We start from the raw sequence: 144,179 nt of genomic DNA, 5'->3' as shown, positions 1-144,179 counted from the left end.
GCAAGAGTTAAACATCACATTCTCTCTCTAGTGTGAAAAGCTGAAAAAGTAAATTATGCATATATATATAATTTATATATATTTACATATTTCTATTTATACATGTATAAATGATAGTTAAGCTAGTTATAGTACTAATTTCTCTTAGTTCATTGAAAAGAATGGTTTGTGCTAATATTCCTTGGACAATTAAATGCAGGCAACTTGTACCTGAGTAACTAAGTTAAAGATAACAATATGTAATGCATTGACCATTGTTACCCTCTAACTACTGTGTTTTGAAATTCTATTATTTTTTCTCTAAAAATAAAACTATCAGTCCACTAAGAAACCATAGTAATTCTAAATATTTATGAACTAAATAATGTAACTGCTAAATATGTGAAGTAAAAAATTAATAGAACTTAAGGAATAAGTAGAAAAATGATAGAGACATCCATTCACTTCTTTCAACAATTGATAGAATAGATAGAAAATAAGAATATAGTCAAAAAGAAACTCAATAGGAAAGAAAAAGGATATAAAACAGTTGTGGAACATTTAACTATACCAGAATATATATTATTTTCAGTTCTATTATTTGAACTTTTACAAAGACAGGGGTATCGGTCATACAGATTGTGTTCTCTGACTACAATGAAGTAAAGCTAGGAATCAATAAATAATGATAACTATTAAAATCTCAACAATTAGAAAGCAAGCAACATAATCCTAAATAGTCCGTAAGTTAAGGAAGAACTCTTGAGAGAAATTTTTAAAATATACAGTTAAGTGAACAAAAAAGAAAATATGTTAAAAATTTGTGTGGCAGCTAAAGTAATGTTAACAGGAATATTTTATAAACTAAATGTATATATTAAAAATCTTAAGTTATTAAACTAATCTTTCACTTCAAGAGTATAGAAATGAACAAAATAAATCCAAACTTAAGAAACAAAATAATAAATAGAAATTAAAGAAATCATAAGACAAAAAATAAAAATTTCTGGGCGGCTAATGATAAAGGGTGTTTAATATTTTCTGGGAATCAATCTATCCTCTTAGTTGACTATTGTATTTGCGCAGTAGATACTTTCTAGTGGGCAACAGCATATGGTATGAAAATTTTCACACTGTTCTCACTTCCATATTTTCATCCAAATACCTCTAACTCACACTTCTTCTCTCCAAGCATTCCTTCTTGGATTCCCAGATGAGATACTAGATCACTGATCACTGTCTGGGAAGTAATATAGATTGCTATCTTGGTCTACAGTAACAAGTAGATAACCTGATGGACTGCTCAAGCTCTACCATTTCTCCTTTCCACGGTGTTACCATCACTCTAGAACATAGCTGGTTGTACTACTGCGGCATCCACACTGCTTCACCTCTAGAATGACAAAAAGCTCTATTGTGAGCTTACTTCAATTTTTGTGGTAAGACATTCAGGTTGCATATAATTTATTTTGTACTTTAGAGCGAGTATTACGGCATATCCTTTACAATTATACCCCTTAAGAAGCTAATAAAGTCTTATCGGACTCCTAGAACCTTCACTTAAAATTCAAGAAGATCCCTGAAACTCTGTAGAGTTTGTTTCCCATCCCAGGATCAGATATATTACCAAAGCCTCCAATCAAGGAGCCATATCTTGCTTGAGCTTCATGACCACAATAAGGTTGTTAACGTAATGGATCAATATTCTGTGTGCTAATAAAGTGGTCCATCTATCTTTGGGCTACATTGTGAAGAAAGACAAACAGTTAACATATCCCTGAGGCAAATCTCTAAATAAACACATATTGAGGAAAATTTTAGATATTTAACATTTAAATTAATCAATTTTTTGTTCGGTACCTGAGATCAAATTCATGATCTTGTGCTTGCAGGTAGATGCTCTGCTGCTGAGTTATATCCTCAGCAAACTAATAAATTTTTAAATATTTAAATTTTAAATAAATATTAATGGAATATAATACATCTCCCATATCAGTGGACTATACAATATTCTTTCTCTCCAAATAGTACCTCTCAAGCAACTTCTACGTTATGATTAAGTCTGCAGTAGTCTTTCAGGTCTCTAATTTTTGCCCTCTTCCTCATATTCCAAGAATGTGATTTTTTTATATTTAATATCATTGGTATATCTAAAAGCAAGGAAACAGCTTTAAGTATTTTCACTTGTGCTTCCCCAGTATGATAATCTTAATCTACAGGACATGTATCCACTGTGGCATTTACTCCAACTGCCAGGCACAACAATTTCAAACATATGACTGGGGACTGGGGAAGTGAGCAGTGGTTAGATTTATAAACCTACTTGGCCTGTTGTGAGCCAGACTTTATTAAAGAAATCACTGGATCCCTAGGAGCTCTCATTTTATTAGAGGTGACAGGATGACACTTTGGAGCTCCAGGGGTCAAAGTAAACTAAGAACTTGTTTCTAATAATTTTGGATAGTCCTCTTTTCTCAAATTCCCAAGAAAATGGCCCAGTTTATGAATTATTTTTCTACAGGTTTGTATTCTAACCTCTTTGATCAAACGTCCTCAAAATCTAATCCGTGGTATGTCCCATGTTCATGTCAGCATATCCTTAGCTAACGCTAAGACAGCTTTCATCCCTCCTCTACCTGGCCCAACTCTGGGTTACACTGCACCTAAATGTAGTCTTGGCCTGGTAGCAGAAGAGGAGAGGAGAAGAGCTCCCAAGTAAGGAACCCAGTTCCTTGAGGAGGGTAGAGCTCCTGCAGCACTTCCAGCAAAGACCAACAAGGCCACCTCTGTAAATTCTCAAGGTCCAACAAATACATTTGGATACTGCCATCACACATTCCAGAGTCTCAGCTTTTTTCCTTATCTGATCCACACTTCAACGTAGCAGATTGCTTCAACTGATCGTGAATACAAGACCAGAGTTCTATCCCGCAGCCATTAGACCACGGTAACATTTTTGTAAGAGAAGTGAGGAAGTGCACTCTCTCATTGACCCCAAAAAGAATGACAGGGAATGTTCTCATCGTGGTTTCTGTAGGAAAGAGATGGAAAAAAAAGAAAGATGGATAGAAAAAGTCTTAAATTCTGGCTCCAACGCAGCTCTTAAAAAGTTTCAGCATGGAAAACAGTCTTTGAGGCCTGCCTTGTTAGTCTTGCCATGTGTAATCACTAGTAGAAAGCACTTGTTGAGAATGGCCTTAAACAAATATAGTAGTCAACTCACAATGCAGCACAGCTGAACTACCATTAATTATGACCCTTCTGGTAGGAAATCTGAGAAGTATATTTTCATATCTGTGACAGCTATGGTCCCTGAGTTATAAATTTGGATACTTCTCTAGTAGCCAAATGTTCTCCCTGTAATAAAATCTGTGCTGATGCTATTTCCCCTTCCATTCCCAGGGGTTTCAGCTTTTCTACTCCCACAACCCTGCTCCCAAACTCAAAACTATTCTTTCACTATATTATAACCTGACTCCCATAAATTACCCAAGACTTTTCCAAAACACATCTCCCATAAATTACCCAAGACTTTTCCAAAACACTTTCTTCAAGTTACATTATATTTGAAAATATCCTAAACTTCATTTAGTTCCTGTACCAAAAAGATCCTTTTAGGCTTTCCTCATAATTCCAAAGTTCACCTGAAATTATCTAGTGGACATGGAATAAATGACTGAATGATTATTAGAGGTATCAACATGTTTCATCTCTACTCTGTAATCATCAAAGTCTTTCATTTCTTTCTACTTTTAATAAGTAGTAGGCATATTCTTTCTAATTAAAAAATTTCCTATATAGTAGTATGTCATTTACACCAGCAGCACCCTCATACGTTGTGCTTACCACATCTGCTGATTGCAATCAAGAGGCCACATACAGTGATTGACCCAAACCACCTAGTATTACATAAGCATACTCCACAATGTTTGCACAATGTCAAAGTCACCTAAAAACACATTTTTCAGAATGTATTTCTACATGATAGGATTGTTGAGCTAAAATAAATTGTTTGATCTAAACAAAAGAAACAAAGAGTCAGACATAGATTTACTAAGTTTTCCTGTTCATGGAGACCAGAGAAAAAGTCTGTGCTGGAGAGAAAGGGAAGGCAGGACCACATAGCAATCTACGATTTTAATGTAGGAGTCCTTCACTCTTGCTAGATTACAGAACTATAAATAACTCATGGTATTTGGTTGATACTGAGTGATACAATTGATACAATTGAGTATTTGATTGATACTGAGTGATACAATTGATACTGAGTGATATGTCAGTAAAAAAATCCTATCATATTATATTTAGCAAAACAAAGATTTAGTAATTTTTACCAGAGATTATGAAACAAAAATTAAAAGATTTAGAATGTTCATTTCATTTCAGTGGGAGTCTTCATTGCTTCACTGGCTTTGGAATAGTAACACAAATTAATTTAATAAATATTGACACGTCTGACAAAGCACTACATTGCTGTGTCACGTTTAGAAGTCACAGAAATATAAAGTGAAGCAAATCTAAAGTCCTCACTCAAATTAATCACAAAACTTTATATAGCATAAATTACTATATATATTATATAGACATAGTCTTATTTAGCACTGAATTTAAATCATATAAGCTATGTGTCCTTCAACTAGAAATAGATGGATTTGATAAATGGTCAGCAGAAGAACACACTATCACAAAATCCTACTCTGCTGGAGTCTCATGAAATAATCTGAAGTTCTAGCTAGAGGAAGAAACAACTATGAATTATTTTACCTTCCTCATATCTTATACCATTTCATAAGAAGTCCACTTTTCTCTATTATAACACTTTTATAAGAGAAGTGAAGAAGTGCATCCTCTCATCTACCCCAAAAAGAATGGCAGGGAATGTTCTCATCCTGGATATTTAAGGACAAGGACCTGCCACCTCAAGGAGAAAAGCAAGTGACATACACAGAAGCTGACCACAGGCAAGCCTTTTTTTGCCTCCCCCACCAAGTTACTAGTACTACTAACCTTTTATTCAATTTAAGAAGAGAGACCATACCATCAATAGATAAATAAATATACAAGCAAGCCGGCACATAATATTAGTTACCATTTAATATAGTATAGAAAACAAAGTAATTCACTGAACAAACACTTCTAAATGATTTTCAAGTTCTAAACATTTCAGTTCACTGGTTTAAATGCACCACGTACATCCAGAGTATCTCCTCTGATTTTTGCCCAAAAATTTTCCTAAAATACTCGTATTGTTATATAGTCCATTATTATATGCCTATGTAATAAATGTATACATACACTAAATTTCCTTAGGATAAAAAGATGGCTTAAATAATCATCATTTTTAAGACCTGTCTTAGTTACTTTTCTCTTATTGCTAAGACAAAATGCCTAACACAAAATTAAGGAAGGAAAGGTTTACTTATCTCACAGTTGGTGGAAGTTTCAGGTCCTTATCAGTTGGCTCCATGGCACATTGGTATGGTGAGGGGCAACAGTTCAAGGCAGCAGAAGACAGCAAAAACAGCAAAAGCACAAGGTGGAGAAGAGCAAGTCGCTTGTCCTCATATTGTAAGTGAGCTACCACCCACTAGGGTGAGATAGCACATACACCACCTCCTTCCCCTCCTCTTGCATAGGCACAGGATATTTACAAAGGATCCTGGCTCCAGAAACTTTTAAACCAAGTTGACATAATGTATCAACCATTACAATACCCAAGATAATTGCTGCTATACAGGTAGGTTTTAAGAAAAAAAAAAAAAAACGAGGAAGTCAAAATAATTCAAATGAATGCACGTTTAATTTAAAGCTGTTACATATAAAAGAAAGGATTATAAAGCAGCTATTGCAGACTAATGAAGAGGAAAAATTGGCAATTATAAACACATGCAATTGTACTGATGTGTTAATTCAAATTTTATGTATACAATTATTTACAGTATCCAAAATAAGTATTAATTTTGAAAATAACATGCATATAACAACATTTAACTAAAATTTTTATTGATTTACAAAGAAATGCCATTAATTTAGAGACATTTTTCCATTCAATTTATAAAGTCATAATTCCAACAAAACATCCCAAAATAATAAATAAATATGATTCCATTTAACATTCCATCTTTCAACTCTTCATCGTCTTCCCCAGGAAACAGACCCAAAGATAGGTTAATCCTAAATAAAAAGTGACAAAATTAAATCATACTAAAATTAACTATCATGTCAGTAGTTATTGAAAACTGCAACATTCTAAGACTAAAAAGAACATTTAGATATTCTCTTTACATACTGTTTTGGCAACTTTTACTTTCTACAGGTGACCACAGAAGTATCTGATGAATTCAATGTGTAGTTCATATTTTTCTTTCCATTCCAGTTCCTGCTAACACCCTTGGTAACTTCAACACTTCATTTACAAGAATCATGTCACAGCACTGCATCACAGGCTTCTAACTCCGGGCCATTGCAGCCATTCACAAGTGAGCCTATTTACTAGACAGTGTCATCATTTATGTTTTACTCCTAGGCACTAGAACTCTTAAAATGTTCCTGACTGATACATGTCTGTCCTTCTACTTTAGTTCCGTTTTACTGTCACCCAATAAGGTCTTCATTCTTCTTGGAACTGCCAGTTCCTTAATCATCTGAAAGCTTCACCTGCCTCCATCTTCAGCCCCTCAGCCATCTCTTTTTACACCTGATTAAGCCCCTAGAAACCCGGGCTCTGAAACTGAAAAGCCTTTATCCTTGACATTGTCTGACATGCTGTACTCAATCTTCTGCTCCTTCTCCATCCTTACACTGACATTTTTATCTGCAACTACTATTAGAACCACAATATAATCTTTATGAAGGATATAGCTATCACACCAGATCCAATACAATGCTTCTAATTGCTTGCTCTGTATTTTCACCTGCAACCCTCAACATGATAAAAATAAAACTCAATGCATGCATTAAACAAGTTCTTCTGCCTGGCTTCCTCATTTCTTATTTACTAATTCTCAACACTCAGTACCTTCTTTTTGATCCCTACGTCTAACAATGTGTCCCTCTCTGCCCCTTCTGTCATGTTATTTAAATGCATTTTGTTTTCCTCTTGGACTGCTATTACAGACCCTAGAGTTTTAACCTACCAATTTGCCTCCTTTAAAACCTTTTCTATGAATGGAATTCAACTCTTTCTAAAACGAAGTCCTGAAAGCTGTTTTAAAAAGTTTTATATAATGCTGGCGAATAAGATATTTGTGTATACTCTTATTTATTTTTCCATGCAATACTTATTACAAAAGAAAAACTGTAACTATAAATAGACAACTTCACCAAAGATCCAAAGTAACCCCACAAAAAGGAGTCAATGAAAGTTAATACATAACTCCAAATATGATGCTTATGTAAAGTTCTAGACAAAATGCATAACAAATCAAATAACAGGAAAGTATCAGCATATCCAGAGAGACTGTCTGAAAAAAAACTGACCTATATTCTTCAAAAATATCAATATAATGAAAGCAAAGAAAGGTTAAAGAATTGTTACAGATAAAAGAAGAACAAAAAAAGAGACATGACAACTAAATGCAATACATGATCCTAGATTGGATGTGGTATATGAAAAAAACTCCAATTAAAGACAACATTTGGACAGTGGGATGACAGAATAAAAAGTACTGATTAGTTTAAAATTTTATATCAATCTAAATTTCTTGCATTTTCTAATTGTAGTGTAGTTATCTAAAGTATATGATTGTTCCTAAGATATACATATTAAAGGAATAAAGATGTATAAATACAGAGAAAAAATGAGAAAGCAAACGTGACATGTTGCTGGTGAGTTTGGGTAAGAGGGTTACTAGAATTCATTGTATTAGTCTTGACATGTTCTTTACAGTTGGAATTATTTAAAATAAAAGCTCAAAAAAGTTTCATGTTTCTTTACTGTATCCTGAACAGAGTACGAATCCTTCCCCAGTGTTCAAGTGAGACTCTGATTATAGGCTCAGCATTCTTTTGTACCTTTCTTTAATTACTATTTTAAACAATCTTTTGCCAAACTGTACATTCCATAAACACTTTTTTAAAATCGATAAATTTTGCTCGTCTTCATATCTCAAATATATTTTGTGCCTCACATTTCCACTTACGAAAGTCTAGTTTTCTTTCCAAGGCCTATATTACCTTCCCCATTACTTTCAAATTCTGGGAAACTGGGCATGATCTCGCCCTAAGAGGGGAATGAGGCCAGGTAATTAAGGAGTCAGGGACACAGCAGAAAGGAAGTGTGAAAATATGATATGCGCAGCTTAAAATACCTTAAAGAAATTCAGGAAAAATATCTTAGAATGTCTTAAAGAATTCAGGAACAGAACAGATATATATTTTTAAGTAGAAATATATCTTTAAAATATCTGAAAGAAGTCAGGAATAGATATTAAATCATCTACCCAGAAAGATGCACTGAAGTTAAAAATGTAATGAGTTATCCGAGAGAAAATATATAAAGAAAGAAAGGACTAACAATTATTCCTAGGACAGCAAAAGAGAAACATCAGAAATACACAGAGAATACAATTAGAAAGGCAGAAAGAGTGCTTACTATGTGACAAACACTAGATTAAGGAAGAAAATAGAATGGAACTAGCAATGGTTATACACTAAAAGTTGGAGAAGGTGAGATATAAAAGGGAAGAGAAAAATATATAATTATTATCATATAGATTCTTACCGGATGATGACAGGAAGGTTTATTTTGTATAACTTGAGTCTAGAACAACATAAAATGCAACAAAAATTTAAGAATGGCCTCTAGCACTGATTTCCTTATTAATAAATGTTATTAAGAAATATAATTATAACAGTTTGCAACATAATTATTAGTTTTATGAAAACGTTTTGTAATTTTTTTTTTTGTCTTTTTCCTTTTTTATCGGTACCGGGGATCGAACTCACGACTGCCTGCTTCCAAGGCAGGCGCTTATGCTGCTGAGCTAAACCCCCAGCCCCCAAAAACGTTTTGTAATTTAAAACTATTAAAAGCATATATATTAGTTCAGCGGTGTAAGTGCCTGCCTGGAAAGCCACAAGGTCATGAGTTTGATCCCTAGGACAAAAACAAAACAAAACTATTAAAGCCAGGCATGGTGGTGCACACCTGTAATCTCAGCACTCAGGAGGCTGAGGCAGGAGGATCTCTTTGAGTTTCAGACTAGCCTGGGCTACATATGCAAGTTCAAGGTCAACCTGCACTACACAGTGAGATCCCCACAAAAAAACAAACAATAACTATAAAATACTTCTGCAAAAATACAACGTATTACTTTAAACTGTTAAATGATCATTACAAGATTACTATATGTTCAATAGAAGACCACTTGCTGAGGCAGAAAAGACCTCACAAAGTTCAAGGTTATGTAATGACTGGACTAACATTCTGAATTACATCCAGATTTTTCTTTGCACATTGCTCTGCCTAGTCAGACATCTATTTCTTCTAAGAAATATCTGACTACTTCCTAATGTCCCCCATTCTCCTGCTTAATTGGGTAAGTAAAGTAGAGTACTATAAATCTAAACATTGGTTTATACGTCATTATTGCAAATAATTTATGTTACTATTGATTCAATAGTACATGAACATGAACATTTCCAGTGTTATACTGCTAATAAAATGGCATTGTTTTATTTCTTATTTTATTAAAATGCTTTTCACAAATTAAAATACTGCAAGATTAATAACTGTTAAATAGAAACAGTCATCAAGGTATCATACTGAGCACCAAGTAGTAGTATGCATATTAGGACACATATCTGTAGGGAAAAACAGTAGCTATTTTGATTCATCAGTTTATGGCATTATTAGCTAAGTTAATTTTATTCAAGTTAATATTTTGAGGATCCAGAACTTTCAATTCTTTTAGTAAACATAGCAAATTATATCTAACTTGCCCTGACAACAATATGAACTCAATATCGGTGCAGTGTTAGAACACAGTTTAATTCATGAGTCGTTTTCCAGAAATAAAATAATGACATCAAGCCCATAATACAAGGGCAGTTTTTGTTAAATGCATTAAATTGTACTGCAGTACTCATGAAAAGGAAATGACTACAAGAAGTTACGTATAATACGTTACTTTATATTGGAGTTTAAATGTTTGTCTTCACCAATATGGATAAATTTTATAATCTGAATTAAAATTCTGACATTAAAATTCACATTGAATGGACAAGTGAGTTTACTTTGCTCCATAAATTCCAGTTACATGCATATTCTGCACTGTACTCATATATATCAATAAATATCTATACAGTACCAAAGTTCACTCTACACTCGCTTGAAGATGCTTTGCACTTTTAATTACAATGAATAGTGGTAATGTGGTAATCTCATTTCTATAGTTCTGTACATTAAATATGATAATTAGGAAAACTACTAGCCTAATGTGGTCTAACATTAACTAAACTGTTGATAGAAGCCAGTCTTCTTTAATACAATGAAAACTGTTAACTTACTTTCACTAGATGATCTTTGGCAGTTAAGCCTAAGTCTGTAATTTTCATTTTCTTCAAGCATTCTAGAAATGACTTTGTATACACTATCCCACACTGATATCTTAAAAAGAAAAGCACAGTTAGGGAACACAAACCAGAAAAGTAGGAATACATTTTGATTGGGAGTGACTCTGCTATGTTGCATGTCAATTGTTATAAAGCAAACTGGCACACAGAGAACTAAAATTTAAAAGTCATAGTTTACCCATGATCACAAACTATCTGCTCTCTTTTCTAATTTCCAAGAATTTCTTTCCTATAGTAGTTAAATTAATTGTAGTAGATGAAGCTTCATCCTGTAAGTCATAAATTTCTACCTCAATGGTTCTAATATATTCAATTTTCAAAAGCAACAAACATAGTGACTTTCTATTCTGATTTATAAATCATTTGATCAGCGATTTGATTTTTAATGCATTTTATTATAGTTGAGAATTAAAGATTTCTCCCAGAACATACCAAAGCAAAATTACTATAGGTTGTTAATAGTTCAAAATAGATAAAATATGAACTATGAAACCAAACTGCCACTTTATGAGTTTCTTGACACTAGATAAGTGTTTAAATAACATACAGGGGTATCTTCACACACTGAATTATTAGCAATAATGAAAAATGTATATATAAAGCATTTACACTGGTGGCTGACACATAACAGTTCAAATTAAATATTGTTCTCACTCAAAATAAAATGGTTCTTAGAAGAAATAGTTCTTAATTCAGTGAGATTAGATGCCCACTCAAAATCCTCACACAGTGATAGGTGGCTTCTTAGAGGTGGCTGGGTCTAGGGTGGGTCACACTGGGATTAAGGATGTGATGTGCAATCAAATGTGTGGTACTGGGATAAAAGAAGGCTTGCTCAAGGTGTGGGTGGCAACAGTCAAAAGGCAGGTAGCCTGGAAGGCATGAAAGGGAGAGGCAGCCTGCTGCTTGCTGCCTTGTCTGCCCTGCTTTGCCATGGACTGTTTTTCCTCCTTGATGCCCCTCTGCCATGCTACTCTGCCTTGAAGCCAGCCAACTATGGACTGGAACCTCTACAAACTAAGATGAAATAAACATTTTCTCATCGAACTTTGGGTGTTAGGTATTTTGTCTTAGCAATGAGAAAAGTAAGACAAAGGGCTAGTCAACTTCAATGCTATTTTATACTACACAGATTATATGTCAAACAAACTCAAAGTTCAGAAACAATATAATTGTATATGCCACAATCAAAACTTTCTTTAAACTAAAATTGCAATCAAATATTAGTATAGCATCTGATCTTGGGTATATTTAAAACACTCAAGTTACCATGATAGCTGGACAACCAATGTCAACAATTGAACAGTAAAGGTTCATCTTTGTCAGTTTTCTTGCTAAAAATTTAATATGTATTCTTTGTCTTTGAAAAGAGTGCTACAATACCAATATACATGCATTATTCTTGTCTACGAAATTCATGATTTTTTCTTCTTATACCACATTACCTATTAGAATTTATCATACTCTCTATAGCATAGTTATGCTTTGAAAAAATCTCCCAGTGGATTATGTCTTGATTAAAATGTACTTTATACCTTCAAATACTAGAATATCTATTCCTTTTAGTTAATAAACATTTCCAAGCCTAGTTCCATTTCTGCCAAATTCTATTTTCTCCTTTCAGAAAATTAAATTATTCAAAAGACGTAACTATTTTCACATCTTGAATATCTTCACACATTTTATTCAGAGAGGATTACCTAAAATTCAAATATTGCTCACTGCCCTTTACAATAACATACCTTTTTTCTTTTTTTCATTATTTTGCAAGATTCACGCAACTGAACGGGAAAGTCAAACACTTTAGCTGCATCCTTCTGGGTTAAATCTAATTTTGAAAAAAAAGTCAAAATGCAAGATGTGAAAATGAATATATGTTTAAGGAACTCATTATCATGACAATAAAGACCTCAGAAATTTCTCTTGATCTCTGTGTATTTTTACAGTTGTTGGTGTATTTCTGATCACTAGGTAATGCTACTTTACCATTTAGCTAGTTACATGCTGAAAACAGTCATGAAAACTGGAACTAAATAAACTTGTAAGTAGCAAAGAAAGCCTCCATCTAGTTTCACTCTCCCTTCTTTTCTGTTAATGAGGTAAGCCCTCAAAGTGTCAATAAAAACACAGAAATACCAGAAACTACACCTTGCCCCATTGTTTTCCTCTAGTCTCTATCTCGTTAGGTCAGCTCCAAAAACACTGTATGCTTCCAATAACACAAAACACCTTGTGATTTCTCCTTCATGTCTTATTCTTACCCTTGCTAAGCTTTGTACATATTTCTCTATCAAGCTAAAATAGTATATATAAAACACACATATACACCTTCCGGTCAAGTTTACACTTGTTCTTCAACTCATGCATCACCTCCTCTTCACATGTTTCTCTCAAGGGTATACAGATCCGCATACAGTACTGTTTCTTATAAATCCTTATCACAGCACTTAGCATACTTTTATATCATATATTTATCATGTGTTTCCTCTACTAGGCTCTGAATTCCAGGGCAATGGCCACGTGTGTTTTATTCGTTTTTTATCCAATCACACAGTAATACAGAGATCCTTGACTTATGATGAGGTTATAATCCCATAAAAACCATTGTAATTTGAAAATGTACTGAGTCAAAAATGCATTAAATACATCCAAACTGCCAAACATCATAGCTTAGCCCAACCTCCCTTAAATGTGCTCAGCAAACTTACATTGAATTAACTGTTGGATATCTAACATAGTACCTACTTTACAATAAAGTGTTGAATATCTCATGTACACACAGATGATGTTTTGTAGACATAATAAAATGGAAAAACACAAAATTTGATTAAAACTGGCAATGCTATACAACGTAGAGTATCTGTTGTTTACACTGGAGATCATGTGGACCACTGGAGTTGTAGCTCTCTGCCAATGCCAGAAATTGTAAGGAGTATCCTACCATGTATCAATGTTTCCATAATAGTTGAAAAACTGGCTAGGTTAGTCATAAATTGGCAGAGATTCTCCAGAGAAAATAAGCTTCCTGGCTCCATTCACTAAGCCATACTGCCTTTCTAAATGTTAAAGCTATTAGAATAAAGTCAGGGCTTTGTCCAAACACAAAACTGTAAAACGCTATGCATGTAGTCCCTGAAGGCCTTATATTTGCTTTCCTTTTGTCTCTGACATTCATGCCACCTTAACCCTTCCTCTCTTCATTCCCACCCTGCTAATACCCTATAATGCCTGGCTTTCCCTACCTATTTATTGGTTAGGATTCTAGGAGGTATTCTCTGATATCACAAAGCAACATATTCTCAGCACAGTATTCATAACATTGCTTACCTGAAGAGTGCATTTATTGTTCAATAAAATTCTATTTTGAATTCTGTTGATATTAGATACACATATTGGATATTTTTTAATGAATTGGAATATGCTCTAAAATGCCACTTCCTAAATTGTGAGATGCACGCCATTTGATGCTGAGTGAAGCCCAGATACAGCACTAAAGAATATCAACTCACCGAACATGATGACGTATTCTTATAACCCCACTTAATCAGGAGACTGAGGCAGAAAGACTGAAAGTTCAAGGATGGCCTAGGCAATGGAGAACCTCACTCCTTTTCCAATTCTTTTTCAATCCTCTTATTATATCAACAAGGAAGTCTGAGTTTGGTACTAGGATGTCATTTAAATGTCCCTAAAATGTTGCCCTTTATGACTATCAATGACCTTCAGCAGACAACCTATTTAACTAGAATTTAATAATAGTGCTTTGCCTTTACTAGATTTTTGAAATAAATTTCTATTTATGGCAAACAGTACAAATTTTTCATTGAGTTATGAGGCAAAGTATTCTAAAAATAAATTTAATTGACAGGAAAAAGTATGTATTTATATAAGTACACAATACATCTACAGATGATATGTAGATGGTATGCATAGAAAAATAACTTATTTTTGGAAAATTTCTCTTCATATTGCCATATTTATCCTTCCCCCTAAATGCTTACACACTTCAGAGCACTACAGAAGCATCATCCCCAAATACCTCCTGCTAAGTCTTATCTAAACTGTACCTACACTCCTTAAGGCTGGGATAAGAATAATCAACTCTATCTTTAATAATTGGAAATATAAGCTCTGTAAAGTACAGAGGGTATGCAAAAGTAAAAAGACAATATTTTTCCACTGATATTTTGTAATGCACTGAGGTCACCCCAGTATAATCCATGAACTCTGTCCTAACTTATGTTTCAAATCTTTCTTTAGCCCTCTTCCAATACATTCTGACCCAAATTGTGGTTCTAGTTCTTCCATAATCACTGCCCATCACTGAGCCATACTCAAACTTTGCTCACGTGTTTTTTCCACTTGTCCTTTGCTCCTATCTCAGCACCAACTGAGTATCTCACGGAACTTCTACCACCAAGAAGCTTCCCTTGATTCCCTCATCTTCAAACTATTTGCAACTTCCAAGACTTTAATTTGCAATAGTATCTATTATCCTCTATTATTTGTGAATTATGATTATATTTCCTAACCCTGTAAGACAGGAAATCAGCCTGATTGTTGGTGTGGTTAGAAATGTTAGAAGAGTGGCTTAATCTGTCTGCCCTTGGATCTTGACTCCAATGTATCTTGGCCATGCTTACAAGCTCACTTTCCAGAGTGCACCAGTAACTGATAACTTCACTCCATCATTCAAAAATCTTTAGTGATTACAAAATGACAAGCAACCCACAATCTGATTCAAAACTTGTGTCGTTCATTCAATAAATATGTAATACATGTCAACTATCTGGTGGATGCTAGATTAATACCTTTTTCCCTCAAGTTATTTTTGCTTAATGTGACAGACACTTAATTCTGTGACAAACACAATACTAGGTGCTCTGCACAAATTACTCCATATAGCTTTTATGTTAAGATAGGGCCTACCATTCCCATTTTACAGACAAAGAAAGAGAGGTTCATAATAGTTAAGCAACATGGTCAGTATTGCTGATACATAATAGCCAAGATCATTTATCTGACTTCAAAGCTAATGCTCTTTATAATTTTTACTATCTGCTAGAAATTTTTTTAATACTCTCGATTTTCTGCCTCAATGTCTCTTCTTTCTCTAAACTTGATTATTAAAGCCTACTTCTGTCTGATAACATGCACAACTACTGATTTATATTACCATAATTCATGTATAAATTCCTTGAGTAAACATTTGTTTGATACATCATGTGGACTGGCATCAGACCTGGTGGCCAGTGGAATAGATGTTAAATAAATTTTGTCACTAGCACCAGACCTTGTAGCCACAGAGTGGTAGATGTTAAATAAATGTTGTTTAATGAATAAATAATTCATCGTTATTCCCTTTAGAGAACCAAGCATAAATACTTATCATCTAATTAATAAATAATTTTTTAGAAATTAAACACTGGCTAATTTTGATCAAGAAAAAGGAGAAAGCACATATATTAAAAAAGAAATAATGAGGGCAAAATAAACATTAAAGCACAGGAAACTTTAAGAAATAAACAGCAAAACACAGGAAACTTTAAGACACCATACAAACACTTTTGGAAACCTAGATGCAATGGATAAGGAAATACAGATTACAAAAATTGATGCCTTATAGTTAGAAAGTGTAACCAAACCAATTTCCATTGAAGATATCAAGAAATCTATTAAGAAATCATGCCACAAAGAAAGCAGTAGGCTTTTGGTCAGACCTCTGTTTAGTAATAGTCAGATGCCTTTGCAAAGGAATTTTACCAAACCTTCCAAGTCTAGAGAGTCTCAGTGTTATATAAATTATTCCAGAACATAGAAAAGGAAGGGAAAAAATCCTTATTACTTTCTCAACGTAAGCATAACTCTGATATCTAAACCAGGTAAAGAAATGCAAAGAAAGAGAAACTACAGATTACTCTCTCTCCTGAATACCAATGCAAAAATTCTAAACAAAAAATTAGTAAACAGAGCTCAAGACTTTGTTAAGAAAATAATACAACAGAAGCAAGTGAGACTCATTTTAGCAACACATGGTTAGTTTGACACTTGAAAATTTATATCATATCTCATATTAATAAATCTAAAATAATTATTACCTCCAAAGATCTAACAAAGCTTTTGACAAAATTCAACATCTACTCACGATTTTTAAAAGACACTAAAAATAATAAAAATCGAAGAATATTTCTAATAGTGTATGCCAGACAGTGGGACATGCTTGTAATCTTAGCACTCAGGAGTCAGAAGCAAAAGAGTCTAGGCCAGCCTAGATCACATAATAAGCATATGTCTCAAAAAAATGTGTATGACTTAACCTTACAGCCAGTATCCTGTTTTACTGAGAATCATTAGAAACATTTTGTATAACCGAAGTCACAAAGCAAGGATGCTTATCTACTATTTGACCCATACATGAGTAGCTAGTGTAATTTAAAAAAGAAAGATCTATTGTACACAAGAATGTATAAAAAGAAATCAAATTATCTCTACATAAATACATTCCTGGATATACATATACCTGAAAAGTTACAGAAATCAATTATAAAATTTGCTCTATTAATAAAGGAATTTAATCAATTTATAGAATTTAAAATTAACACACAAAAATCAACATGGTAAGTGAAAAACAGCTAATCCAAAAGGCCTCACTATGTATGATTCCATTTATGTATTTGAAATATGCAAATTATGGAGGCAAAGTAGATTAGTACTTGTTTCTGGCTGAGTTGGGGGATAGTGAAGTGGGATAAAAGTGAATGGCAGGTGACGGCTAATGGATAGAGTTTGGGGGATAACAAGAATATTTTTAAATTGACTGCAGGGATGGTAAATATGTCAACTTTTGTAGGGAAAAACAAGTTTTCTATACAAAGACCGTAATGACTGATGATGTGCTTTAAGCGGGTTGAATTCTATGCACTGTGAATAACTTGTCACAAAATCACTTTTTAAAAGTATAGATGGGGGATGGGGACATAGTTTAGCAGTACAGCACCTGCCTTGTAAGGCCGAAGTTGTGAGTTCGATCACTGGTAGAAAAAAAGAAAGAAAAAGAGAGAAGTATGGGTTCTCAAAAGAAAAGCAGTAGAGATAATGGAAAACGTTCCATATCTTGATTGCGGTATATAGTGTGGATTTGTCAAATTTTCTGAAACATAGATTAATCCTCAGTAAAGTTGATTTAAAAAGTCAATACGTTTCATATACATAAAAATTTAGAGGGTATTTTGAAGAAGAATATTATAATAACAGTAAAAATAGAGAAAGATTAGAAATAAATTTAGCAATGGAAATCCTACAATGAGGAAAATTTAATGCAAACACATCCTGGGTTTAGATGACGCCTCCACAGATTCCAGATATCATTTCACCCTGTAAATTAATTTGCAATTTCAGCGAACCTCTGTGAACCACCATCATGCAATTCAGGGTCCCCATGAGTCCAGGAGACTGAAGTCCCCATGCAACTGAAGTCCCCACCATCATGCAATTCAGGGTCCCCATGAGTCCAGGAGACTGAAGTGGCTCACAGTCACCTCTCCTTTCGGGTCCGGGTTATCCCAACCACGAGCTCACTTCGGCAGTACCCGGGCTAGCATTGGATTATCTCAGCCTGTGTTTGTGCAGCAGCTGCCTTTTGTAGGGCGCTCTCTGCAGTGCATTAAAAGGCTTCTAGCCCCACCTAGGGCTGCAACATAGAGCACAGGAGGCCTGACTGGCGCCTGAGGGGCTGACCAGAGCGAAGGCTGGCGAAGGGGCTGACCGGATGGTCAGTTTTTAAGAGAACAGACCCGTGGCCCAGAAGGCCGACGACAGCTTGGCAGCCAGAGCCGGCGCGGGAAACATGGCGGCCGCAGCGGCTCCGCCCTACCCGGCTCGGCCCGGCCCTGCCCGGCCCTGCCCGGCCCACCCCTCGCCTCGCCCCGCCTACCCGCGCCGTCTGCACGCGCCGCGGGCCTGGTTCCCCTCGCAGTGCCCGACGCCCGCAGCTGGGGGCCGGCGGAGGTGGGAGCCACAGCGCCCTTGGGCCGGGAGCCGGTGTGCGGCTCGCCGCTGCCCAGGACCCCCGGCTTTGCCACCGCTTCCCGTGGCTCCTTCTGGCGGCGGCGGCGGCGGGCTCCAGGCCCGGGACCACCCAGCTCCAGGACGCCACCGCACTGGTGCGAGCCGAAGCGGGTCACGTAGACGAAGCGCGCTGGGTTCCGCTTCTGAGCCTGGCCTGTTGGCACCATGGCACCCTCTCTGCCCCCACCAGCCTCGGAAGAGACCACTGGGCGGGGGGTGGGGGGGTGCGGCGTGGACAACTGTACATGTGCAGGGGATGGGGGTGGGATATACGTGGGCCTGAGCTGCGAAACGAGACCACTGTGGGCTGTGAGATCGAGGGAGTAAGGGATGAGAGATCCAGTCCAGAGTGCCAGATGATGCTGGGACCCTGGAGAAGAAGCAAAACCCTTTGCTAAGGGAGGGTTCCAGTAGGACCTTGGCCTGTCAACTGTTGGTTATGGGCTCATTTGCTCAAGAAACGCCCCTTAGAGAGAATGTGGGCTTGAGACCAGCATCTGAGCTGGACCAGAGTCCCCGCATGTTAATCCCTGGGCAGCTGGGTTATTGCAGCAAGCTACACTGAGCCTCCTATTTCCTCAGACGCAAGAATAAATTAAAATACTGATTTTCTGGCATATAGTAAAGGGCAGTTCCCTTTGACTTAACTTTCATTTTCCATTTATGCAACACATCCCTGTGAGGTGCACATTGTAATTGACAATTGAAACTTCACAAATAGCTTTCCTATTGACCATCTTTTTAAATCCTATAACATTTGTGGCAGAAAAACTTAGGTTACAAAATGCAGAATGACATCCCCAAGTAACAGATAGTGACTGAGAAATACTTTCTAAATAAACCAATATTCTTTGATTATAAGTATACATGGAAAATTGCCTGAGAATAAAAAAATATGAATCTACACACATTCAGTATACCCAAGTAACCGAGAAATGGTGCAATGCAGAAGCACCTCTCATCTTGTCTCTCTCCTTTTTCCTAATTTCAAGCATCATTAGTTAGATTTGCCCAATGTGTTTGATTTCTTTCACTCAAGTTGTTCCTGTGAGACAGTTATTACATGAGTTTGTACATCACTTGAATACAGAACTACCCATCCATTCCATGGTAATGAACATTTGGTCATTTCCAATTTGAGACCATGAATAGTAGTGCATAGGGACATATAGATATCTTTTGTGGGATATATGTTATATTGTGTATATCTTGATTTGGAATTATTTAGGGTGGTGATGGCAAGCATTTTAAAGCTTTCAATGATACCGCCCGCTGTGGCATGCATCCCGTATGTTTGCCACTACTAACTTAGGTATTCCTATGTTCATCTCTAATAGCTGCTAATAAATCAGCTTCCAAAGTGATTATACCAATTTACACTCCCAACAACAAAGTATAGGAACTGCAATTATGTCACACATTTGCCACCTCTTGACACTGTCAGTCTTCACTTTAGCCATTTTGGTAGGTTGTATATTAGTGTTCTGCAGCGAAAAGGAACCAGTAAAGTGTGTATGTGTTTGAGAAAGACTGACTTCTGATTGCAGGGTACACAGAGACATCGAGGGAAAAATCCATGCTGCACTTCCATTCTGAAGGCCATCTGCTCACAGAATTCCCATTGCTTTCCATGAGATCCACCTTTTTCAGTGAAGGTCTTCAGCTGATTGGAAGAAGCCCAGCCCCATTATGGAGAGTAATACACTCACTATATCCTGTCTGCTGGCTTAAATCTTAGTATCATCCAAAATATACCTTCACAGAAACACATAGAATAAAGTTTGACCAAATATGAGGCTACTGAGGCCTAACCATACGAACCCATAATAATCATTATAGGGTAATATTGCATTATAATAATTTGCATTTCCCTGATAAGCGATGAGGTCTTCAGTTTGGACACCTGGATAAATATTTTTGTGTTTAAATCTATTAGATCTCGTTTCTTGAGGCTCTCATATTTTTCTCACTCATTAAGAAGAGCTCTATATATTTACTATATGTGTTGCAAGTAATTTTTTCTAATTACTCCCATCTTTTATCCTCTCTATGGACATTTGATAAATAAAAGCATAAATTTAATATAATTCAATGTATCAACCTTTTTTCTTTAGAACTATACTTCTGTATTTGGTTTAATAAATTTTTGACTATTGCAGGAAATACTCTTCTTTTATCGTCTAAAAGTTATTGCTTTATTTTCACATGTAAATCTCCAACCCACCTAGAACTGAATTTTATGAATAATATGGTGTAGAGGAGACAGGATTAATTTATTTTTCATATAAATATTCAATTATACTGACATCAATATAATGTTGAATATAAATGATGATAGTAAATATTTTTCTCTTCTGATCTGAAAGCTTTGATATTAGACTATTAAGGTATAATATTTGCCATCGGCTTGGTTTTTGTCATTTCCTGAATCACATTAAGTTCCCTGGTCATATTTTGCCAAGAGTTTTTAACACTGGATGCCTAAGTTTTATTCAGTGTTTTTGCTGTATTTGCCAAGATGTTTATATGATTTTATTATTTTTTCTGTAAATATGATGAATTACATTGGTTTATATTTATTAAGCCAACTCTTTATTCTAATGAGTTGGGAAGAAAAGCTGTGTGGTTTTATCTCTGTTCTACATGACAATCAACACATAAGATGTCTATCATCTAAAAAGGTGTGGAAATTTCTTCCCATCAGCAAGCAACCAAACAATTCTGTAGCAAACACCAACTGGTGTCTAATTCAGTTAGGTTCTGACACTGCTTATCTAAAAAGTATCAGATTCCACACGTTGAAGGTTCAGTCTCAAAGTCTGCCCCCAACACACAGATAGACAGACAGACAGACACACACACACACACACACACACACACACACACACACACGAAACTTTCGATGCCAGTCACACAAACCTGTGCTTCTGATTGACCAGCTAAATATCCGAGTTTTCACAACCTGTCCTTGAGTTTAATTTGGCAGAGCAGCTGACAGAACTCATAAGAATATTCCCAAATTTATTATAAAAACATTTTACAAAAGTTAGTGATGCACAAGGTGAGGTATATACAGGTGGGAAGACTACAAAGATCACATCCCTTCTCCAGGAGCACCACCCTTTGGAAATCTGTTATCCAGAAGCTCTCAGAACCCTGTGGTTCTTGGATTTCAAAGAGACTTTGTAGCATAGGTGTGATGGCTCCATGGATAACTGTGTGGAAGTAGGATTGGAGAGGAAGAGTCTAATCAGATGCTAATAGACCAGAAAGGCATAATTAGCAAGCCATTCATTTTTAGCCTCACTGCAACCTTCTTCCCTCCAGGGCATAGGGCAGGGCCCCTATGGAATGAGGAAGGTCTTTCCACCTACTATCAGAGAAAGATAAATCAGAGGATTTCTTTGTAGCCAGCTCCAAGACAGATAGTGTTGGTAAGGATTGAAAGGGTTTTGGCCTAGACAGGACACTGTAGCCAGGAAAGCCTCAACCGAAAGCAGGAAGCCCCTATCCCCCACCCCTTCTAGGAATTTACCTTTGACACCATGGCGAAACCTAGGACCAATGGGCTACCTATACATCCCTAATGCCCGCCTTAAGTTCCACCCCAAACCGAGGCTATTTACATACCCCCATGCCACGTGTCCGCCAGAGCTTTTTATTTTATGCTTCTCATCTTTTGGAAGTGTTTTTCATCTTTTGGAAATAATCCTATCAGATAAATTCCAATTTCTCTGATCTTCCCTGGAAGCTGTGAATCCAGGAACTGTGGACCAAAACCATACATATATATATATAATGGTATCCATAATAAATTCTACTTGCCAATGATATATTATCACTCCATACATTAGATTCACATCTGAATTTGATTTGTTAATGTTTTGTTTTTGTTAGAGTTTTCTGGTGCAATAGAGAAGCAAAAGTAAAAAAGAAAAGGACAAGTTTATTGAGGATGCGGAAAGGAGCACACAGTCCATGGAGGCCGGGCTGTCTCTTTCAACCAGGTACAGAGAGGCAGAGGGTTCTATGACCTCTGATCAGAAGTGGCACATGGGGCAAGACACTGATGATGTGTGAGGAACTGACTAGAATTTTCTTTGCCCGCAAACAGGAAAGGGAATTGAAATTAGGGCTGAAGAAGCAGCAGGAAATGGTAAGTGATCCCAATTTGGTCTTCTGCCATGTTAGACCACAGCCATAACTGTACAATAATTTTTTTTTGGTCTTTTTTTGTTTTTTGTTTTTTGTTTTTTGTTTTATCGGTACCAGCGATCGAACTCACGACTGAGTTTAGCTCACTTATGCCGCTGAGCTAAACCCCCAGCCCCAACTGTACAATAATTTATACTAGGGCAAGAAGCTTGCAGTTTTCTTTTCTATGGGTGAAAATAGCTTATAATTTATCCTTCATGTGTTTTGTAAAACTCACTAATAAAGGCATCTGGGCATAAATCTTTCTTTGTCACAAGTTTTTAATAATCATGCTATGAGTAGATTTTCTGTTTTTGGGTCAGTTGTGAAAGAGTTTTGGCCCAGACAGGACACTGTAGCCCGTGAAGCCTTAGAAGGGGAACCAAGGAGCTCCTATCTCCCCCACCCCTAGGAATTTACCTTCGACTCCATCTTCCCGCCCCTGGGAATTTACCTATGGCGCCAAACAAAGACCAATGGGCTACCTGTGCATCCCTAATGCCCCCTTAGGTTCCACCCCAAACCTAGGTTACTTATATGCCCTCACGCCATGTGGCCATGTGTCCCCCAGAGAGAAAGCCAAACTCCAGTGATGGGGGCAGGGGGTTGTTTTCTCTCTCCCTGTTCTCAGAATAAAGGCCTCTTTTGTTTTATACTTCTCATCTTTTGGATGCACTATATAATCTTATCAAGTTGCAGTAAGTACTATTTTAGGAATTTGCTCATTTCCTCTATCTTTAAACTTAATGGCAAAAATGTTCAAATTTACTTTTATCTTTTTAATGTCTTTAGAAACACTGATATCCCATTTTAACTTCTGATATTGATAATTTGTGCATTCTCTTTTTTACCCATTCAGTATCAGTAGGTGGTTATCAATTGTATTACTTTTGATTTTGCTGACTTTTTATAATTTCCTTGTAGGGATACTTAAATTGCTGATTTTAAGCCTTTTTTCTTCTTTTCCAATAATGTGTATAAAGTTATACATTTTCCTCTGACCATGTAGCTTTAGCTGCATCCTACAACTTTTGTATGTCATATTTTCATTTTAATTCATTTTAAGGTATTTGCATGGAATTCTTGAGTGTATGACTTGGTAATTTTTTGTCACTTTTGGTTAGTTCTAGGCCATCATTTCTTCAGTTATTTCTTCTGCTGCACTTTCTCTTTTCTGAATTTCCACTACCCATGTTAAATCCTTCTGCTTTGCTCCACCTGTTGTGCTATTTTTTAAATGCCTTTGTCTGGTTGTTTTCTACTGATCTGTGAACTGGCTCATTAAACTTCCAAGCTATCCAGACAGATCTAAAGTTTGGGCCTGGAAGTTTGGGCCCAAAGGCCCATGTGCAGCTTCCCCCTAGTGACATTGTTGGAAGGTGTGGCCCCTCAGGGAATGGAGCCTCATGGTTCCCTCACCGCAGATTTGCCCTAAGGAGTCCCGGGGGTCCTCAGTTCTTGTCCCTCTTTTTCATATCATGGGCCCAAAAGCAACAGAGCCGACTAGTCAGGGACTGACACCTTCAAATTGTATACTAAAATAGACACTTTTTAAAATCAATTAATTGCCCCCAGGTACTTTATTAAAACAACAGAAAGCTAAGCTACATAAACTTGTCTATTAAGTTATTTTCTTTTATTTTGAAATATGGTCTCTCTATATTGCCCAGGCTGGCCTTGAAATCATGATCCTCCTGCTTCAGCCTCCTAAGAGGCAATATTATAAGCTTCTTCAATTAAACCCAGTTTTAAGTTCCTAATTCTAGTTATATTTTTCCAATTCTGAGATTATTTTAGTCTGATGAATTTTATTCTATTGAATTTCTTCAGTATATTTTCTAGAATATATCAATCGAAGTTTCAGTACCCTAACACCCAGGAAAAAAATTTTTACCATGTTTATTTTGCCATTGAAATTTGAATACTAAATGTGCTGGAGAATTTTTTTATCAAATGCAAAATACTGAGTAATGAAAAGAGTAGAGAGTATCTGGTGCTTAGGTGATAATGTCTTTCTCCAGAGAGAATTTATGTTTGTTTCTGGCAGGCAGTTAAAGAAGGGAAGTACATCTTGATCTATCTGGAGTCAGGCTGATTTATAACTGCATTTAATCTTTATTAAGGCTGGCATGTATCTCACTTGTCTTTAATCCTTAGAATACAGCCCATAGAGCTGTAGTAGCTTTGGTCTTTTTAGTGGTTTCCTGTACTTCCTCTATTCCTATAGATGCCCAGAAGTCTAGGATGTTTCCTAGGGCCTTGTTTGGGTAACCCTGACTTTGGTTTGTCTCTCAAGACCCATGAAATGACCTTAAGTTCTGCCCAACTTCTTTTAAACAGTTTTATCATTTTTGATTGGCATATAATAATTATATATATATAAAATCCCCAAAAGCACCAGCAAATAGCCTTATTAAAAATGGACAGAAGACTTAGATAGACATTGTTCTGCTCAACTTATTAGCTGTTAGGCTGCCATTCCCAAATCATTCAGTATCTGAGTGGGTTAGAGAGGTTATGCTGGACATGGAGGCACCTCAGTGCCTCTGATCTCCCTGAAATGGTGAACCCCTCGAGGCTTCACCAGCTCAGTAGCTCTCCACTCCTTTTAAATAGTTGGATTTTTACCTTTTGAATCCAGAGCTTTATTTTGTCTTGGCAGGCGAAACAATAAATCTGATACAAGGTACTTTTATGTCACCAGAAAACAGGAATAAAAGAATTACAGGGACCACCAAAAAGATCAAAGCCACTGTACCTCAAGAGCCTGTAGCCTGCTGGTAGGGGACAACACAGAGCTGTCTCACCTTCCAATCTCCTGGGCCTACTGAACTCCAGGAGCAGTAGCCATGGAGGGCTACTGCTTGATAGGATGCCTGGAGGTGGCAAGAGAACTTGGTAGATGGAGTCCACGCAGTCAGCTACTTCTTGCCATTCCGATCTCAGCCTAAAAGCCCCTCCTGAGAGCAGCCACTCTGGGTCTCTCTCTATCCTTAGTCCTCCCACATGTGCTGCCCCTCACATGGTCTGAAATGACCTCTCTTCCCGTTGAATGCAGCCCTCCCCGACCCATGATGCCTAGCACTGCCACATGTAAACAAGAGCCTTGACCTTTTCATTTCCCCAGTGAAATGAAAAGGTACCTCCTCCAGTGCCTGACACACTCAGGCACGCCACACTGATTTGTTGCATAAATGAACAAAAAGCTAAACAAATGATCAAATTACAAAAGTGTAAATACAGAAACATGCAATGGTAAAGATCTCACGAGGGTCATCTTTCACTCAAGACCTTTGCAAAGAGCACAGCTCGTTTTTTCTTCACTCTTCCTCTTTTCCCAACTCTGCCACCTTCCCCATACTCTGACCCCGCCACGCCTTCCAGACCTTCCCTTTGCCCTAAGAAAACTTTGCCCTTCTCTACGAAAACCTCACCACTTTGTGCACTCATAGGGAACTGGTCAATGCCTGGTGTCTTCCAGGAAGGCGCTGTGGCCTTCTCTACTCTATCTGAGCTGCTGGAGAAGGAACAGGTCAGAATAGAGTCCCACAAATGAGAATGAATATGACTGTCCTAACTCCACGAGTCCCTGTCCACACAGCATTTCTCTGTACTATGCATGCAAGACAGATGAACTGAATTTTCCTTGGCTATGAGAGGCCAAGCGTCTTTGGAAAGAGAGCTTCTTGTTTCTTTTATGACCATGATTTGCAGCAGATCTTTAAGAACTGTCCTCTCCCATTTGGCATTCAACTTTCTTAGTGCTATCATTTCAAAAGGAGCCATTCTTGTCGCTCGCTGTATTTCTGAGAGATGGCACCAGCTTCCCCAAATGAGTTTCCCTGGCTTTCTTTGACCGTAGTCTTCCCATTCTACCACTTGTGGCCAGTGTCAGTCCTCAGCGTGACTGTGCTGCCTCAGTCTTTCCACTGACCTGGCACGGTCAGTCTCCACTTTGGAAACTTTTGTTGTGTCCTCCGTGACTTCCCATTGCTGTGAGCACAAAATGCAGTCCCCGGAGGGATCTGGTCCATGCCCAGCTCTTTAAAAGCTTTTTCCACCTGTGTCTTTGGCCCCGAGTTTCACCAAGCTTCATTTAGTTCCTCAAAAACAGTCTGATTTTATTTAGGAGCTACTGCAAAGAGCATTTCACCTGCTCCAGCCCATTTCCCCTCACCTCAGCTGACTTTCTTCTCTTCATCCTGCAGAATTCCGTTTATTGGCCTCTTTCTGACAAAGTATGCCCCTCCTCCAGGGTGTTAGCGCCAGTGATGCTGAGAACCATTGAAGAATAAGCTTATTTAATAAATTATAATAACCTGTGGACATACCTACCTGCCCAGCTAGGCCATGGTGGGAGAGACAATGATTTTTGTTCTTCATTCATGTAGTGACTTGTTTGTATCTGCCTCCTCACCTGGTGACAATCTTGATAAGTTCGGAAACAGTATTTTTTGTTGACTATTATATCCTCAATATGCAGCAAAGCAGTTGACACAGAGTAAATACAAAGTTCAACATAGTCTCATGTTTATTACCACCAATCTCCACTGAACACTTCTTATGAGTTGGCTCTGTGCTAAGGTTTTATAGACCATGCCATTTAATTCTCACAGCTACTGTGCAAATTACACACAGCTAAATCACAGACAGAAAGTCACAGAACCACAGAGGCATTTAAACCCATCTATATACATACACATACATATATGTGTGTATTTACATATGTATACAATACATATAAGGTTTTTATATGCATGTCTGTGTTTTTCCTATGCATGCATCTTGGTAACAAACTTTTACCTTTTTATTTAAGTGACATTATGGTTTCTCCTTGGCATATTTGAGTTGCCAGCATCACTAACTTTGTACTTTGAGACCATTCTTCAGTACAATACGAGTTAGTTGAACATAAGCCATGCAAGACTGCAGCAGTCAATCTAATAGCAAAGAAAGTTACCACCTAGGAGCAGGTAGCAGAGACAGCATGGAGACAGACACTGGACAAATGAGTGATACATGTCCTGGTTGAGATAGAGCAAAATGACACAAAATTTCATCAAACCAACCAGAATGGTGGATGATTTTAAAACTTATTAATTATTTTAGAAGTTTCCATTTAATATTTTTGAACCAAGGTTGGCCAGGGACTCCTTTAGGTAGGAATTGCTATCAACCCCATTTTACAGATAAGACCAACAGTGCACAGTAGCTCAGCCAAATCACAGACAGAAAGCCCCAGAATCACAGAGGCATTTAAACCCGAGAAGCGTGGCTGCAGAGCCTCAAGCCCTGCTCCAGACTGTCGTTATCACATTTCTTGCAAGTGCAGTTGTCTTCCCCTCAACCGAGTTTCTCCCAGAAGGAAGCAAAGCAGGATGATCTTTAGTTGCTCCGCTAATATTAACCACCAGATGGCAGTCACAGCTCCCGGATAAAACCCTCTGTTACATTGTGGGCCAGTCCCCCCCACTCCCCCCAACCCACCCCTCACCTTTCCTCGCGTGAGAAACTCGACTTTTATTATTACCAAGAGATAAGCAGCCTGGATTCGAAACACGCCTGTCTGATTGAGCTTTTTGAAAACAGCACTTGAAGAAAGTGCTTTTCCCATCCGCATACATATAATGCGGGGCCAGTGACAGAGACCATGGGTGCCAGGTCCGGTGCAGAGCCCGAGCACCCTTAGATAATGCACACAGCACAGAACGCAGGATCCACTGCTTAGGGTTTAATTCCGATCCACAGAAGAGATGATGTGCGCCTCCTCCCCTACTCCTCCTCAAGCAGCTGCTAGAGTTGAAGGGAAAACCAAATCATACATATTCCTAAGTCCTGATTCCTTTTGCCCAGGGGCAGGCATGGGACACAGGGTTGCCAGAGGAGATGTCCTCTATGACTGTCAGAGAAGGCACTTGAAACGCTTTTCCTTCGCCTTCTGCTGCTTCGCTACACACTTCTGGAAGCTTCTATGATTTTCTGGAAATGGTATGATTCTGAGTGGGGACTAGGGGTTGGATGGGTCTTGCTCGTAAGCTGCCTCAGCTTTCCTGAAGCGAACCCAGGAATTACCTAGGAAGGAAAGCGGCCCAATTCCATGGGAGGGTGAAAAGGAAAGTGTGTCCTTTAAAATCAAGAAACTCACATTAATTCAAACACATGCGTGCAGTTTTAACCCGCAGAATGTAATCTAACATAATGCTAATGTGAAATTGAGTTATGTTGCACTCAGAGGATATGATAAATGGTATCCAAGTTTAAAGGTTCCTGATGGCTCACGCTTGTTCTCAGTCAAGTCAAAGAACCTCTAAGGCTATTGCTCAACCTCAGGATAAGTTCTACAGTCTCCATTTGTAGTTCTTGGGAATAGAAAAAAATACAAAAAAAAAAAAAAAAAAGCCAAGACCAACATTGATTTGGTGATCACTGAATGGATGGGAAGATTCTTCCCTGTAAGAAAGCGAAGAAATGATTCTCCAGACCTGATAGCAAGAAAACTGAATGTCCTAGCCCCGCCCCCAGCCCCGCCCCTAGCCCCGCCCCTACACACACACACACACACACACACACACACACACACACACACACAGGCGCACCACATTCCACTGCTGCCTCCCTGTCTCTAAACCAACATGACCACATAGTTCACTCCTAGTTTTATTTTAGTTCAGCTTCCTCTAAATTGTTTCTTATGAAATTATTTCTAACTCATTTTCCTTCCATAACCTCTCCTCAAATTAAAATAACACTTCCTTAGAACTAGAATCTGCAGTGTTTCTGAACACTGTGCACTACTGATTAAAAGAGTGCCCTTTCAAACAAGAAAAAGATTTTAATGAGACTTCAGAAGACAGGGAGAGAACTGTGTTACAAGTCTGTCTTTGTGATCAGTATCCTCCTTCTGAGGGTGCTGTGCGTCCAAGCAGGATTAGAATAGGTTTTATTTCTGTTTCATGAAGGATTTGCCTTTGCTAATGGGGTCTCAGGGAAAAGGATTAGTAATGCAATGTGAATTGTATTGCCTCCCAAAATAGTAGAGCATGTGGGATTTGCCAACACCCAGTTAGTTCACAGGTGTCTTCCTCACCGCCCATGATTCCCTCAACTTGCCTGCAAACTGCTTCTTCATCTTGGCTCAACTCACCATCATCAGCCAAGATAAGTATGTCAACATTACCCACCAAGACTCCTGCCCTCCCCTCCTAAATTGTGCTTCCACCCACTCCCACAATCAGGTCTCTGCACAATTTCCAGAGTGATCACAAAACAGCTCTTATCCCTCCTTTGGAGCCTCTCTGCAGTGGCTCTCCCCAAAACTAACTGATTAGAGACTTCAAGTAAGAGCTCAAAATATGAAACTACTAGAAGAAAACTTAAAGGAAATGTTTTATGGCTTTGAACTGAGCAAGGAATTTTTTAGCAAGATCTCAAGTGCAATCTCTCAAATGAGAGATCTCAAGATCTCTCACTTGCTTTTGGCAACAAAAGCAAAAATAAACAAGTGAGATGAAATCAAACTTAAAATCTTCTGCATAGCAAAGGAAACATTCAACAGAATAAAGAGACAAGCTTTAGAATGAGAGGAAGGATTTGCAATAATATATAGTGATAAGCAGTTAATATCTATAGTATACCAGGAACTCAACCCACTAGAAAGAAAACAACACACTTAAAATAAGCAAAAGATCCAAGAAGAAACCACTCCAAACAAGACACACAAATGACAAACAGATACATAAAAAATGCCAACATCACTAATTGTTGGAGAATTGCAAATCAAAACCACAACAGGAGTTAGTTATTATAAAGGATGAGAAGATGTGGGGAAAAGAGAAATCTTTCAAACTATTGGAGGAAATGTAAATTAATATAGCCACTGCAGACAACAATATAGAAATTCCTCAATAACCACAAAATTAAAAATAAAGCTGAAATAAAATCCAAAGTCTTCATCCTAACTAGGAAGAACCTGCCATAAACCATGTTTCCACCTCACACAGGTCTGCTCCCGCCCCCTCCCCTTTGTGAGCCCAATCACACAGCTCTTCCTGCCTATTTATCGAGCTAGGTCTTGCTGCACACCTGTAATCCTATCATTTGGGAGGCTGAGGTAGAAGGATCTTTGCAAATTTGAAGCCAGCCTGGGCTACAAAGTAAGTTCAAGTCCAGCCTGAACTTCATGGTGAAACTCTGTCTCCAAAACAAAGATAAACAGATAAATAAATAAATCCCTGATGTAATTCCCTTCTGCAGGTTGACAACTCTGGGTGGCAGTTATCAAGCTCAAAATGTGTATTTGTGGATACATGTATATATAGTCAGTCCTCTATATCTCAGAGTTCTATGTCTGCAAATTTGATTGAACTCAAATAAAAATATTTCAAAAAAAGTTGCATCTGTACTAAATACATGCAGACTATGTTCTTTGTCATTATTCCCTAAGGAGTGCAGTTTAACACCTATTTATTTATAGTGCATTAGGGGTTATAAGTAATCTAGAGATGATTTAAAGTACACAGGAATATTTGTATAGTTTATATGCAAACAGTGCACCATTTTATATCATGGACTGGAGCATCTTTGGATGCTGGTGTCTGGGGTGAAGGTAGTGTGTGTCCTGGAGCCAATGCCCAGTGGATGCTGAGGTGTCTATAATGCCTTTGCAAGACATTATCTCCTGAGGTCCTAAAAACAACTCTGGAAGATGAATATAGAAAGTCATATTTGCCTTAGACCCAGAGAGAGATGAAATAACTCACCTAAAGCACTTGCTTACAAAAGCAAGTACACAGACATAAACACACACAAACACACACACACACAGTGTGCATCCAGGGTCCAAATTCAGGCCTTTGTCTCAAAAATGTAAATGCCAACAGAACACAGGCTTTGTCTGTTTCCTGTTCTTAGTGCCTTCAAGACCAAATAATGGATATTTGTTGAAGAATGGATGCATGATTGACTGGATGAAGACACAAACTCCTGGATAAAATTCTCTCTCCCTCCCTGGGCTAAAGGTAGATAATCAAACAGCAGTTCCAGCCTCTGGCTCCTGCCTGCCTGGTCTGCTTAGGCCCAAAGAGAAGTCAGCTCTTCCTTTGCACACCTCCCACCTGCCCTGGAGCTGCGTTGGACAGCTTCAGCTCAGGAGACTCCCCCACAACCTACCCTAGCTCTGTTCTCCCAGGACCTCCCAGCCTATCCTCCACCGTCAGGAACTCCAGTGCTTTTTTGGCATCCAAGTGCCTGCTCCTGAGAAGCACTAATGTGCAGCTGACCTAACAGCCGTCTAGAAATGCAGAGTCATGGGCCTCCATAGCTACTGCATTTTTCCAAAATTCCCAGGTGAACTTGCTGCACATTTGCTTCAGGGTCTTCAGAACTACCGATATCAAGAATTCCAATCTTTATTTTGTTCCTGAAATATAAGCACCAGGGCCCTATTAACTGTCAGGCTCTCTTCTTACAGCAAAGAAACCCTCTTAATCATAATTTCAAGAAGCATTTTAGGAAGAAGAACTCACCTTGGTAACGTTAGCCACTTACTTAGCTAACATTTATTAAGCTCACATTGCAAACTGAACACACGACTGACTTTGAGGACCTGTTTAAGAGCAAGATGATATTTGTCTTCCTCTTTCCCCCTCAAAAGGTAAGCATGGTGCATAATGAAAATTATATATTGTAGTAAGTGCTAGTCAAGAAATGGACTTCTGATAACAAGTAAAGATGATGCCAGAGAGGCTATTGCTATGGTTTGAATATTCCCTATAAACTTAAAATTTGCCAGTGAAACAGTATTCAGCTAGGGTAAGGTGGCATGCACCTATAATCCAAGCTAATGGGGAGGCTGAGGCAGGAAGATGGAGAGCTTGAAACCAGGCTGGAAAACTTAGTGAGACAGGTTTCAAAATAAAAACTAACAAAGCTTAGGAATGTACTCAGTAGTAAAAGCCCTAAGTTTCATCCCCAACACTGCAAAGAAAGAGACAGGAAAAAAGAAACAAAGAAAAAACAGAAGAAAGGAAGAAAGAAGAAATAAAGAGAAAGAAAGAAAAAGAAAGCAAAGAAGAAAGGAAGAAAAAAAAGAAAGTAGTTTGGAGTTTTAACAAACTAATGAGAGCTTTGTCATAATAAGTGGATTAAGCTGTATTTTGCAGTGGGACAATTATGCTAAGAATGAATTCATTAATGTCTGGGTGTCTTTCCTTCTCTGTGTATGCTTCCTTGCCTTTCAACCATGTTAGAAGATCTAAGGCTCGAAGTTCCAGAAACCATTCTCGGGATACTGCTCAGCTGGAGTTCTTTTCCAATCTGACAGCACAGACTTTGCTGCAGTGTATCCGTCTCCGTTGTGGGAGGAGTTGCCAGCTCCTAGAATGGAGGGAGAGAAGGTGGCAAGAGCTTGGCACTACAGTAGCAGCACAGGGCCTGGAGTCTGGTGCTTTCTTTGTCACCATGGCAACAGTGTAGGCTGGAGTGGGAAGCAACTGAGAATCCACAGGAGGAAACTAACTTGGGAGAGAGGTAGCCAAACCTACTGCCCTGAAGTGGTGATCCTGTCCTCCTACTGCTGCTTTCACCCAGTACAAGAAGTGGCAGTTTGTAAGTGGACAGATAACAATAGCAGCATGATGACTGTGATAAAAGAATTGCCATTCAGCCAGTACCGGCTGCAACAAGCCACGGCCCTCACTGCTCTCATGATCACATTATAGACCCTGTCTTCCAAAGATTAAATAGCTCCATCCTCCATATGGAATTCAAAGAGAAGCCCATTAAAATGTACAGTAAACATATGGCAAATCAAGAGGGACAAAGTCTAATCTTGTGTGCATCCTTTTCAATTTTAGGAATTTTTGTTGGCTCTTTGTTGGATTTCAATTTTTTGAGTGGTAAAAAGGAAATTGCTATCCATTGTGTGTGGCCACAGGCTGGCTGAACGTTGCCCTCAAAAGGGTGTTTTACTACAAATCTAGGTTTACGCATTCTAAGTTGGTTCTTCCAGGCTGTACTGTACAGCATCACATCTGTTCAAGAACAGCTGTTCAGACTGTGGTAGGAATCAAATCTGTGCATTCCAGAGCTCCAGTGCTCTAAAAATGGCACACGCTTTATCTCTTTCATAAATATATATAAAATCAGGAGTACAAATTCTCTGCAGAAATCTATTTTGATGCTTCTGATATCCCAGTGCAGAACTGAGCTATTCAAGGGCTGTTTAAAATTCAGGATGTATCAGTGACAAAGCCTCTCCTCCATTCCTCTGGATTTCAGGACTATTTTTGTGAACTCACAGAGACCACACAGAGAATCAAAGGATGAGATGCATTACGAGGAGGCTTGGCTTTCTATATAAAATGTGCTGTTCTATGATAGTTCTATAGAAAAAAATCTGTTCTTAGATCAAGGGAAATCATATACATATATTCATATATATGTATATATGCGCATTAACATATGACATATGCCTATGTATTTTTCATCAGTCTACCTACAAGCCTACATCCTTCCACTTAGCTAGACATTATGTCTTGGACAATGTGATTGGACCGATGTGATTTTAGTTAATTGGATCATTGCTTAGTTCCCTAATAATTTGTGAGATGATATAAATAGAACGAGGCATAGCCATTGCATTACTCTATAGGTATCTTTACCAAATCAAAGGAAGGCTAAATTATTTTTAGATGAGTTTATAAAATGATATACAAACTTTTAGCATAACTTCTTGCTGATTTCTTAAAGCAGGGGGAAAATGAAATTTTAATATTTTTCTGTTTACATTAGAAATTTGTATAAGGAATAGCAAAAAACAAGACTAGCATCTGTGTCTCATTTTGAATGCCAGTTTTGTAGTTCGTTAATCTCTCCAAACCTTGTTCACTTTAAATTGAGCATAATTACAGTACCTATCTCACTGGGTTGTGGGTGAGCTTGAAAAAAAGAGACAGACATCAGTAACACATTGCCTGGATTTCAGGACTAGTAGTTACTACTAGTTCAGGGTACTAGTAGTTACTATAATGTTTGATTTCTGGAAATCCTAGATGTACACAGCCAGAGAAAAAGGTTCTCCTTTTTCTTTTCCTATCCTAAATTGATGGGTATTTTCCTGGTGGTTGAATCAGAGACAAATAATATGCACTAAAAAGCTTGTACATCCTCAAAGTGAATAGAAACGACATTTCAACCACTTTGCCCTGCTTCTAAAAATATATTTGCAATTTTTTTACTACTGAACCACAAACATAGTGTAAAGAGAAGCCTGTACAGCAAATAAGACCTGTACAGATAGATTTGAGCCACTTGGCTTTGAAACTCAGAGACAGCCATCCGAACTCCTTAGTAGACTACTACTAACCAATTCCACAGCTTTAAGCAAATCTCTTAGCTTATGGCTGTTTAAGAATGTGGCCTCATTTTAGGACGCACAACCAAAACTCATACTCTCTTAATTTGTTTCATCGTCTTCGCCAATTACCTTTAAATGTGACACTTGGAACTATATTAGGTTTAGGGAAAAAATCAAAAACAAAACAAAACTTTAAAAAAGAAATCTTGACCTTTGCTAACCCAGAGGCATGGGGTACATAGGAGAACAGTCACGACTGGATCCACAAGAATGAGAATCTAAATTTCACCATGTTTTAGCCTGTAGCCTTGGTCATGTCTCTCACTGTCTCCCTGGGCTGTTCTCACTCTGTTCAGTACTTTATGTGAGTTTAATCTGGAGGATGCACGTAGGTGTCCAGGATGTATCAGGTGCTCAGCACTGCCTAGTTTCCTCTTCCAGAACCAAATCTTCAGTCTATGCAGTCAGCAATGTGAGGGGCATCTAATATTTGATTCCACTGCACCATCCTATTCCCACTCTGTCCCTGAAGGTCATTGGAACCAAACCTTCCTGCAACAGTTAAACACACAAATGGCCACATCATTTGCTGCTCAGATAAGAGAATCAAACAATACCTCTTTCCCTTCAAATATAGGTTATTTCAGGTCTTCACCAGATCCTACCAAATACCATTTAGGCTGCAGATTATCACTACCATTTTATTTTCTCTTTCTGAAAAATTTATTTCAAAACAGCTTTCAAGTACCCTATTGTTTTCAGTAAATTTGTGAAATTGTCCCCATGTCTGTTTGTTTCTTCTCTTTTGGTGTTGCAAGGCAGTGGGAAGGAAAAGACTTGAAAATAATCTCTGTAAAATGGTGACATTTGCTTGATCACATTGACATTTTTTATGGTATCAAAGTTCTGCTTCCTGAAATAGAACTCCAATGAAAAGGATAAAGAAAGCTCAAGCTTAGCTTCTGGCGTTTGAAGTCTCTGATTCACTACCCTCCGCCCCCATCTGCCCACGAGCAGGTTTTCACTGACACTTAATCAGATTATATGCAATACAAAACACTGGTGGTTTGCACCCATTTTGGATTTGGATGCTGCTGTTCATTTTTAACTTCCTTGAGACAAACTATTTTTCCAACTCTGGGCACCATGCTGAATCACAATAAGACACTTTTGCCTGACAGCCAGCAATGACACCCAATTTGCTAGAGAAAGATTAGAATTGAAAATACCCTGGGAAGACTCAAGGCATGCCAAAACACAATGTTCTCTAATAAGAGACCAAATTGGCACTGCTAGATAAAACAGCTCTGAATTGTTCAGAGTTTAGTTAAAGCCTGGGGCTCCTATCCTTGGAGCGCAGGGGAAGATGAGGGAAGTTTGTAAAGGAAAATTGTGAAGGAAGAAATAATACAGATTATAGAAAGGTAGCATATCATGGGATGGCAGATTAAAAGCCCATGTTGCTTGTCTGAAGTGGTATTTGTGGCTCTTGTAAGACATGAAGGCTGGCCCAAGCCAGTTAATAGCACAACCAAAACAGCTTTGCAAATGACGGTTCATTTGGAGAGTAACTTTTCTTTTTCTCATCTGAGGTAGGAAAAGAGGGAAGAATTTCAGGAGCTGAATTGAAAATGCAACAGCTTCAAATGGGTTAGAAGCTAGAAGCCTGATGTCCACAGGTGTGGACATTGGAAACAGCTCTGGATATGACTAACAGGGGACTGAGCAAAGCACCCTACAGAACCTAACAGAGGACACATGTACAGATGACAAAAAAAGTGGGCTTTCTAAGGCTTCTCGAAATCATTATATATACTCAAATGTTAAAGCAGGGTGTTCCATGGGAATCCTGCATTACCTATAAATGGAGTCTGTATGCTCAGACATTGCAAAAAAAATAGGTTTCTTCACAGTATCAACTTCTCAAAAGCCTAGTAAGCAGAGCACTGTTTTAGCTTTCCGAACAGGATCGTACCTCATTTCATGACAGAATTTTTCTATTTTTGTCTTTTAAAAAAGAAGCTCAAAGAAACATTTATTCAGTTTTAGATTAAGTGAATAGGTCAAATAAATAGGCAGCTGTTCTAAAATCTGTTAGTATCTTATTCAGTGTTATTTTTTTCCCCAGAAAAGGATTCTCATAGTCTTTAGGTCACAACCTGAGAAATAAATATCGAAGTTTCTTATTATTATTGTCACTACATATTCTAGGGAGAAAATTACTCCTCCTTAAATATTAACTCATTTCATTGGTACTTTTAATTATTCTTCAAATTTTAAAATCTGGAATTTATGTTCTTTGCTGTTTTATGACTTTAAGAGCATTTTTCAGGCCAGGGATACAGCTCAGTGGCACAGCACCTGCCTGGAAAGCACGAGGTCTTGAGTTCAATTCTTTATCTATCTATCTATAATTCATAGGTGATGTATCATTTTCCCTAAAATAAATTCTTCCCAAAATAAAGAAATCAAATGTACTCATGCCCCCCCCCCGTTAAAATTCTGAAACCATTCCAGAATGCCTAGGGATGTTTGTGGAGGCAGCAACCGAGTACTGCCCGTCTCCCACATTGCTGGGGCCTCTCAAGGCTGAGCTCTTTGCTGACTTTGGATATACATTTTTGGATTTTTCCAGCCAAGAGAACAGAAAAGCTCTTCAGTCAAAACTCCAGTGAACAAGAGCTCTTGGGAATCCCAAGTACTGCTGGTCTACCCCTTCCTTCTCCTCAAGGTCTCTAGTAGTTGAAAAAATTGCCTGTTGGGAAAGCCAATTAAGAAGAAAAGACCTCACAGACTATTTGTCTCAGGACAAGAATTTTTAATATTGAAATTACTATATACCTGGCAAGAAAGAGCAGATACTATATTAAATTTGACAAAACAAGATTTTCTCAGACATTATAACTTCCTGTAATTGATCCTTAGAAGTCTGAGAATATAGCTGAATATATAAAACACACTATACTACTGAGTGGTCTACATGATTCATAAACCAAATCCAAGATAATAGTTTCAAATCACAAAGTACAGGGATTATTATCCCATGGGGGTGATATCCTGTGACACTTGGGTCTATGGAGGAACTGGGAGTTCAAAGTCAAACCCCAACTCGGGGTGTAGGTCAGTGGTAGAGCACATGAGTAGGCATGAGGCCCTGGTTTCAATCTCTGGTACAAAAAAGAAAAAAAGAGAGACCTGTTTTGAAATCTTTTTTCTGGTGTGGACTAATCAAGGCTCTTCACTGACAAACATCCTAGGCTTGGATCTTTAAACATTTGTTCTTTTACTTGTTTTGGACATTTAGCCTTAAGCAGGGCAATGTCCTCCACACACACTGAAGGCTATGAATAAAAAGAACTCTGAGGGGCAGCATGTGAACCAACAGCACAGGCCAAATACACCAGAATCTGCTGACCCGCACAGGCTTATGTAAGAAAAGAATACTTACCACCAGCACTAAACTGAACAGTTTTGCATTTTGCTTTGGCCCAACAGTCATTCCTAATATTTTTTAAGTGCTATGTTCCTAATCATGGAAGCACAATCAACTTATATTGAAAAGAAATAAGATTATTAAAAGAAATCTGAGTTAAAAGTTTTATTCATTCAACATCTCACATTACAAATATTTAAAAATTATATGCATACTGGTATAAATAGTCATTTGCAAACTATTTAATAACATTAATTTTCCACTAGCACTTCAACAAATGAACTCTTTTAAAAAAGGAACTGTGTTATATAACTTAAGAGTAGAACATACAAAAATAGGAACTTAACGTGAAAATGACTTTAATAAAAAAATGAATTACCCTTATTTAAAATGCTATAATAAATACTACAACCTCCCCATACACAGTAAAAACTATATGGAAATTCAGCCAAGTAGTACAATTAACTGACATACTTAAATAACTCTTCCTTCTGATAATATGAGCAATACACTGGAAAAAAATTAGGGATTAGTAAAAACTAGACACCCACTTGCTAAAAGTTTCACTTCCAAAAAATATAACAAAAATCTGATGAAAATTATAAAAACTAATTATACTTTAAATTTTAAAAATATAAAAAATAAAACAGTTGAATACAATAGTCCCAATTCTTACAATGCTATCAATCACAGTAGCTTTAAAATAAGATAATAAAATAAAGCAAATGACCAAAACCTCTTTTATTCCATTTTTAAAAATAATCTCAAATTTACATTAGTAGAAAGATTGATTTCTGATTCTTTTCTTTAGAAACACCAGCAAGAAAGAGGATTACTCTTTAACAGTAGAAAATGACATTTTTAAATGTCTGCAATTAAAAACAAAGAATTACACTGCAAAGATCTTTCAAAAGTTTGAAATAAGTATTGCACATAACTTGAAGTTAACTTGCCACAATTCATCACATTCAAGTTTTTAAATCACCTTTTAACAGAAGATTCAACTCTTCAAAACAAAAGGGGTGAAGTATCAAGTCTTTCCAACAGCACTCTCATAAAATGCTAAATTCATTCACTGCAAATTTTATTTTGCATTCTGCAGAGGTCTGTGTATGGAGAAGTATATATATTATACCAAAGCGTGGGGACAAGAAGGGAAGAGGGAGAGGGTTTCTTTACATAGAAAATAATCAGAAACACTTTATTTTACATTGCAAAAATAACCATGTAATTACTCTGTAACTACATTGTAAGTACATGGCTGGTGCCATGCTAGTGCGCTAGAACTACATGCTTGGTAAATTGAAGTGATACCCTAAAATCTGTAAACTAATTACATGTTAATTATGTTTGAGTTACATGGTAACTCCCAACTACAATCCCATGTAATCTGAAGGACATGTATTCAATAAAGTTCAGAGTAATAGATAATCATTGTGTATGCCCTGTAAATTGAAGTATAACCAAATAATCTGTAAACACGCTTGTCACACAATCACAAGTAAATATTAGTAGATAACAATTTCTTACATTAGTCATGCATACTAACATTACACACCTGTCCCACGGCAGGCTATTTTTTCTTATATATAATTTAAAAGAGCAGACATCTCTGAATCAAACACTTAACATCAATTTATTAAGATTAAAAATGGCTAAACATTCACCAAAAATGTCTGCATTTTATGAATAATTTTAAAAACTTAGTAAGAAGCTGTAGACAATTTTGTTATTTTAAATTTCTACCCTATTTTATGCATTTAATTTTTTAGGAACTACAGTGTTATCTGTCATTTTCATGCGAATTTTTTTCATTAATTTGTGACTTCATATAGACTATTTCTTAAATTATAGGTACACCAATAGCTGGTGCTGGGGAAGGATGTTTAAGCAACATGCTTTCTCTTCTCTGCAGACTCTAAAATAGCATTGCCAGTGCACAACATTCATAATTTAAAATGTATGCAGAGCACTGAAATGTATAAAAAGCAGAATATAAGAAAATAAAATTTATTAAAATTATTTATATTAAAAAATGAAGTATATGAAGATCTCTCAGTAATAAAAGTACAAAAAGCTACTCTTTGCAATATGAAAAATTGAGGTATTGCATAAAGAGATATCCCGTCAGTGAAAAGTGTGCCTAAAAATGTTCACTGTTGGAAAAACAAGATATACAAAAGTAGTGCATAACAAATATACATTATGTGCATGACAAAATAAGTTAGCTACAAAAACACTGTACCGAAATTCAGCAGGTCATGTACAAAGGGAAAAATTATTATTCAAAGCTAGTTCTCAAACAGTGTTATTTCTTGTTAACTCATCACACCTGTTTACTGAGTAGGAACAGCACAATAGCACACCCCAAGCCACCTACAAGCATTTAAAAGAATTAAAATAGGCAAATGAACATTCCAATTAGAATCGTGTAGTTCAGGAGAAAAGAAAAAAGTCCCTGACCAGCTACATGAGAGCACCCTCCATTCGCATGACTGCTTTACTGTTTGCAGGGTATTCTTTAAAAGCAGCTCCCTCTCTGTGTTGGACTCTTAAGACAGCAAATGTCTCCATTTTGACCTTTGGAACTTAACAGGTATAGTTCATTAAAGCCTGTATTAAAAATAAAGGACTGCTTTTCCTAAAGATAATCAGTAGGGGTCATCAACCAGGTGGTTCCACAGCAGCGCTGGGGCAAGTCTTTGGTTTTGAAGGATCCAAGATGGTACTGTTAGGTAGCACAACTAGCAAGATTGCCATTAGATTGTTTTTTGTTTCAACGTTTTTACACACAGGTCATAATCCTTTGAATGATGGATAGGGCATTAATAAGAGAATGTCAATTAAAACATAAAAGTGACTTCCTTGACTAAAGCTTCAAGAGACTAATTGAAATTTACTCCTGAAGCGTACTGTTCAACACATAATGCCTTTCAAAGCTAGAATTTTATTTATAAGAAAGCATGCATTACTTGATGAAGTTGGCACTTCAAACACTGACTATGTCCCATGCTAAGTTCTGAAACTGTAATGTTATTTTATTTTATAGGAAGAGTAAGATAAACATACGTACCTTTGCACAGATTTACACAGTTACTTATTTCGACAGTGCAAAACACTTTGTGACTACTTCACTTTTTAAAAACTTTTTTCCCCATTTTCTATGTTACAACTAAATTACAGGATATCCAAAGTAATTTTAAATCTAAAAAGTAAGCCAATCAGCAGCCAATCTGTATAATGTTTTTGTCTGGTTTTGACTACAAGTGTACTGTAACATAAAAATCAAAAATGATATCCTTGAGGTATCTCTAGATCTGTTAACGTCAAAATGGAGAGCAAAGGCTGACTGACACCTGATGAGTTTTAGTATATTAGGGTACAGAATTTATATGGATCATCAAAAATAAGACCTATACATTTGTTCTTTAAGAGAGGAAATGCTAGGATACCACCAGTTGTCATCAATTCTAGCTTTGGTAGGTTTTTTGGGGCTGTGACAGATCAGTCAGTTAAATAAATAAATGCACTTCCCCTCAGTAGTAGTTTGACTCCATTCTTACATTCTCAATGTTAAAAAGTGTTTAAAAGAAAATAAACCTAGCTCTGCCTACTTTACTACTTTTCTGAGTCATTAATAATTTTGAGGCATAAAATTAATTCCAGCCCCAAACCCTTAAAATTAATAATGCTGCTCAATCTTGCTCATGCATTGGTTTGCTTTGACATGCTCTTTCCTGTTAATAATTATTAACTTCCTCCATTGCTGTTAAAAGACTAAAAAGGGGATGGAAAAAAGAGAGAAAAAAAATAAAGAAAGGAAAAAGGCAAAAGCACTTCCCTGGGGGAAAAACTGTCAGGATAGACCAATAGTGTTATTGTTGCACGGTTATTTCAATAAAAGTATTCTCATATGTTATATTATTAACAATAATTTAATTAAAAACCCAAAATACTCTATTGTTTCATTTCTCTGTTAATATTTCTCTCTCCTCTAAGAAAGTGCTGCAGGAAGTCTAGATCCTCTTGGTCTCCAGCAACGTAAGAGAATAAAACTTCCATACAACATGATGGTAATATGAAAAAGGAGTTCATACGTATTATTTGCAGTGACACAAGAATCTACAAAACACCTATATTATAGGTCATTCTTTTCATTATACTATTGTTTAGTAACACACTGCTACAAAAGGACATGCCAGCGTGAAGAGATTGAGGAAGGGGCCAGAATTAACAGAAGAGTGCACTTATTCTGAGGCCTGAAAATGAGCACTGTAGTTAGGCATCCTTTAGTTCCAGCGGAATGAAATATGCCGAGGGCGGTCACCTCCTTCCTTCACCAGGGGCTTGTGGAATTCCCTGCCAGCACGAGAATGGATAGCAGCCCAGCAATATTCACAGTAATACTGCAGACAGGTAACATTAGCACAGAAAAATGGGGCAAATTTCCCCCCACAACGGGCTCCTTGACATTCATCACACAGCTGATCATCCAAGACATATGGCTTAACTTCCACCTGTAATCAAAAAGTAAAGGTTATGCTTTACAGTGACTGAACAAGGCAATCTTAGCATATACACAGTGCACTTCCATCCACTATCGAAAAGAATCTGTGCCAAGGAACTTAAGGGGAAGTGCCAGTAACCCATGTACTGAAATTAAAGAGCGCATCATTTAAGAGCTTCTACAAGGCTTTCATAGTCACCACTTTACATTTTATTTTTAAACGTACACTTCAAAGAGGAAAAGGGACTACATCTGAAATCATAATGTGAAGCCAACTGTCTATCACATTCTGAGATTAAACCTACAGGACAGTTTTCACAGACACAAAACCTCACTTTAATTAGTGGATCTGGATTTTTCTCCTATGTGGAATTATAATTTAAACAAAACCAACTGAGAACTTTCAAGTTGCACAAAATAGCCCGTCAAGCTTGCAACCATTGGGAAGATGGCTGACGTCTGCATCACAAGCTTCTGAGTTGTCACAAAGTCTGGCTCAGGATTTCTATTTACAGAGTCTACACCTCAGGTTAAAATCATCACCTGGAATTCTGGTAAAACAACATTCAACCATGGACTCCCAATCCAAAACCTAGCTTTGTTCTTTGTCAGTAAGAATCATTTACTTGAGTCTAAAAAGTCACAGGTGACTTTATTAAACTGGGTTTGTTCCAGTGTTCAATAAGCCAACCTGACATTTGAGCCTCTTAAGCATTAAAAATAACCTGGCTATTACACTAGCTAGAAAAGCGCTGGTTATTTTTAGTCTTGGAAAGGCTCCTGCTGAAACTTCCTCACACCAAGCTATCATCATTACTCAGCCCATTCAGCTCTAATGAGGGCTCCTGACAAAGGTGAGCCATGGACCACAAGACAAGAGTGACATGGAAGGCCAGGAAGAGTAGACATGGTGAGGCTTTAGATCCCCAAGCTGCTCCATACCTAGAGTGCAGGACTACAGTGCATACCTACAGGACTTCATTGTAAATGACACAAATTAAGCCTAAATTTTTAGTTACAATGCCCACAACTCTGAAGTTTCTGCTGGGATGCAGCAGTGAGATGGCAGACATCTTTTAGTGTGAAGGAAAGTCATTAGGCATGGCAGTGTATACTTCGCCTAATCTTGCCTCTTCTCCCCATGTTTATCAGACATACTTGTTTAATGTAGTCAAAATACTGTAGGATGATCACTATTAAAGTTTGTACTGCTAGTGAAGTAGAATATATTTGACACGAAACATGAGCAGTGTGCGTGAATCATGACTCAGTTCAGTTTCTGCATCTCAGATTGAGAACAGCACAAGGTCAATAGGTCAATCGATAAAGACTTTTGAGCATGATGCGTTGCAGTGTGAGATACCAATGTCATTGACAATGAAACTGTCAGTCTGCCATGAAATAGAGAGCTCATACCAGAACATAAATTAATGTACTGTTTTCTTCCTTAAGGTCCCTCTGTGAAAAACAATTCTCAGTTGAACAAAATGCTATGCTTAGTAATGTAACTGACGTATATTCTGGTACACAGGTCCTGCCTCCCCCTAGTTTGTGGATAGGCATTTGGTTCACATGTCTCACTTTGAGTAGTCCTGGTATAAAACACGACTCTATGTACCAGAACATAAGCTTATAAGGTCACACATGCTTATCTTAGGCACTAAAACATTTACTGAATGGATGAAACACAAAGATAAGAAATCTGTGAATAAAAAGACAAAACACCTAATATAGAGTTCTAGATGAAATATATTGTAAAAAGAAAAAAATCTGAGGTTTTTCTCCAGTCTTCTGATTCAGAGATAAAACTAATAAAGAAAAAATTTTAAAGTGCTGAAAACAATGTTAAGTTTTACACCTAATTTTAGATGGAAAAACAGACTACAGATGAAAAGATGATTTTTTAACTTAATCTGCTTAAATGAAAGCATTTTAAGACAGCCAATCCTGGAAGTGAATCAATTTAATGTTATTATATTAGTGTATTGAAAAATAATTCTTACTATGCTATTAATGATTGTTGCAGGATAATACATCAGCAACAACAAAACAACACCAGCAGATGTCAAGTGTGTTCACATCTGTATCCCTAATATACTGAGTACACAGGATTCGGCCAATATTTATCAAATGAATGAATGAATGAGGTAATTTAGGAAACATTAACTCAGGTAAATGTATTATAGTATTCTGTACTCAAAACCTAACAAGGAAGAAATTCATAGGAAATTCTTAGAACACACATCTAATTGACTTTATAGATGTAACTCTGAACTGTCAATTTACAGTCATATGGCATCCACATTCTAACCTCAACAATGACATATTTAGAGGATCATTCTTTAACTTTCAAGAATGCAGTCTAGGACTTACCCGTTTATCTATTTCTCCATGCTGCAACTGAACAAAGCGGGCACTGATAGCAGCTATGTAACTCTGTTGATTAGAGAATGCAACTCGCCCGGCTCCTTTTGGGTATTTTAGCTCAGGATCTGTATCAATGCCAGCATAGCAAACACCTCCATATAGTCGATCCATTATCATGGCAAGCTCCACTGAATAAAGAATGTGCAAAGTGAATATTTGAAATTAGAAAAATTCACCTTTTCAACAATGGTTTCATCAAAAGTAGTTCATTTGTTCTGTGAGTTCAGATCACGATAACAATTATGAATATCAAACCCACCGCTGCATCCAATTGCCCAATAGGTTGATCATTAATTTTTATAAGCAGGACTCCACTAGCTATTTTAAAATGTTCTCTTAATTTTCTCAATAATCCTATGGAACAGGTAGCAATGTCTTAAGGAAACTGAGGCAAAGATATGATCAATTTGTTTAAAGTCACAGATCTCAAAATGATAGTTCTGGGCGTGGTATTTATGTCTATCTGCCCTAAATTATTTACTGTCATGCACTTATTATTTAATAAGATATTACATACTATAAATACTTAATTGAACACTAGAAAAGTATCTTGGTAGATTACATCTGGAGGTTCTTCTAACTTGTCTTCAAAATATCTGCTATCTTTTTCTATAATCTAACTATTCATCTATTTTTCAGTGAAATAATAAATGCATTTTCTCCAAGAAATCTTATAGTTTTAAAATAGCATTTGCATTCATTTTATGTTTTTTATCTCATTTATATCATTAAACCTCAAGTTACTTGAAGTTAGGGATATAATTTCTTCTATAATTATTACTCTAAAAACATGATGCACTACTAAGAACAATACTGTATTTCAGAGCAACTGTATTACTGAGCAACCAAGGATACAGGAAATGTTGACCATCTCAGTAGATAAAGTATCCTAAGGATTTTTTTCCCCAGACAATGACCACATGATTAGCATCATGAGGCATTACACTAAGCACTTTGCATTGGTTATCTCATTTAATCCTCAAAACAACCATAGGAAGTACACTCTTCACTGCACTTGACAGATGAGGAAATTGAGAATTAGAGAAATTATATAATTTGTCCAAGGTCATTCAACTATTAACTGGAAATAGCATATTCAAACCCAGACATCTTGATTTAAGAACTCTCATTATTAGACATTAACTCAAATGCTCCTGCGGAATTTATCCCAAATATCTTTACAATTCTTATGCTGAAGGAAGAGAGACGTTACTGTGTATTTAATCTTACCAGCTCGTAATGGTCGAGGAACTCCACCAACAAATATAGTTTTTCGCGGGTCAAGTGGTTGGGAACCATCCATCACAAAATCACTGTCACTGAGATTCCAAGGCCGAATCTGTACCTAGTGAGTGTGGGAACCGAAATGTAGTATTATTTTAAATAGTTAAAATTACTGCAATCAATAAAGCTACAAAACTAAAAGACTTAAAACTCGCCTATCCCAAACTCTTTATTTCATCTTTTAGAGTAAGTTGAACTAAGGTAGAGTGTTAAACTTGTCTATTATAAGCCAAAGCCCTTAAAAGGTCCTTAATTACCAGTAAGTTAATTAGTCGTTCTCCACCTTTCTGGTCTACTCAATCCTCCTATATACATAATTTAAATTTAGCAAAGAACTGTAGACAGAGTTACATTTCATGTGCAATCAACCTATGTCCAGGGAATGCAAACTACTCCTGAATACTAATATTCAAGAGTTTCAAAATTACTTCAAAAGCATGTAGAAATAAAAATATTGCTGATATTTGCCAGAAACTTCGTCATAAACACTTCAGTGTAACTATTAGTTCAATCAAGAATCATGTACTAATTTAAAAACATTTGCATTTATTAACTGTTACAAATACTAACCCCAAAGGCAAGAGTTAATAGCAAGGTCTTCCCAACTACTCACACCAACCTAGGTCACTCATACACAATTCATGTACTTGTGGGAACTGGCAAGGAATATAGACAACAGAAAGAGTCCAGGCCATAGGAACACTTAAAAGAATGTTCTGACCTAGACAACCCAAGAGATAAATAGAAGTTCCACAAATTATTGCTTGACCTGGACCCACTGACAACACTGTGTACTGTCCCCTTCACTAGAGCTGGCTGACAGATAATAAATTGTTGATTTGCTAGATTCATCAAAACAGACCAGTTGGCTATCCCAATAACTACAGTTTATGCTAATGAAAAAACTTCAAAAGGGAAAAAAAACAGCATGCAATTTATCTATATGAATATACATAATTCATTCTACTTTGGGAGAGAAATAAATACAAAATGTAAGGACAATATTGGGTAAAAAATTAATCAAAGAGAAGAAGGAGACAGAAGCCAAAGAAGATACTTATGATTTGAATTCTATTATTCAGAGAAAATTCAGCAACTTATAAAATGCATTCTTAAATGAAGTACTTATTTTTTTAATTATTTTCATCACTGCCTGATTTTTATCACTGCATGATTACTTTCATTGTGGAGAACTGCTACATGTACATAATACATCTGTCTTTAAATAGTGAAGATTTACCAATATTTCAACTAACCAAAAACTCACTATCAAAAATGAGATATATAGATATACAGAATGTCAATGTTAGGAATATAACAATAAAGACTTTTTGATTCCACTTATAAGTATACCAGTTTACTATAAAAGCTACATCAAGATGTTTTTCAAAAAGAGAAGATAGAAGGAAAAAAAAGCTATTCTATGCTACACTGCACTTACTGGCTTATCCTTGATGGTGGGACTTGATACACATAAGTAGAGTTTTCCGTCTTCTTCAATACATGCATCAATGAGAGCCTGAACAGAGCTTTCATCTTGAAATAGCAGGAATGCATAGCCTGACAAAACAGGAAAAAAGGGTGGGTCATATACATTTTCCAATCTTTTTTGTAATTCTTTGGAAGTACAAAGAATAAGTAACACTAAAGAAAAAAAAAGAAATGAAAAATATGAAAAAAATCTAAAAATATTCAAATTCATATTATCAACATACTGATCACTTTGATAATATCTTAAAACATCTTTTAGAATAAAATTAAATTTTAACTTAATATATTAAGTAGAAATTTTAAAGATACATTTAGAAAAGTGAGTTTCAAAAAATTTTTTAGTGAAGGTAAACATTTATGAAAGGGCTAAATAATAAACAATGTAAGGATTAAACTGCACTTCTATATAGAATCTTGAGAATTACCTTTCGGAGGAAAATAGGATTTGCTCTCTGCTTTATGAGGCCAATCCACAATCAAAGGGCCAAAGCGACGAAAACTAGCTGTGATCTCATCTAATGGAATGAAAAAAACGTAGATGTAAATATTACTATGGTCATTTCTTAGCAGTAATAGTCTTTAAAAAAAACTTACAAATCTACTCTCTCCAAGAACAGTACAAAGTGGCCTTGTACCCCCTTTATCTAGATGCACCATCTATTAATAATTGGACTGATCAGTCTTCACTCCACCTTCTCTCTTCCCCTTCCTCCCTCCATCTGTGTGCATGCAAAAATCTACCTAGTCATCCATCCATCCATCCATCCATCCATCCATCCCTCCATCCATCCATCCATCCATCCATCCATCCCCTCCCCCCATCCATCCTTCCCTGACAAAACGCCCTAGATCCCAAAACACTACTGTTGGTTATTTGCTCAAAGCAACATTAATTTTATTCCCCCATGTAATTGGAGACAACACTACTATCAAATCACAGACTCTATTTAAATATCAAATTATCGCAACAATATCTCCTTTTTTCCTTTCTGATACAGCACATATGTTGTTTAGTTGCCACATCCCTGTCTTTTTCAATTTGGAGAGCTTTTCATTCTTTCCTCTTTCACCCTGCTATATTCTGAATGGTTTGTGCACACCTCCACGACAAATTCAAATTTTGAAAATTAATCCTCAAGGCCAGGTTATCTGGAGTGGGGATTCAAGACAGGTGAGTGGGTCATCGGGACAGAGCCCTAATCAATGGGATTAGGACCATCATAAAAGGCTCCAGAGCAACCCCTTGTCCCTTCTGTCAAGCGAGGGCACAGTGAGATGTCTAGTTGCTGAGTGCTAAGAAAGCAGGCCTTTACTGGACCCTGAAGTGGCTAGTTTCCTGAGCGAGTACAGAAATGGGAGAAATTTCCATTAATAAGCTACCCAGCCCATGGTACTTTGTTTTAGATGCCAAAACTGACTTAATGACCCTAACCCTTGGATCTACAGTCTTTCCTCAAGACTACATAAATATTATGTATTTCAAACACAAATATTACCATATTGATGCTATGGTGCCCTGTCTCACTGCTAGACATGTTCATCTTGATCACCTAGCCAAGTAATATCTGCCCAGTTTTTTCCTCCTCTAGGCTGTGCAATAGTACAATTTGTTCCGCTATACAATCTGGTATAGTTTAGTTTATGTGAGACTGATACATAGTAAAATCATAGTGTATGGAAGTTGTACTGGTTCACTGGTGATTTTTCCTATGCCAGGTCAGCCAACATAATGAAAATAGAATTACAATCATCAGAAAAGAAAAGCCCCCATCTTGTGGGCTGTACATGAAGGAACACTTCCAGTTCTATTAGAAGAAAATTAAAAACCTACAGGGAAAGGTGTAATCTCAACCTGACAGGGCTCCTAGAAGTTTGTATGTCCTTAAGAGTTCAGAGATTTAATCTGTGGTGTCTTCATGCTTGCAACTCAGTATTTCTGCCCTAACAGTATTGGGCATTTTCAATATTCCTGTAGGTAAACACAAGCATTCTAACTCCTTGCTTGAATTGTCCAAGTTATGTCCAGAGTACTAATTCTCTCTTTGTTCATGTTTCAGGTACAAATTCTAGTTTAAATGATATACTTCTAACTCTATTTTCTGCAAAATTTCTGTAATTTTTAGTGCATAACTCTATAAAATACATTATTCTTCAAGCTATACTCTCTGATAGCAGGGTACAGACTGACTCAGATTAAACTGAAATTTCAGCATAGTCTTCATCAAGATATTTTACTGTAGGAAAAAAAACCCTGCTTGTATGTTTATTTCAATCTTTGCCAGCCCTCAGCCATTTTTCCCCTCATTCTTCCATAAGATTATCTTAAGTATAATGAAGTGGCCTGATAAGAATTTACAGATTTTAGGGAAATGATTCTTAATTACCATATTTCAATTTCCTTTTAAGAAACTAAGACAAAAAATTAGGGAGAAAACAATAGAAGACGTATGAAATCTATGTGGTCTACTTTGATTTTACTGGTCATTCAGACTCCATATTCCTGGATAACTTGTTCCTCTTAATTTTCATATGGCTGGTTCTCTACTCAAGTCTCAGAATAAATACTTTTACAAAGTGACTTTCCTTAACTACCTGACCTGCACTGCTCAATCACACTTTCTTTTTTTCTCAATATTTTCCCTGGTATTTTCTAGCACTTTACATATTTTTATGGGCCTCCATCCACTAGAATATAAACTCTATCAAGCAGAGCCCTTTCATCTTGTCTACTACTGTGAAGAAGACTAAGAATAGTCCATGGTGTTTGGAAACCATGTAAGCATTTGCTGAATGAAAAAAAATTCTTTCTTATAGTTCAACTGCAGGTTACATTTTTCTAAAGTTCATTCCTAATCTAAGATTTTAAATCCTAAAACAATAAACTATACCTTTATGAAGCTCATAAAAGGTGGGAAAGAAATGTGAGAACATAAACAAAAAGCCCCATGTTTGCCCACAACAATAGAACCCTGGGGAAGTTTTCCCAGGGACACTTACTTCTTGTCATTGAGCCAGTTCCTTACTTTAGCTGGTTATCATAGCCCTGCTCACCTTCCTTCTGTGAACTAATCTTAGGCTATGACAAAAACACAGGATAAGAGAACAAGGCAGTCAAGACTGCTTAACTGAAGCCACATAAGATTGGAGTTACAAGCGAAATCACGACCTATGAGTTCCTACTGTGTTAGGCCACTATCTAGGCGCCTGCTTTAAACATTTCTCGCTGTACTTACCTTCATCGATGTCAGGAGGCAGTCCTCCTACAAATACTTTGCGAGAATATCGTTCCACTCTTTCTCCATTCTGGTGGGTGAAGCAGTGAGGTGAACCCAGGCCACTATGAAGAGGTTGATCCCCACGGCCATCATCCAAGAACCCATCTTCCATTGGAAACAGTGAAGACTGACCTGAAACAAAGCAGGATAGAAAGCTAACAGAAAATGCTGCTTGCCATTGATTATTGTGCACAAGAAACAAGGAACATAGCAGATTCAATAAAACTGCTTCTTTTGTTTCTCTCACTCACTAATAGGATTAGTTAGAAAACACCCTTGAGTTCCCATTAAAGTCCCAACTGAGAAAGAAAGTATATGGTTAAACAGAGGGCTGCTCAAGTATCCCACTGGGATCAAAAAATGGCAGTGAGGTGACATGAAAGTACAGCAGGAGAGAACAATCTGTGAAAAGCAGTTGGCAGCAGACCTCACTGACTTGGCAGGGCTCTAGGGCCACTGGCAACCTAGATATGGTCACTAAGTATTAAATCCAGCTGTAGGATGTAAGTCACTGAAGTTTCTTTAAAAAGCCAAATGGTATGGCCTGCAAAATTTCCTCTGAGAATGTGCTTAAAATAATAAATTGACTTCAAAGTTAAATTCATTTTAGTTAAATTTTAACTAATGGAATACAACAAAACCCACTTAGTGCCATTATCATTGTCTAGTCTCACAGAATTTAAAATGTGGAGGCACACTAAAGATTATATATATAGTTATCAGCTTCCAACTATGCTGCATTATTTCTAAAATCTATCATTAAATTGGCCATTTGAAAATTATACCATCCAGAAAATAATAACCCAAAAAGACCAGACATGCCAAAGTATGTAAGAGTCTTCCCATATTTCCCTGGTAGCAAAATAGGAACTTTTATATCACAAGCGAGACACACAGCTATGCACAAGAAACAAGGAAAATAGCAGATTCAATAAAACTGCTTCTTTTGTTTTTCTCAACAATAGGATTCTGCAGAATCCGTAACTGCAGAATCTCTGTACACTGTTTCATCACAGCTCAGGCTCCTCATCCACACATTTCAGTGTGCTTTTGTTGCCACCCTCATCTTTAACTTTCATTAATAAACTCAAATAATAGTATCAATGGAACAATTTAATCTTTAATACTATATATCAAATAAAGGTAAAAATAAGTATAAATTGTAGGTTATTTTCTAAATCTTCAAATGTCACATTTTTAAATCTAAGCCATTTAACTGCGCTACTTTCTTGTAAAATGACAGTTATTACAGACAGCAAAAAAAGGTATCTTTAAGAAGTGAGTCCTTAAAATCCTCTAATATTTGTAGAGTGTTTTTCTCCAATGTTTGAAATTTATAGAATTCATCACTTATTTAAGCTCATTTTAAACAAATGTATTGTTTACTTAATAAAACAAGATGATATACATTACTTAAGTATAATTAAACTTTCAAGATAATGTATTGTGAGACTACTTTGACTGTATTTTCTTTTTTGGGGGGTTTTTTTGGATCTCACATATAGCCAGGCTGGCTTCAAGCTTAAAGCAATAATCCTGTTTCAGCCTCCCAAGTGCTGTGATTATAGACATGACATACCCAGCTTCCTAATTTTCTTTCTAAAGAGTTTTTTCTCCTAATTATTTCTTTCAGAAAGAAAAAGGGAACAAATCATTAATGTAAACAAGTTGAACATCTAATAAAATATAGGGAGATCCTTTGAATTCAAATATGAATGACATCATTCTGGTAATTTGTTTACAACTAATTCCTTCAAATTAGAATGTATAAAACATTAACTACAACATGACACAATGTAAAGATCAAAGTTATATTTCATTTCCCCTCTCCCTTTCCCCATGAAGGTTAAAAACTGAGCAAGCTTGGGTTCTCTCCAAATATAACTGACACATTGAAAAGTTAGAAACAATAATGTTACCTCTCCTTCGCCCATATGTCCTTGCTGCATGTCAAATGAGAAGAAAAAACAAAAAAAAACAAAAAAATAACCTTTCAAACATTGTCAAAAGAATCAACTGAGATTTCATCTATCAGTTTTTGAAATGGAAAAAAAAAAGTCCATATACTTAATTCCTGATAAATGTCTCAAAAACAAGGAATTCAAGCATGAAAGGTCAATTTAACACATTTTCTTCGAAGTTCTCCAAAGACACTATATAGGCAGTGTGTGTGTGTGCGTGTGTGTGTGTGTGTGTGTGTGTGTGTGTATGCTGTATGCTGAATGTTTAACTTTTTAAAATCACAGTAAGTAAAATTATCAATAATCTCCATTAGATAGTCCCCCTTACTCTGAACACACCTGTCTCATCATTCTTGCCACATTCTGAAGAAGTTCTAGAAGTCCTCTTTCATACCTTTATAATGTATGATCAAAAGCCAGTAAATTCTGCTAAGGAGAGTCATCCAACAAAAGGCAGGCCTATAAAAAAAATTACAATGTATGCACATCCATCTTATTCCCTGGATCTGAGACTCTGGGACTTCTGGCTCTTCCCCAAAATCAGCATGACCATGAAAAGTAAACAGAATCAACTCAGGACATCAAGGTAGCCAGGCAGCACAAATAAGACACAAAAGAGACTTAAAGAACTGCTATAGAAAATGTCAAGAATGATGGGCTAAGTGTGTTCAGTGAGGGGGAGTATTTTGAGGAGAGTTAATGATAATACGTCTTTTACTCTAATATTATTATACACAGTCACCATATTTTCCAATCACAACCAGTAAATCTTTATTGAATCTTATTTATTTTAAAGAAAACTTCTTTCCATATTTATCATCTAAGGTCCAAACCATTATGAAATTATAATAATATGTAACATGATCTAAACAAAGTACTACTACATTAATCATACTTTCTCTGATTTCCCCGTTAACAATCAATTTAGTAGACACATCTTTAACTTAAGATATGTTATCACTATAGCATAAATGATTTTATAATATTCACAGTACATGCCTATAAAAGAACCACAACAAGTGAAATCTATAGGTAATTCATACACTTCTTTTTAGCTAACAGTTTTGTGTATCTAGTCAAATCTAAACCAAGTCTTAAATGTTGAAAAATAAAAGGTCTGACATTATATCATCAAGCTAAGAGGAAAAGAAAAAGTCATAATTGAAGATTCAATAAACAACAGCATAAAATTTAAATCACGAAATTTTTAAGAAAATAACGAACTGGCACTTAAAGCCTAGCTTGTCCAAATTATTATTTAACAAACATTTCTTGAATGCCTGATCTTGCTAGGCCCTGTGCATAAATATCACATGGCCCTGACCACAAAGAATTAGTAACTTTATCTGTCAGAGGACCACATAATCCAGTACATAATGATAATTAATATACCATATAAAATAGTCTCCCCCACTATCCAGTTTTGGTTCCATTACTTCAGTTAGAGTAATATCTGAAAATATTAAATGGAAAATTCTATGAACAAGCAATTAATGAGGTTTCCAAAGGCTTTTAAATAATGCAATGAAATCTTGCACCATCCCACTACCTGGGACATGAATCACCTCTTATTAGTTTATTCATGGTGTACATGCTACCCCCTATTAGTCAATTAAGATACTTTGAAAAAGAGACCATGTTCACATAATTTTTATTACAGCATGTCTATTTTTATTATTAGTTACACATTACTCTTTTACTGGGTCTAGTTTATAAATAAAATTTTATCTTATACAGTATATATCAATATATATGAATATATGGGGAAAATCATAGTTGATATAGGCTTCCATTCTGCCACTGGTTTCAGTACCTACTGGGGATCTTAAAACACATCCCCTAGGAATAAGGAGAAATGACTGGACTAGTCACGAGATAGGTGTGATAGAACAGAAGAGGAAGAGCACCTGGATCTGATAAGAGTGAAGGGGATAGGAAGTATCTATGATGTATATTATTAACGAAAAGTAGAGAAAAGCATGCTAGGCCTGGCACTGCCACAGAGGATAGGTTGGAAAAGTGGCAAGAACAGAAGCTCATGGAATGAGTGGGGACATGGCTAGGATAGGTTTTGAGTAACAGCACATTTAAGAAATCACTGTACAAAATGGTCAGGGCTTTTATTTTTAACCTTGCATATAAATGCTAAATAAGTGTAACTCAGAAGTACCATATGAGTATTTTCCAAAATGAAATTATACCTCATACTAAAATACATTTCTACGTTTACTAAGTAGCACTGGATTCCATCAAACTACTTGAGCAAATGTATTAAAACAACATAAAACTTTCCTCAAGTAATACCTAATAGTTTTTAACTTAATGGATGTTGAGTTCAGAAAGAAAAAATTATTTTCCAACTTACCATGCAGAGGTTAGAAAGATCACTGATATCAAAAGTAGATACTTGCCTTGCTTAAGAATAGTCTATTTAGACAACAGCTTCAAAGAGAAAGGAGTTTGGGGAAACAAAGATTTGAAAACCTTGGTTCTATCTTAAAAAGCAGATTGATGCTGTTTAGATATCTGAGAAAACATTCCAAAGAGTAGGCTTTCAAAATCAACAACACACAAATTTTCATACCTACCATTAAAAATAAATAGTTTTAGGAAGCAATAAGAGATATGGATCAACAGTTAAATAAAATCTCTTAAATATTTTCAACTGTGAAATTTCAAACTTTGAGTACTTCAAAATAAAGTCATTGATACAGAGAAATTTATGGTTAAATTCTGAAAACTATGCATTTTCATGTGTACAATGTTTACAATTATAAAAACTTTGCAAAAAAATAGAGAAGTGAATGTAAATTAGTACTGAAAAAGTAAACATGATGACATTCTGGAGCATAAAGAATGAGAATACATAAACTTTTTTTTCATTTATTAAAATAGTTTACAATTTTCTGTGTAAATTTTGTTATATTCCTATCTTGGTTACTTTTCTTTCATTGCTAAAACAAAATACCTGATGGCCAAAATTAAGAATGTTAACTTAGCTCACAGTTTGTAGAGGTTTCACTCCATACTAAACTGGCTCCAAGGCAGAGTGGTGTGGGTGAGGGGCAACTGCTCATGGCAGTGTAAGGCACCAAAAGCAACAAGAACCAAAGGGGGAAAGGGACAAAAAGGGAAGAATGCAAGAGAAGACTCTTTCTGTTCCTTATATTATATGTAGGCCACTCACCCTAGGGTGGGTATAACACTCCCAGCTGTAATCCCAGCACTAGACAATGAATCAATGACAAACTCTAGATTCAGCTGCCTCTGAAAAGCACCCCCTCATGACTGCAGGAGGCTTTGGGGGGACATCAGGACACAAACCATAACAATGCCATATGTAGAAAAGTAAACCAATCATAAGTTTAGTGAGTTTTCCACAAAGTGAATCTATATAAGCAACCAGATCCCATATACAGTATTAACAGAATGCTAAATGGTGTTACTTCATCATAAATATAAAAGATGTAGTGAGAATCTTTTTCTTATCTATTTCAAATTATATTTGGAACAAACCTTATGATGAAAAACTCATACCACATATCCTTGTCATTTTCCTCAGGAAAATGTTAAGATTTTCAATCTTAGAACTATATTGTTTGCTACATGATATTTTTCAGACTTCCAAGGAACTGAGGAGGTGCAAATGACTGTTTAAAGAAATCTATGTTTTGAAAAAGTTCTGGCTAAGTGAGCTGAAATAAACTGTTCAGAATTCTTTCATTACTGAAGAGTAACTTATTAAAATATTTTCTAAGTATATCTATTACCACTTTATAAAAATCTCCCAGTCTCCATTGAGTTAGGATGAATATTCTTTACATGTGCACCTATTTTTATGACTCAGTACTGATTAATAAAGTCCTCAATAAGTTTAATGTTCAGGACTAACAGGCCTCAAGAATATTAGTATGGACTTGAAATATTACAATCAGAAAGTTTTATTATTTCTGGATATGCATTATTAAATCTATTGATATTTACTTCTAAAATGTCTTTATAGTATTGCTTACAAATGATTTCTTATTATTAACCCTATATTTAACATCAAATTCTCTTCAATAAAATAATTCATTAATCTGTGGTGCCAGACTTGCAAAGCAAGTACAGAAATATTTGTCAGAAGTTTTCTGAGAGAGAGACAGAGAGCCATTACTATGCGGCCATTTAAATACATAGCACATGTTCGTGTGCTGACATTTAATAAGTCATTTACTTGCAGTGTCTAACATGCATTGAACAATCCTTACTGTGTAAACTTAAAAATAAAAATATACTATATATAGATACATGAGAATATACAAAACTGATTTTCTAGAACAATGTTGAGAATCTTTGAAAGAGAAACAGGAATGGGAAAACAAAGTTCTTCACTATTTCTTTTATCTCTTTCTGTACTGCTGAATTCATCATCATTTTATATTCTATGTTGCTGTATTTGTTAAAGGACCTTTTTTTGGTATTTTGGTATTTTGGTACTTAATACTAAAAACAAATTACAGAAAGTATCCTTCCCTAAATGAAAGCACTAATTCTAGGGAAATCAAGATGTCAGGCCATGAAGGATAAGTAGGTGTTAGTAGGCAGGGAAGAAATGATACTGTCAGGTAACTGGTCTACTTTTAAGTTCCCCATATATTTTCACCCCTCAATGCCCCCTGGTGAGAAGCAACTCTTCTGGGGGAGGATGGCTCAGATGAAAATATGTTATCAAATAACTGATTTTTTCCAGAAAGGCTTTTAAAAATGTAGAGGAATCCAGGTACAGTGGCAGATGCCTACAGGACTAGCTAGTTGGGACTGACGGGGGAAGGTCACTTGAGCCCAGGAATGAGCAGTATACTGGGAAGCCATCTCAACACACAAACAAAAAGAGGGGAGAAATAGCCAAATTAGTAAGTCAGTTTTAAAAACAATGTAAAGCTACAAAACTAAAAGTTAATCTGTAAACATAAAAAAAAAATAAAAATAATGATTGGAAAACCAAAAATCTGACACAATTACTACAAAGATCAAGGAGTCTGACAAAAATACGAAGTAGTTTAAATGATTTTATAAATCAAGCCCTAATTTAACAGGTTCAATGTCACAAAATTAATTTATGCATATGCTCAACAGAATTTACTACGTCACACTGCTTTGAGTTTACTTTTGTTGGTATGGTAGCATCCAAAGAACATTCACAAGATATGAAAAACATAAGGCATTATTATATAGAGGAGCTACCACAGAGAAAAGCAATTCTAGTTTCTATATATCTCTAGTCCTCAATTTTTTAGGTATAAAAATAGGAAGCAAAAGACAAATTATCAAAAGATGCCACATGTATATGCATTGTCAGATAGCCCTATGCTCAACCAATAATTCCCTCCCTACTTTTCTCAAAAGTAAACTCATATGTACATATTCTATTTTGATCTTCAACATTTATTCTAGGGTTTTCAGTAGCTAACAATTGTAGAGCACACAAATTCAAATGTTTTCTATTATCTTTTTCACGATGAGAACTTTCAACGTGTGCTTTGTTATAACAAGAACTACAGCAGATTATTTTTAATATGATTATAATCTACATTTCTTCTGTAAATTGTATCCTCCTTTTTATTGATTTCTGCTCTCCATCTCAAGAAATTTTCCCCTTTTCATTCCAGAGTTATAATTAAGAGATATTGTTTTATAATAGCCTTTAAATGATGTCTTATGAATCTCCTCTTCTTCAATAACCAAATATTTAGCTGATGCTACTAAATGAACAGACATCCCAGAGGAGAAGATATATAAATGGGTGTTATAATCTATCTTGCCTAAAAGGAACCTCTTACACGCTATTGGTCGGAATGTCAGTTTGCCACTATGGAAATCAATATGGAGGTTCCTCATAGAATTAAAAATAGAACTATGTTTTGATCCAGTTCTATCACTCCTTAATATACACCTAAAGGGACCAAAAATTTACCATATGAATACCCATATACCCATGTTCACTGTGCTATAATATACAATAGCCTAGGTGCCCCTCAATAAATGACTAGATAAGAAAATTTGGTAGATATACACAATGAAATATTATTTGGCCATAAGAGAGAGTAGAATTTTGTCATCTGCAGAAAAATAGAATGTTCTGGAGTTCATAATGTGTGCAAAACAGCCACTTGGAGTTTCTTTCAAGCTTAAAGTGAGGCAATGACTAAAAAGTGATAAAACAAGTTAGATATTTATTTTCAGTTTTAAGGAAAAGGTCTGCATTTAAAAGTGAGTACAGCTAAGTTGTCTACTTCCATAATATACAAAGAAAATATGTTTAACAACAAACAGCGTTTACAAACTCATCTTAATTTCATTTTGTATTTTTTCCTTTTTTAAATCTTTTGTACTAATATTCCTCACTCTCTTCCCCAAAATCACTTTAGGTATTTCAGTTTGACATTTGCCAGGTATTATACCAAATTATTTACATATACTAATCTCACAAAAACTTCAGAGATAGGAAGATACTTATGTTTTTATCTCCTGAGATTGTCTTCACTAAACACTATTAATTTATTATACTAGATTAAGTACCATCAAAACCTGAACTAACCCAACAGCAAAGCTACTAACAGTCAATATATGAAGGAGATTAATTCATCTGTAGATGGGATCCACTCTAGAGAATATTTTTTAAATACAGCTGAGGAAATAGACAATGCCCACCTCTACATCAAGATGACTAAAAAATGTTCTCAATGTCCTCTGCCCTGCCTACCTTTAATTTCATGATTTTTAAGCAATCTTCTGCTATAATGTAGACTCTGCTGCTGAAGAGAGACTGTATCCATCACTCAATTTCAGTATCTGCTCCACCTAGAATAGTCATGGCGAACAGTAGCACCACAGTGGCTGTTTGTATCATTGAAAGCTCTAAAGGTTCACCATCAAAGACCTACAAGCTTTAGTCTTCATTGTAAGTGAATACCGGTATCTTGTCCTAGTTGGTTGGTTACTAAAACCTAACACTGGGTCACATCTGCCAAAATCCAGTTTTGAGGGTCCCTGAAGCTGAATACTAGACATAGGGAATCATAATCTCACACTCACTGCTCTTTGCAATGTCAAAGATAGGAACTTGCAATTTGAGTCAAAGTTAACCTCAGGCAGTTTATCTTCATAATAAATAAAATTTCTATATAAGCAACAATTAAAACCAACCATCTAACTCCCTTTCTAGGGCTGAAAGACCTATAAAATTTCAAAACATAAGTATTTTGAGAAAAGTTATCTTTTGTTTCCTTTGACTTTATTGTTATTGTTATTTTTGTCATTGTTACATTAGTCCTTGCACTGTAGCATGAAAAGACCAAAGTCTGACAAACAAGCGAGGTGTTACTCCAAAAGAGCTGATGCTGTCAACAACTGCCACCAATCAAATGTCTTCTGACCGGGTAAGTTTATGTTTTACAGCACATATTTCAAATGCTAACTAAAAGAAGATTCTGTCAAATACATACTTTTCAGTTTCTCCTTTACCACATACAACAGGCAAGGTTTTGTGTTTGTTTTCTGTTTATTTGGAAGTGGCAGGACTTAAACGGAGCTTTGGCCAATGGAAGGCAGTATCAACACAGAAATTTGAAATACACATTCAAAAGCAAATAAGAAGAAAGTGAAAAAGATTCTATTTCATTCAGTCACTTTAAACTATGGCACTAAGATGTAGACACTTTAAAATTAACTCTTTGCAAGTAAATATCCTCCATCTTCCCTTTGAAATTTAGCTGTTTCCACATAAAACAGAACTAATGAGCACACAAGCAAAATTAAGAACAGATAAGGAGAAACTAAGGTATGATAAAAGTCAATACAACTTGGTCATTCCTGTTCGCTTTTTGGCAGCAAACAGTGAATGACCTTGTCCTTTGCAATGTGCAGCACTGTGATCTTAGGCTGCCTCTTTCTCTTTTCACATCTGATTGTCCTAACCTTTTCCTGGCACATTTATCTGGCTACGTAGAAATGGCTTTTATGTTGACATTTCAAAGGTCATGCTACAGAAACTAATGCTTGATAATGCCAGTCTTTATCATATGTGATTTTCATTTACTCTCACTGTCATCAATTTCAGGGCAGGGAATCTTGTTTTAAGTTTCTGTCACAATTTTGAGGGAAAGAATTTTTCTTGAAATAGCTGATTAACAGTAACTTGCAACTGTCCTTACAAAACAAACTAATATCATTTCTCTTTGATGAGGCACAAATACTGTATTTTCTCATCTAGTACTAACTTCAGTTTTGGGAACTTCACTAGGGTAAATCAGTTATCACTTACCATTAATAAGCAGAGAGCTATCGGATCCTGGATATGAATAGTTTAGACGACCTGAAGGTAAAAGAAGGCCGTTACTAAATTTATTTTTAATAGATAGTTTAAAAGTAATTCAATAACTGATTACTTGTAATAGGCAAAGTATTTTGAAAACTGTATTATGGGATAAAACTTGTGCTATAAAACAATGAATCAGAAGATATATCAATCAGCATATCCGCTAAAATAGTTAGAAGGTGTAAAATAAAATATCCTCAGATTTAACGCCTAGGTCATCCTAATTGCCAAATCCCCCCAAAATAATTTTCTTTATACTATTATGTTCTAAACCAACTTGCAATAACAATCTTCATACCTCATAAATATATATTAAAAATCTTTATTTGTGTAGGATTTTGCAGTGATACTTTCTTTGTAGTTCATAACAAAAGTGCCAGACCTATGCCTACCTGGCAAGCATGCCAGTGGGTTTAAACTCAAGTTTTAGGCAAAACAAACTGAAGATAGAGAAGAACATTTCTTTGTACCTAACACAGAGACAATACCAAAACCACCTACCACAGTACCAAAGACCACAGTAGTCAATAAATACTTGGTTACTTTCCTTTGAATTGTGAAGTCTTTCAAAATTTGTAAGGTAATATGGCCTTTGTGCATAAAAACAATTTGTGACAGTTCTAAAATTGTTGGATAAACTCTCTTCCCAATTGGTAGCCATAATAAATGAGGTAAATAACAATGGGATTTCTCTGTCTTTAAGGAATCATATTTCTGTTTTGGAAGAGCTTCTATATGTAAATAAAGAGCTTCCACATGTATCTATACCACAAGCCTTTTCTGAGTACAAACCATGTACACAAGCTATACAATAAAAAGATAAAACTAACAATGATGGTAACATCCACACGTCACATGCTCATCTGCACCAACTTTCAGAAAACTGGTGGAGAGCCCACAATGAGTCTTGCTCATCTAATAAACAAGAAAACTTCGTTGATAATTCTTTAGTGTAGTCCAACACTATAAATCAGGAGTACTGAGGGACTTTAAAATTGACTCAGAATTACAAACATCTCTTTCAGAAATAACACTTCACTGTGACTCTTGAAGGCTATGGAAAAAGATAAACCTCTTGAAGGTTATGAAAAGGTAGATAAAGCAGAGATTCTCCCCAGACAAAAGGCTATAACAAACCTTCCTAGATGCCATCAAGACTTTATCTAGTGTCTTGGGAACCAGACCTAATATGTGGTCCTACCAATCCAACAGTCATATATTGCCAACTCTTTAGAAAATAACTTTAGCCTTATGATGCTTTTAAATTTCATGTCTTTCATGAAATAGTCTCCAAAGAAATGAATTCATGCTGTGAAAAGAGAAAACTGATCTCTACTGCCTGCTTTCATTAATCTGGATCCAAAACCTGGAAACTAATATGAAACAAAATTAAAACAATATTTTTCATAATTAATACCAAATAAAAAGGTTTTCTAAAATTGTTAAGTGCTTCACTTCAAAGGTCAGTTTATTTCTATTTTGATAGTGATAGTAGGTTTGAATATAGGAGGGAATAAAGATAAAACTTAATTTTGAAATTTTAATTTATTCCTAAATAGTGGTATCATTCTTTAATGCTAACATACAGCAAAAATTCAAATCTATTGAATTCCATTTGAACTGCTTTGTATACAAATAAAATTTATATAGATATTATTTTCAACAAGTAATGATTATTAGATATTATTATTTGCAACAAGTAATTTTTAAAAAACAATAGATTTCAGATACTAAGAATAAGTACACAACAACTTAAAAACTTGGGGGGTATAATTTCTGAGTCACTTAATGAGTAGCTGCTTTTCTGCAATGGAACATAGGTATAAATTTTGTGCCTAGAAAACTAGTAAACAACCTAATGACCTATCAAACACCCAATGACCTAATGACCTACTCCCATTAATCATATAACATTTTTTTTTTGTCTTTTTCCTTTTTATCGGTACCAGGGATCGAACTCACGACTGCCTGCTTCCAAGGCAGGCGCTTATGCCGCTGAGCTAAACCTCCAGCCCCTAATCATATAACATTTTTAAAAGACGTAATCCAATACAAAAACAAAAATATTTCACTGTACTAACTGAAATTAAGAATTAAGAGAAATTTATTTCTAAGGAGATATTCTAATTTTTAATGCTAACACTCAAAAGTGTGGCTATTCTATATGAATCACAATGTCTCTTACTAGACTCTACGGAACAGTAAGTACAATTAACAATGACAATATAAAAGATCAGTTTTCAAACTGGTTAGCCCAGTTTAACATAGGAAATTTCCCTTTATCAGAAACTCATCTTCTGGGTAACTTCTAACAAGAGAGAAATATTTCAACTTGAAATCCATAAAAATACCCTTATGTCTTTGAGTTTGCTTCATGGTACATCTCTTGAAAATATGCCATGCCCAAGGCAGGTGATGTCTGACACTTTCTGTTACTTAGTCTTCTTACTACAGTAATCCTATCCTTCACTGAGATATGACACTGAAGAACTGCTGGCCACATTTAGGGTGGAACTCTGAAAGTGATACTTGTTTTTACTTTTTTGACCTGACCTTGTCACATGATTTGTGTCATGCCAGACTCAGTTTTGTTCTGAGTAGCAAATGCAACTCGTAACATTTTCTTAAACAATCATTAATTCTTTCTATTGCTACTTTAAAATATAAACAGTGACATTAAGAAACCTTTTTCTTTGTGCTAATTTTGATAATGCTTCCCCAACCTATTTGCCTTACTCTTCTGTAAATTCTTTCTACAACTAAAATATCTAAAGAGTCATTCATAATTACAGATAACACATATCACTTCCTTCCTGGAAATCTTCCCAACATTCCCATGAGTGCCGAGGAAATTTAGAATCTTACTCAATCCATTCACAATTCTTGTACACAGCCTTTATTTCTGTTCCAATATGCTCTCTGCTCCATTAATGTCAATTTACAACAAAATTTCTGTATTTTCTATGGCTACTTTACTGACAATTTCTGCCACATTTGATCGATGACCTTTATTCTGTGTTCCCAGTGAATGATGGTGTATATCTGTGTCTGTTATAGTTTTTTAACCTATCTAAAAGATAATTCCTGAATTACTTAATCAGTAGCTGATTTTCTGTAATGGAATGTAAGTTTGTACCTATAAAGCTAGTAAACAACCTAATGACATATCAAATACCACTTTCATTTATCACAAAACATTTTAAAAGATGTAAGTCAATACAGAAACAAAAATGTTTCACTGTATTAACTGAAATTAAGAATTAAGAGAAAATTATTTCTAAAGGAGATATTCTAATTTTTAATGCTAACATTCAGTTGAAAGTGTGGCTATTCTATATGAACCATAATGTCTTTTACTTGACACTAACATTTTTTAGAGCAGTTTTAGATTAACAGCAAAATTTCCCATATACAACAACACCTGTGTAGCCTCCCCATTAACAACATCCTCCACCAGAGTAGTACATTCCTTACAACTTAAGAACCTACATTGATACATCATTAATACCCAAATGTCCACAGCTTGTATTAAGTTTCCTCTTGATGGTGTATATTTTTATCAGTTTTCACAAATGTATAATGAGGTGTGTCTTTAACAGCGGTATCATACACAGTAATTTCACTGCCCTAAAAATTCTCCATCCTTCACCAGCTCATCCTTCCTTACTACTTAATCTTTTTGCTGACTCCATAATCTTGTCTTTTCCAGAATGTCATAGCTTTGAAATCATAAAATAAATCCTTTTCAGATTGGCTCCTTTTATTCAATGGTATCCATTTACATTTTCTGTCTTTTTGTGATTTGATGTCTACATTTTAGTGCTGAATAATTTTCCATTATTTGTATGAAGTACAGTCTACTTTCCCATTTACCTACAAAAAGACATCTCAGATGCTTCCAGGTTAGGTAATTATAGATAAATTTGCCTTTTCTGGGGGTTTGTATGCATATAAGTTTCTGAAGAAGCTTTTAAAAATTTGTCTTAGGTTCACCTTTTTCTAGGACACCTCTCCCAGAAAAGGAAGCCTTTTTAAAAGTTAACTCACCAATTTTTATTTCTAGCTTCACAGCAATAGCTGGCTCTCTTACATAATAATTTAGCTACTGGCTAACTCTTATCTCTTTTACATAATAACCCCGTAGGAACCACAGCCTTTTTACTTTGTCTTGGGTTTCCTGTTTAGGCAACAGGCAAACATTCAATGAGTTCATCCCACTGAACTTGAAACACCAGCATTTCACAAATGAATATAGTAAAATAAAAATGATTGAGATATTTTAATACAAATATAATCCAGTACCTGATGTTTTACTTGACTGTGTTTTTAATAACTCATCTATTTATAAACACAACACAGGTTTTGGTACAATTAGAATTTAATTACTGGAGACAGACGGACAGCATTAGGATTTCAGGAAAGTGAATCTTCGGTGGGTAAAATTCAATCTGAAAATGCTCTTGGCATTATGTTACAAATGTAAAAAATACTGCCTGACCAGCAGTCTTTCTTTTAAGGGACATTATCAAAAGAAATATAGTAGTCTCCAAAGGCCACTCATGGCATTTGGAGCCAGAAGCCTGGCATACATCATGAAGAAGGCATAGGCTATATTTGGTGACATGACTCAACGTTGCCAAATATAGGCAGCTGATACAGTGTGACTCTGGGAAATACATTACCAAATTCTGCAGCCTAGAAAAGATCCACGCAACAACTAGACAATTCTATGCTAGGTATTTATGAGTTGGACAGAACCAGTTTTTACCAATTAGACTGACTTAGAATAAGCATGGAAACAAGTGCTTTAAAGAACAATATGTACTTCATTAAGATTCTAAGCAGCCTAGTTAAAAGATGAAAGTAGGAAAGATTAAAAGAAAATACTTTACTACATTGTTATGGTTAGTGTGGAGATGTTCCTCTAAAGCCTCATGTAGTCACAGGCTGGGCTTTTTCAGAGGCTGGATCTAGAGTGTATAATGCTGGGATTAAGAGTGTGTGATTACTAAATCAGTCCACTGACTGGTTTGACATAGTTCTGAGTGTGGGTAAGGGGAAGGGTCAGCGTAGGTGTGAGTGCTACTCACCCAAAGGGCACGTAACCTGAAAATAAGGGACAGGAAAGGCCTGTGCTGGTCCTCACTTCTCACTTGTGCTTCTCCACTACTTAGCTGCGTTGCTATCTTCTGCTCACCATGAACTGTTTCTTCTCTGTGATGCCCTCTGCCATGCCCCCAGGCTTTGGAGCCGGCCAACTATGAAATGAAGCTTCTACAACCTGAGGTACAATAAACTTTTTCCTTTAACTTTGGGTATCAAGTATTTTGTCTGGACAACAAGAAAAATAACTAACACATATATTAACAATATACATGAACTACTTTCATAAGGTAAAATAAAAAGTTTAAGAGACATTCAGACACTATTGCTACTGATAACTCAGTAGGAAATGACAGAAATGATGCAATTTCATACACAAAAGCTAAAATGTATCAAATGCTCTACAATGCTATTAGGTTTCATGTTGTGACCTTTTTTTCAGAGTCATGCCAGCATCTGTGCTAACATGGTACAGGCGAAGGAACAGTAATAAGAAACTATTCTGCAAGGCTATCCAAAACATTTCCACGTAATTGTACATAATGGACATGCAGCATAACATTCTAACTCCAATTTTATATTTGGTTCAAGCTATAAATCCTTGCATATGCCAAAGGAAAAGTAAAAGATATTTTTAATGAACACTATTAAAACTTTTGAATCCACATACATACATATCTGTGGTTGTTTTTAATTAGAAATGCTCCTCCTATCTCTGCTTCTGCTAAACTCATCTAGTAACAACCAAGTAAATCAAAGCTGTATTACCATACTTTTTTAAAAAGGAAATACTCTATCTCCCTCTTACACATCTGGTAATTTTATCAATAATGCCTGAGACATGCAGCAAGATGCCATTGTGGGGATCTGGACAATATATAGCAAGACTTAAAATGCATTATAAAGTCACTGATTGCAAATACCAACTTTCTATTTGTACAAATGCAGAAACAAAATCAATATGAACTAATAAAAATTCAACACGCTTTAATGATATAAAGGTAATTTTTAATAATTTACATTATTGACCTAAAAATAAGTCTCCAAATAAAATTGATACCTTTTCTACTCCCTGACTTATCTATGTCACAACTTCACGTTATGACATTTCTATGCAAAATCTTGTAGCAGAAACTGGCTAAGACCACTATCAAGTGGACAGTCTTGCTTCTTGCCAAAAAAGCCGTTTAAAATTCATTAAACATACACAGAGAGTTTAGGCTTAACAAAAACCCTCTTTGGGATGAATCTGGCTTTTAGTTTCAAAGCCAAGGTTTCTAAAACCTCTTGAATTCACCCCTTTCCTGCCTCACACAGTGCCATTTCCCTTCTCACATGTACTCCCATCATTCAGAACAACTGGCTTATAACTTCTACTTTACCTGCTCTGTCAAATGGCTCCCTTCTATTTGACCTGCAAGGTCTCTTCACTTTCCTGTCTGGCAGTTCTCCTTTTCAGGCTTCTTATCCTATGCAAAGTCTTCTTTGCCCCAAAATACCCATTCTCTGATTTCAAATAACCCCACATGTTCCACCCTTGAGCGTATTACATTGTGTAAGTTATACTTTGTGTGTGTGTGTGTGGTATTTGGAATTGAACACAGAGCCTGAACACTAGGCTACAATTTCAGCAACATTTTTTTTTTTGGAGACAGGGTCTCACTAAGTAACTAAATTGCCTACACCAGTATCTGTCTCAGTCTCCCAGAGTACTGGGATTAAAGGCAAATATACCAGGAATAGCAAATTACACATTCTAACCTAACTCTTCCTCTTAAAAAAATCTCTGAGGACAGATTGAATCTTTATCCCAGAACCTTAAACAGAGAAAATTGCTCAGTAAATAACTACTAAATGAATGAAACAAAGCCAGCAACTAGTGACCTCCCTATCTTGGAAGATACAGTGAAACAGATAAAATCCAGTCAACCTTTTAACCAGTCAAATACCTTAGCTTTACTGAATCACAGAAAAACAGAGATCCGTATTTTCATTTACTTCACAAAGCTGCTATATTCCTGAGATAAATTTTTGCAGAACAGCAAGAAAAATCCCTCAGTATGTAGGAGCTGCCTGGTTAATACTAACTTATTTCCCCTCTCCAACTATAAGCCAGAGATAACTAACAATTTTCCACTTGAGCAAGAAAGGAAGAGGGAGGATTCTCTTTGGCTAGCCAGTCCCAACCTTAGGGTGTGGCAACCTGGGGGATTTTTCAGTTTCTGAGAAATGGAAGTTTGCTACTGCCCTGGGTTAGGAACACAAACACAGATACAATTCTCTCTGGTGAAGAAAAAATCCTGACATCTACCTTTCTTCTATCTCAAATCACAAGAATTTAAGAGGAAAACTTTGAATATTCAACTTAAAATTCTTAATGGGGAAGGTTGCATTTTTGCACCAAAAACTCAAATTTTATTAAATTTTATTAAAATTTTATTATTAATTAAATTTTATTTAATTTATTAAATTTTATTAAATTGTGATAGGACAGTGGAAAAATAGATTATAGTAGTGGCAAAATAAATTTCTATCAGTAAGTAAAAGTCAATAGAATAAGTTTCTATAGACTGAAAAATGTTCATATAAAGAAAAATTGTTCCACTGTAACTGAAGGTAAATGCAAAGTTGCAAGATCTAAAAGCATCTAAGAACTTCAGGCAGAAGGGGATGTCTAGAGAAGCTAGCAAGGAGCTGACCCAATTAAGGAATTCAAAAGATTTCCTACTGCCAGGAAAGATAACAACAAACCATCAAGCAGGAAGGCTATTTTTATCCTTGCCAGAAGCCTCCTGATTCTGGATGCTACATTTAGAGGACAGAGCAACAAGATAACTTGCCTTAAGAGGATGTTATGATACCAGTGATTAATGGCAATTTTTAAACTCTAAAAAACTTGACGCAGCTTTTGTCCAAACTAAACCAGCCAAAGTCAGTTTAAAAAGGGAAAGGGAGGTGACATAATGAAAAGTAGAAAAACAGACCAGTGGGCAGAAAAAAAAAAAAATTAAGTAATCCAGAAAAAAACCAGCCAATATAGAAAATTAAAACTCTCCTATCTTGGCGGGGTGGTGGAGGGGAGCATGAGTTAAGAAAAACATATATTGAAAGGACCACTAAATAAACAAGGAATTGTGCAACTGTCTCCAAGGTAAAAATGATTTTGAGAAATGGCCCCCTACTGACAACTGACATGAACATACATACATACATACATACATACATAAATATCATGAAATCCTTAGGCACCCCAGGCCAGTCTCTGTAAATTACTGAGAACTTCAAGATGAATACTAAAAGAAATATAATTAAACACTTTCCCAAATGATCACAAAAACAAACAAAAAATAAGTGATTTCTTTATACCCATTAGTTTATAAAATAGAACACCACCCCACACAGATGAATACCTGTTTTTAATTCTATTCACTTAAGTTAAACTCCACTCCCCATTAATCAACTAAGTTACTAGTTGCCTGTCTGCAACCAGACCTATCATCAACTTTAATCACTTAATAGTCAGATGACTTTCTGAACCTTACTGGAGGGTGAGCTTTAGTTTCATACTATTACTCAAAAGCCCCAGATCCAGTTTCTCTTACAGATACACAATGCTCTAAGTCTTCTTCAAAATTAAAATAATAAACAACTATGCAACTATGGCTATTAATCATATGGAGAATAAGCTTCATCAGGTCAGGAGTCTGTTTTTAGTGAGCGATGTATCCCAATGCTGATACGGTGCTCAGTGTACCACAGATGCGTCATGTGAATTTGTTGCATAAATGTTTCAGAGATCTTTGGACTTCGCAGATAAACCCAAAGAGGAGTGACCACTGTGGTGGGAAGGGGGTGTAGTGTATCTGAAATGTCTTGAGGTCCACACACACAAGTTCCACAACAGATCTGAATCAGAAATAGGGAAGAAAAATTCTCTCCATGAGCCTATCTTGACTTCTACTCTGCAATATGAAAGCAGCAAATATGCACTGCAAATCTTTTATAGAAGATTCTAATAAAATATGTATTTTAAATTGGGGTCCCAGCCTCTTAAAGTTAACAAATTTTAATATCTACCCTGTCAAAGCCCTGTCAAAGCATACTGAGACAAAAATATACATTTTCTTATCTTTTCCCCCCATTAAGGCTATACAATAAATGTGTAGGCCATTGAACTAGGAGCCAGGGGAGTTTTCTACCCACTCTAGGTACCAGAAACCTATGTGACTTTACAGAAGCTACTGAACTTCTCTGAACTTCAGTTTTTTTTCCCCAAATATAAAGGAGATCACAAAACTAATATAAAAGATTATTGTAAGGATTTGCATTAGAGATCATCTCTGAAAGGCCCCTGTAAGTTAGAAATTGTGTCTGAAGTGCTTCGAACTGGTTGTCAGCACTACTGTCATGACGGAATGTCCACATCTACCTCAACAAGGAAAAACACTTCAAAAGTGTTCTTCGATTTACCGGTTCATAGACTAGGCCAAAAAGTTTTGTGAAGCTCAAATATAAATAGAAACTGAAATGTAAGATATTTCCAAACTATGTGGTTTAAGAGAGACTTCAACAGTCCTGTTTCCAAGCCTCCATGTTACACACCATCAGGTTAACCCTATTCCCCCAGTCTTGCTAAATGGGCAAGAAGATAGCTTCAGATGTCAGAGATGAGGCTCCAAAATACTATTTAGTGCAGATGACCATCTAGGGTTAGTGACAGCCTTACTTTTTTCTGTCCTTCCCCTCACCATTTCCTCTACTAAATTTCTTTTTGATGTTAGGCCTCCTTTGTAATGAAGAGCATTATAATGGCAGGAGTATAAAGCAGAAAAGTTAACAAAGTTCTCTACAACAGCATTTTATTTTGTAACTATTAAGACCTACAATGAACAAAATAATTCAGAGCCTTCCCACCGTAACAATTGATGACGTGATGACATCAATTGAACACAAACACTAAAACCTTAACAAGATAACCTTAACAACAATATAAACTGAGTGAAACCTTTAAATGTATTTCAATTTCATTGCATCAAATTCCATGTTCTTTTGGAAGACAATCAAGCATATTTAAGTGACAGTTATCATCTAACTAAAATGCTTGGTCACCAGTGAGTTCATAGGATTCACCAAATAATTTCCAAGGCTAAAAAAGTCTATGATCCACAAATAGGAAACAGAAATGTTTCAGGAGAACAAGTTGAAACAACTGTTTCCTAAATAGTTTTAATGCCTATCTTGAAAAGAGACAGACTAGAAACAAAGCCTTCCCTCAACTTTGACTAGCTATTTCCTTTCAACATATGCTACTCAATATTCAATTGTTTCATCCATAATTACATGATATTTATATGCTAGTTTCAGTCAATCTATAAAAACTTTCAGTTTTGTAATGTAAGACTAATAGAATTGCCAATAATTTAAAGATCATTAAGTTCAATACCTCTTTCACAGTTAAGGAAATGAAGACTAGCAGAGTGTCCAACCTAAGGCTATACAGATGATGACAGTGGTAGAGAAAGTTCTGAACATGATCCTAAATGTTTCTCCTTTTATTTCTTAACATTTTGGAATGTCTACTATATGCTAACAATTTTGATCATCGCAACAATGAGATTAAATAATGATTCACTAAATATCTCCATGTAGCCAATCATGTCAGGCATTTATTATTTGGAACATTAGAGCCAGTGGAAGTGAGATTTTTTTTTTAAAGTTCCTTATACTTCAATTAATCCCAGCTGCTCTTCAGGACTAAGACTTGCAGTGTTCTATTAGCTTCTCAAGCAATAAAAAAAAAAAGGTCCTCTAATTGGTTGAATCCTCCTACTCTTTCCCAACATAAAACGACTGGCATCTGCCCAACTAGATTCCAAACAGATTATGGAACTTTCTCTTTAGAGTTCCACTAACATTCTTAATTGACTTGTTACCAGGTAATACCCAGAATAAAACAAAGCCTTGCTTTTAGAACTGACTACACTGGTGTGGCATGGAACTAAAAACCAGTCAATTAGACAAAATAATGAAGCCCACAGACAGCACAGCCATCTCAATAGTTTTTTTTAAAGACTAGTAACTAGGGAAAGCTGGTTAATATGTCTGAATTTTAAAACCTGTACTGTTGAAACAGCAACAAATTCACTGAAAGGTTTTTTTTTTTTTTTTTTTTCCTTTATGTGAGCTTTGGTAGTGAAGATAGATGCATCATGAGAGGGAAAACATCACAAATCAGGCACACACAGCTGACAAATTAATCAGCTGCTTACAATATTCAGGTAAAAATTCCATGCACGTCAGGAAGCAATAATTTTTGTGGCACAATTGTGAACTGTTCCCTCCTTCCTGTTCTTAAACTGAATGTGAAAAGAATCTTGGATATTTTTATGACAGTTATGAATCACATGGCACTATTTTCCCTCCTCCAAAGTCAACCAATAACATAGTCCAGGATTATATAACAGGATCAGGGGAGGCCTTAAAATCGTCATAGACAACAAAGGCTTATTAAGCAGATATTAGGATATGGGTTTATTTTACGTTTCAGTAGCTGTCAAGAGATGAAACAGCATGAGTCACTTTTCTCTGTAATTGTACAGAACTTTTGTATAAAAAGACTTTAAAAAGAAAAATAACTGGCAATAGCAATGGTTTACAATACACCCTCTTAATTTGGACGTGGAACCTGAGCAACACGTACCTCCGGACCTACTCTTTGACACAGCAGCGACGTTTCTAGTGTTATTGACAGAGTGCTGGAGTCTGAAAACCTCACCACTTAAATGTCACTTAAATTTCACTTTTAAATAAAGAACATTACTATTTTTGACGGTTCATCTGGCAAATCCCACTCATGTGTAAGTCTAGGCAACAGTTAATGTGACAATGGAGACACTAAAGAAAAGCACTTGTTACCTAATTTTCACTTTTTTCTCATGTTACCTTTAAAAAGTATATTATTACATCTACCTTACTCCTTGACTAATCCTTGCCCTGAATGTGTCAACAAAATTAAATCACCATAACCACAGACTATGAGAGCCTTAATATAATTGAAAAGAAAAAATGTTAATGAAGTAAAAGAATCTTTAGGATTTTTACCTTTCTAATAACATAAAATCTTGGTATTACCCTCTCCCTGCCCCCGCCTACCTTCACCTCGCCTCTAATGTAGGTAAAATTAGAGGTGCAGCAACGTTTTAAGATGAACACTCAATTTTCAGACTTCAAACAGGGTTACTTGTGTACAATGTTCCAGATGAAAATAAGGAGCCTGCTTAAGTAATTATGGACTCACATCATGGATGACATAAGACAAACTCTCCCTTTGTGACAACTGCTTATATGATTTCAGAATAAAAACAAGAGTCAAATATTCTAGCACAAATGTAAGAAGGTAAAAGGTTGAGGATCACCACTTTGTACTTAGTTCCCTTACCTAAGAAAACAGGCCACATGAGATTTGACCAATGAATACGATATGGGTATGGTGAGTAGGAACTGAGTTTCAGCTCAGAGGCAAAAAGACCAATTCTACGAGCAAATCAACATTTACACATCACATATTTTCCTCTCTCCAGGACTTTCCTTTCTCTCCTCCCCAAGGAGGAGGGAGGTGGGGTAAAAACAATAATATTAAGTCCGAAAAAGTACTGTATAGCTGCTTGGTTCAAAGTCCACAACTTTTTATAGGTTCTGCTACCCAGGGTTGTGAGAAATGCAGTAAGTCCTGATCAAAAGTAAACCAAAAAGCAAGCAGTTATAATCAAGAATAGGTCCTTGACTGCAACACAAAGAAAATCATGCCCTGTGACTCTGTTCACAAGAGAAGTTACTTCAACACAGATGCCCAGGCCCGATGCCATGGCACCACCAAGTCAAGGCAAAAGGGAAAGACTGTTCAGGATATTCCACATCCTGCAGTCAGGAAAGGGAGAATGCACAAGCAGCAAAAACATCCTTCAACTCTAAATAGCTACACACCAACTTAATTGTAGCCCAGTTTAGATTACACTCTTGGTTATGCGCCTCACCCCATTACTCATGAGGCTTCTAGAAAAGAGGCAATTTTCTACTCTCTGGAGACCTCAGCTGCTCTCCTGCTCAGTGCTTTGAATTACCTGGAATCATCCAAACACAACAGAAAGAACCAACCTGATTCAGGGAGGCTCCAGCCAGGCATGCAGGGGGCATTGGCTTGGCTGAGTCTAAATCTGAGCACTTGTAATATTTAAAGGTGCCCCAACTTGCCAGAAGACATCTGATACCATGGATAGTAATTTATTTGTATATGAATCCAAGTAAAATTAACTAGTTTGCCATGTTCATTTCTTCTTTATGATACTTTGTATCATGTCCCATTACATAATCATGAAAAGAAAATGTCTTTTCTAACACTTAAAAGTTAGTTGGGGGCCAGGGATGTAGTTCAGTAGTGCAGCACCTGCTTAGCAAGCATGAGGCCCTGAGTTTGATGCCCATAGCAAAAAAAAAAAAAAAAAGTTGGGTTACGTTGCAGAGTTATCTGTATTCAAACTGCCATAGGCAAATTGACTTAAACAGAAAAAGGTAAAGTATCTTAAGATTAATAACCACCCCCCTAACACCATTCCTACTTGAAATAAAACATTGTAATTTTAAAACAAAAGAACCTATTTTAATAGGAGTTACTTTTATTTTTTTTTACTTGTGATCCGGTTATTTCAAGTTTATAACATGTGCCATATGCAAATGACAAAATTTAGTCCTATATTCAGCGAGTCTTAGCAAGTAGCTAGAGCTATTCAGTCTAAAGTTATTATGCACATAAAATCTGTTCTAAAGTATCTGCTTTATCATTTTTCCTCTAAAATAAGGAACTAAGTGACTGTAATTTGAAACAGAGAATTGTTTCAAAAGAAAAGGTTGCCCAGCAACTGTATATCTTTTTTTAACAACTAGCACTAAATTCATTGTCTCCAAAATAAAGATATAGAAATTAAATATTTAGCCCAACAGTGCTTGCTTTGGCAATGTATACAATAATTATCCCAACCATTGCTTCTTTGTGGTGATATTTTTAAAATCCTATTTGAGATTAATGCAACAAGCATTATGTAGTAAACTTCAACAGAGTTTCATGATCTTGCATAGAGCAAATTATAAAATCTTTTGCTTAGCAACAAAGAAGCACAGATGGAACCATCACTTGCCTACTTGTTTTAAGCATCCGTTTCAAACAAGTTTACTGCAGTGAAAAAAGAGTAGAGGAAGGGCTCCTAAATATAACATGCAAAGGAATAAAAAATATCAGAAGAGCTTTAAAATGCAAGGTCAAAACAGGGTTGGCAGTCAGGAATTAAATACAAAGGATCTTTGGCGTGAATCCACAACTCCTAAATTCTTATTAAATGAATGCATAAAGCAAATAAGATTGTGATGTATTTAATTGCGTATCAGGTATCTATTACTTACTCTACATATGCAATAGGCTTCTTCCACAAGTGGAGATGTAAAAGACTGTCACTCTAAGCATGTGCATTTCTAAATGCAGTCATTACCAGTTACATTCAAATTAAGTATCTGAAATGTCCAAAACTAACAGGAATTGTGGTAGATATATTAATACTTTACCCTCTCAAAAAGTGAAATCAAGATGTATTCTAAATGGAAGGCTCCATTTTCATATGCAAAAGAAAAGGATACATAATCTTTTTAATTAATGTCTGAAAAACAACTATAATGTTTTGACAATATACAAATTACCTTTATCCTCTAATAATTTTGCCGTCTCATTTTGGCTTTCCAGTGAAATAAATCAAATTGAATATTTAGCCACTTGTATATATTTAACATGCTCAACCACTATCATGAAATTGTGAATTATTATATTCTGACATCTTATAATTTTCAAATACCATATTTGGTCTCTTTACCCAGTACTGCTTCTGGCTTCATTATATAAATCACTATTTCATAGTTCATTGCTATACCTCTGTACTCCCTTCAGACACATGGAAAAAAGGCCCCTTAATTTTCATAGACCTCTTATTATATACCTGAATATAATATTGCTTTATGAGTCTTTATTTTACTATTTCTAACCTATGTCTCAGAAGGCTGAAAACAAATATACTCACATGTGGTTTTAAACTATTTCATGCTGCTCATTTCTAATAATAACAATAATAATAATTGGTATAATAAATACCCATTTCAAAGTGAGAAAAGATAACAAATAGATACAATAATAATTGGCATAATAAATACCAATTTCAAAGTGAGAAAAAGTAACAATAAGATACAATATTTCCAAAATAGTCATCTAAGCATTTACAATAATATTTTTCTGTCCAGAAGCAGAACATATTTGGTAACCCTAATATTGTATTGTATGAGACAGGCTTCAGGCTTGTGAGACTGGATGTGCACTAAAGAAAGCAGAATCCAACTCCAGGGCCAAGCTTCTGTGAAATGTCACTGGGGTTGCTAAGGGAGAAGGCAGTGCACAATTTCCAGGGTACAAGTAACATACGCATCTGCCGACCAGAAAACAGACAGAGACAAGGAACAGGGAGGAAGATCCTTGACAAAAGAGCTCAGTCCTTCCATATGAAGAACATGATGGTAGCTTTAAAATTCTTACCCCACTCAAAACCCCAAAACGTAATTACAAAAAATTTTATATAAATTATAGAACAAAGCCTAAGTCCTTTTTTTGAACATTTGCTTTAAAAAGTGTTTCCTTGAAGCCAGCTGGAATTAACAACACATTAATAAAGAAATTCAAAAGCTGCATGTGAAGGTCTCTAGGCATTTTGTTTGCTAACAGCAAAAGTAAAAATGTTAAGCCCCATTAAATCAAGAGAGATTCTTTTTTGCCAAATGAAAAATATAAATACAACTTTCTGGCTTGTTTTCCTTTAATTAATATAAACCACATCAACAGGTTCAACTTGTAGTTTCTATCAATTTGGAGCTTTATTATTTAAACAATACACAACCATTTATCTCTATGACTACAAATGAGAAAGAAAAATAAATGGGGTCATTTATAATATGCTTTGTTATTTTTAGTATAAAATTAACCCAAATTCTTTATAAAATGAAATCTTAAAAAAAAACACCTCTCAAATGAATCTTAACTGCATTTCTACTTTTTTTTTTTTTTGGTGAGAGGTATTTTGTTTTCCACTAGTCTCATCAAATTAACGCCAGTTTCTATTTTCTGTTCCTAAGGAAGCTGGGCGCTAAGAGAGTTATTTTTTTTTTATCTATTTACTTTCAAAATAGATTGGCAGGTTTTAGACACCTATTTCAAAGAGACAATGTATTATTTTTAAGGCATTCAAATTTTATTATCGCTGTCAAACAAAATCTCACAAATTGCTGTTAAAACTTCGATAGTATTCTAAAACTAACTAAATCAAAGAATTTGATAATAAAATATTCCCCTTAGCAAAACTATATTTTAGTAGTGATAGAATACAGTAATATACCATGATCTTGTTTCTTAATGCTATGCATAATTATAAATTGGCACTGTAGAACTATATACTCTTTTCTATGAATTCTTTATTGTTTTTTGAAGGAAAAAAATCACATAAATTCATTTAATATCAAAACTTAAATTGAAATTGGCTTTCTCATTGGTAAACACACTCTGTATCTTCTCTTGAATGTCTTCTATGAACTAAAAAATATGTTGTTTTTTTAAGATATAGCATATCATCTAAACTTCTGGATTTAAGAGTGGCAACTTAAATCCAGACCTGATGACAAAATTCATGATCTTTCCATTCTGTAATGCTGCCTTTTATAAGTCAAAATTTTTACAAAATCTTTGCATTCCTAGAATAGAGTGACACATAATGTTTTTATTTTAAAAACAAACAAAAAAGGATAAAAATGATATAGAATTTCAAAATATATTATCTGGTGTTAATTTATTTCTATTTTTCTGAAATTGTGACACAAAATTTTCATCAGTTTTTTATTATCTTTATATCAGCTAAAAAGACTTAAGTGAAACTTGGTGATAATAAATTTATATTAGACTATAGAATAAAAGTGGACATTGTACAATAATTAATTTAGTACACTAAAAAACAGAAACAAACCTGAGATGTTCTGGCATTTTACTGATAAGCCAAGGAAATCCTGCAGTTAGTCTAAAAATAATGTGTGCAAACTCTTCTTATCTAATTTAAGTACTAGAGACATGCTTCTTAGAAATCTCATATAACACTGTTTATAACTACTGTTCCTCCTAGCTGTATTTTTTCTGATCAAATCCATAGGCATTTACCACAAAGAATGATTTCTTACTACCTATTATCCCTAGAATTTAGTAGACAGGAGGCTCTCAAAAAAAAAAAGCCTGGAAAAATTAAATACTATACATGAATAAACAAATGTCTTTCAATTTTATTTTTTCTATACATTTAATTTTGAAATAATTGTACATTCATAGCAAATTTCAAAAAATAGCAGAGATATCCTCCTATACCCCTTATCAAGTATGCCCAAATGGTAACATCTGCCATAATTACATTACAAAACCAGGAAACTGACATCGTACAACTCATAGATCTTACTCAGATCTTTCCTTCAGTTACTTTTTAAGTATACAGTTCTTCCTGATGCTAGAAATGGCCTTAGGCTACTTTTTAGATGAGAAAACCAAGAGGCTGAAGGGTTACACAAAGTCAGAACACTAAAAAATAGCACAAAACCAGCTCTGGTATCTTTCTTCAGATATATAAAATGATTCTGGATTAGAGTCATTCACTAGAATTTCATGAGGAATTCACTAAGAATCTTTAATATATTTTTATTTCAAATTTATCTCATAAGATGCATGCATCTTTTTTCACATATTATTTTTCATCTCTCTGGAAGCTCTAAAACTTTCCTCATTAAAAAATTCATCTCCTATTCATCAGTTGAAAAACACTTAAAAAATCTTACTGCATTAGTATATAGTAAACCAAACCCAAAAAGCAGCAGGCTGCGCTGTTACCCCCAAACCCAGTACAGAGCTATACATCAAGAACGCCTAGGCAGGCTGAGGAACACGAAATGAATGAATGAACAAACAACCTAAATGGCGTGACCGAATACACCAAACATTTTACAATTTCTTCAAAGAAAGAAAAAGGAACCTGCTCTTCACTTAACAGACATTTATGAAGAAAAATGATTTTTTGTTTTCTGGAGTCGTTTTCCCAACAGCAGAGGAAGGCCCTTTTAAGAACAGCTAGTCAGCATCATCTGAGACACTGCAAGAGCACATGCTGTGTCTCGTCTCTCTGAGCACTCGCACTCCACTGGAGTGTGTCCTAAAATTTCTGCCTAATAAACCCTTCCTGTGCCCTTTAAAAAAAATATCATGCCAACCGCCTCCCTCATCTCAGATGTAAGGTAGAACCCAGGCATCTGTACTTTATTTTTAAAACTCACAAGTGGACCAAAAACAAACAATAACCACAAAACAAAACCTCATGGGTGATAAGTCCCTTACCATAAAAGTAGCTAGTCAAACTGAATGTATTACTCAAGATAACACTGCTAGTCAGTCTAATACAATTGAGAACAGAATCTAAGAAAGAATAGTACTGTTTTTTAAAGAATAGTACTATTTTTAAATATATAGAAAAAATTTCAAAAATTATGAAACTTACTTTAATTGTGAAGCTGTTTGCCATTTTTAAAACTTAAAACTAGATTTTAAAAATCAACATTTAAACTGTTTCTTGTATATAGTCACTATCATATATAGGTAGGCATAATCTTAGGCAATAAGGGGCTTTGCCTGAGATATTTTTTAAAATGAAGCACATAGTTCTTATCTTGTAAGCGTCCACTTCCAGGCTCACAATTAGCAAACTCGCAGTACTCTTAATTGGTATCACAAGGATGTCCACCAAATATTTTAAAATAAAAGTTCATATACAAAATTAATGAAACTTACTAGATACAAAATATGACTCCAAAATACTTACTATTTTCCTCATCAGAGTAAATATACAAAATATTTTAACTATTGACTAAAGTAGAATAATTTCTTTTCTCAACTTACCTTTAATTGAATCGTTTTCGGCTCTCATTATGTCAATGAGGGAACTCTCCAATGAGTGCATGTCAAATGTCCTGGGGCGATCCTGTAAACACAGCCATAAACCACTTTTTAAAACAGCATTTAAGTATGAAAGAGGAAAATGAGTTGCATTTGATGAGACACAGACCTAAAAGTCGTAGGTTTTCTCGCCTTAGTATGAGGTACCTTGGTTATTACTAAATTATTACTAAACACTTTCAAAACAGCAACACTCACAAACATATACGAAACTCAGTAGGAATGTGATTTTGATTTCAAAACAATTTCAACAAAAGCATTACTTTCATTTACAAAGCCTAAATCATTAAAATGAACCTCCACATTAAGGAACATTAAATGTAAAAAAATTCTCAATCTTCTCCACCACATATGAATTCAAATAGTGATGTAAAACTTTCTAAGCTTGTTTTAATAGCTGTAAACTAATTTGCCACTTAGATGTACCACTCCAAATCGTTACACTTTCTTATTAGCCAACATGTGAAAATTGTCAACAATTGTCTATTAGGCCACTAAATCATAAAGGTTCCAAAATACATATCAGTGGGCATCATCAAAAAATAAATTATTCCCTTAATAAAAGAATATGAAGATGAATGATAAAGCCATCTGTTTAATACCGAGGTTGTTCTTGAACACTGATGATTTAACTTCTCTAAAGACTTTTTAAACTTATACATATGGAAAGTAGAAAAAAGCTTTCCCTATAATCATTACACACATAAAGAACACATTAAGGTATCTTTATAGAATTTCCCTCCCCAAATATAAAACTAAACCTCAAATAATGAACTGCAGGCTTTGCTCTCAATTATTGGGACAAAGATTTCTTTAAGGAGAATGGGACCAGCAATAGAGAACTGACACAGGATATTCTGTCATTCCCTATGCCCCCATGTGAAGAGTACCAGGTTTCCAAACCACCAGTCATTATGTATGATAAGAAATAAAAGAATACCAGTTAGAGCTAGCATCTAGGTGAGAAAACCAAAAATCATCTCAATTCTTACTTAGTATTTCAGACTTGATTTTGCTGCCATAAAAATTAAATGGAAGAAAGAATATGGAGTATGTTGTTGTCTGTGGTTTAAAGAAGGGCATTTTAAGAGTGGGTGAGGAATCCTAAAATATACAATGTCCCAACTGTTCTGGCATTCCTTGGGATAAAGAATACTAGGTATAACCAAAGTTAAAGTTTCGTTTAGTAAGTCAAAAGTGAAGGATGAAAACATTTTAAAGTTAAACTCTGAAAGGAGACAGTAAATACGCACCATCACCATCAGCTCAACAGAATTAAAGAAAAAAGGTCTTTCAAAGGAATCTGACATGCAGTATTCTGTAACTTCAGTTACATATCCTCTTACATTTTGTTTTTAACTTTAAGTGAACCTAAGGCCACTCACACTAACCACACTGCACCACTGCACCACGCTGCTATACTCACAGCTCTCTTGTCACATGACACCCTGCGTGATAAGGTTCTCCTGAAATAAGAACATTCCTCCTGACTCCATCCCCCAATCCCACTATATAGATGAACGTGCATTAATGTTCACTGAATGAATTGCTTCATAATACAAACTTTATCTCTGCAGTTTAAGGAATCTAACTGCAGATACTTGGATGTAACCCAATATTAGAAATGAGAGAGACTTCTGCAGGTTATTTCCGCCAGGAGTGACAGGGTTGGGACAGGAAAGGGGTGAGGATGAGGATGGAGGAGGCAGGTTAACAGGCTATTCTGCTCTAGACTTTTCCTCCTTTCTTCTTTGCCTTCTCTTCCTTAACATGGTCATAGAGAAGCAGAAGCAAGCAGAGGCTAGAATCAAAGCTCCTAATGGTTGGCGTTTTGTTTGTATCTTTCCTGTGAAGTAATGAATTAGCCCAAAACCCTTACTGCATTTTCTTTTGAAGGGAAATTGATCTGAGGCATAATTTGAAGTTTAGAAGTTAATACAAAGTCACACTTTCTCACTTTACAGTAGCTGGACTTGTTCACCTTTTAGAAATCTCCAAGCAACGCCTCTAACTGGGGTATCACCATATCCATCACCAACCCCCCATCTTGAAGGCCAGAATCCCCAGTTACTGATCAGTTGGCTGCATCTTCTGACAGTTTCCCAAGAGCAAAAATTATCTTATATCAACGGTTTCCCAGTGTTTACCTCTAACAGGTGACAGTGCTCCAAGACAGTCATCACCTTAGCCCACAGGACTACCCGAAGGGTCTGAGAAGGCACAGCTCCCTGGAAGATGATCTTTCTTTAAATACTGTCATTTCCTATGTGCACTATATTATGAAATGAGCGTAAGAAGTATTGTTCCACACTTCTGTGTTACTGTGCCTCAAGTATATCCTAATGAATAAAAAGCCCACAAATGTTTGTTAAATCAACAAATGAATTCTTTCAGGTAATTTTTAAATGTTTAAAAATTCTCTTCTACTTTCTGAAGGTTTGTTTATATATTTCCTCTTTCTCCCTATAGAGTTGTATGTTTTCTTTTGCCAAAATAAATAATGGGAATAGAGGTAAAAACCAGATCTATTATTCTTTTTCATGAAACTAATTTTATGAATTCTAGAATTTGCATTGTGCCAATCACAGAATGAAGAGCACAGAGGAGACATAGTTGATAAATACAACAGGGTTGTTTTTGCTCGGTTTCTTTTATAAAAGCAATTTTTAATATACCAAGAAGCCCCATAAGTTTCTTAAGAGGGTATCAGAATTCAGTCATAACTTCCCTCCACTCCAGGTATATCATCCCAGACAGAAAGATGTCTGCTAAATTTAACAACTGATGACTTCTAACTGGAAAAGTATATTAAACTAAAACCCTAAATGAAATTTTAAAATTTCAGCACTATTTTGTGAGACTGAAAAAAAAAATCCTCTCTATCCTTTTCACACTGATAATATTTTTTCTTCAATTCTGCTATAGTTTAATTACAGAAGTGACAAGTAAATATCAATATCCAACCTCTAATTAGGGAGTGGCTATCAGATACAATGTGTAAACAGAATTCAAAAGGAAACAGCAGATTACTGGTATTCATATTAAATCCAAGTACCACAATCTTAGGAGTACCACAATCTTGGAGTTTAACTCCAAGTCTTCTACACAACCCAAGAGCATTACAAGTTAAATTTATTATAAAGTATGTTTGTAAAGCACTTTATTTCTTATGATGGTCTGGTCATTCTAAGAGTTCAAAAGTCACCTATTTTATCAAATAAACATTTTATTTTCAGAGAGTGAAGTTTATCATTCTTGATTTACACCATAATGACCTTTTATATGTTATACATACATTGTATAAGAACTGCACAAATAATGCCAGTTTTCCTCTCTAATGAGTAAGGAGTTAAATCAAGGGAATAAGATATTTGATGCTCATATTTCATTCCTTGATTTTGTCTCTTTAGATTGCTAACTGGACCAAATATAGTTACTGATCTGTTTTCTAGGATATATTTCTCAGAAAGTAAAGTAACTGTAAAATAGATAATGTGTCAAGTGACAGGTCTTTGTGATTGAACTTGAGCTAATGTCCAAAATATGAACAAATATAAATCAGTGTAACGATATTAGACACTAGAAGCTCAGCTCTGTCCTCTAGAACTTTTTCCAAATCCATAAAAGCAAAGGCCTTATTAGATCTCTAACATATCTCTGAGTTCCAAAATAGCTTTTTTTTTTTTTTTTTTCTCTTTTCTTGCAGTGCTAGGAATCAAACCCAGGGCCTTTTGCATGCTAGGCAAGTACTCTATCACTGAGCTACATATCCAGCCTATTTTTATATTTTACCTTAGCAGTATCCTAAGACATCTATGCTCTAAAAGGTCCATCATCACCACTGCATACCATTGAGCTACACTCACAGTCCACTTAGATTCTTAGCAGGACAGTCAATACATTTTCAGTGTGCTATACATAATGCAAAGCAATATGCTTTGTTTGAAAAACAATTACTTAAATTATTTGTTGTAAGGAAAAAAGCACCCTGATCTCAGATAAAAGATCAAAGCATCTCTTATGAAACCAAAACTCTATTTTTTTTTAACAACTCTGTTTACTTTAACTCATCTTTGCCAGTTTCTTATGACAGGCTAAAGGGAAAAATATACAATTTCCCTTTATTAAGCACAAATAAGTATATGACTTTAGCCCAGGCACTTTGTTAATATTGTCTTAATTAATCCTCAAATCTCCTAAATTAGATTGTATTTTTCTTATTTTTAATAATAAAAGCTGAGACTGAGGAAAATTTACAGTTTATTGCATAGACAGGTTACCATAGAGCTCAGTATCAGAGGCAGGACTCAAGCCTATCTCACTCCATGGTTGGTGATACTTCCTTATGCAAGACAATGGTTATGACAGTCAAAGAACTATGCTCCTTAAGACATATTTGAATTAAAGAGACACTGTGCTTTCAAGTCACCACGAGCATGAACTTAAGTTGTGGTCCTTGTCATCACTTAGACACTTGTCAGAAATGTGAATTCCTGGAGCTTTACCCAGACCTCCTGACCGAAATACTCTGGGAGTTGACTCAATATTTATGTTTTAACAAGACTCAGGTGATTATAGGAAACACTGGTTTAAGTTATCATCTGGATGTTTTTTAAAAAAAAAAATGCCTCCATTGTGTGTACCTGTAATTCCAGCTACTGGAGAGGCTGAGAATTGCGAATTTGAAGCAAGCCTGGGCATCACAAGAAAAATCTATCTCAAATCAAATATTACTTACTAAAAGTGGCAAAGGTCATATCAGAGATGTGAGAGCTATTAGAGACATAGAAGACATTATTCTCTTTCTTGGGATGACAGACAAGTGTGAAAGACAAATTGCAGACTTATCACAAATGTATCTCTAGGTCGCCCACTGCTAACCATAGGAGAAATGGTAGCTAATAGAATAAGATGCTAACTTTATAGGTTTATATTCATAATCTCACTTATTCCCCATAGAAACTATGTAATTGGTGATGTTCAGTTATTATCCTATTTCACAGATGAAAAAATTAAAACTCATAGTGATTAAATAACTTTAACAATGCCAGGTAAGTAGGAGAGGCAGAATTTGAACACAGGCCTTGTAACTTTAGAACCATGTGAGTTCAATAATCTCACACAGAAATAAAATAGCATTACTTTGAGGGCCTAGCAAAACACACTTCGTTACAATGCTTAGACCTCATTTCATTTTGTAATCGTAATTGTTATATTTAATATGCTAAACTGCATACCAGTAACTAATTCAGTTTTTGTCATTTCTATACCACAGAACAATTTCTAATAGAAGAATTATATAATGCCACTAATGAAAATAAAAGTTAAAACAAATCACCTCACAAAACAGCCTATTTCAAAGGATAAGATGCTTCATTTTAATATATACCTGAAAAATCTCTCTTGCCATGACAAAATAGGACCTACGTCAGCACACAGATAATGACAAGGACTTCTTTAACATTCCAGAAGTAACCACAAGAAGCATGTGTACCTGTTGGCCTATCACTGTCAGGAAGAATAATTAAATTGTTAACCCACGGAAGAAAAGAATCATTTTTGACAATTTACTTTATCTTATTTTTGAGACAGGTTTTTCTTATAATGCCCAGGCCTGCTTCAAATTCACAATTCTCAGCCTCTCTAGTAATTGGAATTACAGGTACACACACACCTGAGGCAATGTTTTTAAAACATCCAGATGATAACTTAAACCAATGATTCCTAGAATCACTTGAGCCTTGTTAAAACATAAATATTGAGTCAACTCCCAGAGTATTTCGGTCAGGAGGTCTGGGTAAAGCTCCAGGAATTCACATTTCTGACAAGTGTCCAAGTGATGACAAGGACCACAATATAAGAACCACTGAATTAAGTGATTTCACTCAACAGGTTAAGTTCATTAAAAACATGAGTTGGGGTTGCCATGTGTAACTCACATTCTGACTGACCAGCTATATGCAGTCCTGCTTAAATATCCCACAGGACTCATTTTAAGGTTTCCTCTAAAGAAAAAGACTTTGCCCTCAAAATCTAAAACAAAACTCTCTCTTCAAGCTCTAAAGTGCACACCCTGGGGAAAAATTACAATCAAATTCAAATTCAACAAACAGGGAGTTGCTCTTCAAGAAATTAAGTGGGCCATCATCAAGAACAAACAAAATACAAATCTGACACTTCTATATTTTTCACCATAAAATATTATCCTTGGCATCTATATACCTATTACTTTAAGCATTATGATTCTTTCATAACATAGGCTATGTGCCTTCAGACATTCACTAATTATATGTCTCCTCTCAAAATTATTAGTCACATGCCCTAAAAGCCATCTCTATTCAAAAACAAGAGATACTCTAACATACACTCTTATTAAGATTTTTGTAATTATCAAGTCATATTACAAAACTGTATACTATATCTTGGTCCCTGTTGACTTGCCTTTATAGAATTATGGCTTAATATTACGTCTCCAGATTTTAATAAGGAAAAATTTTTCAATTTAACAAAGATGTTAAACATCTTTAGATTTTCTTGAAAAAATCTGTTACCAAGGATAAAATTCATTATATCTATCAATAGCCCATGATTAGAGACCTACAAGATAAATTTCTCTCCAAAATGTTTCATTCTTATGTCAAAATATGTTTACCTCTATCAGAGAATAAGAGTTACATAACACATTGTGTGCTACTTTTATTGTCCTGGACGTTGTGAATGCTCAGAGGTAATAACTGTCTTCAGCCTATATTTTCTCATCTAAATGTGGCCCATTTTACCCACCATCACCACCATTATATTATTGGCTCTTTTCATACTTGAGCTACTATTTTTTTTACCATTATTAGGCTGAATCTAAAACATAAAACGTAATTAATGAAACAGAACCAAATTATTAAAATCCAAAGCCAAAGCCCCCTTTGTAAAAACATATTAACATGATCACATTTGAGACTGCTCAGAATCTGAATCGGACTATGGAAGTTTTCTCTTTTTGACTTATACTTTCCCTGGTGAAGAAGGGAAAGGAAAATATTTTGGTTTAAAAGGAAAGTCTATGCAAGTGTGTTAGCTGCCAAAATAAATAGGAAATTTGAGATGCCAGTAGAGTCCACAATTAATCAAAAGTAACTACAGGAGTTGTAGTACAAGATTTTCCAAAATCTAAATATTCTTCTTGGAATAAATGGTATTTAAATTCTTGGATCATCAAGAGTAGAGTTTATAGGCAACTTTCAAGACTCTACTTTCAAATTACTGTCCTATCACTGTGAAGGTAGCAAGTCATTTTCCTGTTATCCCCTTTGCACCCTGACATTGCACAGGATATTGACAAATTTGGTTACGACTATTTCTACCCTAGACTCCAAGCTTCATTCATCTTCACATCCACAGAATATAATGTATACACAGCATGCTATAAATCTATCAACACCAATATAGAAAAGGACTAACACGCTCTTCCTGGCTCTTTGCTGTGCATTTTACATGAATTATATATCATGTATATGAATTAGTTCCTCACAACCACTATATGAAGTCACCATATTATATCCCTATTTTCAGCAAATGAAATTATAAGACATTAACTAATTGCCTTCAGAGTAAATAGTAAATGACAGTTTGTCTTTAAATAAGCTCAAAAAGAGCAGATCCTTTATGTAAGTTTTGTCAAGACCTAGAATTTTCACTTTTGACATCCAAAAGGTATGAAATTCTTTATTGTATATGCCTAAAAGCCAATAACAAGGGTCAGAGGCTAATGTCAAAGGGGTAATTATCTGAGGTACATGGAACTACAATTTAGTAGCATCATTTATATCTTAGCAAGTTCCTTTTTCATTGAGTACTTTCTCATCATGACCTCTTCAATGAAAGCAAACAGTCTTACAGATCTTAGGCTACAAAATATTCCCTAACAGAACTGTAAAACATAACTAAGTGAGTAAATGTCTTCAATATATTATCTTCACTGTATCAAAGGCTCCATTTGGTCCCCATGTGAACTGATAATCTTAGGTTCTCTACAAGATCTTTAAGAAAATTTTGTTATTTCCCCTTCACTAAATAAAACACACTTATGTTGAGTATTAGAAATTCTTACCACAATAAATACTTTCTGTGAGCACTGATTTGTAGTAAACCAAAAAAAAAAAAATTCAATCTGGCATTACAGTTTCAGATGACTCCTTTTTCCTTGACAATTTGTTCATACTAACCTCATTTGGCAGAAAGAAATAATTAAAATCTACTAGAAGACCCTAGTTTAAACCAGCATTTACTAGGCAAGTAATATTGACACTGCAACATCACTGAACCTTGAATTCATCTACAAAATAAGGACACAACTGCCTTATAAAACTGTGTTAAGGAGTAAATGAGACAAGGTATACCACAGCCCATGCTAAATCCCTAGCAGTCAAGAAACTCATGCAGTAAACATTCCCTCTGCTCCTTCTCTCTGTAGTATGACACTAAAGAGCCTGAAACTCACATTTTAAATTAGGTGTTAGAGGTATTTGAATAATTCACTGTTCTGTGCTATTTCCTATAACCAGTTTTCATAAAAATGTGGCCAAATCTTTCCTCTAAACTGAAAAACATCGTAGAAGATCTTTTACCTAATGAACTCTTCAAGAGAGAGGCCAATGTGTTAAAGCAGACTAGTGAAATTCAGCTGTGAGGGATGAAGTCAAGAAGCTCCATAAAGCCCTGACTGGCTGATAGGCTTCCTCGGCCCCATGTCTGCCAGATCTGATCAGAATCTGAGGTCAGGAGGGGAAATGCCCCACCCAAATGCACAATCCTTATTCCTAAACTTTGTGTTCAGTAATCTTTGATGTCCCTTCTCTTTTGTGAGCTCCAACAACAGTCCCAACAAGCACCCCCTGCCCAGCTTTTGCCTTTCTGGGGCCTTCCAGGTCTCACACTCCCCAGTCTCTGGGCAGAAAGAATCCCTCAATGCTCAAGCACAAAACAGGAAGTCACCAAAACTGTACTCTTCAAGAGAAGAAGGATCACACTTGCTATGGTTAAATATTCCCAGCCCACAATCCATGAAAAAAACATCAAACATTTGCGGATTAAGAAATGAAAAAGTTTGATGCAGTCCAAGGGTCTACTTAATAGCCAAATCCGTACATTCTTCTTAAAAATCAGAAACCAAACAAAAACAACCAAAAACTTTGGTCCTTTCCTGTTCCTCCTCTCTCATTCTTCCTTCCGTAAACATGTGCTGGACCGACACATAACTGATGGCGCTTTTCTTTCACATGTAATGGGACCTGAAGTCCGCTATCCATAGTTAGTATTTGCTTTTTTTATTTTTCCTTTTGGTACCAGGGATGGAACTCAACCTTGCACTTGCCAGGCAGACTCTGCCACTGAGCTATATCCCCGGCCCAAAATTTGCCTTTTGTGGCACCATTTTGTCACAGAATGTAAATAAGCACGTGTTGTTTTTGTTAATACCTGAAATTGAACTATGATTGTTTGCCTTAAAGATAAATCAGCTCATGAACTATTTACATGTGTAAGTGGAATTATGCATGTTTGATATCAAAGATTATCATACGTCAAAAATATACTACAAAATGTAATGTCAGATCACTTTATTAGAGCCCTGTGCCTATTCCATAACATAGCAGCTGTTAAATAAATGTGTGCTTAAAACATTAAGCTATTAAAAAAAAACTAAATCATAGGATAAAAGTCAAATTATATCCAATTTAAATCTATGTATTATTATCAACCTCTTACTAAAAAATCACAATTTTCTATTAAAATGTTACCTTCTTTGCTATATATAAAAGCAATACATAGTCTAAAGTTCTTAGTAAAACAAACATAGGCAACATTTTTTAAAATACTGATATGAGCTGCTATGCTAACGAAAGTTTAAGTATGCAAACAATTATTAAACTTCCCTTCAAAAAAATTGACAGTTCCGCTAAATCATTTATCTGTCCTACGCTGCATTTATAGTTGATTCAAAAGAAATAATATGAGAAATAAAGTATATACATAATATAAGCAATACAAAAATTGTCATAAAATTTTTCATACGATTGACAGCCACATTATAAATTAAAAAATATGTAAGGTACCTAGTATGTCTATACACTTAAAGCATCTCATTGTACCTTCCCTGTTATCTATTGTTATCTTGATGAGGTATTGATTTCCCAATTTAATGGATTTACTCAAGGCCACACTGATGATTAGAGTTCAGAGTCAAATTTAAGAATGTCTAGTTCCAAAGTTCATTCTTTCCTGTACTACATTTTTGACGTCATACAATGGCCTTTCTCAATATACTATCTTTCTAGTTACAACTAGCAAAATTATATATGTTTCACACTCAGAAACTGATTTTTTTCTAAAAAAGAATCTACACCTTTACCTTATCCATCAAGTTTAAAAAACTTGAAAATGTAATTCATTGTTTCAATATTATAAAATATAAGAAAAAACTTAATGAGACTCTAACACTAAATTTTAATTTATATGTATTGCTATAGATTTATTGTGACAAAACCATACTTGTAGTTTCTGTGAGGATAAATGAATAAATGAATATTTGTCACAAAAATTTAAAATGAAAACTCATATTACAGGCTCCTTGCCTTAAAAACATTATTCACATTATCTGAGATGAAACCAAAAACCCAGGTACAATCAAGTAAATGATACTGGGACTTCAAGATTATTTTCTTTGTAGCAAAACAGACAAAGATCATAAGGAAAATGAATTGAGACTGTAAATGTCAAAGAGGCGTATGTTAATTTTAAGACCTTTTCTATTTCTTATGAACACCAACAAGGATCACTCTCTCAAAAGCTTAACCTAATGCATTAAGTTGCATCTTTCTAGTTGCAACTAGCAATAACCATATCTGCTGGCCTGCGGTAAACAAGTTTTTCCTGACAGATGGTAAAGTAATGTGCTGATCATATTCCATGGCTTTGCAGAAGACAAAATATGATTAAAAAATTCTACCTTGAAATTAGTTTTCACTTGAAGAGAAAAACCAATTAAACCTACTTAGAACCCTTTCTACAAGGAGGAAAGAAACTACTTGGTAGGCTTTTCCCCAATTTTTTTCACTAACTCAATTCTCATAGAACTAGAACCATTCAACCCAGATTTTATTCACTGAAAAATTAAAGTTTCTTTCTTTGTAAGTCAAAGTAAGGTTTCCTATCCAAAAATCTCTTTTGGAACTATACTGATGAAGTCTCAAGTTAAGACAGTTTTAATAATTCACCATGACTTTCGGCAGGGAAGCACTGCCAAGTGTGGTGGCACACACCTATAATACCAGCACTCAACGGGAGGCTGAGGCAGGAGGATCGCCCTGAGTTCAAGGCCAACCTGGAGTACAAAGGAAATTTGAGGCCAGCCTGCACTACACAGTGAGACCCTGTCTCAAAAAATGAAAGAAAAAAATATATATGATGCAGTATATAATTTTAAGGAACCATAAACAGCACTAAGTTACTAAAGTGCTAGAAATTATTTGCTTAAGAAAACTGAAGAAATCTGTGGCACTCGTAGCAATGGTAAAAGCAAATAAAAGTACTAAGTAAAATCCTACAGTACTTCCCTACAATAGAATTTTAGGATAATCTTTGTGCATAGAGAATCTTTTCCCTTATTGATTGCTTCTTAGCTAACAGAGGTAAGAGCAAATTAAATCAGCTGTAAATAATGGAGTGTCAGCATACATACTAGGCAATTCTCCTCTACTTTCCTGTAAGGACAGAAGATGTAGGCATCTCTCCAAAGAAGTGCTATACTGAAATATTATTGGATGGTGTCCCAATAAATTATTTGGGTTGGATATCAGAATTCCAGGATGTGTTTGGCAGGACAGGTAGGATTATTCTTCCCTTGAAGTAAGGGTCAAATCATGTCTGCGGTCACATGAGTATCAGCCCTGTTTCTTCATTTTGAAAGAAAGACATTAAAACTAAAAGTCACAGGGTTGAGAAATCCTATATAGGAAGTGAAATAACATGTGTGAAAACTGCTAAGCCAGTACCTATCAATCACAAGTACTGATTGAACATTATCTAACCACAGTTGATAAGTATATCCTATTATTTTGTATTTTCAAATTTCTACCATTAGCTTTCTGTTTTGTTTTGAGAGATGGGGTCTCGCTATGATTCCTAGACCGAAGTTCCGTAGGCTAAGCTGACCCTCTTGCATAGCCTTGAGAGTAGCTAGCACTACACCTGGCTTAGCTTTTGATCAATCGTCACATATCTTTGTAAAAATTTTTCCTTTCATCTTATGTGTTTCTGGGAGGTCCTCCTCTCACCTCCACCTCTTCCTGATTTTATAAAGTCACAATATAAAATAATGAAGAGCCAAATCCTGTGTATAAAGATAATGATTTCTATCTCATAGGATTGGTGAGTGAATTAAATTAATATATCTAAAACAGAACAAACTAGGCATGTTAGCTAAATTAATGTATCTGAAAATAGGATTTGAGAAATGCCATTTGAATTTATATAATGGAGCTTTATGCTAAGCAAAAGCAACTTAGAAACAAATTTTAATACAAAAATTTTCCAAAATATAATGCCTTCACATGTAAGTTGAAGAGGAGTTAACTATATATTTGGAATCTCTGTTCCTGCTTCATAAACATGGATAAAAGGAAATGTTGAGATTGGAACAAAAAAACCTAATGTAAAATTTTATTCATATTAATTCCCTGTATGTACCCAAAACCACTGTAAACAAATGTCAAAGTTATTCTAGCTCATTACAAAATAAATACTGCACAGTAACAGTGTTTGAATTTCAAGTAAATTACTTCCATCTAATATAACAGTACAGTAGTAGCCTTTGATTGAACACCAATATTATCATCTAAATTCTATTCTGTAATTGCCATGGTATATTTCAAGCTCCCTTCATAACACCTGAGGAATTCTTTTTAATGGCAATGAAATCAACTGCTAATATCTATAAACTCTGTTTCCTAAAATTAGTGTTTAAGTTGGACATTTAAGTAAGACAATAATATGCAGAAAGAAGAATGTGACTTGTGGTTGAAACATTAAGAACTTCAGGGTTCATCTAGGTCAGCAACTGATTCAGAAGAATTATATTAAAAACACACACAAGAACTGTATTCGTTTAAGTAAGCACCACAGTAGTCAGTTTATTCACTTCTTTTTTTCAAATCCCAACTAGGAGCTGCTTGTCATGAGAGAATTTTAAAAATCACTTATTTCTCTTGTGACTTTCAAATCACCCCTATATGTATGCTTCCTCTCTCCCTGTCTCACTCCGACACACACTCCTAAAAATGGGGGGGTCAGAGAGGCAAAAACTAGCAATTTGCTTTCTAATCCTACAGTATTTGAGCCAGGAACACTGACAACCCTTTTCTTGTCCTCAACATAAGAAACAGGCAAGCATCAGTTTCCAACAATACCTTTTATTATCAATCAATCTTAGTCTACTTTTCATGAATCAGCTAAATCCCCAAAAGAAGTGATCAAAAAGATTTCAGATGTTAAACACAAGCCATTAACCTCCAAAGGAAAAAAATATTAACGTGCATATATGCATATCTTATTCACTTACTGAACTTTTCACTTTTCCCAAAGCAAACGTTTATCATGTCATTAAAATGAGAATGTGAGACAGATCATGAGATCACATTAATTCATTCTGTCACTGTATAGTAGCAAAATAAGGAAGAAAAATGTATTCATTCTGAGCCTAATTCAGTTAAAATGAATAGAATGCCATCTCAGATTTTTCAACTTAGCAATAGATAAACAATTCATAAAGGTTACCTTTGGATTAAATTTTCTTTAAATTTATGTCTGAAGGAATATCTAAAATAACTTTTAAAATATAGACTTCATGGGATTGTCATTGTCTCAGCCATTTATCTGACCACTAAAACATGATAATTACTCTTTAGTTTGAGTAAAAACTTTCTAAAAGCAAATGCCAACTGTTTTTTGATAGGGGAAAAAAACATTTTAAAAATCTAAGACTAAATTTACCAGAAACTACTGCATGGAATCCTCAAGGATGAAACAGAAATGTAAATCAGTCCTTGGAATGACAGTTTCAATAGCAAACTTCCCCTCCCCCTAAACAAATGACTAATTAAAACAGGTAATTCTGCTTCTGCTAATCTTCTATTTGAGAACACTACAATTATTTTGTAATCTGTTTTAGACCTTGCAGAAAGATCTCTAAAATAATCCTCTAATTGTGGCACATGTATAGGTATGTACATACATGTATAAAATTTTTAATGCTTCCTTTTTAGCCTTGAATTTGTAATCTTACTAGCTGTGTGTAATTTCCTCATCTCTAAAATGGGAATCAAAATAGAACCGGTGGGGTTGCTCTAAGGACTAATTCAGTGTTACCATATTACCTTCTAAAATTTTTCTAAACATACATAATTGGCAATACTCCCAAACTATACAAATTTAGTAGGGTGATATTCAACTAATTATGAAATTTCTTATACCCTGTTTCTATCAAGTAGAGTGTCTGCTAACTAGTTCAAAAACATCAATGTGATTCTTGCCAGAAAAAGGATATACTGGTAACAAGAAAGACAAGTGATCTTTGCCTGGTTCTATTTTTAGGAAGCTTAATTATCCACCCGCCTAGTGTTAACATTGGGAAATAAAACAAATGCATGAAAGGCATTACAAAAGAGTCAAGACTTTCCATCAAGACTTTCCTAGTACTCAAAAAGAAATGTGTTCATGAAGCTCTAGGTCCTGGGCTTGAGTCCCAGAACCACAAAAAATTCAAATTCAATAAAAAAATAAATGATGAGAAAGGAAATACTTAGATTATAACTCTAGCTAGTAATTCCTACTGTCACAAGGCACCCAGAATTGCAGAGGTTTGGGAGGAAGTGCTGAATTGATCAATTCAGATTGTTCACACTGCAAGGTCCTAGGTTTAAAATACAACCAGTGAGAAAATAGCTATAGTCAATAGTTGGTTTTCTATGAATCACTATCTTTTCAGCAAAAACAAATGACTTTTCTAGATATATAGTTACTTCATATGGACAGAAAACATTCATTAGTTTGTACAACAAAATAGTTTATATTTACATATTACTTGTTCTCACCTAAACACTAAGCATAGAAAACTGATCCTGATTCTCGTTTCAGGCAAGCAAAGTATTAGAATTAATAATTATGACATCATTATCTACCTGGTATTCATAATTATCACCAAAAGTTAAGACTACCACAATTAGAAGATTGCCAAAGAAACAGGTGAATGTTTTGTTCCAAATTATACTTTTCTCCTGCTAACATAGTGTGTCAATTGAGTCATTTTCTAAAAGCTCTCATGTAAATATGGACAATTCTTTAGTTCCACAGATACTACACAGTGCTATTTCCTTATTAATCTTAATCTATTAATGGAATATATTCTTACCGGAAAAGGAAAAATGTTGTCAGCCCTGTTCAAGCTATCTTCCATCCAGGATTTAGGAGCAAAGGCAGAGCTGGGACGAGCATACTTTTGGAGCTGAATATGATTGCTTGCAAAATTTTTCTTCAAAGGTGAGATGGAGTTCAGGGGCGTTATTCCACCATTCAGCCCTCTGCGGTGATCTCGGCCTTGGGAACCTCCCCAGCCACCATATCCCCCACCTCCTGGGCTCCAGGAAGAAGATGGGGTTGGAGAAGGACTCTGGTAACTGCTCCATGGAGAGGGGGGCTTGTTAAGATTATTTGCCAAATGAGGCAGCTGGTTAAAAGCAGCATTTCTGTGTGTGAAGGGTGGGGGGTGGGGACTGGCAGGAGACCGCCTTTGCTGCTGATGCTGACTGTGATGATGCTGGAAATGGGGGTGATGAGGGTGGTGCTGTGAGAGAGGCCCGATCTGAGGGGAGAAGCTGCCTCCAAAGCCAGGGCTGACGTGATGGGGGAAATTTTGAAATAACAGAGCACCATTATTAGCTGAAGCCGCTGGGACCCCTCCCTGGTGAAAGAAACTTGCATCTTCATTGATTATTGTGGAGGAGGAAGGCGCTATTGCTGCTGACCAGTTACTGAAACCAGTAAGAGATGATGCACTAGATGTCAAGGGTTGAGTAGAAGTACCTAACCCCGTGGCTTCTTGATAATCAAACCCGGTCAACACTGGTGATTCGATTCGTATTTTCTCCTTCCCATTGCCATTTTCTGAAGAATTGTCCCCTTGGTTTTCTTCAGACTTTGCCTTTTCAGTTTCAGGCAGTATTCCAGCTTCATGACCTGGACTCGGGGAGAGCTGCTGCTTTTCTAAAGGGTCTTGCTGTTCCTGTTGCTGACTTTTTGCTTTTTCTGATCCCAAGATCTCATCCTGAATATTATGGGTAGCTGGGGCAGGAAAGAGCCAAGCTGACCCAGCATTGCTGCCATTAGCAGCTGTGTTATTATTTATAAAAGCAGCAGGGCTGGGGGTGGCATTTTGGTGATGGTGTGGAGGCTGTAGATGTGGATGGAATCGGACTGGAAAAGCAGATTTATTCCCAGTGTTGCTTTGCACTAGCACTCCAAACCCGTAATCCCCCATTTATTATTTTTAGATCAGAATCTCACAAAAAATAATTGACAACCTGATGTCTCACACCTTTTTGTCCTCTATCCAAAATTTTAGTTGTTTGCTACAAATCTTATTTATAGTTAGCTCAAAGATTGCAGATTATCACCCTAAGTAGCTCTGATTTGGAATTCTGGTCTCTTTCTGAAAGAAAAATCTGAAAAAAAAAATGTCTTAAAACATTAACACGAATCCAATTAGGCTTATTTCTAGGAGAAAATAAAAACGAAGAGGGTAAAAATCAAGTCTTTGGTTAGTAAAATAGGCGCTTTCTTTTCCAAAGGAAAATGTACATGAATGACAAAAACACAGCTTCTCAAACATCTATGGATGTAGAAGAATAAGCATTGTGCGGAATAAAAATATATATATTTATATAATTTAACAATCACTTGTGGTCTTCCTCAGCAGTTTAGATTCACTCACATAAAAATTAGAATAGGACTAAAAGGGGTATATGCTCTTCTTTTCTTGGCAGCTTGGTTAAAAAAATCAGGAATAATTTAAGAACATTATATATTATATATATTTATATATAGATAGATTATATTAGGTTATCTGGGGTGGGAGGTGAATTCCTGGTTGAGGGAGAGGAAATCAGCATTGACTAATGGAAAGATGATTGCAGGGAGGTTTCTGCTGTTCCTGGTCCTGTTTCTGCTCTTTCGCAGGGTGCAGTTTTGGCCTCTGGGGCTGTTCCTGAGGGTCCGGGTGCAGATTTTGCTGCGGTTGCTGTTCCTGGGCTCCCCCTGATCTCCTCTCCCCCATGAAAGGGGTTGGAAACACCCGTTTCTCCCTCTTGCGGGGATGGGGGATCGCGATCTGGAGGGACTAGCGAGCCTGGACAAGGGCGAGATGGCGGCCCGGGGGTGCGGGGACCAAAGGGGCGACCTGGAAGGTCCTGCGGTTTCTGTCTCTTCCCCTCTCTGCGGCTCCGGGGTTTTTTTCCCTCATGGGACCCAGGGGCGGTTTGTTCAGTTCTCTCAGTTCAAGTCTCCGCAAAGGGGGTTGGGGGAGGGCAAAAAGAAAATCCCACTACCGTAGTTATTTTAAAGGAGAAATGCCTCCCCCCTTGGTGCTCTCTCTCTTTCCTCAGATTTTTTTTTAAAAAAAACTTATAATTTAGAAGGCTTTTGTTTCTCCTCACGGTTGCTGGGCCGTCTTCGCCTCCGTCACCACCGCCGCTTTACCCGGTCCCGCAGTCCCAGCTGTCGCTGTTGCGAACTCCACCTGGCTCTTCTTTTTCTTTTCCCCCCTTCTTTCTCCTCCTCTTCCTCTACTGTCGCCGCTGTAGTTGTCGCCGCCGCCGCCACTGCCTCCCGATGCCCGGGTCCCGCAGCCGCGGCTGAGTCCTTCTCCTCAGGACCGAGCCGAGTGAAATGACAACCAGCTGGAAAGACCGAGAGATACTTCCGGTTCGAACAGGGAGGGGTGGGGTCCCTCAAGTGCCCCACCCACCTTCCGGAAGACCAATAAACTGTTATGATTCAGGAGAGGCCACGCCTCCTAGCCTTAAGGTCCCGCCCAGGAAGGTCGAGAAGTTACCTCGAGAGACACCCCTTCCGTTTGCGCCTCGCCCAGTGAGACCCGTCGCCTGGAACCGGTTTCCCCAAGAGTGACCGCAACATGTCGCCATCTTTTGTGTGGGCAAAGGACTCCTTCGATGTATATCTTTCTCAACTGGACTTCGTGGGAAGACCATATAGAAACGCAATGAATAGATTCGACTCCTAGAACATCGTGGAATAGATTCAAAGGGTCGAAAATCGAAGTTGAGACTCATGAAGCCGAAGAGCGACGAGAGGAGTGCCCTTAGTAAAGGTGGTGCCCCAGGCCTCACGTGTTCTGGACCGAGCTCCGCCCCAGAGGGATCTGCAATGAAAGGCGGATCTTCCCTGCCGGTCTGAGGTGCCTAGAATTGCGTATGTCCTTACCTAGAATGTAAACGTTCTTAGGGACTGTCCCTTACCCTCTATTGCCCACCCGCATCCTGGCGTTCCCATTTTGCGCTTGAGATACAGCGTCTGTAACCCTACATGGCTGAGCCTCCATCTCGCTGTGCTAGTCTAGTTTAGATACTGTACGGAGGAACATTTCCAAAATAAAAATTCAGTCTTGGTCCTCCTCTGCTCCTATCTATTCTCTGGCTTCTCATGACCACCACAGTCGGTAGTCTGGAATTATTCAAGCCTTTTCACCTTATGAGCAGTATATCTTAACTTCGGGTCTCCAAACATATTTTCACTGTTGTTTTGCATACCCTTTCCTTGAATCCCCACTTGGTAAATCAAAAGTTAGTTTTAGGTTCAAAAGCTACTAGCTCTGTCTGAATTTTCCTAAAAGCGTCGATGGCTGTGTGTATATCTAGTGCTTATCACGCTATATTGCAATCGTTGCATGTCTCCCAGACCAACGCTCCGCTATGGGCTCTTTGAGGAGTGACCATTATAGATAGGATGCCTCAGTGAATGAATTGTGAAGACATGAATGGACAAATTGGCAACAGTGAATTCTAAGTGACAGCTCCTGTTTTCAGTCTGAATTAATAATTTACATCCTTGCGCCATTTGATTTGGGGCTGGTATCATAAACTTTCATCATTCAGATTCTTTGTTTGCTACTCAGTTGCTCCTTGGCTTGTTCATTTTTGTACATTTCCCCCAGGACCCAGAATAATGCCTTTCTTTCTGCACCAGCTCTAAAGATCTTGAAAAAGGGCTTTTCCTTAGCAGAAAGTGAAAACTGAAAGAAAAAAAAAGTCCAGAGTAGATCCAGAAGTGATAGGCAAAACTAGAGGAGAATGAGATTTTTTTAAAAGAAATTTATAAACAAAGGTGTCTTCTATTTCATCTCTATAGCCTTTATCAGTGGCTCCAACTTCTATTCCTCAATCTTTTGATTCTCCAGCACTTCTGTGTAGCTCACCTATGCATGCCCATAATCAGGGTTTTTATTCTCTTTCATTGTACTATAAGCATGAGTTTTATCCCTATAACTCTGTGAGTTCCTTGAGCATAGGTATTGGGTTCTACGCTTGTATATTTCCCACCTGCAGATGTGCCTTGAGACTTCGCTGGTTCAGTCAGGTGCCCTTTCCTCCAGAATTATTTCCCTGCCTGTCCTTTCTCTAGACCTTGTAGATTGCTCCTTTTAAATTACTACTGATTGTCAATGGGTTAGTTTCTTGAGGGCAAAAAGGAACTCATAGAATTATGATAAAATTCATGCTTATAGTACAATGAAAGAATAAAAACCCTGATTATGGTACGCATAGGTGTCTGATCTGTCTTATGTCCCCAGGAGCCAGCACAGCATTTGTCATAGAGCAAACACAGAACATGTTTGAATTCTGGGCATCTTCACGCCCAGAAGATGGTAAGGTTTTCATGAAGCTACCAATTCTCAGCAGCTAAAGTGACAGCTGTGATTTAGAGGAAAAAGAACCATATTTGCATCTGAGCTGCCCTGAACTTGAATCCCAGCTCTGATATGTCCTTGTTGTGAAGCCTGGGCATTACCTCTACAAACCCTCCTTCATATATAAAAGTATATGCTACTTCCCCCTTATTTATTAAAGCTTATAAATTATACAAGATACGAATAAGGGTTTGGCTTTTAGAGGTTAAAAATATCAATTCCTTATTAACATATTAAGTGAAGAAGAATTACTTCACAAGAATCTTTCGCTTAAAAGCAGTTGAATGCATGAGTAAATCCAGGAATCTGTCTTGGTTGTAGAAGAAGGAGTTGTACCCAGTGTACCCAGAGCCACAGTCAGGTCAGTGTGATCTTGTATAGTTAAACCAAGTGCAGCCAGTAGGTTTGAGCCGGGCTGAAGCTGGGCTGAAGCTAGGATGATTACTGGAGTCCTTAAGCTCCTGAATAACTACTGCGAAGAAGCAGCAGAATAAAGTGTTACTTAGGTCCCCGGCCTAGTCAAAACCAAGATACATGACCTAGGGCTATCCTTCTTGAAAACATTCTGGCTTCAAAACTGTACCCTGGTAACCATGACAACAATTCAGCAACTCCATTTAGGATCTCAGAAGGGTGCTATACTTGTAGAAGAGTGCTGACAGGAAAACAGCTGGCAGAAAAGAGCCCTTCCCATGAAGTATATTCACCAGAAGCCTTCTGACTCCATGGAAAACAAGCTCTGCCCAAACATTAAAGTGCTACCAACATTTTGTTTGTATTTCCTTCTTGTCTAATACACAGACACACAGACATACCTTCAGAGAAGTTGTAGGCCAGAGAATGTCTATACTTTGCTACTGCTGCTCAGCCCCCTCTGGGATTTGAGGTCAGCCACACCTTGAACCTGGAACCTCCCAGGAAGCACAGCCTGAATGTCTCCTTCACTAGCCTCTTTGAAAGCTTGGCAGACAACATAAATCTCACCCCCTAATCTCTTAGGCTGAAGTCTGACCCCTCTAACCCTGACGTCCTCCACTACTGTCCCCAAAGCATACATTGTCAGTCTTCTCTCATCAGCCTACACCCCAAAGCTATCAAATGACTCAGTCAGAACCACCCCTCAAGGATGTTAATGTCGTGTGCTATGCAACTGCCTAAGCTACCCCAGACTAGTATTTGAGAGCTGCCCACTGAAGTACAAGTCACCAGTCCTGCTGTATTTCATTTCCATAAGATGCAGGAACATATTTTAAAATGTGACATTCCTATTTTTAAAAAGCCACCAAACACTACTGTGACATAACTACATGCTCACTGCATGCAGAAATATTAAATGCAGTTGATCCTTGTACAGTGAGTGGCCCCAGTGCTTTTCATAATTAAGTTGAAGGACATCACGTCCTTGGTATTGGTTTTAGCTGTAGTGGGTAGACAAGTCTGGACATGCATACGGTCCAGTTCCCCAAGAGATTAGTTCTCAGCAGTTACCTCGCCTGGCAACATTAATAAGCATTCTAATATAGTGCTGGGATACATATTGCAAAGAATCTAAGAAAATACTCAGTCCAGTGAAGGGAAGGGAAGAGGGGACTGAGTTACTTTTGGAATACCTTTCCCAGTAGTACATGAAAGCTCACTATCACAAGCAAACTGGACAGAAACTCGACCAAGTCCCAAGGGCAGGTTTTATTAAAGTGTACCTTTGATCTTCACCCTGTTTCAATACTGGAAAGTGTGAATGTTTACTTAGAAAGCACCACTTTTAAACAACTAATTGCTGTGTTATGTTTTCTCCTTTTGTTTGTTATTTTGCAACCTGTGCAAGCCTTCTGCATTTTAAGTACTATTTTCCTCTTCTGATTTGAGACATTTTCATCAACATAGAATCTATCAGTAGTTAACAAGCCATTCTGCTCGGGAGTGGTGAAGCCAGTTCTTCCAATTTATTATTACTGAATAACTGGTTTGGAAGGGTACAAGGCACAGACATGCTTCACTTGAAATGGCCGTAAACTGGGCAAAAGATTTGGGTGAACCAGAACAGCAAGTTGGCCTTCCACACTGTGACTCTCTGATGTGCGTCACAGGGAGCGACTCGGTTTTTTTTGTGGCTGCAGCTTCCGTGGAAGGGCTGCTGACCCAGATTATCTCTCGATGTTTTGACGGGTACACTTTGCTTCCCCTATGAAAACGTTGCAGTGGAGCCACCAATCAGCTGCCATCTCACACCCAGTGCCTGGGCTGGAGGATTTTCACCTGCCATGCCTGGAAAAGAATACTTTTTCAGAGCATGTGTGGGATCCAATGGACAGACAGCTGGGAGTCAGAGATGAAAACTGTAACCTCAGTATAACCATGAATTCACAGGCACTAGTTCAGTTTGTTGGTTCCCTTGTGGCTAGAATTTCCACTGTGAAAAGAACTTCACTTTGCAATCTTTAAGCAGAAAAAAACTGCAAAGAAAATCATCTATATATGTTTTTTAAAACACTAAAAGTAATTCTTCCCTTTTATGTCCAAATTTCTTGCTCCCCTGACCCTCAAGTATAAATATTACTAAGTAAGAATGAAAAGAGTTGATTCCTAAGTATTCAAACTCAAACTTCAGAATACATCAGACCCTATGGAAATTCATCAAATGCATATTCCCAGGAAAGACCACCAAGATGCAGAGTATAGTATCTTGCTTTTTTTCTCATAGTATTTTCTTATAAAATTATAAGGTACAATAAATTTGATAATAATGTAAGAACACATACAAACCAAAATAAGATTGACTTTAAAAAATCATATTGTCACATAAGAGAAATTGGGGAAAGTTAACACAGAGCTAGCTGGTGGAGTGGTTTCCAGAAGTGATCAGAAACTCAATTCCATCCACTGAATTGCTCTTTCCTCCTCTAAATATGACTTCCCCCTTAAACTCAAGATAGCTGACCAAGATCCAGCCATTATGCCTATATTCTAAACTGGAGGACAGAGGACAAAATGAAGAAACATAGAACCTATCTCATTGAGGGAACAATTTTCAGAAGACATGTGCTTCACTTCCAGTCTCTCTCCCTTAGCCACAGATGGAGCATGTGGACTTACTGAGTGTTGAAAGAAATTACAAAGTCTTTTTTCTAGGCTCTTCTACTGAAGAGTTAAAAAATTGAGGCTCTATTACTATGGAAGGAAGAGATGGATATTTGGGAGTGGTATGCTAAAACCCACCAAGGTTTATTGACAGACTGTAGGTCTCTTACTGTTGGTTTCAAGTCAGTATCCTTATTTAGAAGTTGAGGAAACTGAGGTCCAGGGAAAGATCTTGTTTAATATAATACAATTGTTTTTACCCAATTGTCTTCACTGAGAACTCTTTTGGATTTTAGCGTGTATCAAAATCACTTGAGGACTAGAATTTCTGGTTAAATAATGTTAATCAGCTTTTTATCACTGTGACAAAATGCCTGAGAAAATTAGGAGAAAAGGTTCGTTTTAATTGATGATTTCAGAACTTCAGGTCCATGGTTGTTTGGCCCCGTAGCTTTGGGCCATGGTACACTGCAGTACATCATGATCACCACCTCAGTGGCAAAGGAGCTGCTTTCCTTATGGTAGCTGGGAAGTGAAAAAGAGGGGACAGGGCTGGGGTTCCAGGACCTCTTTTATGGCATACCCGCAGGTCGAACTGCCTTCCACATTCCTCTTAAATGTCCCACCATCTCATAATAGTGCCACAGTCTGGTGACCAAACCTTTAGCACATACGCCTTTGGGGAACAGTTAAGATATAAACCCAAACAAATAAGTATAAGAAAGCCAAGAGTTTGTATTTCTACCAAGTTTCAAGTGATACTGATGCTGTGTGTTTGAAGAATACACTTTGGGAACCAGTGGTCAATAGAACGCTCTCATCTGGGTTTAACCAGGGGCATTCGGTTCAGTGTGGCCAGCGTACTCTAGTCTCTCCATCCCTCCTTCCCTCCCTCCCTCCCAGCCCTACTTCTCCTCCCGTTTTCCCTTGCTAATTTAATGGTCCCGTGATTCATTCTTTCGGTCAACAATGCCAAATTTAGGAGTCATCCTGAACTCCTCCCGCTCCTCCGTCCTCTTATAATTGGTCCCCAAATTGTCTTCATTTTCTCCCCTTAGCGTCTCTTTCTCTTCACCTCCTCTTTTGTTTTACTTTAATTGTTTTTCAACTCAATTTTTTTTTTTTTTTGAAAACTGTCCTCAGGTTAAAAGCCTGGCCTTGCTCACTGACTCTTCCTAAGGGAGAGTCTCACCATATTACTGCATTGTTTAAACACTTTCAGTGGATCCTTGATATACTCATTTTCAGACTTCCATGGTTTTTATTTCACTGTCACAATTTTTGCCATATGAGTGGTATAGCTTCTTTACTATCATAGTTAGCTTACTTTTAACAATTTTTCAAAGGAATTATACGTTTAAAAAAAACCCTTGATTCCTTAGGAAACTTGGTTCCAAAGGAAAACCTTTTCTCACTTACTGTAACTAAAAAGTAATTAAAAAATTAAAATAAAGAAAACAGAAGAATAGTACTGACTTTCTCCTAGATCTTATATTCAATGCAAAGGGCCTAAGTCTGAGACTTTCCTTCTCTTTGTTGAAAGAAAAGGGTTGGAGAGCGGTGCGAAAGATTTCCCAGCCCTTGTCTGTGTGCCACTTACGAGTCATCTTGTGTACACACTGGGAGGCACCCATTGTTTGGAAATGGTCACCATCCGGGTTTTCATCAGCTCAGCACCTGCCTGACATTTCAGCTCCCCTTCTTCCCACACTCTAAGAGCACTGCTCAAAGCATCCAGAAAAACTTGCTTCCATAAACTTAATAACCAATCAGTCATGGCTACTACTGGCTCCAAGTAACAGGACACATGAGCAAAAACGTTTGGCACAGTAGGAGCTTATTTTTCTCACTTCTCAAGAAGACCAGAGGTCAGGAGGTTGAGATGTGATGATTGCAACTTTGAAGCCAAAGTGGATGACCCAGCAAGACCCTGTCTAGGATTGAGAGTAGGAGTGTAGCTCAGGGATAGAATGCTTGCCTAGCATACTCAAGATTCTGAGTTAAATTCCCAGTACAATCGAAAAATAAGAAAGAGGAAGAGGAAAAAGAAGAGGAGGAAAAGGAGGTGGGCAGGGTAGGAAAAAGCAGAAACAATGGCTAGAGGTGTGTATTTGCTGAGGCCAGCAGGCCAGTCATGTCAGGGCTCTGGGCTGGAATCTCTGGATGTTCTGGGCCTTCCTTTTAGGGTCTCGCCATGTTGGCGCCACTTTCCATCTTCAAACACAAGTCAAGGTCTGCAAAGAGCCTGGAGCTTCTTGTCAGGAACTTTCTTCTGATCAGGAAGAGAAGGCCTTTACCCAAAGCTGATGCACACACAACTAGATCATATGCATTGATCTAGAAAGTCCTGGGCTCACCTTCCTCATGAATGAAACATGAACAAAACCAGGATTCTGTTGACAAAGAAGAGAAAGTCCTCAGAGGAATGAACAAATGTCTCCCATGCACATCACACAGTGACTTTAGGCCTTGCTGTGCATGTCTGTTTGCCAAGAATACTTACTTTCTTTGCCCAGAGAACTCTTCGTCAGGGGTCCTTCACTTGATGGCAAGCGGAAGTAGTATCTTCAAAGGCAGTAGCCACATAATTGATTTTTATGTAATTGACTATTTAAGTCCCAACCTATAGAGTTACTCATCCATCTCTGAAGCTTCTCTTTTCCGTATTCCTCTAATTAAAGTTAAATTAACTATTTTTTTCTTTATTCTATGCAAGATACAAGTAAATCCAAAGTACAGTAATACACATTGGGTTGAATTTAGAAACAAATGTATTTGGAACATTTTATTAAAATGACTCTAAACTTTAATGTTGTTTTATTTAATTTTTAAAGTAAGCTTACAGTAATTCCTAACAGGGTAGGTGAAGTAACTATTGGCATAAAACTTCTACCATACTGTAGATCGTATGGCAAATCAGTCACTGTAAATCCTGGAAAGTGATTTTGTAAACTGTAAACCATTCAATCTTGTGTAAAACACATTATCCAGGGTAATAGCTTCATTTGGCTCAGCCATCTTAGGTACAGTGCTTCAATGGCATTAAGCTGGTCTTTATTGATATCCCTCACTGTTAAACAGCTCCTTAATGAAGTGGCTTGCCTTAAAGCCACTGGCTAGTGTGTGCGTGCACAGACATACACACTCATAAAGTTACCACCACTCTAACCCAATTGCAGAGGCAGCAATTATCTAATATTAATAAGGAATATCACATATAAGTGGCTTTGCCAGTTTCTAATATAGTCAAGTTGATAATCAGTGATAGGCTTCTTGAAATGACCTAGGCCCCCAGAAGTACCGTCACATTCAACAGTCCATGTTAGATATAATAAATGCATAAATAATTTAGCAAGGGAAATAGGTAGCATTATGGCCACACTTCTGTGCTGCTGTTATTTAAAAGCCTGGCAGCTTGGTAGTTAGAAACCACTATGTCCAGGGGTGCTGTAATTCACCATTTGCTCAGAATTGAAATGAGGCAGAGGAGTGCTCCAGGCCCCTGGCTCATTTTTTATTTAAAGGCACTTTTTTAAAATCCATTCAGCCATTCAAAATCCAAAAATAGGAATGGGAATGGGAAAAAGAAATAAACAAATGCTTCAAATTTTGTTTAGAGGCTGCTTTGAAGTCTTCATTAGACGGGGTGTGTGATACAATTTTTAAACAACATTCTACAAACCTGTAACTGCATGGTGAGAATTTAAAACTTTGTTTAATTTTATGTGGGGTGTGTGTGTGTGTGTTCATTATAAATCCATATAGGGGGGTTTCTGAGGCACAATTCTCCAAATTCTACTTCTTTTTATGTATTGAAGCTACATAATCTATGCTGTACTGTTGTACTACTATTTACTTATTGCTTGTTCAAAATCATTTGTAAATTGAATTGGTTTTTCAGAACATAAGCAAAAAAGCTCAAAGAAAAAGCTTATATCACTAATGTAAATAGAAAAACCCATATGACATGCCATAAACAGATGCTGACAGTAATTTTTTCTAATATGTGCTGGAATAAATGCATATTGAGCCCAGCTCAATATTTAATCGAAAATAAAAGACTGTTTCTCTGTGTACTATCTGCCTCAAGGACATTTAGGGATGCACTAGTTTACTGCTTATGAACACAGACCTTTCAAATCAAGTAAGATTGGATCGAGTCCCACCTCTGCCACTTTCCATATGACTGATTTCTGAAGAGGTCTTATCTTTCTAGGCCTCAGTTTATGCACCTGGAAAATGAGAACAAAATGTTTAAGTAGTTGGTTGAGAGGATTAAATTAAGTAAAACACATAAAAGTCTTAATACAGCATTTATCAGTATTGAGTACATAATAAATGTGAGTTATAATTGTTATTAATTTTTTGATTTGGGAGATATAGGTCATCCTAGAGAGTCAAACACTGGTGAAAGCAAAATGCATGACAAACAAAATGGGGAAGATGTGTACATGTGACAAGTTCTGTGGCAGGCTCTATGGACATAGAGATAATTCTTGAAGTGACAACCACACACAAAAATAATGACATCATTGTATATGCAGTGCAGTGAAAGTTATGTGCCTAGATTCACATGGCAAGTTACAGAAGAACATCATTAAAGTCAGCATCAAGAAATAAAAATGCACAGATCTGTACATCGTGCCCTTTCTGGCAGTTACTGGGGACATACATCAGTCCTGGACGATGCCAAGTAAATTGAATTTTTGATGGGAAACAGAAGATGCATGAAGTTCAAACATGCATACAGCATGGAGCACTATCATCATCTACTTATGGATCCAAGTGACATTAGAGAATTGAAGAATATTATTTTCAAAATTGAACAACATGGGAGCAATATGGGAGTGGAATTCTAATTTGTCATTCTTTCTGATTTCCACAGAGGTCACACATAAATGGTTCATAGAAACTGTTGGTTCTCCATATCCATGAGTTCAATCAACAGTTTAAAAATATTTAGAAAGATAATTGCATTTGTGCTAAACATGTACAGATGTTTTTCCTTGTCATTTTTCCATAAACAGCAGAGTATTACAACTATTTACATAACAGTTATACTGCTTAGCTATTATAAGTAACCCAAAAATGATTTCAAGTATACAGGGGGACATACCTAGGGGTTTTTGCAAATAGAAATGCTATTTGATACAAGAGCTTCAAGCATACTCTGTACTTGGCAGCCAAAGTTTACCAAGTCTCTTTCTCCTTGCTGCCTGTAGTGTTTGAATTTGTGGCTATTACTTAATTAGAAACTTCATGAGAGTGTGAATGGTACCTGAGTTGTTTACTGCCTTATTTCCTGCTCCAGTAGTCCCCAGCTCATCACAGGTACCTAATTAATATTGAATGAGTAACTATCTACTCTGAGAGTTGATATTTTGTGTTGGTTCTTTTGTAATCATTCTTTACTAGTTATATGCACATACATCACTGAGTACTTAAAATTTTTTCCTTAGAAACTGCAATAATAACTGGAAAATGTCATGGTTATTTCTATTTCTCTGATTAAATTTGAGTTCATATATATGGAAAAATAATGTGTTAATATGCTACTTAATTTTTTTTTAAAAAAAGAAGAAAACTAACACATCATCCTAACTCCACTGAAGCAACTATTGTTAGCACTTAAATATATTTATTTCTAGTCCTTTTGTACATACATTTCTCGTCATAATTGAAATCCTATTGAGAAATTTATGACAATAAAGTTGCCATATTCTTAACTGTTTGATCATCTTTCCTGTCTGTCATTTGCTATGGTGTATTTTTAAAGATAAATTTCATACAGTGCTTCTGGGTTTCTTAGAAGTGTTTCTTATAAACACTTTCAAGCAAAGTGAAGTTGTTCTAAATTTTTTGTTCATATAAGAGTTTGCGACTTATTTACCAACTATTCATCATTTATATTAAGATTATCCACACTGAGGGTTAATTATTAGCCATCTAATTTTTTATAGCCTTCCTGTACATGAAGAAAAGTGCATTCCTCCCCTTTAAAAACCAAAGGACTGCCATACATACTCATTTGTCATTTCAGTGGTTCACAAATTATCAGTAACATCCAACACTATGCACCTCTGAGAACACAAGACTGACTATTTTAATACCAGAGAGATGCCTACATTTCAAATTCTAATAAGCATGAAAGTCAAGAAGTAAGGGTGCCACAGGGACACTGAAGGACAGGGACACTGAAGGGAGGCTGCCTTACTCAGCTGGCCTCCAGAGAGGGCTTCCAACAGAGACATTCAAGCGCTACCTGGAAAGATGAGCAGGCGCTTGGCTGGTGCTAAAAGGAATCAAGTGTCTGGCTGGGGCTCAGAGAGAATGGAGCTGGTGAAGGGGAAAGTACCTAACCCACATTCATTGGCTGTGCACTACAGGTCAGGGGCCATGCTGGGTCTGAGGAGATAGAGACGTATGGGCTGGTAAACGAAGATATGAACAGATCTTTGGGTGACATCTTGCTGCCATCAGAAATTATACTCTTAACAAGCCTAAATCCAAAGCATTCTAAAACAATGCCAATAAAAGCAATTAAAAAGTCCCATAAAGCTTGATAATATCTATTACAATTAAAAGTGTGCAAAACCCAATACCCAGAAACTGTTCTACTTAGTTTCAATTACAGGAAAAAATGCTTGTTCAAATGACTTGTTCTTGTAAAAGGGTATGAAAAGATTCTGTTGAAAAAGATTCTGTTGAAAAAATATATAGAAAAATAGCTAAGTCTGTATCTATTCCATAAAAATGCATGGAAAGATTAAAGGAGTGAGGTAAACCTAGATGTACACAGGAAATTTTAAGAAGATAAGTCACAAAATATGCAATATGTACCTCATGTAAATTACCTATACACAAAACATGCATAGAGTTAAAGAGATACATAAATTTTATTAGTTTAGATATATAATTTTATATAAGAACACAAATAGCTAAGTAAATGCATTGCTAGAGGACTTTTTTAAACATGAAAATTGTGGCTACATCTGAGGGGTTTAGAGTTTGGAAGAGGTACTAAACAGATTGACTTTGACTTAGATCTAACCTTCTAAATATTTTGCAAAGAGTGTGTATTCTATGAATCACTCGTGCAATTAAATAATAATTAAAATAAAAATGTACTAACTTTTGAAGTAAACTAGCACCATCCATTTGGAAACAAATTAAGCAACATGAAACTGGACACTATGAAATGTTCCTACCCTGTGGCCCAGTAATTTTCCTTTTAGAAATTCATCCAAAGAAAATAAACACAATGATTTTCATAGAAAAATGTTCAATGCAGATTATTTATAATGGTGAAGAAAAACAAGAACCATCTAAATTGTTCAACAATGGATGAAAGATTAAATGCTAAATTTACCTAGTGGGATGTAGATAGCCATTAAATCCTTGTGGTAGGAGACTTACTGACTGGTAAGAAGAGTAACAAGGTAATATAAAGAAGGAATATGAAAATGTGAAGGTGATATGATCTTTAATATGAACACAAATGCATATGGATATAGTCTGCAGGGGAAGGGGAGGTGATCCAGGACAGCCCTTTGGCTAAGACTCCTGCTATTGACTTAGACTTTTGACATGATCCCTACATGTAGGTACACAAATAAGCAGAGGGATATTCTAAATTCAGTCCACACAGTCACAGATACACTCTTTCCATTTCACATACGACTTTGATGGTTGAGCCTACACATTTAAAATACAGCACTGTGTTCTTTTTTTTCCAACCTGCTTTAGTATTACTTCATATTCATGCCCAGAGTTTTACGCACAGAGTAAAGCCAGGCTGCTGCTCCCCATGTCTGAGCAGGACTGGGAATCTGTTCTGCCACAGACACAAAGGACCAGAAGGAAATATTCCAAATATCAGTGAGCATGCTGGCTGTCCTTTGGTAGAGGGATTATGGATTACTTTGAGTGAATTTCTAAATTTCCTCCAATGAGCATGTGTATTTCTGTCATACGTTAAAAATAGCTCCCCTAGTGAAAATTTAAAAAAAAAAAAAAAAAAAAAGAGGAAACGTCCTCTTTTAAAAACACAAAAGCAGCGCCTGACTCTAGAATGTGCCACATCAGGATGTCCCCGGGTGGAGACCTCGGCAGGCTGGCTCCAGGGCTGGACAGAAAGAATGCAGTTGGACCCTGTTCCAATGTGTCACAGAAAGGCCAATGATGACTCCTTCCCCCACCCCCAAGTGGCACTTCTAGGTGCCAGAGCAGTTGTCAGCCAGGGCAGAGATAAACTCTGGTTTCAAACTGGTCTCCATGCTTCCGGGGACTAGCAAAATAATCCAGGTTCTTGATAGGCTGGATACCCTGTGTTCCGGGCCCTGAGCTCTAAATCAGTGTTTGTAAGAGCAGTCCAGAGGCAAGGAACCACACACATTTGTAAGACCAAATAGTATACTCAGGTCAAGCTGGTAAAACAAATAAACAAGGGGCTGGGGATTTAGCTCAGCGGCATAAGCGCCTGTCTTGCAAGCAGGCAGTCGTGAGTTCGATCCCTGGTACTGATAAAAAGGAAAAAGACAAAAAAAAATAAAATAAAATAAAAAAATAAACAAACACCACCAACAAGGCCTGTATCAGGGAATTTCAGAAGAGGATTTATTTGCATGGCAGATAAGCTACACATAGTCTGCTAGGTACAAGACAGAAAACATGAATCACTAGATTACAGTACAATTGCTTATTAATGAAATTGGGTCGCTCTCTTCCCTCTCTGTCTCTCTTTCTCTCTCTGTCTCTCTCTCTGTCTCTCTGTGCTGAGGATGGAGTCCAAGGCCTTATGCATACTTAGTACCTGTATCTGCTCTACTACTGAGCTACACACCAAGCCCAGGACCTTAGTCTTTAAGAGTTTCAGGGAGAGCACGTGTGTGCGCGCACATGTGTGTGTGTGTGTTTCATTACCTTCAAAAATGAATACTTTTCACCACCACCATCTTCTACCCTCAGCACCCAAGCCTTTTCCTCCCACTAATAAAGTGGGTCTATCAGCAACATAAATAGGAGGTTGTTAGTTTTTCAGGGAGGTATCCACGCACTGGAAAGTCAGGGTGCAAACTAAGTGTCTCCTGTGGAGCAGCTGGGGCTGGGAGCCTGTGCCCTCATTAGTGGAAGCTGCTACTATTTCCAGGCTGCTCCTATTTAACAAAAGCAGGCCATTAGAAACACAGAGTGTTTTTGCATATTAACCAAATTAAAATAATAATATGTTCTCTCCTTTCATGTGCTGTACTGATAAATCCCAATTTATGAATGAAACATGCTGATTAGTTAGTTAAAAAATAATTAGCCCCAGAATATGCTTCAAAGTTGGAGGCTTAATGAATGTACACAAATACATTTTTTCCGAGTCCTCAGCAGATTAGTCTTTTAAAGGAAAATATTCATAAGATATGTTCATAAAAGACAAATGATGAAGTAGCTTGATTTTATTTTTCTTTCTGCTTGCTGTGCAAGATAATGTTTGGATGTCATTGTAGTGCTTTGTCTGTCTGGGTCACTTTAGAAATGTGGATCCGAGCAGTGGCTGTCCTAACTAAATGAATTTTGATATTCAGAGTATCAAGAGAAAAGCTTCGGCTCAGAACCTTCTCCTTCTCTTGGAGAGAACTGCACTTCTGTTATGGAAGCTTTATTCCTGGGATCTGAAAGTTACAAAATGAACAGCATGCTGGAGAAGCTGTGGGTACAATTTACAAAACCAGAGTGGGGTCTGTTAAATTTAATTTGTGTTCTTGTGGTGGCTTTTTTTTTAAATAAAATCTGGATGCTTCACTATTGACAATCAGATTATTCCCAGACATTCTAGGGACAAAAGGGCACAAAGATAGCTGGCAAGGTAAGACCCTTAACATACAGCCCAGCTGACCATTCCTAACCTGGGAGATTGTGTACACTACAATGACACCTTATTTGGGTCTCTACATGCCAACCATAGTTTGAATTGCATGCATATTATCAAGTTCAACCTTTGAACATTTCTTAACTTGTCTATCAGGTGTTTGGTACAGTAAGATCATTAAATTTCCAATATTGGACAAGATCAATCACTATTTATTTGACTGTGCCCCAAATGATATAGTAGGCTTGCATTTAGGAACCTGGTTGTAGGAAAATTATATATTCTGCCAGATGTTAGCTGTGAGCAGCTGTGAGCAGCCCATGGGAACAGAGAGGAATGAAGGGAGTCACTGCAGATTCAAGGTTTGGTACCACATTTATTCCGGAACATTCAAAGATTATGAAAAGAGAGATGACCTTACACTTTGCTCTTTATCTGCAATTTATAGTGAGAATTATATAATTAAATAACCCTGTTTCCTTTTAGGGCATGGACTAAGAGAGTGAGATTTAGGCTCAGATAGACCGGGTTGCACATCTATAATCTTATTATTCTCAGTTTCAGCATGCATAACTGTAACTTTAGGATAATAATGAAAATGATAATATCTATATAGTCCATATTATGTGGCAGAAACTATTCTGGGTGTTTTCTAGAACTTTACTTCTCTAATCATGGGCATTTATCTACCCATGACAGGAAGGATAGAAGCCTGCCACATAGTTCATAGTGATTAACAGTAACTGTTAGTCCTTTATGGTTGCTCTTCAGCCTGATTGTCTATGGCTCCCCATTACATTTTTCCACTTAATTCCTTCACTCATTATTCTTTCATGAGTTCAGCTGATATTTACTGAACACTATGGGCCTCTAGAGTTCAGAGAAGAACAGGTTCTGAGAGTTCTCCTAATGGACTTGTTCTCCAGCCCACCTTTACTGCTTCACTGATATGACTCTGTCCCTGCTCAGGGTATGTCTGCTTAACAAATATCCCCATCATGGATCAGCTCATGTACTATCTTTTCTATGAAGCTATTTTTCTGTTTCCACCTTGAGCCAGTAGTTACTCAATTCCATGAAAAGGCTGAAAGCATTCTGATGGATTAGGCAATCTTTCCGCATAGCCAGACAGTAGCAGTGGTAAAATACAGTATCCCAGAGCTCTCTCTCATTCTGTGGTCCCAGAGCATTCTGTATATACATTTATATGTGGCTTTACCATGAAGATATAGGACATGTTCTGGGAAATGCATCTCTAGGCAATTTTGCCATTGTTCAAATATCACAACATGCACTTACACAAACTTAGATAGACTAGGTCAATTACCCCATGTGGCCTCTTGATGCAATCAAAAGATATGATAAGTACAAGGAAGATAAAGGTGCTGTTGGAGGAACCTGACATGCTGCTTTACAATAACCGGCTTTTATAAATAGAAGGAAGACACATTAAAATGTTTAAAATTACAGTATCTGACAGTAAATACATAAACTAGTAGCATGATCATTTATTTGCAGGAATTATATATGGCACCGAATCACACGTGCTATACTTCCGTGTCACTAAAATTCCTGTAGGTGTATTTACACCAGCATCACTACAAACACACAGGGCATTGTGCAACAGCATTACAACTACAGCGTCACAAAGCAATAGGAAATTTCAGCTTCATTATCACCTTACAGGACTACTGCGGTCTCTGGTTGACTGAAGTGTTGCTATGTGGTATGTGACCATGTTCATCTTTGTTCTCTGATCCTGCATTTTCACTGCTGGCCTTTCTTGCCAGTCTTCTCTATCTGAATCTGAGTCCCAGAAAGCCAGAGATGGTGGTGCAGAATGAATATTCATTTCTGCTAGCTCAGGGATGGCCATTAGAAGGTATTAGTGATGGAGAGGAGGTGAAGGAGAGAAGGATGAGAAAAGTGGAAGGCAAAGAGAGTGGGTATTTTCAGCAGAGGAGGGTATCTTCAGCCCATGAGGAAATGGCCACAGGCTATAAAGTTGTCTTTGTAGATGTTTCCTCTCACCATCTGCCCCCTAAATTTTGGCACCAGAAATCTCAGCCTTCTCTGTAAAAATGCCAGCTCATATGAAAATTATACATAAGTGTGATGTGTTATCTGGGTATTGAATTCAGGAAGAAAAGAAATCTCTTACTCTTGCCTGTGTCTGTTTCATTGTGCAGTCTGTGCAGCGCTGGTCTGTAAGGGTCTGTGCCAGTGTGCATGCCTGAGAGTGGATGCTTTATGTGCAAAGGAAGCGAAGCTTTTCTTTGGCTGGTTCTCTGAACCCAGCTGCCAGTCTCAGAGCTGTATGCCTCAATCCACTTCAAGCAAGTCTCACTTCTGTGTTTTAGCGCTGCACGGAGGAGGCTGCAGCCAGCCTTTCCAGGTGGGCCTTTAGGATATCCTCTGATCTAAGTGCTAGGGTGCAGACAGCAAAGTCACAGACACGTCAGGAAGCTGTGTGCTACAGTGGGAAGGAGTCAGGCAGAAATCAATGCACATCAGTTACCAGGTGTATTATCCTGAACAAGAACAAGGTTCTTGACTTTTCTGTCTCGATTTCCCCCAGAATTTCTGTCTCAATAGAACTTCTGTGAGGTATAGGTGAGACGATACATGTGATAACATTTTATGAACTGGGAGATTAAATGTACATATTCACTTGTAGTTTTTTTCAGAGACAAGATCTTGCTATGTTGCTGAGGGCAACCTTGAACACCTGGGCTCAAGTGTTCTTTTGCCTCAACCTCCTGGGCAGTAACTGGAATTACAGGCACATGCCACATGCTGATATTTTTCTCCAGTGGTGCTGGGATTGAATTTGGGGTCTCACACAGGTCACTTTTTAAAAAAATTAATGTAAAAGGAGGTTAAAATTAAACATTCCCTTGAGCCCCAATGGCAGTTACACTCTGCAGGTTGAATAAGGTAGAAATTTGCAAAGAAACAAAGCAAAATCCAGTTGCAAAACTTTCAAAATGGATGGGGTTCCTGACATTTAGGGAAAAGTCTCTGATCACTTCCTTAGCAAAAGAGTTTATGCGATTACTCTCAGGTCTAGTTCATGCAGACTCTCAGAGAGCTTGTTCTCTGTCCCACAGCTAGAAGATTTGCTGGGCCTGGGTCTGACTTATGCTTACGGAAGCAGTGGTGGTTGGTGGCTGCAGAGGAGACAAATAGGGACATGACCTTCTGTGGCAGCTCAGGTCAGTAAAGCAGAAGGCAGAGGAGGGCATGTCACATTTGGAAAAGCCAGGAGGAATGTGAGCCTTGGTTCATTGTGAAAGGAATCCTGTGTTGGTGGAAGGACCTGAAGAGGGAGGCAGTAAGAGGGTGGGGAGCCACTGACCAAATGAAAAGTCTACCTGGGTTAAGGAATTTGGAATCAAAACAGGACTGTCTGCAGAAAACCTGTAGAGTTCCTCGGAGGAGGACTGCCAACTTAAAACCTCTGTCAGACTCAGAGAGGTAGTCAGCCTTGGAAAAGGTCAACCAATTAGGAACATTTCCGTTCTCCTTTCCTCCTCCTCCTCCTCCTCCTGCTCCTCCTCCTCCTCCTCCTCTTTCTTTTTAATCTCTCTATGATTCTTGGAGGGACCAAAAACTAGGTTAGAAAGCAAGCAAAAGAGCAGAAACATTAGATTCAGGTTCCTCCTGACAGCGGGCCCTTGCAGGAAGAGAAATTAATAATAAACTAATAAACTGAGGCATTGCCCTGACTTAAAGTGACCACAAACATTTTATTACCTAACAGAGGTTTAAAAAACTCATGAGTTCATATTCTCATTAAACAGCAAAAGTCACATGGCACACAATGAATAGTTTGTAAGAGTAATTGGAGACAAATGCATAGATACTTTTTGTTTCGTCTTCCTTTTTTTTTTTTTTTTTTTTTTGGTTCCAGGGATCGAATTCACAACCTCATGCTTGCCAGGCAGGCACTTATATCACTTAGCTAAATCATTGGCCTACATAGGTGCTTTTATGAGTCCTTGTTCAATGTATTAGATACATTATTATTTTGTATCCAGCCCTAATCCTTAGCTAAATATTGTGCAAAGTGCTGTACATCTTCACAATAAGAAGTAGGTGCCATTCTGATCTCCATTTGGTAAAGAAAAAACTTAAGTTCAGCTATGTTAGAAAACTTAACTTGAGCTGCAGGGTGAAAGGATAAATCCAGGATTGGGAACCAGGCTGTCAAGCGCTGGAATTGGCAGTGACACTGCCTGCCCTCTGTGTCTCAGTGGACAGATCACGCAAGGACTGAGGAAAGACTAAAGTTGTCTCCCATGCTTTCAAGTGCACCCAGCTAAAATATTTAAAGTATTCTCAGAAATTTTCAGGAATTCTTTTGGAAAAGGCTTTCAGAGAAACTTGGTGTTTGATTAGAATGACTTGATTTTAAATATTGAGACTCAATCAAGCTATTTTAAAGAAAAAGCACATTATCATAAGGATACGGAGATGTATCCTGCAAGGCCTTCCCAGTTCTCTCTGCCTTCATCCCTCTCTTTACTCACCCACCTTCTCCTCCCTCTGCACATTCCTCAATCTGTTTTGTAGGACATAACTGGTCCAACTCCCAGGAAAGAAAATTACAGTACTGCTGTGGGAAGGCCCATTGGCTAAATCCTGACTTGAAGTGTAGACAAAGTTAAATAAATACTGAACACCTATTAGGTGCCAGGCTCTATTTTAGACACTTGGAATACAGAACTGCACAAAATAGGAAAATAAAAACCAAAAAAAAAAAAAAAAACCAAGCTACCCTGTGGGCATCCTTCTAGTGAGATTCTGATTAGTTTTCTTGGGTCGCCGGACCGCGGGCCGAGTCCTTGTTGCCTGAGAATGGGCTCCGTGGTGCCCGGAAGCTCTGGGAGTGAAACAGGCATGCAATCTGGAGGTGCTCGGCACAGAAGATTTCACTGTATCGTTGTGCTGGTTCTAGCAAGTCTGCAGCTCCTCTATAAATAACTGCTCGCTGCAGATTGCGGTGTTCCTCTCTCAGGATGGCCCTTACCTCATTAGCCTGACAAGCTAATCTCTCATACTGGGTTTGACACACAATTGTTCTTTATCCCACCCCTTCGTTGCGTTAGATGAAGTAAAAAATATATTTTTCCCTTCGCTTTCTTGCTTCCTGAGTGAGCTATTTTAAAGGGAAGTCTCCTTTACCCTGACATGGGCGGCAAGCTAAGGCAGACCCAGAGAATGACAGAGTACAGAGACAGATAATAGACTATACTAGAGCTGTTGTCCCCCAGATGGGTTCCTCCAAGGCAGTGACACTGCTTCATACAGCTGTGGGAGCCTGGCTGAGCAAGCCTTGTCAGAGGATCCTCGTTCTTTCTCGTTGGCTCAGTGATGACCTGGACATTTAAGGTCCTCTTCTGCTTCCTCTTTGATGGCAGCTGTGATCTGCATTGGTAATGCCAGCTGCCACTTTTCAGCTGGCTGGGTTCTGGGCCTCTCTGCCTTCCTTCTACTTCTACAGCATTTTTTTTTTTATTGCATGAGCTACTGCGCATTCAGTAATGGAATAGATTACATCAGATGGTGTGTTTGCCAGGCTCAGCGCTGAGCTGTGTTCCTCACTGCTGCAGCAGAGAATGCCAGCCTACTTTATATGAGGATGGAGTTCACACTGCAGATAGATTTCTTGGGAATCCCTGAGTTTTGTCAGTTGAGAGGTGCAACACTGTCTTTTTCCTAGCGGTTAACAGTACAAAAGCCTGAGAAGAAGATACAGGGATTCACTCCTGCTGAGGCCACTTTCCATGCCCAACCCTCTGCATGTAATTTAACTCTTGGTGCCCTAGTTTCTCATGGAAAAGGAGTTGAGCATGGTTTCCCTACTGCATCACTATGAGTTGAATTCAGGATAATGTATGGGAAGTGCTTGTCATGGCTCCTGGTGGATAGTAATGACCAGATACAGAATTGTCCATTGTTAATATATTTATTATAACATTGCTTGAATTCTGTTGCCCAGAATTCTCTTCATGACCACAGTGATAATATGCAGAAATCAGACTTTAAAGTCAGCCAGATGTGCAAAGTTGTGACTATCACATATACTTCGTGGGCTATGATGTAGATTAAATGGGATAATGCTACAATAATAATAAATGCTCAACACACCTTATTTAATTCTCTTAAAAACTCTAGTATGAAGGTTAAAGTATTATATGCACTTACACATGGGGAAACTGAGGCATTAATGGTGGTGTTAAGTAACTGGTTGAAACTACAAACTATTAAGTAGATAAAGCAGTAAGCAGGTAGAGCAAACTACTATCTACTATGCTAACTGCTACTCTATGATCTGAAGTTCCTGGCACTAGCAGGCATTTAAAAATGTGAATTTTATTTCTGTACATTACAGACGAGTAAATGACAAGGCTACAGAGCCAAATGGGTGTTTAGGGCAATAATCCAGCCAATGGTGCGATCGAATAACGTTAAGAGTACCAGCTTCAGGCGAAGTGTTTTCCTAGGGGCTTGGCAAGTCCAATTTAGCCCTGCGAATCACGAAGTATGGTAAAGAATAGATCCAGGTGGTTTATGTGAGTGCTGTGTACATACATCTGAGAGGTTCCTGATCTCAAATTAGACCCGAGCACCACTTTTTCCTGAAGGCTGGGAGGAAAAGTGACTCTCATGGCCAGCTTCAACTGAATAGCAAACAGGATGTGTGAAGATTAGAAAGGATAACCTTGTCACAGCCAAATTTCCAGCCTTATTTTCCACTAGTCCAGAAAAATATATGCGCAGTGCAGCAGTCTCTAGGCTGGGAACCTGGAGGTGTCAGTCGGGACTGGGAGGGAACAGATGGCCCGCTCAAATTAGGCAATTCAAGGAGAGTTTAATAAAGGAGCTATTTATGAAGGTGAGGGGGACTCATGAGATGTGTGCAGTTCCCTGGGGCTAGAAACAGCCCAGTGCTGCCGCCTCCACTAGGCCTGAGGGGACAGAGGACAGAGAGCATTGTGTGGACAGAGCTACTTGGCGGAGGTAATGCCTCTGATGGAGGGACGTGGCCAACTCAGAGTGGCCCAGAAAAGCAGAAGGAGGGAAATAAATACTCAAACCTTCCTCCATCTCGTGGCTGGGCTCCCCACTGTCAGAACCCAGTGAGAATCCACTAGGCAAAGGAATACCGTGGGTACAGTGCATGCAGATCAGCCTTCAGGAGCACAAGGCAGAGTGTGGAGTGTGGGTTTGGACAGGTAAAGGGAAGACTTCAGGAATACCAGAACCATGGGATGTTGTCTCCCTGAAACCAAAAATTTGCACACAAAAAGCCACTAGGGTTTGGAATTCTAGTGCTGGTGGTCTGTGCCTGAGATTGAGAAGAGGTGTGGTTTGAGGCATGACGAAACTTGTGTTAGCCTAGGTGAAAACATGACTTTGCCTTACCTTTGTCCTTCTGTACTTTGGATGGGGTCTCTTACACCACTCTAACTGAAACTTAGATGGAGTCTTAAGTTTTCTCTATGACCATCCTCTTAAATGCAGGAAAATAACCCAATGGGACTTCAACAAATTCAGAGGAGATGGATTGCAGACTCCTCGTGCCCCTCAAACTGTCCTGACTTAAATACAACCAACCTGTATTCACTTCTGTGATGTCTTCCTTGATTTTGTGTATGTATGTTTCACATACACAACAGAAAATACAACTGTCCCTTGTTATATGTGGGAGATTGGCTCCAAAAACTCTTTTCTGTACCAACATTCATACATGCTCAATTCCCTTATACACAATGAAATATCCCTGCCTATAACCTACACACATTACTGTATACTTCAAATCATCTCTAGGTCACTTACAAGACCTAATATAATAGGTACTATATCAATCATTGTAGCCTGTATTGTTTAGAGAATAATGACAGGGGAATAATTCATCTGTACATGTTCAGTACGGATGAAACTTTTTCAAACCTTTTCAATATTGGATTGAAGCCATAGACCCAGAATATAGAGGCTGAGGGTATAGACACAAACTATAGACTCACAATGGCATGTTTTATTCATCTCCGTATGCCAAGAACCTGACATGAAGCTGACATATTGTGGAATACCAATAAAAATTCGTTAAGTCTTTAGTCTCCGTAGCCTTCAACAGACTCCAATTTAACTGGCATTTGTTTTCTAAGCACTATGCCAGGCTATTTTCACATCAATTTTCTAATTTAATATTCTCAACAACTCTAGTTATATTATTCTCATTTTTACAAATTAAGAAACTGAGGCTCAGAGAGATAAAAAATGCAGAACATAAATTTGAATAGAATTCTGCCTTGGTCTCATGCTCTTTTCCTTTCTGCTCAGAAGCTGTCCCTTGATTGGTCACTGAGCAATTACTTCATGCATATTTATGAGCTGGCAGCATGAATGAGCCCAGCAGAGCCCACAGAGCTTCTGTGTCTATGTCTGCTTTGTGATGTTCTGGACCTATCATTGATAGTGCTGGCCCGCTCAGAGTGTTTATCTCCTTTTTTGTAACAATTAAAACATTTTGATGAACATAGAATAATTGTATATGTTTATGGAATACAGTGCAATATTTCAATGCTTGCATGTAGTGCATACTGAACAAATCACAGAATTGATGTTTCCACCTCTTTATCATTTATTTATGTTTAGACCCTTTGATCTCTACTATTATAGTAATTTATGAAATATGCGATAGGTTACTATGAAGTATAATCACCAATCATCCCTAAGGAGCTGTAGGATATTAGAACTTATCTACTTATGTCTATGTGACTATATTTTTGTACTCAAAACCATTTGTCCCAATTTTCAGGTTGCTATCGATGAGACCACTTACAGTTTCCTCAGAAAACCTACTTCAAACCTTGAGCATAAGGTCAGTCAGATAGATGCTGTCACTGAATTTGGCTCTAAACTGAACAGAAGAAACCTGGCCGTTACACTTGCTTTGCTCCTATTGACTCTGAACACACACATTTCTGGCAGTTTCCGGTATGGAATGGTAAAAACATTTACCAAGTGCCTGTCCTTTATTTTTCTGCAGTGGTGCTGCCAAAATTCTAATTGGCCAGTAAAATCCAATGGTTTTAGAAGAGTCCCCAACATATGCCTACTTTTAAAAAAAGAGAGAATAAAAGTTAAATGCTGGTCCTTATTATGCATAGTCCATATGCCCTGAACTTGGATAGCTAATCATAACAGCTCTGAAGATAGAAACTGTTCTTTGTTGAGCTTTATAAAAATTTGCCTTGAGACTTTGGAGTAACAGGGCACTTGTCCATCTTGTCTATAAGTAACACAGGATGCAGCAGATTCAGGACTTCATGCATGACTGTATGTCTGGGTTCTGCCCATGGATACAGTCAGCCCTCAGGTGTTTTCTACTGAATCTAAACCATCAGCCTCAATTCCTTCTCATCACTTTCTGCCCTGTTCTCTTCAGGCAGACTCTGGTCTGCTTGAAACATAAATATCTTTCTGATGAGAAGGAAGGCAGAAAGAGAGAGAGCAAGAGAAAGAGAGAGAGAGACACACAGAGAGGCCTTTAGGTTGTTCTATAAAACCTAAGACACTTCCACGACAAGTGTTTTTCTTTCCATTCATCCTCAGGACACTTTATCTGCTCTTTTGTGTGACCCTTGTCACAGGCTGCTTTATTTTGATCTATTTCCCTTTCTATGCAGGGATCAATATATTCAAGGGCAGGTTTGCCTCTGATCCTTCTTGTCTGATTTCACTCCCAAAGTCTCAGAGGCCATCAAACACTTACTGAACACCAACTCAGTGTGAAGCATCTCATAAGGTAAGCTCATAGTTGTGATTGTCTCTTTGGGGCAGTCCCTGTGATATAAGAGTGTAGGAGTAGCCCATTTAATAGATGAGGATGCTGAGGTTGGGAGGGGCAAAAGAACTTACCTGAAGTTGCAGAACTAGTCAAGTGAAGGACCAAGCTGGGACTTGATTGTGGGGCCTATTTGGCTCCACTTTGGTGATCTTTCTGCAACATCACATTGCTCAGCAGATGCTTGACAAAGGTGGATTGAACAAAAATAGAAGGTGGTAAGGAGAAGAAAGGAATATTGAAAAAACTTTAAAGACAGCAAGGGAGTTGGTATATTCAAGTTAAGTGTGACTATCACCATCTAACGGGATAGTTTAATTCAGTGTTCCCCATGACAGTTTATCTGATTCACTCATTTTTTGTTTGTTTTCTGCAACACCAGGGATGGAACGCAGGGCCTCATGCATGTTCAGCAAGGGCTTTACCGCTGAATTACATCCCAGCCTAAAGAAAGGCCAAGTCGCTCCCTCTGCTACTGTGCCATCTCCTCACTTGGGCTACCACTCGGGAACATTCAGAGTAACAGGATTAAGCACTGACTGCAGCCAGACTGTGAGGGGTGAAATCCTACTGCAACTTACTTCCACTGCCTTAGCCTCAGTGGGGTTTTCTTCCTTGAAAAGTGGGAGTAATTACAGGATCTCTGCCTTGGAGTTTTTAAGAAGAATGCGATGCCTTGGAACAATGGGCCTGACACAGCAAATGTTCAGAAAATGAGAGTTACAACACGGTTATTTTTGTGCCATTTTCTTTTGGCTGCATTTCAGCTTTTGCACTGTCCCCTGCCTGCCTCCCCTGGACTCCTGCTGCTGACCTGGAGGGCCCAGATCTGCAGGGCAGTGAGGGGAGTGCCTCATCATCTTGCAATGATGTCAGCAGTGCTTCTTATCAATAATGGAACAGTTTTTCCAGGAACCCAATCTAGAGAGCACAGTGCCTGGCTGCAGCTGGGCTGGGCTGGCTGGCGTTCCCGGAAGGCTCCAGGCAGAAGGGATCATTATCTGGGGTGCTGGTTCTGCCTGCTGTGTGAGTGGAGGGGTCTGGTTCCTCAGCAGTCGGGCTGTCTATCTTTGCCCCCAGGTCCTGCTGTCACGGCCCTGTTTCTCACCGTCCTCATGTGTTGTGCTTCAGCCAGGAGCCTGGGGATTCTTCTGATCACCTCTTCTACCTCCACTGCTCACTTCCAACCCAGCAACAAGTCCTAGTGATATTGTCTTTAAACTTGTTCCAGATCTATCCCCTCCTCACGACCAGTTACTTTGTCCAGATGCGCCTAGGCATCTACCATAGCACACAGCATCTCTTTGGCTTGCCTTATCCTGCACCCTACCTTCAATCCTCCCTAAGCATAATTCCCTTTTCCAACAGAAAGGAAAGAGAAAAACAGAGAGGAAGAAAGAAAGAAAAAGAAGGGGAAAGGAGAGAGAGAAGGGGACAGAGCGGGAGAAGAGGGGAGAGGTGGAGGAAAGGAAAAAGAGGACAGAGGAAGGAAAAATCTTTTAAAATGCAAACTTAGTTGTGGCACCTCTGAGCCTAAACACTTCCGCACCTCTGGGAAGCTGTTCATTCTGTGGGCTCCATCTTCAAGGCCTGGGGCCCACCCCTCATACAGATCCTTCTGATGACCTTCTGGCTGTACTGCCCTTATCTCCACCCTCCTTCCAGGGTAAACTCCTGCTAACATCTGGACCCTCGTCCTTCCTTGTTCTCTCTATCAGAGCTGCCTTCCATACATCACACAGTTCTCAGATAATGCCTCCTGCTCCAAGAAGCTTCCCCTGACTCTGAACTTCACAGGGTCCCTTTGGTTAGGAGTTTCCCATTTGTTTTCCTATGGATATTGGCTATCAGAGAGCTCAGAGAGACCCTGAGTACTCAACTAATGCTTTTCTTCTACATTTGGAGTGTTCATTTTGAAAACTGGACATAGTCAGGTATAGTGGTACAAACTATAATCCCAGCATTCAAGAGGCTGAGGTCAGAGGATTACCGTGAGTTCGAGGCTTGGGTTATGTGGTGAGTTCAAGGTCAGCCTGAAATACACAGCAATAGTTTCCTTCAAAAAACAAAATGAAACAAAAATAACTACAAAAATGGGTGTAACAGGGTGGATTACATAGTGTATGGCATATAACTGGCCTCATAAGGGCCCCTTTACCTTAACAAATGAGGACAATAGGCCAAAGGCTTTCAAGTTGCAGCATTTGCTTTGTTGGAGAGATTTTTACCATAACAGATTGGAAAGATGATACAAAAGATAACCAAATATGTAACATGCTTTGCAGCAGTGTCAGAGCTGGTGTTGAGGATGCCACATGATCTGGGGCCTCAGGAGCTGGTGACATTTAGATTTTACGGCCATAAACTTCCAACTGTAAAAAAACCTTTACTGTTGGCATTTCTACAGGAAAACTTATTGTGTTATTGTGACTCTAAAATTCTCTAGTCCAATCCTGCTCTTTCTTTTGATCCCATTGGAACAATTTACTTCATAATTATGACCTAGAAGTCAGAGTTGCTCTGGTTTTAAAGTCAGAAAGGGCATCAGGGCTTAGCAGGTGTGCTTCTGCCTGCTCTGCAGGGTGCTGCCTTGTGTTTTATCTCTGAACAAAAATATGAGCAAAGCACTTAACACAGAACCTGGTATAGAAGCTCTCTATAAACACAGGTTCCTACTCTTTTTATATGATGTATAATATATGTGTATGCATTTCCATATATATATCTCCACAGATGTTTTTCTTGGAGAATGAGATGGACAATACAGAAATTTTAAGAGTCAAGAATATGCTCTAGTCTTGCTGGATAGATGGAATGATTTGGCTAAAATGCAGGTGATCCTTAACAAAGTCATCCTATATCTACTGGGCAGTATCTGGCTGGCTGTCACTCCTAAAGCTGTTAAGAGGCCACCGGCTGTGTTCCCAAGGAGGGAACACATGTAACAAAAGTGCCTATAGGCACCTCCAAGCAGCTTATCACATTTAAGGCTCTTGGCAATCTTGGGAGGTATGGCAAGTTCTTCCCAGTTTATAGATAGAGAAACTGAGTCTCAGCAGAATTAAGTGCCAGAATGTAGTTAGAATATAGCCAGGCTGACCTTGAACCCCAGCTCTTTTTGATTCTAAAGACAGAAATTCTGTCCAATTTAGAATGGATACTTACTTCTTGACTATTTCTTAGCATCCTGCATAAAGTTTGAGCTTGCCAAGTTAGCATTTCTTTTAAAAGTAGCATCTGAGGCTGTGATTTGTTTCCTGTGCTCATTCCCTGCTTTGCAGGAAGCCCTTCACCAGGTCTTTGATTTCTCTGACTTAAGTGGTCAGCCCTCTCCTCTGTAATCCAACACACAATCCTAACAGAATCCAGTTGAACGATGTTATCTGCTGTCAGTGCTGCTTAAATATTTCATGGTGGCCCTGCTTTAGGGACAAGCAAGGCAGCTAATGGATCAGCCACAGGCACCAGAAGGCTAAGGACAGATAGACAGTCCAGGAAGGAGACAAGCAGCCGTGGATGCTTCATGCTGAGCATCTTGCTAAGCACGAGGCAGCATATTTATAAGGTGCCAAATGTTATTTTCTTCTTGTTTTGTTTTGTTTTTTTGAACCAGAAATCAAACTTAAAACCTCATGCTTGCCAGGCAGGCGCTGTTCCACTGAGATAGATCATTGGCCCTAGGTGTCAAATGTTAAAATTCCCAATATAGGTACACTTTGGAACATGGACTTAGTAGAAAAAACTCCTTTAATGTTTTTTGGACCCTTCTATGAACCCTCACATGATCTCCTAAGAAATATACCCAGTCACACACAGAGACACACACAGACATCAAAAGGAAACTGTATGAGCATCCCAATCTGTAGATGGGCACATTGAGGTTTAGAGGATGCTATAACAGGCTTTAGAACACTGTGGAGGTAATGAAAACATTAGGATTTGATTCCAGTTTTCTCTGTCTTCATCAAAGAGAAATAACAACTTATTGGGAAAAAGTAGAATACAGAGAGTATCTGGTTCTCTTCCTCTGTCTTCAACCTACGGCCTGTTATCAGATCACTTCCCCATCTGAGCCTCAGTTTCCATCTTCAAAGGAATTCTTGGGGGTGTATTATGCCCATTAATTTCCACCATTCCCATTCCTAGCACCAGAGTAGGCAGGGTCTCCTGGCAGAGAAGCCAGGGAAAAGACCAGAGGAACGATAAGGCTGTTCTAATTCTGTGCCCAGGACCATGGCACAAAGAATATAATTACCAGTCTTGAGCAGAGACATAAGCTGCAGATCAGGGAGCTGTTTATATGTTGATTGGTTTTTTAAGAGTTCATCTGCAGAGATAGAATGCTGATGGGTAGAGGGAAATGCCAGAGAGGTTAATTCACAGGAAGTTGCCTCTGTGAGCTACCACACTGAGTGTTGCCAGGGAAACAGAAACTGAGTCTGAAAAGAGGCAGATGAAGGACTGTGAAAGGTGTCTAGCAAGAGGGGAAGTGCTTGGGTTTTGAATGCCAGCTTTCCACTTTTCATTATTGAGTACCTATATGGGCCAGGCACTAAGTTATGTCTGCAAAATAGGAGCAAATAAAACAGACATGTCCCTGCTCCCTTAGGGCTTATGTTCTACCACGGGGAGGAGAAGGTATTTAATGGGTCCCAAGGGTGTTGCAGGAAACAGGAGAGGATGGAGTGATTGACTGGCAGGAGGCACATTCATCAGGGAGGTGACAGAGAGGGACCTCTGAGCTGGGCCTGAAGGATGAGAGTCATGCAGCCAAGCAAGAGAGTCATGCAGAAAAAACAACAAGAAGAAAACCCTGAAGCTGTACACAAGTTATGGGAACTTCTGCTGATAGTAACAGAAAAGTCAGCCTCAAGGTGGCTGCTATGATAAGCTCACTTTTTAAATCTCAGTGAGCTGAAAGGGCTCAGCAGGAAGGCAGGCAGGGGTGGGAGAACACAGCTCTGTTCAATCATATCACCAGGACCCCAGTTGCATGGAATGTTACTACTCTGCCTGCTTCAGCATCTCAAGGCTGGATCCCTCCTTGGTGCCTGTAGAGCCAGGCACATCAAGACCTAACCATGTCTCGGGGAAACAAATAAATCGCTTGTGTCTTCCTTAAAACAAAAGCAGACTTATCCCAGCATCCTTTACTTTAGACTTGCCTTGGTTCACAAGCCTAGCCCCCTGGCCCCCACAACTGGTGACGTATCATTCTCCATGATACACTGGACACCTGATTGGAATGAAGTAACATAATCTTTCCTAATGGGTGAATGCTTTGACCAAAATCAGGGTTCTGCTGTCCAAGAGAAAGGGGAAGAGTGTATTAACATGCAGGCAGCAGTACCCAGTACCAATAGGAACAACCGGGTGGTTAGAGGTAAGACGAAACAGCAGATGTAGAAGGAATAAGGTGTACCAGAAAGCAGTAAGGTCAGGGATGCAGGCAGCGGATCCTTGATTTGCTTATGAGCAGCAAGGTGGCTGATCTGTTACAAATGAAGGCAATAGTAATATATACACCATGGTTCCTTGGTATCAATGAGAGATTGGTTAGAGGACTCCCACCGTCTGTCCCAAAATCCACAGATACTCAAGTTCCTTTAAAAAATGACTTAGAATTTGCACATAACCTATGTTTCTATCTATAGTTCTCCTATAAATTTTCAATAGTCTCTAAAGTTCTTATACTATCTAAAAATATATTATATTACACTACATTATCTAGTGTGTAACTGTCTAGTATAAGTACAACTTTTTCCATCTGCAGTTGGTTAAAACCACACAGCAGAAATCGAGTATACAAAGGGTCAACTAAATTCCAAAAATGTAAGACATCAACAATGATAAGGCTCACCATTATTTTATGTATCACTCAGAAGGAATAATCACTTTCAATTAAACTCTGGCATGCCATTGACTGTAAAACATGTTCTACTCTAAGATATTAAAATTTGAAAACAGGAATGTGTGCTTTCACACATTAGAATCATTGAAATATGATGGTATCAACTTTACAGCAGCCATTTAACTCCCCTGCCATTTAAGTCCAGGCCTCCTTTTTCTGTTCCAGTGTTGTTTGATTTTTGTTTTTCTTCCAAGATAGTAATAATGTTAGGATTGTACCTTGAGGACTTGCCAATGTATTTGGCTCATAGGGTGGGACAGAAAAAAATATTACACTGTCTAGAGTGAAAATAACATGTCTGAATTTTTCTTGGGTCACTGAGACAAAAAAGGGGTACTAGGTAAGACTCCTGCCCTCCTGGAGCCTGTGAAGCTGGGGATGCACCAAAGCCAAGTGCAAGAGCTTCATACACACACACACACACACACACACACACACACACACATACACACACACACACATACACACACACAGACACACACACACACACACACGCAGCTGGTGGTCAATCCACACTTTCTATTTTTCTTCTTGCAAGATTCCAACATAAGCAGATAGAGAGAATAATAATCTTTATTTCACCTCTTTTCAAAATCCACCTGCCCTAGAGAAGCTCCATCTTGCACATTGCCTTTGAGTCACCCATCCCTGGAAATGGGCACCACTGTGAACCCCTTGCAGCAAGGCCAGTTTAGACCCCGCTTTCATGACATGCCACCGGATGCACTAACTCCTTCAATCATAGTCACTAAGTGTTTCCATCTAAACCTCTTGAGGCTGCAAGGTACCAAATGTTTTGAATTAATTGGCTTCTATTTTCCTTCCTGTACGTGTGCCTCGGTGCCTTTTTAGAAGAAGATTGACTCAAGGAGTCCTCTCTGAATCCTGGCAGCCCTGATTCAACTTGGAGTTAATTAGCTCTAATATGCTGTACAATTCCCTCTGTAGCTTTTATGACATGGAGTTGAGGCATAATTTATCCAAGTGTATTATGAAAGAATTTTTTTCTTTTAGAAAAAGAAAAATACTGTGCATGTCTTTTGAAAGAATTCATTCAGTCAGTTGATTGTTTATTCATTAGGTATTTATGGAAGATACACCACAAGACCAAGCATTGCAGCAAGTCCCCTATAATTCATTACTAAGTTAATCCCTTTCAAGTCGGTATTCTCATCCCCATTTTGCAGAGGGTAATGCTATGTTCAGAATGTAGCCCAATATGCTGCAAAATTATTCTCCATTTGACCCCTACATTCTTCCTCTCTCATCGTCACTGATCTCTTTCTGTGCTGGATTCTCTTCTGCTGGGTTCAGCCAGTGGGAGACACCACCTATAAAAGACAGAAGTTAAAGCTTTTTCTCCCAGTCTTTTCTGGCTAGATGCATGTGGCTGCCCATCTCTGTGTCCCTCAGTGACTTCACTTCCGAAGACTCCAATAATGTCATTTGCTTTGTCTGTCCTCTCAATCTAGAGATTGTATCTTCTTCCCATTGTTACTGTCTCTTCAGGTTTCCTCCAGTCTGGTTTGCTCACCACTCTGAGAACTTTCACATGTGATCACTTCCTTGTGGCCCTCTCCTCCGAGCCATCTGCAGCGAGTGGTGTTCCCTCTAATGAGTCTGACTGAGACCTTGGTCTAGGACCATGTGGTCAATGGCACTTTCTACGTGTCTCTAATTCATGTCATTCTACCCTCCCTGCTTTCCTGAAAAGTTATTGTTATTTATTTTGGGGTAAGAAAAACTGAACTGTGTTTACTCTTCAACTATCTCTATACATTTTATGGGTCACTTAGCAGGCCCTTCCTTCTAGAGTCTACCAAGACCCTGGGCTTGCATCAAAGTTCTGTTTAAAATCACCCACTAGAAATCTTTTGTGTGATCCTTATGGGAAGATATGTCTTGCCGTAGACTCAGAGATGAAGCTGTAACCATCTGTTTAGGTGCCAGGCAAAGGACCACAAACTGCTTGGCTCAAAACAACAGAAATGCATCCTCTTGCAGTTCTTGAGCTAGAATTTTAAAGTCAAGGTGTCACGTTCTCCTGAAACTCCAAGCAAAATGCCTCCTTGCCTCTTGCAGGCTTCTGGTGGTGGCCAGCAATCTGCATTTTTTGGCCTGCAATTTCTTGGACTCCAGCCCCTGCCTTCATTGTCACGGGCATTCTTTCCTCAAGTGTCCACGTATGTGTGTATTTTCTCTTCTTCTGTTAACACATCAGTCAGATTGGATTAAAGGCCTGCTCTACTCCACTATGACCTCATCTTAACTAAGTATTATCTTCAACAGCTCTGTTTCCAAATAAAGTTGCACTTGAGGATATCGGGGGTCAGGACTTCAGCAATTCTTTTTGGGCAACACAGTTTGACTCAAAGACTAGAATCAACTTGGTGGAGGTTCTGACTGCTTCTTAAAATGATTCAAGAAAAGAAATCAAAAGTTACAATGAACAGGAAGTGGCAGCCCCCTGTGCTTTAATGATCACAGAGGTAAGCAGTGAGTAGACTGACTCACATCAATTACTATTCCCATCTGGAGTGACAGGGGTGGTGATAGTGGAGACCTGGAGAAGTAGATCACTGTATAGATCATCATTTCTATAGGACAGGTCTTGTACATCATGCAGTGCATATGCATATGTTGGTAGCTTGGGAATAAAGGTATATATTCTTTAAATCTCCTTTTATTACCTTTGAGAGTAACATTTATGGGTTGGCACCAGCCTGTACAATATGCAACACTGGTAGACTACAAGGGTAGTGCGGAAAAAACCCTGGTGGGAAGTAGAAGCGATATGGAGAGAGAGAGGCTTTGGACAGGAATTCATTCCACAGAGGTGCAACAATCAGCACTTCTTCCTACTCCTCCTCCCCCTTCTTTTGGCCTTCTTTCTTTCCTCCCATCCGTTGCTTTCTGAAGCTTCCCCACCCCTACTTGGTTGACTTCTAATATGCACCCTATTGTGATCTTCCTAAAGAAATAGGGGCTAGGCTACCTAGTTGTCACATGTTCAGTGATTCGACTGAAGAGAAGCAGAGACCACTAAGGGAGGTGTGTAGCGAGGAAGGCTGTGAGTGTCTGGGATTCATGGTGTCCAGCAGTGACAGGATATGGACTGAAATGGGTCCAATCCAAGCAAGTATTTGATGAATAAATGCGAAGATACCCTTAAAATCCAGGAGCAAACAGCAACAGTGGTGGAAAGTAGGAAAAAACCTTAGCATCCTATTCTGGGTGCTTTTTTTAGGACTTCTTATTACAGGAAAAAATGTGATTTACATTTTTTTGTGGTTACAAAGTATATTAATAGCCAAGTATGTGTTTATCATGGTAACGTAACCAAGACGAAGTTGTCTGAACAACATATGAATTCCTCATTTAAATTTTTTTCCTTTTTTCCATGAAAGAAAGAAATATTCAGATAGTCCCCCAAAATAAATAGCAAATAACAGATTTCCTTTCCATTTATGATTCCTGGTCCCAGAGACACATATATTATGGGTTTTCCTTAATTATCTTTAACATATAATCCAATAATGATGGTGCAAGCCTATAATCCCACCACTCTGGGAAGTTGAGGCAGGAGAATCACAAGTTTGAGCCCAGCTTGAATAAATTAGCAGTTTAGCAAGACCCTATCTCAAAAAATAAAAAAGTACCTGAATTCGAACTTCAGAACTGAGAAACAAAACAAAGTAAAAAAGTAATATATGTTCCAAATGAAAACACTCTAAAGTTAATATAAGAGGTCTGTTGTTAATGTTGTTTTGTTTTGTTTTGTTTTTCCCATTCGAATAAGGCTTATTTCTCTGGGAACTCCAATTTTCTTATAGTAGGTCATACTACCTCGAGATTAATCAGCAGAGCTAGGGCACATGACCAACTAAGCCCAGAAATACCTTGTGAGATATGTGTGTGGTTGTTATCATTTGTAGTTAAGGTTACCCACATTTTACTGATAAACAACCTGAGCTCCAAAAGGACTGAATGACATACCTGAGGTCATAAGATTTGACCACAATCAGTCTGGTTGTTTTAGTACATTAGGCTTCCTTTTCATTTATTCAAAGACCATTGATATATTTTGTGGTTAGTGACTCCCAAGTCACTTTGAATAAGTAAATTACTGATTCAATTGACCAATTCCTAAAAAATATTAAGTAAGTACCGATTATGTGTCCTTTACTGTACTAGATGGCTTTGGAAACAGTATTCAATTGAGGGATGGCTGGACATTTTTGTCTTGTTGAGCTCCCAGGAAGAAGTGGAGTCTATTCTGAGTCTACACTGGCTTGTGACCTTCTTTGCCCAGTGGAATGTAACTAGAGTGATGTCCTGAATCTTAGAATTCTATTTTCACATCCTCAGATTGATTCCTGTTGGAATCCAGCTACACAAAGCATGTGTCGAGACCCCGTGGAAGAGAATTGAGCAGTCTACTAGACAGCTGGAGTTGAACTCTTTCCAAACTGACAGTCAGAAATCTAACCTACTTGAACACAGGAGTTGTTCACAGCCATCACAGTAAGCCATTTTAATAAGTTGTGACTCCAGTAGATCACAGTCCCCACTGACACTGCATAGAAGAGAAAGCTCAGCGAAAAGAACCCAGTCAACTGACAGTCAGGAGAGATACTATATGGCAGTTGTGTTAAGTCCTAAAGTTTGGGACAATTTGCTATCCAGCAATAGAAGGGGGAAACATAAGGTTATTTTGAAATAGCTTGCAAACGAAATTCTGAAAGTTTTGTATACTTTTTCATAACATTTTCATACATATATGTTGTGTTCAAGTAGGTTAGATTTCTGATTGAAATAGGTACTTCATGAGTCCATGATGGGATTTTTGCCAAGAAATGTGAAGATCAAAGTCTGCATTTTAGGAAGTCCATCTTGGTTGAGATGGAAAAAATAACTAAACAGAAAGAAACTGGAAGCAGGAAGACCTCAAGCAGTGACAGGGAATGAAGATGGTGGCAGCACAGTCAAGGAAGCTGGGGATGAGTACAGTGAAGAAATACTGAGATCCAGAGGGAGCTAAAGAGGTGTGAGGAGGATGTCCAAATTTAATTCAATCCGCCGTGTATAATAGTGTTGTTAACAGGGATGGAGAGTCTTCAAAAAGCAAAGCAAGTATTAGTCATCTTTGCTTAGCAGGCAACAGTATTGAGCACTGACTGGCTTCAAATTCACCCTCCAATAACCCGATTGTGTCACCTGTTGCATTTCTACTTAGAATCTCTCCAGGTGTGCTCATTCTCAGCACTTTGCTCCTGGTTCTTCCACTGTCACCCACAGGTTATGTTTCTCGCACAGAGACGCATTTCAGCGACAGGTCAGCCCGAGACTCGGTGCTGGTTCTTGTACCCGGCCCTTTCCTCCCCCAGGTCCTTTGGTCTGCATTGCAGACCTTTTTCCGTTTTCCACTTCTTTGTTTGGCAGATTCTAATTTCAGGAGTCAGTCATCACCTGCTCCAAAGCTTTTCCGGCTTAGAGAAGAAGGGGCCGGTCTCCTAGATCCGAGAACACCCGTGTTTACCTCTGGAGCTGCTCTAATCAGATTCCATTATAATAGCCCACTTCTGTGTCTAGCTTTCTCACATGACAGAGAATCCCCTGAGTATTTGTGACTTTAGAGATGGCACAGAGCTGGGCAAGGGCTTTTCCCAAGCATTACCTCACTCCTCAGCTACTCTATGATCGGAGCCATTTTTATATCTTTGCGGCTTTTCATTTCCCAGTACGGTGACCCTGGGGTAACACTGCCTAAACGAATTCATGCATGGACTTGGTTGTGCATGGCAGGGTGGGCTTCAGAATTTAAAAAAACAAGACCGAGAAATACGCCCAAAGTTTATACACAACTTCCTTTAGTGGTGGCATTAGTGAGAAGACAATTAGTCCCAGGGTAATGTTCTATAACTAAAACAAGTCTCTGAGGACATAAGAGGACTCTGAAGAGAATGAAATTGCACAGGGAAAGTGGGGAGCATCAGCAGAAACGAGGTGCTGTGAGGTAGAGAAGCTCAGCTGATCCCTACATCCTAAATTCCAGACCCTTTTCCCAAACTGCGTGTGGGTTAAAGACCTTCAAATTATACTCAGAGCTGTGGGCTCCAGACCACCCTTCCGCAGAGCAATGACTGCAGAGCAGTCTTACAGAGCCTGTAATATTGGCCCTGGAGACTCAGATTCTCTCTTCTATGCTTGGGATCAGTGTCCCCAGAGGTCTATGTGTTAAATCATTGGTCCTAAGGGTTATGCTATTGGGAGGTGGTGGAACTTTTAGAGGTTGGTTTGGTGGGGGGAGATAGATATAAAATACTTTAGGTCTCTCAGTCTTTAGCTCCAGATCATGCTACTTGGCATTGCCATCTGAACCCACCAGAAGTTCAAAGAAATGTGCCTGCCTCATGTTGCAATGGACCCCCTAAAGCTGTGAACCAAAACAAACTTATTCTTCTTAGAAGTTGAATATGTGAAGTATTTCTTTATAGTGTTCAAGAACTAACTAATATATGCTCCAAAAGCTTCCGCCCTCTCTGCCCTTGGTCAAGGACCTTTGGTTATAGGTCTGGGGCAGGTGTCAAATGGAGGAATAGATGCTATTGGATCCTACCATCAGTGCTAGGACAGTATCAGGGTGTAGGGTCAAGGTGCTGGCTAAAAAGGGCAGGTGATATAAACACGTAAACTGTACCAAGCGTGACACTTGGGGAATGGTGGAGATCGCGGAAAATCAGAATGCATTGCTCTCAACTCTCACTAATTCTTGCCATGAAGGAATGTTGGTTCAAGGGTGACTAGGTAATCTTACTTTTCTTCAAGAAATTAGAATTTTAAGTGAAACCTCCCACTTTTAAACACTGAACATGAACTTTTAAAGTATTAAACTTCTGGCCAAACAAAGCACAGTGCTCCCAGGTGAGATCTCTTCTACTGATGTCCGGCACCCCACATCATCCATATGTACAGGCTTAACAGCACAGTCACAGAGTTAACCATTTATACCTTGATAGGTCTGGATGACAGATGAATCTGCAGGCGGCAATGGGAAGATTTGGGGAGTAAGAAAAAGGAGATTGAATTTTGGTCCATATTTCCTGCGTATGTGGTGTTCATTGAGCTTTACTTTCCACATCTGTAAAATGGGGACAATAATGTGATGACAGCACTGCCATAGCCTATAAACAGTGATCCTCTACCACAACCCCATGATCCTTCCTTGCTAACAGAAAATGGTTTTGTTAATGAATTGGAGGAGGATTGGGGAGCTCAGTGGGATGAACCTTGCTCAGTTTAAGTCACTGGAGAGACTGGAGAGATTCTGTCCCACTTTGTTAATGATTTGCCCAGGCATGAGCATGAGACCCATGTTAGGATAATGAACTGGGGAAAGAAGTCTGCTGAGGGAGTTCCTGAGATATGTCTTTCTCCCTGATAATAAAAGAGAAAGTATTAATAAAGAAGAGACCCTATTCTATTACCACACTGTTCTTGTTCAGGACATTGCCAGGTGAGTACATGATGCTTGAAGCTATCGCAACTGTTTTGTGACCATGAGGGAAAAGTCAAAAGAGTCAGAATCTGGGATTTGGCCTCTAGAGTCCTGGAAGTATGGAGCTTGCTTCCAGACATTTTGTTAAGAAATAGTAAATGCCCTATGGCTTAAGCCATTCTTCCTCAAGCCCAAGCATGCATAAGAATCATCTCGAGGGCTTGGTAAAAACACAAATTACTGGCCTCACTCGCTGAGTTTCTAATGCAGTGAGTGAAGGCTGAGTCAAAGAATGTGCATTTCTGGCATTTCTGGTGATGCTGACGATGCAAGTGAACCACATTTGGAGAGTTATTCTTCAAGCCATGGTTAACTGGCATTCTACAGCTTGTTGCAGAAAGCCCTATGACTGATACAGAGACACAGAGAACCACTGTAGACATGAATGGAGGTACCGTATGGCTCTAGCAAAGGCAGAGTGTTCATTTGGGAAACTCTTAGCTTCTCTCTGCTTCCCCTTTCATCTGAAGGTGCTGTTGTCCATGCAACCCAACATGGCACAGGTGCAGCTTGAATTACAGCCTGATTTATGGTGAAGGAATCCTTCTCTACGAACTATCCACTGTGCCAGAAATGGAGACGGTGAAGTTTCAGCTCTGGAACTTCCACCACAACCTCTCAGCTCAGGACGGTTGAAAAAGCCTGAAGAAAACACGTTCAGACTGGCTTCTACCTTCCGTACTCAGCGGCAGTTCAAGGCACTGGGGAATTTAATCTGTTGGGACACTGCTCTGATTTTACAATGTGAGGACTTTGGTCAAGGATAAAGGATTCCAGGTTTGGAATCTCCTTGCGTAGCTCTTTCCAAAAGCCTTCCCTGTAGTGATCTTGGACATATGTCATACACTCACCTAATCATGCTTAGAAACCAGTACAACTATTTACTATTATCTCCCATCGTAGTTGGAGTCTCCTGGAAGCTTCCTATTACAGGCTTGCCTCTTGGACTTGGCCTTTTATTTCCCCTGACCATGTTGTTTCTCATCTATTTTTCCCTTTCATAAATGTCTTCACTCAGGTCCTCATCATTTTCCTTTATTATTCTGTGCTAGTCATTTTTTTTCTCTCATTTGGAACATCTTTAGGGAAAGACAGTATGAATCAGTAGAACAGTCTGAAAAAGCCACTTTAGACATGTCCAGGAGCCTTCTGTAGCCATGGGCCCCTTAAATTTCAATTTACATACCTATCCCCGGTAATTGTGTTAAAAAAGATGATTCTCTCTGGGTGGGCCTGAGATTTTGTGGGTACTATTGACATGGCTGGTCCATAGACTACTCTGAGTAGCAAGTTTCTAGACTTGTATTGTCAAATAAGGCAGCTATTACCTATCAGAGCCTGTTGAGCCCTTGAAACATACCTAATGTAACTTGAGATGGGCAGAGGTATGGATGCAGGATATACACACAGGTTTTAACAGACAATACAAAGAAGAGTGGAAAGGTCTTTATATATAATTTTTATCACTGATTACTTGTTGAAATGATAATATTTAGGGTATTTGTGTTAAAGTATATTGCCAAAATTAATCTTACTTCTTCTGTGCTTTCAAAACACGGGTTACTAGTATGTTTTAAATTCCACCTGTGGCTGCATTTGTGGATAATATTACATTTTCATTAAACAGCATCATTTTCAGTCCTGCTCTGCATACATACTAGGGATCATGGATGCCATGTCCAAGTTTCTAGGAGCTCATTTTTGGGAGCTGCGTAGACACCTTCCCAGGTCTGTCCTCCCAAAGCTGAGTAAGGTGCTTTAGTGCAAATCCTGAAGTCTATTGGTAGCTAAAGTGGCTGTCAGTGGGGCAAGTTGTGATTGATAGGGCTTTGATTCCCAGATGTTCCGGATTGCACAAGCCCTGGACAAAGATGTAGGTGGGAGAAGTGAGGGCAGGGGCCAAACCTGGGGCTAGGGACAAGCTGTCCTGTATTACCACCCTGAAGCACAGAATTCTGAGGCATCTGAAATTTCTGAATTCAATCTTCACCCTCTGGATAGAGAGATATATTTGTCAAGGTATATGAACAGAGCATATTTTATTTAATAGTTTGTAGTTTGATTTATAACTCTGATGGATGATATGTAGGTCTCTATTTGTACTTTTGCCCTGGGCAAGTAATTACCATCCAGGTTTATAAGGGCTGTGATCTGATGTACAGGGTGCACAGTGGAAGCCTAGAAGAGGGCTTTGCCCTGCGTGGGACAGGTGATTTTTGAATAATAATGAGTCTAGAATAAAAGATCATGATTGAAGGACCACACTACAGTTAAAATAAATCAAACCCACTCCCTCTTCCCACAATAGAAAGGCTGGAATGATACCCCAGCATCTACCTGCTGGGCTAGGGACCTGGGAAGCAGTGCAACAAAACAGATTTACTTCCTGGCACACCTCATTTTTGTAAGCATGGAGCACACTTTGTCACACTCTCCATATTACAGAAGGCTAACTAAACACTGCAGGGTGCCAGGGTTGAATCAGGCTTTTCACCAACCCTAGTTCCTTAAAACCCCAATGGCACCACACTGGCTGGTGGTAAATAAATGGACTTTAGCACAATACAATTGGTTTCGATTCCAGGTTTCCCTCTTTAGGTCTCAGTTTCAACATCTCTAAAAAGGGTTTGATTGCAATAGTACCAGTGATGGCCCTTAGGAAGACGGCTTGAAAGGATATTTATAAAGGACATAACTCACTGAGTGGAACACCAGTTCTTACGACCTTCATTTATAGGTGGAACGCTAATGTGGCTCGGTGAGGACATGTTGCTTAAAGACTATATTTAGCTTTTGTATGGAGCTGGGATTCTCTTTCATTCCAAGAATACTCATTCCTGCCGTCACATGGCCTCTTACCAGCAAGCTTTTCTCCAGCACAAAGATAAATTTGCTTCCTCTTTCGTGTGGAGAGCTTGAGAGGGAAGGTTAAAAATAATCCTAGGTGTGAATCTGATGGTGTAACAAGGGATGTGCCTTGATTGGGTTGGGAAGGGAAGGAAAAGCCCAACTTTTTGGCTCTTCCTGAGTCTGTGACAAGCTTCTGAAGCCAGAATTGCAATGACAGAGCAGAGGTTTTTCTCACTGTCTCCAACCTCCTTCCCCGTCCCCTCCTTCCACACAGAACACCTCTCTGATTCTAGAAGCCAGGTGCAGTGTCTTCTCTAAGAGGGGAATCCTGAGAACACCCAGACTCAGATCTTCCCAGTGAAATTTGTTGGCTCACACGTCAGTGTTGCTGCTGGGCCACCCTACCTAAAACGCTGTCTCTGCTACTTCTCGGCCCTGGTCCACTTACTCTTGAGCAGAGAGAGTAAGGTTTTAACATCCACCGCACTGAGCACAAGCTGACTCACCTTGACCACTCCTGTGTTAGTCTGCTTCTTGCACCTGCCCCTGCAGAAGGGAGGGAGGAAGCAGAGAGCAGGCTCCTCACTGCTGTGTGCCTGGAGCCTCCAACATGTGAGATGCCTGGCAGTCCTCAAACTTGGCTGTGCAGTAATAAATGTATGCACATTGGCATAAATGAACAGAGGAAGGAAGCATCATTTCAGGTCCTGGTTGTGTACTAAGTTGCTTTCTCTCTCTGGGTCCCATTCTTCTCAACTCTAAAAACTACAAACGCACGGGTGGCCCCAGCCTGGGAAGTCTCAAAGGGAACCTCTCAGGTAACACTGAAGGGATCAAACAGGGAAGTCCCGTGCTCATATTTGCATTAGAAACCACCAAAAGAAAAAAATACATGGTGGGGCCCATAGAAAGTAGAAGGAAGAAGCCCATTCTGGAGGCCAGAAGGCTATGAAAGATGCAAAGGCCAAAGAGAAATGAGTCATCCAGGTTTCTCAGAAGGCAGCAGATAAAGCTCACAAATACACTGAAGTGACAGACTGTTACTAGGAACCCAAACGGTGTCAAGTTATTTATATGTGGCTGGAACTGCTGTCTCTGACCCTTTCTTACACACACACACACACACACACACACACACACACTTCCTTATCACCTGGATCCACCAAATTATGATTGCTACGGTTTAAAAAAACTGATATTTTAATAAATCACCTTCCCAATGGCTATCTATAATTAACTCCTTTACATGTGCAGCTTACAATAACATATAAAGTTATATATGTACAATCATACAATCGACTAACATAGTATAATAAATAAAAAACTGTAAGTAGAAAACAAAGCAGGGTTAGGAATAGGTTTACTAGATCAAGACCAGGAAGTAAGTTAAAACTTAAGAAAATAAAAAGAGCCTAGGTTTATAAGTTGAGCCATAAATTTGTCTTCCGAGCGTCCTTGTGGTCAGAACACCATGATGCTTGAAATGCAATAACAATGTAACGCTATATTATTTGTATTATATAAGAAAATATAATCTAGTATCTTAGGGGAAAAACTTTTGGGGGGACTTTAAATTGGAAAGAAATAACTTACATTTTTTATAAACATAGGATAATACTATTTGTTTTTAAAAACATAAATATAGACAACAATTTTGAGGGAAATCTACTAGATCATTGATCATAATTTTTTCTCTAGGCATCTGGGGGGAACTATTAGTGACTTATTATTATTTCTCTGAATTTTCTAAATTTTCTAGAATGTGTAGTTGTAGAATTTATAATTAGGAAGGCCCAATGAGTTGATTTTCAATTTTTTATTATGGTGAAATACATAAACATAAACTTTAGCATTGTAATCATTCTTAAATATATAACTCAGTGGCATTAAATATATTCATACTGTCGTGCAAACATCGCTACTGTCCAGCTCTGTAACTCTTTTCACGTTATGAAACTGAAATTCTACACCCACTAAACAGTAGCTTCCAGTTTTCTCTCCTGCAGCCCCTAGCAACCATCATCCCACTTTCTGTCCTTGTGATTTTCGCTACAGTAAGTAGCTCAGTGGGTTTTTATACAGGGAGAACTAAGCGATGTCACGTGTATCCTCCAACTTAAAACACAGAAATCAGTTGTATTAGAAATCATTTTATGAGAGTGATAATATTGTCTGATCAAAAACAGAGACATAAGGCAGAAGAAGGGCTGGGCAACATGTGTTTGGATTTGGGAATCCCCACCAATTAATCCTATAATTGAGACTTTTAAAATCAAGTCTTCTTGGTAGAAAAAATAAGCAAAAACAGCTATAAATTTACTGAATCTTTAGTCTGTGCTAGGCACTATGCTAAGTATGTGACCCAAATGAGCTCAGTCCTCTCCCAGACCTGAAGCATTGTCCCTCTCAGCCCAAACTGTAGGGAAAAGAAGGGGGCTAATCACTTCGTGCCCATCATTAAGGTCACAGCTGAACACCCCCATAACAAAAGAACATTTGACAAGTGAATATTGATTCAATCAAAATTTTGCATGCACAGAAGCTTTCAGAGTGAAGATCTAGAGACCCAGAGGGAACTGCCCATTTTTATGCTCAGTTTCAACAAAGCAGGCACAGCCATGTAGAAATATGATTGGAAAAATAGGTCTGAGCTAATGCCAACAGATCAAATGGGGGAACCAGCCAGGCCTGTCTGTTTCGGATCTTCTCCTTTGTTCCTCATTTCTGTATCATTTCTTCCCCTCCTGGATGAAGCAGGATTCCTCTGGGATAAGGGTCTTGATTTTCTTATGGCCAGCCATTCTACAGAAAGGCAGTTGAGCATTACAGTAACGATTTTTGGCTCTCTGACTGGCTTTGCGGGAGTTCTGGTTTCAGTGATCTGCATTGGGGAAGAGGAATTCTAGTGTCCTTGGCCTCTCTCAAGGGAAAATCAGAGGCAAAAGACAGGAGGGTAGGCAACGGTCAGACAGCAGCTTTACTGCAGGGAAGTTCATTTTGGAGGGTCATTTCTGAGTCTCAACAGTCCCATCAACTGATGGATTTAGTCAGTTGTTGTGCCCTGTAGGAAAGCCAGAGCTCTGAACACTAATCCTCCTGACCCAGATCTCAAGGCACAATGGGACTCTTCCTTTCTTGGTTAGCCTGTTACACATACTAAAGAAATGAGTAAATGGTGACAAAGCCCATTTTATTTCACACCAAATCAGAAAGGAAGAAATTTGCAGAAAATGTTATTCTACGACGAATGCACAGAAACGTCCACATCAGTTTCAGAGAAAGAAACTGATCAATCCACCAATGTATAGTGAATTATTATAACATGGTAGATTTTTATTCAGGAAAGAAAAACGAATAACCTAGTAGTATAAGGTGTCAAATATGTTGCCCCCACAGTGCTGGCAGGAGGCAGAAAAGGATAACCTCACTAAACTCCACGCAGTCAGGCTGTTTGACAGGTCCCTATCTTCCATCCTTTGCCCAAATTCCTGGGTTCATTAGAAGATAAACACTTCAAATTTAAAATCTTGTTGCTGGGGGAAAAAAGCACTAACTGAGTGATCCACGTTTACACACACACTGAAGTACAGGATTTGGGTTCTGGAGAGAAACAGAGTTGAGTTCAGGTCTGATGGTGACCTCATTAGGTTTCTTTGGCAAGTTATTTATCCCCCCTAATAGTAAAAGCATTGACCCCATAGGGTTATGAGAGGTTCAAGTGAAATGCAGGCTGTTAAGCTTTTTGTCCTATAACTGGCACACAGTCAGTGTTTAACAGATGAGAGTTATAATTATTTCTTAGTTTAAATTATATCCCATCCCTGAACCAGCCACACTGGCCATGAGATGTCATGTTCTGACTGATGGAGCCTGGGTCATGGAGTGGCCTTCTGAAAGGATGATCCTGACTGCTGC

At 37.5% G+C, this 144,179-nt stretch overlaps 2 protein-coding genes and 1 long non-coding RNA gene across 8 annotated transcripts; 1 reads left to right on the top strand and 2 right to left on the bottom strand.

Annotated features, from left to right (window-relative positions):
- Positions 1-5,488: 5,488 nt before the first annotated feature.
- On the bottom strand, positions 5,489-18,788 carry CUNH5orf47 (chromosome unknown C5orf47 homolog). The gene is made up of 5 exons (XM_003473346.2): positions 18,428-18,788; positions 12,297-12,382; positions 10,489-10,588; positions 8,702-8,740; positions 5,489-6,153 (listed from the first exon to the last, which is right to left on the bottom strand). The coding sequence occupies exons 1-4, from the start codon at positions 18,786-18,788 to the stop codon at positions 8,721-8,723; spliced, it is 567 nt and encodes a 188-aa protein (XP_003473394.1). The 3' UTR covers positions 5,489-6,153; positions 8,702-8,720.
- A 19,965-nt stretch (positions 18,789-38,753) lies between these two features.
- Cpeb4 (cytoplasmic polyadenylation element binding protein 4) lies at positions 38,754-99,135 on the bottom strand. Of its 4 annotated transcripts, XM_063230800.1 has the most exons (10): positions 96,584-99,135; positions 81,070-81,151; positions 61,854-61,904; positions 53,507-53,530; positions 51,546-51,719; positions 48,738-48,827; positions 48,263-48,381; positions 46,768-46,882; positions 45,484-45,665; positions 38,754-43,120 (listed from the first exon to the last, which is right to left on the bottom strand). In XM_063230800.1, exons 1-10 carry the CDS (start codon positions 97,706-97,708, stop codon positions 42,893-42,895), a joined length of 2,190 nt encoding a protein of 729 aa, XP_063086870.1. In that variant the 5' UTR covers positions 97,709-99,135; the 3' UTR covers positions 38,754-42,892. The 4 variants fall into 4 exon arrangements, with proteins under 4 accessions (XP_063086870.1, XP_063086872.1, XP_063086871.1 ...); XM_063230802.1 differs by lacking the exon at positions 61,854-61,904; XM_063230801.1 differs by lacking the exon at positions 53,507-53,530 and having other exon boundaries at positions 96,584-99,134.
- A 32,598-nt stretch (positions 99,136-131,733) lies between these two features.
- LOC134471618 (uncharacterized) lies at positions 131,734-139,977 on the top strand. Of its 3 annotated transcripts, XR_010041114.1 has the most exons (3): positions 131,734-132,345; positions 134,225-134,380; positions 137,885-139,977. It is a non-coding gene; the product is annotated as an uncharacterized LOC134471618 (long non-coding RNA). The 3 variants fall into 3 exon arrangements; XR_010041113.1 differs by lacking the exon at positions 134,225-134,380; XR_010041115.1 differs by lacking the exons at positions 131,734-132,345; positions 134,225-134,380 and adding an exon at positions 137,240-137,372.
- Positions 139,978-144,179: the final 4,202 nt, after the last annotated feature.

This window comes from Cavia porcellus, unplaced genomic scaffold (genome assembly GCF_034190915.1).
Source record: "Cavia porcellus strain 051 isolate PalLab524CR breed Dunkin Hartley unplaced genomic scaffold, mCavPor4.1 scaffold_19, whole genome shotgun sequence".
NCBI lineage: Eukaryota > Metazoa > Chordata > Mammalia > Rodentia > Caviidae > Cavia > Cavia porcellus.
Note: the sequence above shows the minus strand (reverse complement) of the source record. Positions and strands in the feature narration are given on the sequence as shown.

Bases quoted from the DNA above. Each gene is read 5' to 3' on its own strand.
- CUNH5orf47 (XM_003473346.2), bottom strand. From the start codon at position 18,788: ATGGTGCCAACAGGCCAGGCTCAGAAGCGGAACCCAGCGCGCTTCGTC. The intron at 12,383-18,427 runs GTAGGGCGGAGC...TTTCAAAATTAG, and splicing joins GCAGGGCCGGGCCGAGCCGG to ATTTAACCCAGAAGGATGCA. The intron at 8,741-10,488 runs GTAAGTTAACAG...ATGTTGTTCTAG, and splicing joins CCAAAGATCATCTAGTGAAA to ACTCAAGTTATACAAAATAA.
- Cpeb4 (XM_063230800.1), bottom strand. From the start codon at position 97,708: ATGGGGGATTACGGGTTTGGAGTGCTAGTGCAAAGCAACACTGGGAAT. The intron at 81,152-96,583 runs GTAAGAATATAT...CTGTGTTTACAG, and splicing joins ACAACATTTTTCCTTTTCCG to GATCGCCCCAGGACATTTGA. The intron at 53,531-61,853 runs GTAAGTGATAAC...TTTGACATGCAG, and splicing joins TAGCTCTCTGCTTATTAATG to CAAGGACATATGGGCGAAGG.